Source organism: Argiope bruennichi, chromosome 9, assembly GCF_947563725.1.
Source record: "Argiope bruennichi chromosome 9, qqArgBrue1.1, whole genome shotgun sequence".
Lineage (NCBI taxonomy): Eukaryota > Metazoa > Arthropoda > Arachnida > Araneae > Araneidae > Argiope > Argiope bruennichi.
In genome coordinates, this window is record NC_079159.1 from 103,201,721 (window position 1) to 103,345,899 (window position 144,179).

At 29.4% G+C, this 144,179-nt stretch overlaps 1 protein-coding gene across 2 annotated transcripts; it reads left to right on the forward strand.

The window, feature by feature from the left end:
• The first annotated feature begins 4,527 nt into the window (after positions 1-4,527).
• Positions 4,528-99,733, forward strand: LOC129984515 (sodium/potassium-transporting ATPase subunit alpha-like). 2 transcript variants are annotated; one of them, XM_056094409.1, is made up of 21 exons: positions 4,528-4,666; positions 53,892-54,059; positions 57,421-57,480; positions 60,250-60,453; positions 61,298-61,411; positions 62,290-62,542; positions 64,074-64,342; positions 67,124-67,322; positions 72,029-72,140; positions 75,645-75,777; positions 75,893-76,085; positions 77,583-77,758; positions 78,545-78,681; positions 79,325-79,542; positions 82,550-82,651; positions 85,140-85,294; positions 86,613-86,707; positions 93,989-94,163; positions 94,287-94,417; positions 96,258-96,359; positions 97,293-99,733. In XM_056094409.1, the coding sequence occupies exons 1-21, from the start codon at positions 4,637-4,639 to the stop codon at positions 97,411-97,413; spliced, it is 3,147 nt and encodes a 1,048-aa protein (XP_055950384.1). In that variant the 5' UTR covers positions 4,528-4,636; the 3' UTR covers positions 97,414-99,733. The 2 variants fall into 2 exon arrangements, with proteins under 2 accessions (XP_055950384.1, XP_055950383.1); XM_056094408.1 differs by lacking the exon at positions 86,613-86,707 and adding an exon at positions 92,392-92,486.
• Positions 99,734-144,179: the final 44,446 nt, after the last annotated feature.

A 144,179-nucleotide genomic window follows, 5' to 3' on the forward strand; every position in this document is an offset into this window, starting at 1 on the left:
TTTGTTACGAAAATAATTTTGGAGAAGGTGCAAATTTCCGTAAGCCTTCCTCACTTCAAAGAATTTTCATATTTAACATCTACTTCTGTATTTGAAATATTTATTTGAAGTGTTAGAGGCCATTTTGAAATTCATTTTTTGTCTATAATCAATTAAGATTTCGATCTCTGGATTTTTATTTATAATATCCCAAAACAAATGCCCGTTCGGTGATGATTATAGATTATTGCTATTATAAAAGGGAAGAAAAAAAAACTTTTATTGAAGTATTTTGCAATGAAAATGCCCTGCGGGAAGAGTGGGTCCAATAATATTTTATGAAGAATAAGTAACACAATATGTGCTAATTAGTCTAGTAGAAGTTACTGTGTGCAGTTTTTGTAAAAATTCGCCAGATCTCCATGACATATTTGTATTCTACAGGCAACTATTCAAATATAATATTTTTATCATCAAAACTCTTTCTTGAATTAAACGTATTACATTATATAATAATGCAAGATTCTTTTCTTAATAAAATACTTTATGATACTTTTTTTTATATTTCTTGTTCTGTTTATTTTAAGTATGTCGAATTTGTCACTAATTTAGATATTTAAAAAGCTGCATTAAAAAAAGAAATTTTTAAATATTGTTGATTTTTCTCCTGTTGCAAAGGAAATTTCTTCATATAGATAATTAGTAGTTAATTGAAACATTTAGCTCTGAAATGATCAAAAATTAGTATTTTTAGTTGTAATCGTTTTGTCACATGTAAATGGTATACCATATCTGTTTGCCTTTCTCTTCAAACTGAAGATGTTCTGGTGCATTCATTGTTCTGTTAAATCTCTTAAATTACACAAGAAGCTCATCTGAGTAGAAAAGAAGAACCCTTCTCAAAGTGCATGGCTATAAAATAAATTCTACATAACGAAAATAATAATTTAAAAAAAAACTCAAATGAAATGCAGGAAAGAGACTTCAAATTTAATGAAATTATTTCATTACCATATAAAATATTATTAAATTGCAGCATATCTCATTAAAATTCTCTAGCTAGACAAAATAAATAGTTTTGAAATATTACATTCTGTTATGCTGTCTAATCTAAGTTAAAACTATATTTAATGAAAGGAAATAAACCTCATGTAAATCAAAAATGCAGTTTATCTTAAGATATAAAAATAATCTTTAATTACTATATAAAAATCAAATTTTTCTTTTTTTACCACTTTCCATTTGTCTTTTTGTTGATGGTTTGGATATCATAAAATCTGTTAGATCATCAGCATCTCCGTAAAGTAAAATAAAATAAACAAATAAATAAAAATTGAATTAAATTAATCGATTTATATGCATTGAATAAATTGTACGACTAATTCTGTTTATTGAGTCTTGGACGGAAATGTCGCTTTAAAGCCGAAAACTTACTTTTTCTGAACGGAATCAAGCATTGCTAAGTGAGAGCTATGTTGATAAATATATATTAAAGATTATGTTGATAAATATATATTAAAGATAATTTTTCAAATTAAATACTAACCATTTTCAGCGCTGATGTGTTTTCAGTGATCAGTTTGAATGACTAACAGTGCAAGTCGAATTACTGTCTTAGAGCTGGGTGATACTGTATCAACCTAATATCAGGTAGGCAAAATTATCCAGTACACAAAAATGATAGAGACTAACATTATCAGTTACATTTGATTAATAATCCTCCCGACCCCTCGTTTTCAGTTAAGGGATTCTATATCAATCAACAAAGTATTCTAACAAAGTATTATACAGATAAAATCTAATTCGTAGTCCTACCTCGGCGACGGTATGAACATCCTTGATGCTTTTTTAACTATGTATTTCATTCCTAGTCCTTTACTCCATGTAATCGTGCACATACAATATAATATTCTTTGCTTTTTCTTATATTAAACCCTTTCTTTCCTCTTCTCAATCATCTGTCATTTCCTATCAAAACTAAGGCCCATGACCTTCTAGAAGGTCATTAGGAATTGTATTTGTATCAGTATCAGCTTCCAGTTTCAGCTTGGGTTATGGGATGATACTACATCAATTTAATACTACTACATCAATTTGATACAAAGTATCAGCTTGATGCTTGTATTATCATCATTCAAAGTTTTGGATTTCCGCGGTTACACTATGTTATGTTTTCTAAATAATAAATAATAACTTATTTTGTTTTGTTATGTTTTCTAAATAAATAAATAATTAACCATGCATCGATATCTATCTATATATTTATAGTTAGACATTAACTGAAATAAGAGTATTCTAACCCATTTATTTATCTTTCCTTGCTGTGCTTATTAAGTATACAAAATTTAATGAATTTTGCGATGAAATGAATGAATAAATGAATGAAATGAATTTAATGAATTTTGAGAGAGAGAGGTACTAAAAGATACTAAAAATGATAGATAGATAAGATAAGAATATATATAAGATTATCAGAAATGGAGGTGCTGGGAATTTTTCAATTCTCACAAATCCTTTACGATTAAAACTAGAAAAATAAATCAAATTAGGAGAATTAGCTTCTCATTAAGACGATAAACTTATGCGCTAATTTTTTTCTTGTTGTTGCTGCAATTGTTTTGAATTTAGAAACCGAAAAGTGATTTTTAACCCAAACTTCGATTATTTTTATGATCTGTATTGCCTCGTTTGAATATTATTCTACTCTTACTTTCTTCCCTTATTTTGAAATTGTTTAGATGTACATGGATTGCACTTTAATAACTTGAAAAAAAATTATTTAAAGATAAAGGAGAAAAAAATATTTTCTGGCAACATTATATAAAAATGGACTGCTTTAGAAAATTTCAGAAGCCGTGAGTGCTTTAGTTCTTTTGAATGTGTATAACTATTTATTTAAAGGTGGCAATACAGATGTTAAATATTTATTTTGCTATAAATGCTAAATTATGCATTATTAATAGTCATTATCTATGTCACTTTAGTATGCAATATTTTATTATTTTCATCTAAAGACTGACAGGAATTCAAAAAAAAAAAAAAAGAGGTGATAAGGAATTTATTTCTGCCTTCCAACTTGCCAGGAGAATTCTTTTAAGAATCAACTACTCGAACTTCCAATACTAAAATATGTAGAATTTAAGTAGATTCTGTAAAACGTAAGCGAGAAAATAATTAAAATCCTTCCACACCAACGCGATTTTTTCACATTTTTATTTAACATAATTTATTTCATGTTTATACAATTAAAGCTTTGCTATTGATTATCTATCATTCTCTAAATGATCACGAGAATTCTGAAATTTTGTTTGTTTGTGTGTGTTTCCTTGAGAATATATTATTTTTATATTTTCAAATCTTCATCATCATTTATGCGATTATTATTAGTTAAATTTTTATTCCATAGGCTTTATGTTACCTGATTATGAATTTTAAAAAAAATACTGATTTCACAATTTCGTAATATTTATAACAATGTATCATAAAATAAACACCAAAGCATGGAAAATAACTAAAATAAAAAAGCATACTCCTTATTAAAAGTACTTTTTCCAAATAATTTTTTTTCTCATTTATTCGTTTGATACTCTTCGCTTTTTAAAACTCTTTATAACCAGTCCAAGATCCCGCTTGAAAAGTAGAAGTGATTCGTTTTAAAATTTGAAAGTCTATAGCATTTAATTTTTTAAAAAAATAATCTGCGGAAGTATTTTCTTACTTAAGTTTCATTAACCGTATTTTACAGAAATCCTATTTTAATAAATTCAGTTAATAAGTATGATGACTTGTTCGAATTTAATCGTTATATGTTTATATAGTAGTTTATATTATTAGTGGCAATGTTAAAGAGAGTAGATATCTCTGTTTAATCGATGCTGTCCTTATTTCTAACTTGAGATATCCAAAGAAACAGGCGTCCCGGAATGAAATGGTGTTAATGAAAAAAAATCAATCGTCTGGCTTAACGAAAACTAAAACAACTTTTATTTCGAGAATAAGTAATGCAAGAAATTTCTTTTGTTATTAATAATTTAGTCCGTAATTATACACTAAAAACGCGATTTTAACCTTATTTTAAGAAGCGTTCTCTTCTGTAGGTTAATGACACATTCATAGAAAACTTTTTTTCGTACTTTTAGGCCTCACTGAACTATCTGTTCGAAGAGCACGCCTCTCAAACTTAAGCGGGAGAAAACCAGAAAACTTGAAGAACTGCGCATGTCTGCTGCTTGCCTGATATTTGGGAAATTCAAAGGCCTAGTTTTTGAATTTGAAATAAATTAAACTATGAATACAAATACGATGAGAATTAGCTCTTAGGTCTAAATTGAGAAATATGAAAGGTATCATGAGTCAGGATACGAAAAAAAAAGATCACAATTGGAATAAACTATTATCATGATTTTAGAAACGGAATTTTCAGAATTATTTGCTACAAAAAAAATCAGTTTCCGAATTAGAATAATCCGTTGCATTTCATCCAATATTTTCTCTGTCGAAACCCTAAAAACAGCAACCCTTTTCCTCGCCAAGAACGATGAGAGTGGCGCGCCAATCCACCCGGCCTCTCTGACGTCAGAGCGACGCGAAGGACCCGTATATAGGGAGTAGTGACGCCTGACGTCAGTCGCCTCAGTGCGGTACATGTAATGGGAAAATGGCCTCGCAAGATAAGGACGATGAACAGGTCTGTGAAAAAAATTATTTTTTATTACCGGGTATTTATCCATTTTTAAAAGCAAACATGGATTATTTTATTCTGTAGTGTGATTATTTTACGGAGAATATTGCGAAAAAACATTGCATTTAATTTACAATGCAATTTTAATGTGTGGCAGCGGGCCCCCCAAAAGTTGCATCTTCGAAACGGCAAGTAGACTTTTAAATCGCGGTGGGTTGGGCGGGTGTATCGAAACCGTTTCGTACCCTTTTCCCACTAGTTTCTGTGAGTTAAAGGAGAATAAGTTTCGTTTTCATAACTTTCGGAGTAATAAAAATAGAGTGGAAAAACGAACTGCATTTTTATTATTTCTTTTTACATCGAGCAAGTAATTAATCTTATGAGAATATTTAATTTATCCCGAATTGTGCTGCAGTATCGTTCGAAGTTATTATTTAGAAGTTAAAAAATATTAAAAAATCTCATATAAAAAATATATTAGAGCTTATTGCTCAAGTCTTTTTTCTTACTAATTGTGTGCGCTTAGTGTTATTGATTATATTGATTCTTAACGGTTTTTAAAGCATGTATCTTCGTTTTAAATGAAATACTAGCTTTTCTTCTTTTTTTCTTTCCCCTCTTTAATAATGCGAGTGAGTGTGTTTTAAACGCTATTCTTTTTCCATAAATATTTTAAGAGATTTGCTTTGCATTATAAATTAAGTTTTTAGAGTTCGATACCAAAAAGTGGATATTATTTTTCCTGAAATTTGCATATCATTCGTATAATTTGTTATTATTTTAATTTTCGAAATCTCAGACTATGGTAGTACCATAACCCATTTTAATTTATATTACACTGCAGATTATAATTTTATAAAAAGGTATTGATGACGCACAAACAGCGTTTTAATTTATGTGTGGTACTTTTTAACTTCTTTTCAAAAAAAAAAAATTAAAAATTAAGATTTGTGGTTAAAATTCTGCGCCGATTTGTTGGTATTAGATTGATTTTTCCCTAGAAATACAGAGAGATTCGATTAGCTATAGGAAATGTATATCTATATGTTTATTAAATCCAAATGGTGGATTTAGAAGCATTTTAAAAAGTTTTGCCTTAAAAATATTCAAAACATTGAAATAATGTAGAATTATTTAATTGTAGTTCAGAGAATTAGAGTTACGTAAAATATCAAATGTTTTTATTTTACTTGTTTCATTGTTATTAAAATTGTAGATAGCACTGAATAAAAAAAAAAAGGGGCGTAGCATTTTTTTTTTGTGTGTGCGTGTGTGTGTAGGTATTTGAATTATCTACTGTCTTTCCTTATAAGTTGTCTATTTTATTCAAATCTTTTCTATCCTAAATTTTGATTATTTCAAAACGTTCACTCTGTCTGAAATAATCTAATTTTTATACGCTATATTATTAGTTAAAATGTATCAGGAAATAAAATACGATGGAAATAAAATTTTAATTAAAATTTATTAAAAATTTGATAATAGGCGTAAGGATCTTAAATATATAATAGAGATGTAAATTTAAAAATAGTAATTTATTATATTTTTATATCAATTTTAACTGAAGAGAAGTATGTGATATATCATTTTAAAAATTAGTTAAATGAAAAGTTTATATGCTATTCAGAAAATGTCATTGCATAGAATTTTTACTTTTTTATGGTCAAATGTATAATTTTAAACGAAGAATAGATTATAATTTTTCTTAAAATAAAGTTTTAAAATTAATTTTAGCTTGTTGAAAATATTGTAAAAGTGATTTAAAATATTACAAATATTTCAATTTTTACATTATTATATGTTTTAAACCCATTAATTAATCAAAACACGAGCACTTTATTTTCCATAATGTTTTTAGTTTAACATTTATTTTCATTTTCCTGAATTCCTAAATTTCATTTAAAAGAAGAGCTTTAAAAAAATGTGAAGCATACTGTGAAGTTTACGAAAGAATGAAAATCTTTTATATTGCTCATATTTTTTATTGATCTTTTGGAAAGAAAAAATAAGTAAATAAAAGGTCGGAAACATAAAGTTGTCGCATATGCAGGGAATTCTAATGCATGCCGGGAAATATTAAATACTGCGAGATAATTGCTGCTGTTTCCGTTTTTGCTCACTTCAAAAATATTTAAAATATTTTTTTAACTTTTTTTTTTAAGAAATGTTTTTGCATCTGATCATTGAATGAAGTAACAAAATTTTTTTGGTGAATAAAAGTGTGAAATGTATAATAGTCAAAATGTATATTGTTCCAAATTGTTTATTTAACTTTTAATTTCCATTACAGTAATTTGCTTTTAAGTGCTGGAATGCATTGTACTTATTTTCACTTTGTTGGGTCAAGGAAAAATAGGTTTGAAAACAATTTAAACACACACACACACAGAGCAGAATATATATATATATATATATATTTGGATTTTTTTTTTTTTTTTTTTTTTTTTTTGTTAGTGCTTTTGAAGTGTTTTCTGTCTCTCTTGGCGCTGTTTCAGTTTAGAACATTCTTATGGAAGGTTGCACATTTAACAGTACCACATTTTGTTGTTCTCAGGATGTTTAACGTTTAAAACATTTTATTTTACGGTCCTAAATCCGTCTTAGCATTGTAAAATAAAACGCCAGTTAATTGAAATGTTTATTTATTTTTCTGTTAGTGAGGTTAAAGAGTGAATCTTAGAATAAAAAGTTCCTGAAGCTAGTTCTTTTTAAAAGTTTCATACCGGATATTTGCTCTCCTTAAAATGTTTTGAAATTAAGCTTGATTTTTTTTATATTGATTGTCGAATGGTATAAAAACTAACATTAAATTCTAAGAAATGTGTTTTGAAACCAAGGAAAATAATAACATTTATTGATAATTTTTATATATGTTTTGAAGCTTTTTAAATACCTATTTATATCAAAAAAATTTCCATTAATGAATTTTATAAAGAAATTTTGCATACTTGAATCGGAAAAATTCTCCGAATGAAACTAATTCATATAACGACGTTGTTCAGAATTAAAATTCTTTTCATGTGTTACCGTTTCATTTTAACGTTAGAATTATTTTTGTTTGAATTATTGTAATATACATAAAATCTTTGCCAAGGCATATTTATTGAAGTAAAAAAGAAATTAAATGAAAAAAATAGTAATAGAATAGTTCAAAACCGTGAAGTTGTCCAACAAATAAGTAAGTACCTATAAATTTCGTAATTTCAAAATAATCTGCGTTCAATTTTCTAAATAATAACAATTGGATGAAAAAGTGCACAAAATGAAATTGGTAATCATTAAAAAGGTAAATTTAAAAAAACTAAACTAATTAAATTTAAAGGTAAATTTTTAAAAAATTAAAATGGTGTAAATTTTTCTCGGAATAATTTCCTCTGAATTTTCTGTGGTGAAACGGTAAAATAATGATTAATTTCTCACAGCTTGAAGCCATACTGTAGTCAAACATTATTCATTGTTTTATTTGCTTGTAAGACCTTCACTTTTTTTTTCATTCGTTTGAGCGATGGACTTAAGTCTCACTACTTTGAAACAAATGAAAGCATCGTTAAAAGATATGTCCTGATAAGATTAAAAAAAAAGTTAGCGATGGAGTAATTTAAAGATGATTTTACTGTATTCAATTAAAAAAGTTAAAAGATATATTGTTCAGAAATGAAATTGATATCATTTAAATAGTAACATTTTGAATGTTCAAATGGTCTAAAAATATTTCGTCTGAAATAATTCCCCTGAAGTTACTGTGATGAAAAGACGGAATTTCATTTAATTAATTGAATATTTAATTAATTTTTGAATTTTGAAAAGTTTATCGAATTCTTTATTTTGTCTTAAATAATTAGTTAGCAAAATGTGGTTGATTTCGAAACCTTTTCTATTTAGGAAGAGATATGGAACATACATACAGTGGCTCAAAAAATTGAGAGTACACCTTATTTTTACTTGATAAATCTGCCTTTCAATATAAATAACACATAACCGAGATGAGCAAACATGTTTTTATTTTTACCCATAACAAATGGTTTAATTTAGAGTAAAAATGAAGAAAAATCAACGAAAAACTTCTAAATTGAAAAATTTCAGAAGCATTTAAAATAATCATACTCAGATTTTAGCCTCAAAAAATTGAGAGTACACCAATGAAATTTTTGCAATATCTCGCATAGAAAAAAATGTCACTTTTAAGTTGCATGTCTTTTGGCTCCTATAATGGCCTCTAAACGTCATGGTACCGATTCGACCCATTTTTGGTGGTATCTGAAGATATTTTACCCCATTCTTCTGGCAACACTTGTTTTAATTGGGTTTTGTTTCTAATTTTGTTTTTTTGAATCACTTTTTCGAGTATGGCCCACGAATATTCAATGACATTGATGTCAAGGTATTGTGGTGGTGAGTGTAACTGCTGATTACAATGAGAAAGACACCACATTTTGACGTTAGGAGCATTCTGTTTGGGGTCGTTGTCCTACTGGAAAATGAAATTCCCATCTAACCCCAAAATTTTAGCACTTTTCTTTAGATTGCTGCTAAGTATCTCCAAGTAAACTATATAATTTATAATGCCATCTATAAGAATTAAATTTCCTACGCCGGATAAAGCCTTGCAACCTGAATTCATGACTTAGTCACCACCATATTTAACTGTAGGACGGAATTTTTTTGGATCCAAAGCAGTATTAGGCTTTCTCAATACAGTACGATGGCTGTCACTGCCAAAAATGTTCAGTTTTCTTTCATTACTAAACATAACTTTCTCTCAAAAGTGATTGGTCTTCAATTAATTAGTTTTTGCAAACTTTAAATGCTTTATCTGGATTTGCAAGCTGATGAACGGTTTCTCTCTAACAATGCGACTTTTATATCCAGCTTGTCTAATGGCATTTCGCACAGTTTCAGCACTTACACTTTTGCCTATGATTTGAGAAGTTTCTGCAGCAAGTTATAAGAACCATATGGTAGCAGTAATCTAAAGGAAAGTGTTATAAATTTGGGTTTAGACGGACATTCCCTTTCCCAGCAGGACAACGACCCAAATAGAATGCACGTAAAGTCAAAATATGGTGCCTTTTTCATTATAAACAGCAGTTACACACACTACCACAGTACCCCGACATCAGTGCCATTGAATTTTCGTGGGATATACTCGAAGCAGTGGTCCAAAAACAAAAAATTAGAAACAAAACCCATTTAAAACAAGTGGTGCAAGAAGAATGTGGTAAAATATCTTCAGATACCACCAAAAATGGGTCGAATCGGTACTACGACGTTTAGAGGCCATTATAAGAGCCAAAAGACATGCAACTTAATAGTGACATTTTGTTTCTATGCGAGATATTGCAAAAATTCCATTGGTGTACTCTCAATTTTTTGAGACTAAAATCTGAGTATGTTTATTTAAAAGGCTTCTGAAAATTTTCAGTTTAGAAGTTTTTCGTTGATTTTTCTTTATTTTTACTCTAAATTAAACCATTTCTTATGGGTAAAAATAAAAACATGTTTTCTCATTTCGGTTATGTGTTATTTATATTGAAAGTCAGATTTATCATGTAAACGTAAGATGTACTCTCAATTTTTTGAGCCATGCATGTTCATGCATAACCTCGTTTACCTTTATTTATATTAAGTTGATGGTAGAAAAGTATTTATAATAATATTACTGATTGTGAAAACAGAAAAGAAACATAGCCTTGAACGCACTACTGGTTAAGGCTCCTTCACGTTAATGGTTGCCCTTATATCGATTGAATTTTTTATATTTTTAATGTATCATTTATCTTTCATTCGTTTTTTAACGTGGATATAATAATCTCCATACTAGGAATTATAAAAGACAGCCTTACTTTATAAATAGCGTCAACAATTATGAAATATGCAGAGTTCCGTTTTTTTTATGTCTTGATTGTTTTTTCTTATCATTTTCAGAAGTGAAAATGAATAAGTAAATGAATGAAAATCTGTACTTGGACTTTATTAAAAAACATTTGCCACATAATGATTGCTGAGCTGAAATGGATTGATTAAGCTGTATGCTAATTGACTCGATTTAGGTTGAGCTTTTTTGCTGTGCTATTTTTCCGATCATGACAGAAAAGCGCGACAGATCGTTAGATATCGCTATATTAGTTAATGTAACATCATGATTTAATTAATATGCATATAGAACGAAATAAATATTGCATCATCAAATCGTTATTACTTCATTCTTTTCTTTCATATGTTTAGGGAATTTTTCTAATTATTACTTCAAATAAAATACATTTGTAGTATTAGGTTAAATATTGCTAAAGTTGTGAAGAAATTACATGGAATTCTTGTAATTTTTTTCTTGTGTTTATTTCTAGTTACTGTTTTTTTAACATAAAAAATAAGTTATAAAATACAAATAAACAAAAATTTTGTTACGTTTTTTAGGAATGATATATGTGACTCATATATTATAATAAATTTATTTCTGGGGAGAATTTTAACAGTTTTCAAAAGAATCGCAAATTTCATGTGCTGAGTTATTAAGTTTTCTGCAAAGAAAATTTATATATTTTACTCATAATAAACATGATATATATCTTTGATGAATATATTGTGCATGTAAATTACCGAAGAAAAAGTCATTAGTTTAAAGGTCATTAATGGGAATAAAATGTCATTAATGGATTTCATCTAAATCACCCATGTAGTCAGCACAACTAAATTTTAATTATTCATTGTTTAAAAGTGAAAGATTTCAATTAATCGTTTCCAACAAAATTATAAGCTAAATCCAAAAATTAGAAAATATATATAAAATTTGTAACTTACAAAGAATTTTAAAATGTTATGAACAATTTGTTATGTTTTATTTTATGTATTTATATATTAAAGAAAGTATATCCCCCCTCCCCTCCAAGTTGAACGACCACGAATTGATTATATGTAAGCATATTTACGATACTTTTTAGAAATATTTTAACATTCAGCAAGGTTTCTTGAAATGTGAGTCTTTAGATTCTTTAGAAAAGAAATACTTCTTCGTGGCTTACAAGATATTATTAAAATTTTTAAATAAATATTTTGAATTGATTTCAATTTCGTCTTCGCTATTTAATACTTCTCTACTTATTTCTATTCCAATGTCGACATCATAACAAAATGTTTCTGATAGAAATATAGTTGCTAAAACTTTTCCTGCTTAAAAAGAAGACGCTAATAAAACATGTTTTGAAAGGCCTGATTTGTACTGACATCAATAAACTTTTTTAATTTATAATTTTAAAAAGAAATTTAACAATCAACTTTTTTAAATTTATCGTTTTACATTAAAATAAGCATGAGGAACTAGAGACATTCTTTTAAACCTTTAAATAGAATAATATATTAATATAAAGTTTGTTATTCGTAGTCGGAAAAAATATATTAATTTAACTGAAAGATTTTATTTTTACATTCGCTTAGATTTTATTCTTCTTATTTCAAGATTTTATTCTTTTACTTTATGTATATTATTCATGTAGACTAACATCAATTAATGAATTCGTTTATTTATTCCTGTCAACCATGCATATTAGACTAATTATCGTGGTATTATTTACAGATCTAACTAATTTGTTTGGCATGCTTCGCAGCCAATGAGAATCAATTTCAGGGTTAAAACAAACGTATTTAATTTGCTTAGAAACTGGCAAACTTCGACGAATTCTAGCTATCAGGTGTCAGCGTAGGTGGCAGAACACTTGGCCTTTGGGTTGTTGACCCAGCTGTTGGTTCCTAGCTCTGTGCCATTTGCACGTGACGACGCTTTATTCTATTTCATTATTAAGAATTTCCCTTAAAACAAAAAATGTTCTGAATAATCATCTCACGAAGCTCGAATTATTGGTTTAATTTTGCTGTCTGATAGTTTGATTAGTAACCAAATATTGCTTGTAAGTTGTAATGACATAACCCTCATTTAAGGACAAGGGAAAACGTAACTTTTAAAAGTGTGCATGGCATTTAATTAGATTCGCTTTAGTAGTTTTCAACAACCCACATGCCAGTTACGAAAGATTAGTTTATAGTTCAAAGTAACAAATGCTCTAATTCTAATGACTTTTGCAGTGTTTTTCTTGAACAGTAGAGCAGAACTGGAATTTACAAATTCTTATAAAAATGACGAATACTCTGCAAAAATGACGTTATTCTGCAAAAAATTATCTAAAATGTGGACAATCTGGATTTTAAAGTAGAAAAACTATATATAAAACAATTTTCATTGATTGGAACATTTTGACATTTTGGTGGACTCTTTCAATAAATCTATTCTTAAATCGCCGTTCATCACTCAGAATTTTTGTCTGAAAAATGTCATTAAAATATTAAAATATTTTATTTAAAAAATAAGCGAGTTTTGAAGCTGAAGTAATTTTTAATGTTTACTTTTCTTTTTGTTTTTCTATTACTCTTAAAAAAGTTACAAAGAGGGGATTCTGTACTAAAGCAAATCAGAAAGAAATTCTAAATTGCCGAAGAAAATTTATTCCAGATTAAAGGAAAGTTCAGTTGTAGCAGTATAAAATTCAGTTGGATACATTTTTTTAAAAAAATATGTATTATTTATAAAGTGTTATAGAAAAAATATCAACATTTTTAAGTATAGACCGATGGAATTTCGCGGTGTTATTTGAAAATTACGATACTATTATGTCCTAAGTCGGCAAAAAAAAAAAAAAAAAAAAAAAATGCTGGAGTTTCTACAGAATGATGAACCCACAAAGAAATTTTTCTACTATTTGTCTACAAAGTTAGATGTATCATTACTCAGGGGCTCCCAAACTATTAAATTTTGCAATCCACTTTTTAGGAAGTAGAATCTGTAACAACCCATTTTAATATTCGGTGCATTGATTTTTTTTTTTTTTTTTTTTTTTTTTTGACGAACGGAATTTGTTTATACGGAAAAAGGTTTTATGGACCAAATAGGAATTTTGTTAAGAAAAAAAAATATTTATTAATTAAATATAATAACACAAATGATGATGAAGTTTTTCAAAATTAAGGTTTACTGAATTGAACTTTCACCGTGAAAAGGAGTTTCTAATTAGGTTTTTTCGTCTTAATTTAAAATCATATGTAATTGGAAAAGTCTAGAAAAGAAACATGAAATTAATTAATAAAAAAAATTAAGTTGGACAATTTTTACTGGTAGAAGAAAGTAAAATGAATTGTTAATTATAAATTAAATTTAATTAATTTATAATTTAATCTCCGCTTTTTACTTTTCTCCTAATGTTGCTAAAAATTTGTTCTCGCAACAAAATTGCTTCCATAGGCAGATTAAATTCTTTCTACTTTCCTCAAATTTACATTTTAATTCGATTTAAATTCAGATTAACTGTGATGTGGAAGGTGCAATTTCTTTACTTTAAATATCTCATTTAAAATCTTTAATATTTAGAAAAGTTTTAATTCTATTGCCTCAAAGAAACAATATAAATTTTGTATTTAAATTTGATTTTACACTATAAAGATATTTAAACACTTAAATGCCGAGCTTAATAAGACAAGTAATTGGCAATAACTGTTTTCTCACTACATATTTGAACGTTATTTTTTTTCCCCGCTCTTTTTCTGTTCAGCGTTGTACATAGCGCTCTAACACTCTCTTGAATGGTTTTCCGTCACGGATGGATTGTTGTGACCTCATGTTTTTTTTTTTTTTTTGACATACTTTTTAATAATACATTGGGAAATACATTTCTCCTTTGTTTATTCATTTCTTTTTGTAAATATCCGCGCCAAATTTGGGTTATTTTTTTGTTTTGCTTTTCAACAGAAAATGTTGGAGTATTTAGAACAAATTCTTCAAAGCTTATTCTTTTATTTTCATATGCATACGAACAAACTTAGATTTGAAAACTTATAGAAACTCAGAACATTAATCTTAATGTTATGTCATATCTGTTTAAATCAGCGGAAATTGTACACATAATACATATTTTTTAGAAAAGTTAGTTAAACTCTTTTTTTTTTTTTTTTATGGGCGTAAATTATGAGGTACACTATTTAAAGTTTCTATTTTCAGATGGGTTGCTTTTATTTTGTTTGGTGCTGTATCCGTAATTATTAATTCTTCGTTTTTTGCGCTGTTGTATTAACTAGACACAAATGAAAGGAACGAACTAAAATAATATTACCTGCCTGACTATGGAATGTTGAGATCTAGTTGAATACTTCCAAGTTTTTTAATAAAAAATAATAAAGAAAAAATAACAAATTAATAGCAAATAATAAATAACAAAAAATAATAAAAATAAAAAATAAATATAAAAAATCTGCTACACAAATTACAATTTGAGGCAGTTTTTTTTATATATGCTGTATCGTTCATTTTATCCAATTTTGACAATTAAAAGAAAAAATATATACATAACTGCGTAGTAATTTTATCGGGAGATCTCTAATTAATATTTTGTGTGTATTTCTATCTACGAATATAAACAAAAGTGTAAAGTTACTTTATAACATTAAAGAATGTTGCTAAGCAAACTTTCATAAACATACACTAGCTATTCTAACCCCATCTCAATCTCCGTGTTGCCTTATATGAAATATTTATCAAAATAATAAAATTATGTAATAAAATAATAATAATTTAACAAAAAATTAAAATAAAAGAATTTAACAAAAGAATTAAATAATAATAACAACATGACAATTATAACTTTAACAATAAAAACATTGCAGAATAAACTGTTATACACTTCTACTGAATTTATTTGTTGATTAAAATTATTAGTCGCAAGGTTATAAGTCGATTATTTTGTTAATTTATTATGATAATTGAGAAAACAATTTTTTCCTTACACTGAAATAGTTGTCTGAAAATTCTTCGAGAAGGAAATTCCTTCGAATTCTTTTCGAAATTCCATGTTATTTACCGATCCGCCTCTTGAATAGCGTTACTACCATTCCATCGTTCAATTTACGAAATCGATATCCGTAGGCCTTGGTTGCCAGATTTGCCTCTTCCTCTTATTTTCGATTTCTTTATAACTCCATACTATATTTGAACGTGGGAGAAATCTGTTCGGAAATGGATGAAGAGGAGGAAATCTGATTACATAATAAATAAGTTTTATACGATATATGTTGCGTTTTCATACCTTTGAGCTTTTTAGTATAAAACTCATAACACAAACTGTTTAGAAAAATTATTTAATCATATTCCATCCTTTGTCAGTATACCTTTCACCTGATTTTTTTTTTCTGACTACTGTTTGATTAACACATTAATTTTTTCCTTCTTTTCTAAGAAAAGAAATTCGCTAGTATGTTAAAAAAAAACAAAACAGGTACACTATTAATATTCTCATAATACAAACTTTGAGAACATAGTTATTTTTACAATGCTTTGCAGATGATACTGTAACTCACAAAGTTTCAAAATTAATTTTTGCATTGTAGCAGATTGAAGTTGGTCCAGCTTTATATTATACACAATTAGTTTCCGTTACAAAATTGAACTGCAAACCATAAAAATTGTCGTTATACTTATCATTCTTGAATACATTTTTTTAAATATATTTTATTGTTACTTATTTTCAAATTCATTAGTTGTCAGAAATTACAGCGCGTTGAACAGTACAGAAAATTAGCGACGCGCATTCTGCAAAATGATCGAAAAAGGGCGTAAATTAATACGACAATATCTTTAAACTATTACTTAGTAAGGTGTTATGATTTAATCACAGTTATGACATAATAAATGAAAAATTTCGGTACTTAAAAGTTTTTACTTAAAAGTCTTTTTTAAAGGAAAAAGTGATTTTTTGTGTGTGTGTGTCTGTGCGCGTTAAATTGTCTTTTTATGATTGATTTTTTTTCTGCATAGCATTTTGAGATTAACAAACGTTGATAATCAAGAGTTTACTGTATTAAAAATTAATCATTTTTTTTTTTTTAGAAAATTCTAATTGAGGAAAATGCACGTTCCGATTGATTTGAATAATTATTTTGACAAGGATTAAAATTTTTTATGATCCGTTACGTAATGCTCTACTACATCTGCAGACAAGTGAGGCGAAACCGAACACACATTGATTTTTAAACAATTTGTTGCCTAACAGAGTTCAATTGACCTCAATTTGTAATCCGAAACTGAGCGATTCAACTGTGTTGACAGAAAAAACATTTGTGGCGTGTCGATATTAAAAAAAAAGAAAATTAAGAAAGGATCGATTATCTGCGTACCATTGAGCGATAAGGTTTCTTGCTTGCTTTCGTTTCTCTATCTATTTTGTAACGTACCGATTTATTGATAAACGTTCAAGTGATTGAGTGAGTGATAGATGAAACAGCACTCAGTGACTGAAGGAGATCTAAGTGATGATCTTGACAAGTATTTACCAAGTGTTATCACTCAGAGGTTTTCATTTATTATCGCTTCTTGTCTTGGAATATCTCTAGTGTGAGGTTTTAAGATATTGTAATTTGGACATGTGCCGTTTATTTATTTATTTGTCTGTTCTAAATGAAATCAGGGGAATCCCAATAAATAAAAATAGAAAATTGTTTTTAAAATAAAAAAAAAATACAAAATATATATATGTATAGATAAAGAGAGAGAGTAAAGAATCTTTCATGTATCTTTTAAGACATTGAAATCAAACGACGTTTAATCGATATTTTGTTAAATAATTTTTTATTATTATAAATTTAATACTACTAACGCAGATTCATTTAAAAGTAATAATTTTTAAGTTTTAAAGATACTATTAATATACTAGCCGCCTTTGGCGACCAGCCGGTTCGCCAATCTTAATGTTCGTTAAAATTTTAATAATTAAATATTTTATGCAATTCCAACTTTAATAGATTCTTCAGCAAAATATTTTAAAACTTCAAATTTTGATAGTCATATAATTCACTCATAATATTATAAAGGAATTCAGTCATAACGTGATATGTATCTCTCTAATTTTCTGTTACCCCTCGTAGAATTTATGCTTTAAGTTAAAGTGTAAAGGATTAATCTGCAATTAATATAATAATATTTTTTTACTGAAACAAAGCATTTTTTTTTAATAATGTGATTACTGATAATAGAGTCACTGAGCGTTTAAACTTTATGGGCACTAAAGAATATTTTTCTTAATTTATGTAATATCTCAAGAATTTGTCAACAACATTTTCTCAGATTCATCATGAACGGATCGATTCATTAACAATGTTTCATTTTAAATGCATCAAACACTAAGAAAATAAAATGAATCGTTTAAAATAATCGGTCGAAAACAGGTTTAAAAAAACTACTTAAAAAACTATGTACTTAAAACTATAAGCATATATAAAAATATATATATAACTAACATAAATACAATTTAATTACAAAAGCATGCAACTAACCTAAAAATAATTTAAATCATTGAAAACAGGTTAAAAAAAAACTACTTAAAAAACGATGTACTTAAAACTATAAGCATATACAAAAAATATATAACTAACAAATACAATTTACTTACAAAAGCATACAACTAACCTAAAAGTAATTTAAATCGTCCGTTGATAATGGTTGCCATGCCAACAATCAGAACACAGTGCGCATGCGTGAATTTTCTTCGCCTTTTACGGTAACGCAAATGCGTGAATTTTTCTACGCCAGTTGGGGTAACGCTATGCAGATTATACATTTTTAATTTCCTTTATTCTGTGTTATTTTAATTCAAAAGTACTTCAGAATGAATCTGAAACATGGATTAATTAACAATGTTTAATTTTAAATGCATAGAACATTAAGAAAATAAACAGAATCGTTTGAAATAATCCGCCGTAAAATGTTAACCCTAGCCTTATTACTGTTGGGAGAAAAAAAAACTAAAGCCTTACTCATTTGGCGGAAAAGTTGGCGGTGGGAAAAATGGAAGATTTTTTTGGCGGGAAAGTTAGTTTTTAATTAATAATTAAAATTTCAAAAAAGGGACCCTAGGTGCACATTCCCGACCTCTAAGGTATACATGTACCAAATTTGGTAGCTTTATGTCAAATGACCTGGCCTGTAGAGCGCCAACACACACACACACACACACACACACACACACACACACATTGAGCTTTATTATAAGTATAGATAACAGATTGAAATTGGAAATAGTTTTTAAATGTTAAAAATAAAAGTGAAAACAATGAAACTCATATTCTATATTTAGAATGCAAATTACACATTTCTTATTTTATACAACTTGTGTTTATATAAGCGTTAATCCAATATTTAGCTTTTGTCAAGACTTCGTTTTTCGAGGCATAGCTGGTGCACGAAGCAGCTTACCCAAGTAGATAGGTAAAAAGCAAGAAAAACAGAGAGTGAAAAAGTATTTTGAGTTTATATAAATACAAAAAAGGATTTGCCTACTCTGTGTTTTGATTACATTTGAAAATAATGTCCTGCACAACTCAGAAATTACGTTGAAGCCGCAATGCGGGTGATTAGGAAATTATTTTTTTAAATGCAGATTAATCCATAAAACGAAATTCAAAACCGGAAAAATAAAGTGAAACATCGGTTCTCTTATGACGTCTAATTTTGAGTGTAAATTTGTATGTGTTTTGTATAAATATGTTTTAATTTGGGATTCTTCATTTCTTTTAGACGGAATGATCGCTAATTTTTAACGTCGTTGGTCTTTCCGCAGGGGAAAAAAAAAAATTAAATATTAACCTCTTGGCGAACTATATTTATATTCTATGTTATTCCTTCCATGTTTTCTTTTTTCGTCTTTCAGTTCATGTTAGGTTTATTTGTTGTTGTTTTGCATGCTTTGTTAGTTTTACTTTTCCCGTAAACGCAACTTTGACGTTACTATTGAGCGAAACAGAATATGTACTTTCCTTTATACAATTTTTTTTTTTTTCTGTATCTTAAACTTGTTTTGTGGATTCTTATGTTACATATATAAATGTTTTATTTGAAAAGAAAAGTGGAATTTGAAACCTAAGCTTTTAAATCTTTGAGTAAATTTGTAGAAGTTTCACTGGTATTATAGTCTTACACGAAAAGTAGCTTTCAAAATTTTTTCATTCTATATAATCTCACATGATGTATGTTCTATAAAATACTTTTCTATGTATCAGATTCCAATACGTTCATTTAATTATTAAAATATTTATAAATACCGAACTCGTTGTTCTATAATATTTTGGATAACATGGATACCAGATAGTGTCGAAATGTAATAGGTGACTATATATATATATAAAGTTAATAAAATAAAAAAAAGGAAAGGTTAACCTAATCATCTTGAATGAAACTATTTTATTTTCATCATGTTTTAAAAATTATTTAATTCTTTTTATTCGTTTTTCTTTTTTTCAATTTCTCTTTTGATTTCGTTTCCTTACAATTGTTTATCATCAGGATGGCAACTATCGTTTCCTATAGTTCAAAATTGTGGAATATTGATAAAAAAATTTAAAAAATCCGGCGTGATTGATTAGGAAAAAAAATAACTTAAAACTTAGGTTAGGAGAGTGGATTTATGTGTCTATTGGAAAAGGCATGTAAAAGGTTGATTGACCTTAGTAGAAAATTGTTGTGAATTTTTTATAACGATTATTTATGGTTAAAGAGAATTTGGTGTAATAGTTGACCATATAAAAACAGAGAAACACTTGCAATAAGTGTTAAGAATGCGAACTATTCTTTGCTGAACATTTTTTTTAAAAATCAATAAACAGCAACATCAATAGTCTTATTCCTGTGCCAATTAATAATACTCTTTTTGGCTGAATTTCAAATGATAGATTTGAGTGTCATTGTGGAATATAAGGTGCCATTTTCAATTGCTTTTGTTCTTCTAAATTTTAAAGCATCAACTGAAAAAAAAAATCTTAAAATCATTTGTTATTGAGTAAAAATTATGCATCCTACATGTGCTGTTGCAAAAATATTTTTTTATTTTCGCCAGACCTTGAAAAATTTGCAAATTATAAATATTCATCGAATTTAAATAAAGCTACAAGCTATACACGAAAGTACTTTCGGTTTGCAAGAACATACTCATACTTATTTTACTCGTCGGTGTTTGAATTTGGCACGAATCAGATGAAGGTCAACCTTTTTTTTTTTTTTTTTTTTGGAGGGGGGGGGTCTAAATTTGTGTTATCTGTAATTAATTAATTAATATTTTATGTCTTTCTATGCACCGATATATAATTAGATTATCAGTTTTGCTGACAAATGGTTCTACTATATATACTTACTTAGATGAAAAGCCTCTGTGCGAAGCTAGGGATTACTAGAAAAAAATCTACGAAGAATGGCGATACTCACGAGAATATTTTGGTAGGGATTACTAGAAAAAACCTACGAAGGATGGCGATACACACGAGAATATTTTGTTAGAATTCCACAATCGAATGTTCTTTAAGAATTTTAGATATAAAAAGCGAATCAAAGATTATGAACTCAATGATCAGTGATTGTCTTTTATGATAGAATTTCAGCGATTATATGATCTACTTGTTATGTGATGTATAGCAGTACTTTCAATGATTGCTATATTCTGACAGATAAATTTTTTAGACTTCTGGTGTATCCTTCGTGCAACGGTCATTATCCTAGAGATTTACATCAACAAATCTTCTGAAGTCTTCAGATTCATTAGAATTAGCCTAGAAAATATCATCATTTCCATCTCATTTTTCTTTAATTGAAATGTCATTTTTAAAGAAGCTTGAAAAAAAATTAATAGTGTTAAAGGATTGCAAAATTATTGTCTTTCATTTATTTTTTCTGGATGTATTCTTGCACGGCAACTCAAAAACGCGTTGAGTTAAATGGATGAAAATTTAGTATTAAGTCTGTACATCAGATATGTAAATTTTTATCAAATTTTGATCAAAATCCTCTTTACCGATCTGCCTCTTTTACCAAACATGATAACCACAGATTTTGATAATGATGTAAGTAGATAAAATTTAGTTCACAATTTCAGTATTAGAAGTGTAAATACGCATCAAATTTTGAACCAGATTCTCCGACGAGTGGACCTTCCGCTGGTCTGTACACTCGCATACATTTAAACAAAAATGCCACCACTTAGATAAATGAGACTTGATATGTGATCTTGTTATTAAAATTGTATTTTTATGGAAATTTTGGTTGCTATCGCTTCAGAAAAACAAGTTATCCAAAATATATACTCGATTTTCTTTGCCGTTCTACGAAATATAAAACACTTATTTACTGGACTCAGTAAACGGAAAGCTGAGCTGCGGTGACATTCGTGGCCTTGCCCAAGGTCAACATTTTTTTGTGGAAAGAGGGAGGGCGAGAAATTTGCAGAGAGATCATTTCGACTAATATTAACGTTTCTTTTTTATGTGGCTTGATTTACAAATTTTCTTTTTGAAAAAAAAGTTTAAAAAAAAAAACTTCTCTTTTTGAATGAAACAACAGTGCATTATATAAAACTCATTTATCTCAAGTGCCTCTTATTGGGTAATGAGCGCTCAAGTGCCTGTTCTTGCTCTGGTAAGTGTTTTGAAGATAATACTCTTGGATGGAAATATATACTTAGGAATTGTGACATTTGAAAGAGAAGTATCTAAATTTATTACTTTGCCTTTCAATAAAAAAAAAAAAAAAATCCTGTATTCAAATAGTATCAATATAGTGATAAATATGATTTAAATTTTTTTAAAAAAATTTAAATATGAACCAAATGTAATGAAAACAATTTTAAACGCTAACGATTTTTGATGTTTTAAAATTCATTAATGTTATTTTCAAATAATTTTTTATCATTAAAATTTGCATGGCTGTAATTTTAACAGTTTTTAAGATTTTTTTATTGTTTTATTGTAGTTTAGTTATTAATCGTTGAGGAATGCGTTTATATCGCTATGCTACCATTGGTGAGAAATATAATTATGACAAAAATAAAAAAAATATTTATATTTTCCACCTCCTAATGGAATTCAAACTTTATAAAAGACTCAAATTAATGGTATTTTTAAAAAATTTAAAAAATTCAATTAGTTAAAAAAACAATTTTCTATCTGCGTGTCATAACATTTGTTGTTAAATACTCAATTTTTAAAAGTAATAAAATCTATTTCATCGAAATCGACATTTTCCGGTAGCACATTCCCTTTAACGCAAACAAAACAAACAAAAAAAAATCTTAGAAATTTTTATAATATGTAATATTTAGTTCATAATCATCACCATAACTTATCGTCTTATTAAATTCGGCACATATGCATAACAAAAGGTGTTTAAAAAATATTAGCTTCGTTTGTTTACTTTATTTATATTAACACATTAACTAAAAAAGGTTAAATTCCACAACTAAGTTAAAATATCAAAGAATGTATTGTTAGAAAAAAACGTATATAAATTTTGTAGAAAATAAAGAAAATCAAAACATTCCAGCTATTAAAATAGCGCTATGCATTTGTAACTTTTTGCATTACATTTTATCTCACCTCTTTTGGAGCTCTAATTGATGGATGAACTCGGACGTTGCAAACTTAACTCCAGTGTGGACTAAAAACAAAAAGACTCAAAGGATCTGACTGTAGAGGAGAAAGGATCAAAATATCTTCTCAATATCTCAATTGCCATGAATTTACCAATGCATGTTGTAGAATTAACAATAGCAAACAAAAGTATTCAGATAGTATTAAAATAGTATTAAATGTATCAGATAGTATTAAAATAGTATTAAATGTATCAGATGGTATTAAATGCAATTTCGAAGTAAAATTCTCAATTATTAAATATTAAAACAAGGGATACATTATAGAGTCTAAAGTAAATATTTCAAGCCAACTTGTTATTTTCTGAAACTTATTTAAAACTGTTGAAAGAATGAAATGCCCATTTCTTAGCACATTTTGAAATTATCTTACATAGAAATAAGTAACTAAAATTGATATCATTCTTTTTAAATAACCTTTTACTGAACTGTAATTCAAACTATTGTAATTCATCGTTAAGATGATGCATACACGTTTTAGTGTATTTTAATTTAAGAACTAAAATGCAATAAAATGTGTATGCATATTGAAGCAATTTCACAATTTTTTTGTTTACTGTGGAAGATAATATGATTTTTCTAATTCTTAATATTCATTTAAGAGCTAAGGATATATAGTGTTTGATGTAGTTACTATGGTTGAACTGAGATAGCTTAAAAGTTTAGGTTGGGGCCCATTTTTCAGTCTTGATATTTTGCCTGTTCTTTTACAGGTACTATTACCATTAATTTTTTATCTCTAAAAGAATTATTTTACTTAATTGTGAATATGGATTCACATAAAATGATAAAATCATTCTTACTTTCCAATTGTAACCTGTTCTGTCTGTTCCTACAAGAGAAGCAGTTTTCCAATTGGCATTGCACACACAGGCAGCGTAAATTGGCACCATTCTCTTCTGTTCTATGCTATTAAAACTACACGCTATTGTTCTATTTCCTACAGGAAAACTGGAGAATTCTGAAAACATCTTTGCTTTACTTTCCATGATATTCGTGATGGTGTTTGCTTAAAAACCACATGCTTGGACATTGTAAAGCCATAAGGGAGGGTTGATTACTATTTTTTAACACCCTCATCGACCAGCTTATTCGGTTGATTATAAGCCCTGTATTGAAGGTGAGAACACAAAATTTTCTTATGCAATCTGGGCTCCTCTAATGATATGAGATGTATTAGAATTTCTGTTGAAAATCCAAAGAAGGTTTTGACTCCGAATTGTGAGAAAACTTAACTTAATACCCTTGAAAGAATTTTACACGAAATCAGAAGAACAACCAACTGACCTAATGAGTATGATTACATCTGAGCTTCCCGTGACATTTTATGTCTAAAAGTTGATAATCGAACTCTGCCAAGTGGGAAAATGTATTTCATTTTCATCATCAAACTGATATAAAATAGCGCCAACTGCCTTGGAGAACGCATTTCATTTCTTATTATAAAACTGATATAAAACAGCACCAACTTGGAATGATTTGAAATTTACTAAAATTAATCTTATTTGAATATAAAAGACATCATATTTAATAAGACAATATTATAAATTTTATTAAAAATTTTTCAACTGTATTTCCTATTAAAAAAAAGGCGTAATTTTAGTGCATTAAATAAAATTATCTGGTTGCCAATTTGTTTTCTCATTATTTTGTTTTCGCCATTTTTATTTCGAATTTCATCATTTTAATCGTTAAAATCGCGAGACTTATTTCGTTGTTTTATATAAAATTAATCTCATTTTACGAATTTAAGTATTGAATTAACTAAATCAGTTTTTCAAAATAAAATAAAAATGCGTGATAAAAATTAATAAATGAAAAAAATAATAAATGGCATTGTTCTATCATTGTTTTGACTACAACTTTCAATTTATTGTTTATTTACAAAATGTGATGTTAAAAATGTTGATTTGTAAATTTATTTGAATTCCTTGAGGACAGAAAAAATAATTTAATAATTTTTATTACCTTAATAATGATTTTGAAACCCAGCCGAAATAAAATTTTCCATTGATGATATTAATCATGTGGCAGAAATTTAAAAACTCAGTGAGTAATTTTTATACTTTATATATAAAAATATCCAATTTTGACTGCTGAAATGTTTGGGAAATCATCTTGTAGTTGTTTTTATTTCAGGTTGAAAACTTTTAATACCTCGTTTATGTGATTTTGTGCATAAAAAGGCCATAAATGTCTTGAGATAAATGCCATTTTCACTGAGAGCTATTATGTAGAATGATATGGCGCCTTCTTATTTCAGATTCAGTTGTTTAATTTTCATTTTTTTGTGTGTCAATTATTAATGCTTATATTTCAGATTTGTTGTCTATCTACGAAATTGGCACATTTTATTTTGGCGATAACTTGGGAGATGAAACGGATACTATATCCAATCATTATATTGTATGGTTGGTACATTTTCAACAAGAAATGGCGCTTTTTTTTAAAAAAATATTGTATGAGATATTTTGTCAATAAATCATGTCAGTTTGTGTTATATTCCGATAAATTAAAGTGAGTATTGTCAGAATACTGCAAAGTAATAAAGTGAGATAATACTTTGATATAATAAAGTGAGTACTGATTCTGGTGATACTTATTGCCAATAGAAAAAAATCCAAATATAGAAGAAAGTAAAATTCCAATGACTTTTAGGAAAATTTCTTTAAAAATGTGTTAGTTATCATCATAGTTCAGTTTTTATCATTTTTATTTCATTTTTGACTGTGACCCTCAAACTTCATGCATCAAATTCCTTTAGTTATTTTCAGAATCCTTTTTCGTTAGCAGCTTAAAAGATGAGTTTTACCGACTGAAAAGACAGTATTCGTACCTTTCTTGATTTATAATTTGAAAATATATAATAACGTATTTCGAACAAAACCATTTACTCTATTTCATAATTAGTTTATCTTAAAACTACTTGATACGGTAACCATTCTTGCCCTAAGAAAAGAATAGTTTTTTTTTTCTTTTTAATTCAGAATTCTCCCACACTAAAACTTAATTTAATATTCTTTAATAAATCTTTTTTAAAAATTATTTTCCACTTTTTATAGAAGGAAGGAGAAAAAAACAGATGACTGAATTTTTTACAGTTGCTTGTTGCTTTTTGCTTTTTATTCTCGAACAGTTATTTGATTTGTTCCAGTATGTTCTTTGTTAAAATGGAGGACATGCATTGGTCGCACGCAAATTTTAGCAGCTGCGCCAAGTTCGAGTCTCTAATAAGGAAATAAAGTGATAAATGTGTGACTTCTCAATTACATATTGAAAAAAAAATCATCTACTTTCTCGCATTTAAGTTTGAAAACTGTTTTAATAAAACTATCTCAATAAATCTTGGTTCAGTAAAAATAAAAAAAAGTCATCAAATTTTCTAAAGTTTATTAAATCGTGATTGCCTCACTTTATTAGGATAAACTTGCATCCACTTTATAGAAAGAAAATATAATTAGTTTTCTAATGGTCTTTTTGCATGTATGACTTATTTGACCGATCCCATCAAGCGAGTAACTTTCCCGCCATTTTCGTGCTGGTGAAAGGGGTGTTTTCCCATAGGGGCGCCGTCTGGCAGACATCGATTTCTGTCATGTGACTCCTCTTTCAGGTGTGGGTCAGCCCTATCCATCCGTCCCAATGAATGTCTGAAGAGAATGCCTGTCGTACCTGCGCGAGAGCTTGTTTGGCATTGCTCAACAAACAAAAGAAACTTTAATTATTTTATGGAAAAAAAAAATGTTTGGCAGCCCATTGGGGTCACAATCAGTAACTGGGTTACCTGGCACTGGATGGCTCATCAATTCATAAGTGCCCAAAGGAGTGAATATTTAGTCATATTTGATTTCATTTCCTTTTCATTCAGTTCTAGAAATACGAAAAAATGTAACCATGAGCAACAAATCAAACTGCTAGTTTTAAAAATAAAAATTCTTTTTTTTTTTTTTGTAAAAGAGAATAAAGGCAATTAAATAATAAAGGAAATTAATTTAAATATTGTAAAAGAGAATGAAAGAAAACTAACAGCAATAGAAATTATTGATCTTTAAAATGTCCAAAATACTTATAAAGAGCTTAATTTTTTTTTTTCTTAAAAGATTTGGCGTAGATTAGATAACTTTAGCGCTAATTTATTTATACCACCCCCAGGAAAGGGTGGGGGACTATTTAAACATTGATATTGTTCTTCACATAAAGTTTATGGTTTCAATTAAAGTCTAAGAAATAAATTAAGAAACAGTTTAGACTTTGATTCCTTTTTTTGGACTCCGCTGTGAGCATATAGTAAAACAAATTTTTAAAGATATCAGGATAATACGTTCGGAATTCATTCCATTAAGGGGCGCATTTTGGACCAAATGTCCTCTGATTGGTGTGGAATGGTGTCTTGGATTGAAAGGTGCAGGCTTTGCTGCCATCTTTGACATATCATATATTTACTCTGTCTAACCGTAATGGAGTTCAGCCCTAATCCCTAATGTAATTCCAAAACAGGTCTCGAATCAATCTGAAATTGCCTTGAAATTATAAATTGTTGCTACACGAATGTCTTATTAGAATTTTTAATGATATGAACATTCTTCAGTTTTATAAGCCACCGGCTGTCTTCGAAAACCAACTATTCATAATACTAATAATTTATTTTAGTCATGATGGCGTACTTTGATGAATTATATTGTGTCGTAGTAAAGGAAAGTACTAATATAAATTAGATTTGCATGATAAACCTAGAGCACTCTGATTCGTTAGCCATGCTTGCGAAGTGACGAAATCAGACTAGTAGTCAAGACTATAGCCTCTATCAAAGATTTTGGGGATTTTTCCAAGATCTGCATTTTGGAATATCTGAAAGGGAAAGGTAAGCGAACGTTGATGACATGTCTAGGGGAATCAGAGCTTTCATATAAAATTTTGAAATCGATATAGTGTTTGTGGCTAGGGGACGTCTCAAGGTTATTTTCCATAGATAATGATGAAGTAATGTTATTGGAAAACTGAAGGGTGGGAAGCACAGACAACCATTATTGATGTATTTAAGGGTTATAATCTTTCATATAAAATAAAAAGTGACAAAACGGCCCCAGTGGTTGGATTTTTTTTTTTTTGCCAGTTATTTTAAACATATGGATAATTTTTGCCGATATATTTTCATAATGTTTCATTGTAGTAGAAAGGCTTGTCATAATTTATTGAGTTTAATTGATATGCACATGCTGACAATGCCTTGTGATTATTCAGCATTTATCGAAAAGTAATGAAGTGAAAACACCAGACTGTGTTTCTTCTTACATTGCGTGCATCCATTCTGCATATCCAAAATATCTTACAAATACTAAATACAAATCTTTTAGAATACAAAGATAGCAGAAACCAGTGGAAGCATTTCGCTCCGATAAAGATCTTGTCCTCCCCCTCTTCCTGCATAAAATTGTGGAGTTTGGTAAGGTAAGGTAAAGACCACCTTGCATGGCATTGGCGAACTCTAGTTTCGAATTATGAATCTTTGACTTGAATCTAACGTGATCTTTGGCGGGCGTTTTGGCGATTAATCACTGGCATTTGATTAATAGTAACTGAACATTTATGTTTTAGACACGTTTTTTCCAACCGATTGAAATTAAAATTTGACAAATGACTACACTTGTAGTTACAAACGTGTAGTTCACATGCCAAATTTCATATATTTAAATCATCAAATATTTGAATTATCGAGTTTACATGCTCATAAAGGTACAAACTGATAGATGGGTATCCCTTTGTTGGATTGGGATCAAAATTTGACTCGTATATACACTATAAAAGTCAAATCTGGGTACTTAATATTATCCATTTATCTCACTTCATTTTGTAGTTATAGTGTTAACTTATATTGGAACGGCCTGACAGACAGACTTCTTCTGAATGGATTTAGCTTAAAATGTGATACATATCTTCACATTTTGTGTTGAGCATGTACCATATATCAAAGCGTCTTTGATTTATTTTTGTCACAGATAGACGGGTGGACAGATATTTTCCAAAAATGTGTTTTTCGAACTCAGTGAAGTCTGAAAAATGAAATGCTTCAAAATCTCAAGTTGGAATTTTTTTGACGATTATAATATTTTTTCTGTACTTTCGTTTTTACTACAGAAATTAAAAATAAACCATATAGCGTTATTCGTCTTACTCAGAAACAGAAAATCAATATAACGAATAGAATTAACAAGAATTAATGCATATTTCATTTTTCCAAGCTTTCTTTACCAAGTCATCGAGATGAACCTGTTTTGGGAGCTATTAAACATCCCATGGATAAATCGGTTCTGCTCATCAAAAGATTCAGCATGGCATTTATTGACTTGAATTTCTTAAAGTGCAAAGTAAAAGAAGATGAGCTCAAATACAATACTGTTACGAAATTTCCGGGGGTTCGTTTGGATAGTGGGAGTTATATGGTGTGGAGAACACTCAATCAGCAGGCGGCAGTAGAAAATGAATAACGACGTTTATTTACACGAAGACACACAGGACAGCACAAAGACTACAACTATATACATCACAAAAGACGATTATCTTCTGCCGAGACGTGCAGCATACAACAGCATACGCAGCAGCATACAACAGTATACACAGCAGCTCGACTCCGCCGCTGCTCCGCTAGTCCCTGGAAGACGAGTTCTTCACCGTCGATTCCGACTACGACGACTCCACTGGTCCACGACTACTCTCTCCGATCTGGTTCACGACGACGACGACGACTCTTTCGCTTCCGACTACTCTTCGACTCCACTGGTTCGTAACTCAATTCACCACCGGTCCACACCACTAATCTCAATTCACGACGACGACTCTGGTTCACTCTACTCTGCTCTGTCGCTTCCGACTTCTCCTCAATTCACCGCTGCCAGGCAGCTGCGGGTGCTTCCTTTTATAGGTCTCAGGAGGCAGGGCTAGAAGCCTCTCAGCCAATCAGGAACGTTCGAGGCGTAACTCCGTTCCTACTCGACGGATCGGGAAAATTCTCGATGTTTCGGGTATAATCTATTTTGGCGCCAAAGTCGCCAAATTCTCACCAAGGCGCCAAATGGTCTGCAAGTTTGTCGTCAAGTTCTGGGACCTCCTATGGAGCCAGCTATGCTGGGAAGTAGCATCGCATGTTCGTAACAATACGATTAAGAGAGACCAGGTTCTTGAGATTTTCGACTCTTTCGCCCGCCATAGACTTTTCCAACCGGCCATTGAAATGAACCACTACAAGATAATTGTGGATAACTAAAACCTTCAGGTTTTCTATGCATTTCGGTATGGGAGATTTGCTCTGCTATATTTTGCTCAGTACAAGTGAGTGATCCGTGATAACTACAAATGGCGATTACTTACTGCACATGCAGAAGATTATGTTTCAAATAACATTTTAAGCTTCACTTAGCTCATTGTTTATCCACAAAATAATTAGATATATACTTCTAGCTTAAAAAGATATTTATATATATTTCCATATAATTACTTTCTTTTAAATATAAAATATCTCTTGAATATGTCTGCTCCTATTAAATTCACTATCTTTTTCATTTAAAGGCTGTTGCAATATTAGATAACTCTACATTGATCCATAATTTACAAAACAAGCTTTCAATCAACACTTATTATAATGAAGTAGTCATAAACATTCTGTTCTGCTTTTTCCTTACTGTTTTGTCTCGCCATTGTGGGAAACCTTTCCATTATTCATGCGAGCGCGATTTTTTCCTATTAGTCAGCACATTAAGATAATGTTATAAAAACTCTTATCTAGCTTGAACTGTAACATTCTTAGTGTATTTTTTTATATTTATGGCTTTAATGATTCGTTTGGTATTCTTATGGGCTATGCTTGTAAATTATTTAGCTTATTAAATTATTTTTTAATTTAATTTTTAAAGAAATTAATTAAATTTGTAAGGTATTAAAAATATTATTTTCATTTATGCATGAATTATTTATTCGTATATAAAATGCTACTATTAAGAATTCGTTTACAACTTTAAAATCTGAAGTTTTCTTCGGTTCTAGATCTAACTCAGTTTTTTTTTTTTTTTTTTTTTGCTGCATTTAATCCAAGTTTTTATTTGATAACGTTATCATCAAAATCTTTTCATTCATTGAAAAGCTGAAATTACCACATTTTTTCCTCTTCCCAGATGAATCATTCTGCTAAATGCATGCTAAATTTATTTTTAGTGTGTCATTCTGACATTACGTTGCGAAAATAATTTATTTTTACCGTTGCAATGATGTTTTCTAATTACTGTATTTGAATAGCTCGATTCCATGCTTCTTTAGCTATGTTCTATTTTCGTTTCTCCTGTAATCATTCTCAGTTACGATGTTAAATACTCGTGGAAGATGGATTTCAATTTTCTTTTATTTTAACAGATCTTTATTTTGTTTCCATGAAAATGCAGTGAATGCGCCATAATTAATGGAAATGGTCATTTAAATTGACTTTCCGTAATTGATATATTCTGTAAAACCGTGATAACGATTAAAGTTTTATTTTTAAATAATTTATTTTTTAAATAACTTTAAATAAATAAATGATCAATAATTTAATGGAAATTCGATCTGATACTTGCAAGGAAAACTGTTCCATGCAGATTGGAGATGCAGATTTAATAGTCTTGAAAATGATATTAATTAATAAATTGAAAATTTTGCTAGAGCCGAGCACTTCAATTTTCAAGCCTAGGTACAAGTATGGAATGTGGAACCTAGTTAATAAAATCTTTCATGTTAAATTCAGAATATGCAGCATTTATTCATAATTTATTTCATTTTAATCATAAAACCAGTATAAACAAAATTATTATATCTTTATTTATCATTTTGCAAATATGTTTATTTTCTCTCTAAATTTATGTCGTGCCCTTATTTTTTACTATTGAATTATCGAGTGCTTAAAATTCTAGTATCTGACTTTATTATTAGATCGTTGTTCAAAGAATAATATTTGAATAGAATCTAAACATAAATAATATATAAACAAAGAATAATATATAAATAAAAAACATTTTGTTGAGTGTTATTTCTTATTAAAGAAAATTAGGATATCAGTGTATAAATTTACCATCTTGCAAAAGCAGTAGTTCCCGACCTATAGAATTATGCGGACCATGTTAGCCAGACATTGCAGGCCACCCCTATACTCTGCTTGGAGGAGTGGAGAATCGTCCTGGGATTTGAGAACCCCCCCCCCCTGCCCAGATAAAGGAAGGTCCGAGGATTTCCCTTTTAAAATTTTGGATACTTAAAAGTGTATTATGATATACTTTTATTGAGCATTTGATTAGTTCACGTGATAGAGTTCAGATAGAGAACCCTGAACCTTTCTGGTCATCCATTGTTAGTGAAAGTTCATTTGAAACCTTTAAACATACATAAATTATGAAAATTATTTTATATCATACTCTAATAACAATCATTTTAAACTTTTAAGAAATCTTAAACATATGATAGCTATCAGATATATTCGGTACATCTCGTTGAAGTTTAATGTGTATTATTGAATATGTTTCATAGTTTTCATTTTTTGGTTAAATAAACTACATGATTCACTTTAGATTAACTTGCAATGAATTATTTTAGCAATTTCTATTTTTTATTATTATTTCATGTACTCGAATTTCAGTGTTATGTTTCGTGTTCGGTATTATGTAGCTGTTGAACTGTGTTTGGAATCGCTATCTGAACCAAAACATCCTGCATATCTTTGTTTACGAGAGTTTCATTGTGAGCGTAATTCATTGCTTTTCTGTGGTTTTATTTGATGTATTTACGAGCTTCTGGTATATATATATATATATATATATATATATATATATATATATATATATATATATATATACTATTTCATTCTGTTGACTCAACGATTGTCTTGCTCTTTCGTGGCACATTGGATGAAACCTTTTTTTCTCCTGTCTTCCGGAGAATAATCTCGTAACCTATCCCCCCTTCCCGTAGACTGATTTAGCCTTGCAGCAATTTCTTTCTGTTGGCTCATTCGTGTATTGGATTATTTTGTTTTGGAGAAAAGGAGGGAAATGTTAAGAAACCAGTGGGAGTGGTCTCTTCAAAACTTTCTCGCATACTCTCTAATAAACTTGTCATGCCAGCGAACGCCTTACATGATATTGGTGTGCAATGATTATTTAATATTAAACTTTGGCTTGAATTTAGCATTTTTACTGAATCTATCATGTCATGCTTGGCGAGTTTTTTGGCAAGATTCATGGCGTGCGGTTAATAGTATACAAAAAATTGAATTTGTGTTTTAGACACGTTTTTCTAAACCGATTGAAACAAAAATTTGACACAAAATTGCACTTGTAGTCAGAAAATTTCATAACAAATTTAATATGTTTAAATCATTGCGTTTTTGAATTATCGCGTTTACATGTTTCTGAAAATACAGATCGACAGACAGTCAACCCATGGTTGTATCTGGCTCAGAATGTATCAGGTGTCTGATAATGTCTATAAATGTTAATGCGAGTGTGCCGAATGTAATCTGTGTACCGAATCTTATCTACCTAGCTCTTTTCGTTTTGTAGTCATCGCGTTAACATATATTCGAATAGTCGGACTTTCTCTGAACAGATTTTACTCAACATTGACAAAAATTCTCCAAATTTGATATAAAAAAAATTGATAAAAATATCCAAATCTCCAGACAGATCAACGGAAATTTTCTAAAAATGTATTTTTCGAATTCAGGGAGATGTAAAACGTGGAAATTCATCAAAATCTGGAGTTCGCTTTATTTTTTTTTTTAATTTTTTTTTTACGATTACTATACTTTCTTTATACTACGTACACGAGAAAATAAAAAATCTGAACGGTTTTTTTATTAAAGAGCATCTAAGGCATTCTCTCTCCCTTTAGTTAACATACTGGACGAAATAAATAAAATTTTGTGCACATGCTTTTTTCTTGCATATTATCTCAGCTTCTTAAAGAAAAATCTGTGGGGCTATCTCCACTCGACTTCCTAATATACCTGCATAATGTTATATAAGAGCATAGGAGAGAGCTTTCACTTAACATTTTTTCCACCTTCAGCAAATTGGATGGAAAAATATTTGGATAGAAATTTGCAATGTTGTAAATATTGCATGTTGTATTTCATTTGTTTAGCTTGATTTTTATTTTTTAGTTATCGCCTTGCTATATCCATAAACAGGCAGGCATTCAGTTGCAAATCAATAAATGTCATTCAGCTAGTTCGTTGCGTTTTGTGAAGCGTCTTGTCCTTGTACTTGTGGACAGGCCGATTGATTATTTTTCTTTGACAAGTTTGTTTAAAATTTAGTTCCGGTGGAGAAAGCCACGTACCTGCTTTCATCCTTCCAGCGTTGTCTTAATCATGTCTGTCTTGTCAGATAGATATGATTTCAGTTGGTCTCCTTAAAATTTTCTTGCATACTCTCTAATAAAGGTGTTAGCCCCATTCTCCTCTCAAGCAAAAAAAATTACAGACCTTAAGTAAGGTAGGGAATATCTTGTCTTATACATGGCACAGCAACTATGAAATATAGATTTTTGGTGCGAATCTAGCATTTTTACTGAATCTTTTATATGATTTTTGGCGAATTGTTTTGGAGATTAATCCCTGGCATGCAGTTAATAGTAACCGAAAATCGAATTTGTATTTTTTCCAACTGATTGAAATAAAAATGTGACTAAGAACTACAAATGTAGTTCCAAAATGACAAACCAAATTTGATATATTTTAATCATCGCGTTTACATACTTCTGAAGATATAACCGAAAGATGTTCAACTTCTTGTTGGATATAGTTCAAAATTTATACAATTATATATGTTTAATCTGTGTACTGAATTTTATTCATCTGGCTCTTTTCATTTTGAAGTGATCATGCTAACTTACATTCGATCATCTGGACAGGCAGATTTTCTCTGAACGCATTTTGCTCAAAATTTGACAGGAATCTACAAACTTGATGTAAAGACCATATTCTAAATTTCTTCTGTCTATATCAGAGCTTTTTTTAATTATCTTGTTGCGGACAGACTTTTTCCAAAAATATGTTTTTCGAACTGAGGGAGATCTAAAACGTGGAGATAATTTTTAAAGATTGCAATACTCTGTTAATACTTCATGTACAAGAGAGTAAAAGTGATATTTTAGGACTCATCATAGTCTGAATCAAGGGGATTCGTCGAATTTTTTGATGATTGTGATACTTTCCTTATTTTGTATATAAGAAAGTGAAAAAAAAAGACATGAAATCACCTCAAGGGTTAATTAAACTTATTGTTCTTGATATAGAATTGCCTGATCCTCTAATGAAGCACGTTGCATTAATACATGTGAGTTTTTATCGGTAATTATACTGTCAGTTTACTATAATTTTGATGTTCCATTATCTGCAATCTATTAATTCCTTTAAAAGTACGAGATCGAAAAATATCATAACTTAGATTTATGAGTATTTTGAAATTCCGTGCTGTTGATTGCGATTTACACAAAATGCACGTTTACACCAAATTATGTTGCATTTTACACCAAAGATTATTCTTACCAGGACTTGGAGCTCTCTCATATGTTTTATGCCCTCCCTTTATTATGAACTTTCTTAAATTCTTTTTTTATCGAAATTATCTCCTTTAAAAATAATTTTTAAATATAATTTTTCGGCTGCATAGCACTGTTTCCGTGAATTAGATAAAACAAGACAAGAAACAAAACAAACAAGATTAGTTGTTAGCGTTTTATTTGTGTTATTTTTATTCTGACTTTTATGGAATGAAAAAGTGGACTTGATCGCAAAATTAGTAACAGAAATCAGCCCATGCATTGAATGGATCGCATCGGAAGACATCATCTCACGCATCAAACAAATCTCAAAAAGAAAAACAACAGACAGCTATAGACAGAACAAATATTGTGAAAATCTTGGAGAAATTCCAGACATAAAAAATATTGCTAAATGGACAAAAAATAGAAGAGATCATTTGCGTTAGAATTTCTACTAAAACACTAATTACACCTGACCTTCTACATCGTTTTAACCTGTCGAATCAACCAAATTGGGAAACATGCAACTCTGAATAATTTGAATCATATCTTACTGCACTGCCGAAAATACTCAAGCATCAGACATTGCCTCTGGTCGAAGTTGGGCCTCAACTCTCTTTCAACCTGTAATTTTAAACAACTCACGAGCAAAGCATTTGCAGATAAACAGTGTCTTCATATTTTCCTTCAACACTTGAAATTTTTTGACATTTATTAATTGGAGATATTGTTGAATGCTGGGATGGCAGCCTTTGTAGCTAAAAATCCCTTAATCCCCCTCATTCAAACAAAAACAAACAAAATATTCTGACTTGCTGATTAAGTAAAACGACGAAAAAGTTATTTAGGGAATGTCAATGAATTTTAAGTTATCAAAAGCGAATTTAAATTGCACTGAAGCAAAATGAATGAAGGTATATTTCCAAATTATTAATAAGCCATCGAATGTACAAAATTATTATTTTAACTGAAATATATTTAATGCAATGTCGTTTTGTTCATCAGCTATTTTGTTTTATCCGTGAAGCATTGTAGTCGAGAGAGGCCATTGCCTTTCGAGATTTTTCTATTTGTTGCATTTTGCTTTTTTTTTCTTTCTGTCACATCCTATTTTGGATCAAGAGGAGATTTAATGCAACTTTCGCGGCGTCAGAAACAGCAATCGGATTACCTCTCGGAAGAAATTTCGTTTCTCTTTTGTGCCATGATCCTTTGTGTGAAATCTTATTTGAGCTGCGTCAGGGAAAAAGGAGTTGGTTACTTTCCTTTTTATTCGGCAAAACATATTCTGTATTGCCAGATTTGTATCTTTTGTTTGTGTTGGGTTGAGCGATGCATTCTGGGTAGCCTTCGCTTCAAACGCCAGTAATTAACTGCCTTTGGAGATAGGAATATTTGTATTTCTTTTCTCTAGATTTAGGTGCTTTATATTTTTGTTATAGAAAAGTAACCATTGTTTATCATTTTGTTTTCGCTTCTTTTCAACAATATTTTACATTTGTTGATTTTTTTAATGAGATTTTCATGAATTCGTTACGTAGATTTCTAGCTGTTGAGATTTGTACTTTCGTTTGAATTTGTGATTCTTTGTCTACCCTTAAATACTACTTTCTAAGAAAGTCGTGCTTATAATTATATTCATTTTCACATTTGTAATAATTAATAGACGAATTAATTATTCTACTGATAACCATTTACAAACTTATTATACTATTATTTTTTACTGGTTAGTGGTTATTTTATGTAAAAAAGGACGTGAAATTTCTTGTGTATAATATTCTAGTAGAATGATATAAAAAAAAATCCCCCCTCAGATTAATTGATCTAACTCTATCAGGTGTCATTCTCAAATAACTGCCAAAATTTTATTTGTTTTGGTCTCTACGAAAGAGGGTTTCTTTTGGGATATGATATGTCTTACTTAGGAACATTTTTCCCCAGAATTCTATCCCCCAAAAAATGTATGAACCGCCTGCCACACGTTTTCTTATTAATAAAGTTGTAGTACGTGCTTTACATGCTTGTAGTACATCTGTTTCTCTAGGAAGCTGTTAGAAGAACTTCTCGATTTGCCGATTTGAGGGAAGTGTCACGGAGTTCTTGAACTAAAGATTCTTAACCTCTGAACATAATTGATGAACGAAGTAATGGCATGGCAGTGAGATTACTTAGTAAATAGTTGTGTTTATAAAATAAAATGCATTTTTTAAGAGAACAACTTATTACTAATTAATAATCATGACCTTCGAACACATACTGTCGCGTATTGGTTCCTTTTCCAGACGGCAAATTCTTCCAACATAGGAAGTCAAAAGTTCATGCGCGCGTTGATATATATTCTGATAAGAGAATATATTTGTTAAAAAGTAATTTAAAGAATGGTGCATTTGTCCCAATGAAAATTTCCGCAAAACTATGTTTACTCTCTAGGAAATACTTTTATTTTGAATGATTAAGAATATTAAATCTTAGTATTTATAGGTTTTTAAGCTGTAAAAGGAATGTTTATCGCTGTTCGATTTCCTGGTCGAACGTTAATTAACTGATGTCAAAGAAAGTGCTTTTTATGAAGATTTATTTATGTTGGCGCAATTATCACATGAATTATTTTGAAGTGTAATTGTTCAGAGCTAGAATTTATCGCAATCATTTATAACTTTCTGACTGTTTTGTGGCTTGTTTATCGAATTGCTTCATGCTAAACAGAACTGACTTATTGTGATTATTTTTTATTAAGTGAATCACATTATATATAAATTATTTTCTTAGTTGTTATTTTAGAAGTAAAGAAAAGATAATGCTTAACAATTGTGTAAATACTGTTAACAGAAAAATAACAATGTTGCCAATAGAAAAATAGCAATGATGCAGTTAAAATTTCTTTGTTAAGTTTCTTCCAATGACCGAAACTGTGATAAATACGGAAAGCTCTCTTGTTATTGGTATCATGTGAATTCGGGTTAACTAAATATCATACCTTTTGTGTCTGATGTTATTCGATAAAATAGGCAGCGTTTTCCTGATTAGTGCTTTGGCTTTTACGCAGTCCTTGGTATTCCCTATGTATATGTATTAAGTTATCCCTATTTTATAACTATAATATATACAAAATGTCCCCCAAAAAATGGAGCAAGCATTTTTTTTTTTCTAATTATTGCAATTAGACATACATTTCCATTTGCAATGTTTAATCAAATAAAGTGCCAAAATGTGTGAAAATACTTTGTTTATGTAGAGGTTGAGAATAAGAAGTAAAAAATAAGTTAAATTTTTGCACAGCCGCCATAGCGAAAAAAATGTCAATGAGCAAAAAAATTTAATATCTTATCGGATACAAATTTATTGATTTAGATATTTTATATATATTATGCACATTTAATTACACAATTTTTGTAGATAGAAGCCTTAAACTTTGTATGTTCGTAGATGAATGTAGGAGATGACACTTCTTTCTACGCGATGATATTCGTATGAAAATTTATTTTTTTTGTAAATTTTTTACTTCAGTCTCCGCAGAAGATAAAGATTTCTCTCGAAAAGGGCTTTAATGGACAACAGTGGAGCATTTACTATGTAGATAGATGCCATTATTATGAAACAAATATCCAAGTTTTAGACTTAAGACTGTGATTTGGGAGACTGTTCTTTGGTTTTGTCAGTTATTTTAAAGATTTCAACAGACGACGAACAGCTAATTGCCAAAGACAAAAAATTAATATACTAATTAGTTGCTCTTAAATTACTCATACCAATAAAAGCTTTGTTGATTACAATGGCAAATATTGATTACAAGAGATTATTATGACAATGCAAACAAAATGTTGCTTTAATTCAAAGTGTTTCAATTGCTGAAAAAAAATTAAAACCTCATACACCGGCAGAAATAATGAAGAATTTCCTCTTGCATTTCATGTAGCATGGATTAATTTCCGCATATAGCAACCTGAAAAGATATTTAATATGCTTATATTTAATAAAAGGAGTTAATATGCTTGTATAAAATGTCTGACTTGTGTTCAACCTTGACTTTTATCATCGCTGTGCATGTCCAGATAGTTTGACGCTCTGGAGCGAAATTTCATACAGTGATGGAATAGAACAAGCCGAAGCTTAAGCTTTAAAAACTATTACAAAAATTGATTTATTTTTTATTTAATCCTAAAAGGTGAACTGGGGCTGTTTCATTAATTTTACTATTATTTGCATATTTTCCGCATGTATTCTCTTTGGAGAACTTAATTTTTATATCATCATATAGTTCAGAAAGTCCTCCTTTTAATAAAATGTATTTGAAATGATTCTTCAAGTTTGTCCTAGAAATCCGTCTTCTGCAAACATGTTAAACAAATTCTCCATTATTATTAAGGCGAAATTTTATTTTCATATCCCAAATAAATAATGCTTACTAATAGGTGTTTTAATTTATTGTTTTCTTTTATTTTTCGATAAATTTTCATTTTTTTAAATGAACAACATGTTCTTATAAAAAAATAAAAACAACATAAACATAATTATAAGAAAATTATTTTTATGTTTTTAATTAGATCAAATAAATTACTATCATTGTGTTATTTATTTCCTGCCATCTTTTCTTGTGATACCTAAAAATATGGAAGAAAAAAATTGGATTTTTTTTTTTTTTTTTTTTTTTTTTGTCTTGCTTTTAAGGAGGCTTGCTTTCTTTGGTAAATCTTCGATGCACTGCAGTTGATTGACATAGTTCTTGTGCGGATAGATTCTTAACCTACGGACTTTAGTATTGTTGGGAGAAAAAAGAGCTGCATTAAAAATATATTTACCTAATAAATGCGAAACACTTATTAGGTACAAGTATTTTTATGCATTTATCTAAAATTGTTCTTCATTTACACATTTATTGTGGAATCTATATGAAGCTTTTTACGTAAGAATAATATTAAGAGGGAAATAAAGTTTCAGCTAAATTACAGTATAAAAGGAAAAAAAAATGTGAAGTGGATATTAGAGAATTAGACAGTAATGTGTAACGAATTTATATATATATATATATATATATATATATATATATATATATATATATATATATATATATATATATATATATATATATATATATTGGCAGTTCTGTTTCACCAGAAATTATGTTGGTGTGAGTTCATAATCTTGAGAGAATTAACTATAAATGAGATCTTATCTTATTCTTAAAGTAGTTGGCATCCTATAATTCGATTTCCTCGTGTGTTGTATGACAATTACTATTCAATAAGAAGAATTTTTGGAGAAATTTTTTTTAATAAAATTCAGTAGTTGTTGTGAAGATGTGAGTTAAAGACCTTTGTGGCTATCGATATTACTGACAAATATTGGTATGTTCAGCTGCCAAAAGAATGCTAATCAAAGTATCTGAAGTGGAAAAACAAAATGGAAAGAAGCGGAACAGATTCAGAAAGGAAGGTGGGTTGGTGATAGTGAGAAGCTGCCCAAAAGAGACATTTCTAGCTGAAAGTAAATGTTAAAAGAAACACAGAACGAATACAACAAGAGAGCAATAACGCAGGCTTGATGTGAGTTTTGAAAGAAAAGCTGATCGAAAACGATGAAAATGGAGAAAAATATAATGTGCAAGTTCAGGCTGAAAAAATACAGACTGGAAGAAAGTCTTGTTCTTTCAAAACGAGGTTTTATAAAAATGATTCATTTGTGATTATAAACTTAAAGTATTGTGGACATGGAATTAGTGTTCGATATTTGTTCAGTTTAAGATACAAAAATTTGGCCTATGGAATCACCTGCCTTGCATTGCAGTTACGGAAAATCGCAAATACTTCTGCTTCTGAACCATTGGATCTTTGAAAAGTCTGTTTACTGGCTGTTTTTGAAAGGTTTATTTCAGCAAAAAGGGATTCAAAGGAATTTATGTTTGGTCGAAAATATTAGTGACAATGTTTATAGAAAAACTTACGGGTATAGTTTTTTTCTTATCTTGAGCAGCGCCGTGTAAATAACTATTCAATTTCTTACAAAAATATTTTCCTTCTCGGATTTCCAAAAGTGAAGACTTTTCTTTCTCTTGCATTTTTTTACTTTCAAAGATTTTTAATCTATACATGGTGAGTTTCACCTAATCTGCCTAACGAAAGCAGATGGTAGGAGAGCCCATGTAGATAATAGAAGACTATAGCAACCCTGCCTTAATACTTGCAAGTTATCGCAAATAAAATGAATTTGTTATGAATTAGAGAAAAAAGCCTAATTTGAAATGTTTTTGGAAACCTACATTTGAAGCAAGCATATATTTTGATAGAGTAGGAAAAATTCTATAAGTGTACACGATTTTCATCTGGATACCTTAATGTAAAGCCGAGCTACAAGCACCGAAATTTTGGTGAAAAGCAAAATCGAATTGTCTCCAAAATCTTTGATATTGCCGTTGTACTTACAATCTGTCAAAAATATTCACCAAACACTTGTTCATACCATTAGCTTTAACCTACAATGAACCTCATCAGTGTTCTTGTTCAGGAGAAATTTGTTCTTTCGTTTACATTGAATATATATCACAGAAATCGTCGTTAGTATTCAAAAAAAAAAAAAAAAAAAAACGTAAAGTTCCATTTTTGTTTTTGATATTAATTTCTTAGCCATCTGCTGTTTGTTAGGTTCAAGAAAGAAAATTTTAAAGCCAAATAAGAAAAGTAGCATTATTACATTTTAAAACACAGCACAGTGCAAACAAACCGACTGATATCCGAAAGAATTCATATTGAGTGGATTTACATATATATTTCATTTTTTCATTTGCCGATTTTTTGACTATGCTGATTTTGAAGAACGTCAATTGCAGTGATACAAACGAAAGACAGAATAAGTATCCCTCCCCCTAATTTATCCACCATGGCTTACAAACAGTAAGAGATATGACAAAGTTGCTGCAGTGTTTCATGATCCACATAGGTTCTTCTGTCAACTTCAAACGTTTGGCATGTTAGATTAAACTCACCCTATATATTTAAAATAAGTAGGAAAACTAAAGAACCGCTCCCTCTTCCCCAACTTGTAATTTGATTTTACCAATTTTAATTTTATGTGGAACCTTATGACCCTTATATAAGTCATGAACGGTCGTCTTCCTTACCTCTACTCGTCATTTTCGGAAAAAAATTCTCAAAAATTCTCTTCTTCTACAGAGAATGTACAATGAAATAAACCATGACAGAGTTCCCCAACCAAGGCACCAATTTTGCCTCATTTTATTATCATGAACATTATGATGTCTAGATATATTCATCAGTCTTTACCTAAACTCCTCCATTTTTGAGAGATTTTGCAAAATAAAATTTTGGGGTTCCCCTAATCTTAGCAACTTGGTGGATTTTGCTAATTATATTTACCAATTAATATCGCCACTTTGCTTGAGTGCATGGCTTAAACAATCAAAATTCTCAATGTTTACTGTACAAGTATAATTTAAAATAATATTTTTGCATGGTGTGATATAATGTAGTTTATAAAAGTTGGTTGGAATGATCAAATTAATGCTATAAATATGGTGGGCGAACAGACAGTCGCTGAAGACGGTTAGTTTTATTTTGCAGCAAAATTAAACACAGACTTGATCACAACCATTGCTTATATAATGTTTTGATGAAGAAATAAATTACTAGTTTTAATTTTCGACATTCAGTTTAGACGTTGGTTTTTGTCATTTTCATGACACTACTGGGAAAATCAGGCGATCGTAATCACTTTCAGGCTTATGCATTTTGTCTCCTTTTGGCGTTGACTCTAAAAAGCAGATAACTGTGTTGTGATTATGCATGAATAACTATTTTAATCAATTAACCAGTTTTCTCTGGAATATTCTGGTTTATATAAATTTTTTCTTACCTATTTCTTCTTAAAAAGTTAACCAGAACACTTTTAACATTGTTGCTCCGCATGTGAAATCTTTACTTTGACCATTTTTTTTACACATCCCGGCGTTAAATCGCTTTGATGGTGGCATGTTTCACTCTGCCAATTTTGTTTTCGTTCCTGTCTTCCCTTCACCCTCCCCCTTCACGAGAATACTAAAACCAGATCCTGTGTTCACGTGATCAGGGTGCGACGATGACGGTTACGTCAATGAAATGAACACGTGTTAGTGTGGAGAACAAGGGTTACTTGAAGTTGGCAAACTATCGCCATGAGTCAGTGTCGCAAATTCTCCCTTGATTGACAAATTAATTAGATTTCTTTTTGTTTGTTTGTTTCGTTTGGCAGTTGCCTTGATTAAGATCAGGGTCAACACTTGGCCACCGTGAGAAGTGCTTATGAATTAAAGAGCTTTTCTGTTAACTTCGTTTATGTTATCTTAGACTGTTTGTTAACTTACTGTCTGTGTTGTAATTAAGAATGATATATCTTCCTCCAGAATTTCCTGGTTCATTTTTTTTCACCTATTTCTTCTTGTATTGGTTGCTTAATAGAGAGTAATCGTTAATAATAGTTAATATTTCTCGGTAATTTTGCAGTGATTGTATTAAATGATGCTGTTTACCATGTATCAGAGATGTTTATGGAACTGCAAGAGGGTATATGCAATTTAAGTGCATTGAAAAAAATTTTAACGATAAATTGTTTAGACAGATAGATGTTTATCCCTTTATTATCATTTACGTTGCAAAGAATAATTATTGAAATAAATGGAATCAAAGTTCTGAACTCATTTTTTTCTAACTTCTCGTTGGAACAGATCCTATCTACCTTGTTGAGTATCGATTACGTTTGTATTTTCTTGTTACTCAACAAGAAGAATGATATATATATATATATATATATATATATATATATATATATATATATATATATATATATATATATTATTTATAAGAAAATAATGACAAATAAATTCTGAGAATGTTCTTGTTGCGCGGGAAATGTGTTTCAATTGCCAATGCTATTCGCAGGTGTTTAGATTTCGTTCTGTTGGGAACATACCAAATACTTCCTAAGAGAAGCCTTAACTTAATTGAATATTTCGAACAAGCTTAAGGAAAAGAATATCCATCCAACTAGCCCGGTAATCCATTGGGAGACTAACCGGTATAAGATTTCGGTATTCAGTAAAAAAATACATGGTAGAATTTCATTATTATTATAATATTTTAATTTAAAAAAGGTATTTTTCACTTTTTTGAATGCTGTAACTATACATTTTTATTATATTTAAATAGATTTTTAAGCTGTGCGATATGAAATCACACAGTAAAATTTTTAGATAGTTGAAAATTCTTACAGTATGAAGACTGTGTCTATGAAACTCGTCATTTAAATAATGAGATTGATTAGGAAAGGAAATCTTTCTATACAGTTTTGTTTAAATTTAATAAATAGTTTTCAAAAACAAATGTTGTCATTTATCTTTGATTTTTCCTTAATTTTGTGTGCTATTTTCCCGTTTTAAAATGCTGAAATAACAAGAATAAACGAATTTAATTCCTAATTAAAATAAGGTTGCTAGCGGTATCGCTACCGTATTATTATCGAAAGTTTAGACCTAGATTTTTAATTTAATTGGAACAAAAGTTTTTTTCAGTGTACTTTAACTATTTATTTGAATCTGAAATGTGTGACTGTAAAGTCAATTAAATCAATCATTCACCCATCAATGTTATTGTGCTACATAATATCCAACAGCAATTTAACTGCTAATTTAGAATGTATTATGTAGATTATTATTTAAATGGTTTAAATCGTTTAATTTTCTTCATCTTTTTAGTTGATGATGCTTTCGACCTAAAAAGTTTAGACTCAGAAGATGATTTACTTTAAAGTGCTTACAAGATTAAAATCCCACTAATTGGTCTCAGTCGGTCAATAAGCGTGATTTTAGAGACAAACTTTTTTCCAGTAGTTTATCTCTAGCTATTCAAGTCAAATACGAATTTTTCTGAATGAATGAATGTTAAGCTTCTCTTATTTAAAATTCGAATAAATTCTGCCATAAACTTATAAAGTTTTAATGATCGCTGACCATGGTAAAAATAAATAATGAGCCGAAATTCAAATCTTAATCTCAGTTCGTAATGGAAAATTTTATCATCGCAGTTTATTTTAAATTCCCCACTGAAGGTAACTAAGAAAAGAAAAAGAAGAACAATTAACCGTAAAATGTGCTATAAATAGGTCATTTAATTTGTTAACTGCTGTGGCCTGTAGCTTTTTCAACTATTATGACATCTGCTTTATTACATAAAATGGAATGCTGCCCTCTTAAACATTTTTTAACGCCTTTATTTAATTTTATCCTGTATCATGTTTACAAAAATAGAATCTTAGAATCTATTTTGCTCTAACCTCCTGATGTGCCAGATAATTTAAATTTTATATACATGAGTACTTATAATGACATCATTTTAATTATTCATTTACATTATTTTAATTTTTAAGAATTTATTGATCGGTTAATTGGTTAATTTAATTAAATTTGAGATTGGGAGTGGCATCACTTCGTAGCTAATTTAAGAAGAAAAAAAAATATGATTCCACATTACAGATTTCCCCATAAAATAATTTTCTGTCAGAAATTATTTTAATTCTACTGAATTTATTTTATTTCTGTCTAAATAAAATTATGAAAGGAATGAACTCAAATTTCATATTCAGTCTATAGACAGCATGGAAAAATTGATCCCCCTGAAAATATTTTGCAACAACAGTCACCAATAGGAGATATTTTGGCGCTATCGGAACGAAGTTGGACTACAATGAATACAGTAAAATTAATTGTGCTAAATTTCAATAATATTCATGTTATAAAAAATTACGAGTCGTTTAAAGAAATCAGTGATATTTACCTATATAAATAAATAAATAACATATAGTATGAAACTCTCAGAAAATAATTTTTCATTAGTCAACATTTGAGTCCATTTGGTTACTTCAATGCTTTATTCTACCACTGGTGCAAGCTATTGCATCTAACGTTACTGTACTTCTCTCCCCCTCCGCCCCAACTTGTGTCCCATAGCTTCCATGATTTTTATATAAAATTTGATGTCATTCCCTTCATTACTATTAACTGAGGGTGTCTTCAAACTGGAAGAATTATTTCATGATCGCTGTGTATTTAAAACAATGAATTGTCAATCAAAGACTAAAAAGTTAAACATAATTAAGATTTAGAAATTATACTTCCAAGTATGCCTTATAAAAGTGTGTTTTTGTTAACTATTTTTTTTTTTAAAATTTGATTTTTAAAAAGACTACGACGCATTCTGTTCTAGAATTATTGTGTACAGAATATAATAATCGAATTTCCTTAAATAATGACAATTCGATATCTGCGAATTGTCATTACCCATAAAAAGTCTATTAATTACTTATTCTTAAAGTATTATTAATTCTCACTATGCCAAACTCGCCACTATTACTGCCAATAATGGCTAAACGCTCTGCAAGACGGCCCCGCTGTGCGTTTGGATCTTTAATTCAAAATATTTTTGTCAATTTATATTAAATCTGTGAGATGTTCCAGTAATGCCTGTATTTGTAATGTTTTTCCTTCTAAGCTTTAGAAGGCTTGGCGATCTTTTAATCTATCTCTCCTTTATTGAGGCCTTTAAAAATTCATTTAAAACTGTTACTGTTATTTAAAAAAAAATAATAAACGTCGTTTTACAAGGAAAAAAAATCAAAAGAGAAATTGCAAACGATTTGCCTGTTATTAGTTTTAGCTCTTTTGTTTTAAAACGTATGCATTAATAGCTTCAGATTATAAGATGGTATACACATGAAACAGTTTAAAGATGAATTTTATTCATGAACTAAAGTAAGAAATTTTTAGGTGGAGTGATTTAGTTGAATAGCGAAAAATAATGCGTCATAATTTGATAGCGTAAACTATCAATTATTTTTCTCCCAGATGCATATTTGTCTGTTGCTCTATTCCCTATCTCACTTCTTCAGAATTGATGCCTATAATTTTGGCTTATCAGCTTCAGAGCTGTGAAGCAAAACGGCAAATATATTTGAAAGTAAAAGAGAGCGAAAGAGAAATCATCCATGGGCATTTTTTTTTTTTTAACTTACAACAGATTGGAAAAAAATCGTCTGCGAATAAATAATAGAAATTTTGAAAATTCCTGAAAGAATGGAGAAGGCTGTCTGCAAATGCATCCTTCAAAGTCATCACTTTTATCAAACGATGTCTTTTGTTTTCAGAGCTCTTTATTTTGCCATAATAAAGATGTGCATTTCCCAAGTATTGAAATGAATTTTTTTTTAGTTAATAGTTTTTAAGAATGGATTCATTTTGCCTTTTCCCCGAATAGGGTGGCAAGATAAATTGGTGTCATGTGATGCAACGTATCTTGGCTTGGGTTTGAAGAAAACCGGTCTTGGGTTACGCATTTTCAGGCGCTTGTGCATTCGAAATTTCTGGAAGTTGTTTGTCAATTGCATAAGAGTCAGTTTGATTATGGGAGTTGATTTATCGACGACCTTTTGTTCGTTTATTTGAATGTTTCTCGCAGTTCCGTTCGCTCACAACTTTTTAATGCAGTACTGACACTAATTATTGCTTTCAAAAATGTGTAATGTTTTCTCTATGCAAATGTTCATCTGGTTTGCGAAAGTAAAAGTTGTCTACTTTCTCATGGAAATAATAATTTTCAAAACGTTTTGTAGTAAGAAAATACCATTTAAAATTAAATAAAATTGAATATTTATTCATTTATTGTTAAAAATATATGAAAATAAAAAATAATTATGATCGTATTATTTTATTTTCATTGTTAAAAAGGCAATTGCAAAATTATTGATTGTTTTGATTATTTGAATGTGAACTCCACCGGGAGCGCACCTAACATGAAACTTACAAGAATATTTGAATTGGATTCATTTTCTAAATCGTATTTTGTGTATATAAAATTAATAAACGGAGTGGAATACACAATTGTTGATCTTTCGATCGATAATGAAGCACCATTTAAACGTCGTTAAACGATGTATCAATGGAAAGGTTGAATGAGAACTGTTAAATAAAAGGTTGAAATAGTAATTTTGATAAACTTTTATTATTGTTAATTCAGTACTTCTAATACAGATTCATTTTAAAGTAATTTTTTAAAAGATATTACTAGTGTATGTCTGCCCAGCATTTAAAAAAACAAAAAAACATTGCAGATTTACAGAATTACAATAATGCATATTTGCAATAATTATATTGTAAATTTAAATATTATCTTAAAAATAAAAAAAAATCATATTTAAATCGCATACTTTAAGTTATAATTATACATTTCTTAAATTACATATTTTATCTGCATGTAAGTAGCCATTTAATTTAAAAGAAAAAAAAACTTTCACATCTTTATTGTGTGTGAATATTAAATACAGTATTAAGAATCCAGTTAAATTTATCGATTGCTTTTCGCTAGTGGTTTGTCAAACAAATTAAATTTAAAGTTTTTCAGTGGAATCCATTGGGCCTTTAAAAAATATTAATAATAACTTCGTCACATTCCTCATCGTCGCTTAAATTATCACTTCATAGTTTGTCTCCTATTAATTCATCATATGTGAGTAACTTCTGGGTCATGATATCGGTATGATAAATCACAAATTTCTTCAAAATGGTCCTTGCTTTCTGAAGATTCTCTTTTCTTCATTTACGGTCATAGTTTCCTTATCTCTTTTGTTGACATTGTTTTTGTCGTTTATATCACATTCATCGACTTTTGAGTTTTAAAATCTCTCATCTTACAAAAGCACGATTTATTGTTTCAGATTTGACTTGATTCCCTGCTAGGATGAGGATATACATCTTTCCGCCGGTAGTTCCCATTTTGGTGCGATTCATTTAAGTGTGTGTTTGATACTCTTGCTGTATTGCATCCTAATGTGTGTGTGTTTTTTAATTCCCAGTTTTTAGAATTGCCATTTTCTCTTACAATTCAATGAAAAGAAAATCATTTGTACAATTGCAAAAAAAAAAAAAAAAAAAAAAATCATGTGAGGATCGACAGGATACAAATTCATGAACATAATTGTGCTGTTTTTTTTGTGTGCGTGTTTTCGTATTGTGATTAATGTTTTCTAACCATAAATATTAGCAATCGGCTATGCTATTTTATGGACTTCCTAACTTCTTGGAAATATTTTCAACACACCTTGGCTTCCTTGACTTCTTCATGATTAGAGGAGTCATCATTTTCTTTACAAAATAAAAAAGTGGAGCTATCTTACCATTTTAACAATTGTCATCTTTGAGACTGAGAATAGTTCTTGCAGATTTGGTATGATATAAAATGTCACTTTCATCTGCAATGTAAATGTTTTTTTAGCTGCATTCCATGAATTTTACTCAGCAATTTTTTTTAGTAATTCCCTATCTGATACATCTTTTGATTCCATTTGATTTGAAATTTCATGTTTCTATTTTGAAGTCATGAAACCATTCCGTTTTAAAAATGAATCTTTCACATTCAATTTTTGTACATTTTCTGTTTCTTCTTCGATAAGCATGAATCCATTCATAGGAATACTTGATATACGAGGCGATTAAAAAATTAATCAAAATGTCTTTTAGTACTTAAAATTCCAGCTTGTATGAGTTCTAAAAGATTTAAAATTTCGAGAATGACCTATTTCTCATATAGGCTCCACAAAGCCTGATAAAGCCCGCCAAAATAAAATTTTCCTATAGAACCTATGCATTTTTATATAATTTATTTATTTCATGTTTGTAATTTATTTATTTTTTTATTCACTTTCTCATATGCTAATTTTGACGTTTTGCTGTTATGTATATATATTTTCAATTATTGTATTCAGTTTTAATATTGTTAGAGTAATTATCAATTATTTGACTCGATTAGTTTTTACTCCAAATAAAAATTATATTAAATTTAATAGAAAAAATTATTACAGCATTCGATAATATTTATTATTAATGAATTTATAAATGTGGGATTAAAAAGCAGAATGTAATAAAAATAAATTCTTCTTTTCAATATACCAAATGCAAGTGAGTTTTTTAAAACTGTTTGCATTAAGTTTTATTCTTTATTGAAAGTAACTGGAATTTTTTTCTTCTTTATTCTTTGATATTACCCGACATTTTTTGAAATTAAAATTCTTTCATGTATAATATTTTAGTGTAAAACTCACTTTCGTATAAAATATTTGCCCAATGGCAATATAGGTATTTTGTGGTTCTAGACGGCAAACAACTTCTCTAAGACACCAATTATTGATTTAAAAACATTTTATTTTACTTTTTTTTTATAAAGAATTCTATTGTATATTTCGATTTTTTTTTCAATTTAGTAGCATTTTCTATGCCATAATTTGAATGATTAGTAAGAATTAATGATATCTTTTTTGAATTTGTATATTAATATAGTTTTATGTATTATAAATATTCTTTTAAAAGTGAACATTTTTTAGAAATTGTTTCCCTCTGCCTTTCTTTAATTCCAATTATAATAAATATACGGTTGTAAGAAATATGCATTTATCTGTAAACTACTTTTGACGAACTAACTAAATTGGTTATTATATAATTTACAACTCTAATTTCTAGGTTATCTTTTTCCTACTCTGATGTTGCCGCTTAAAAACTTTAATTTTTGACTTCAACAAGACTTGATACATGAAATTATTTCACCAGACAGAAAGGTCAGTTTCAGTCCGTCTAATTTAATGAATTCAATGACCAGAGTGCAGTTCATTCATTATTCATAGTGTCCTCGATTTGTGGCGGAGGGAAGTTTCGAATTATTTCCTCTGAGCTACGTACAGAGAGAGGAAACCAACGGTTTTAGCTCTGGAACTGGTTGGAAGCGGTTTGAACCTGCGGAAACAGACTATTTCAAGCTATTAAAATTTTCCCCCTTTTTTTCTTTTTTGTCTTTGCAAAAAGGCTGATTTTTCAACACAATCAATGACAGTTTGAAATCTTTCTGCCTTTTCCTCATTCTGTTTTTTTTTTTTTTTTTGAATGAATAATCAAATACATTGGTAAAGAAAATAAATGAAGTGCAGGAATTCGGTTCAATAATATTCCTGTAGGACTCTTATGTCTGTAATTGTCATTTATATGTCTTTTTTAGACGACAAAGAAAAAAAAAAGGAAACATAAAAGACAGCCTTTGATTCTTTTAACCTTTTTTTTTTTTTTTTTGTCTGTGAATTTCATTGCTTTAAGTTTGAAAAATTTGTACTTGTTGAGTGTACATTTCTAAATCAAAATTGAAAATATTGAAGATTTTAAGCAATATTGTGTCCCTAAATATTTTGATATTGGTCAACGAAAAAGACTCATTCTTTATATATATATATATATATATATATATATATATATATATATATATATATATATATATATATATATATATATATATATAATATTATGAAAATTATTTCTATCAGCAAACAAGAAAATCAGTTTTTGGATTTACAACACTTGTAGGATAGCAATACAGGGTTTAATTATATTTATGGCAAACTTGCTTTTGCTGTATTTATTTATTTATATTTTATTTTAGTACAGATATACTTGCTTTTGGTTAATTTTAAAAATGACCTGTTCGTCTTTACTAGCCTTACCTACCACTAAGCAACTGAAAGTGTCATTTGAACTCCTATATTTAAAAAAATTGTAATACGTAACGTGTACTTAGATTTGTATGCGGAAACATAAACTCTGAAACATTTATTTGCATTTTAATGAATTGAAAATATTTCTTGTTTAATTAAATATGCCAATATCTCGAAGAGTAATCTTAGAGTGGGAATCAAATTGACGCTACATTTCTATTGAAGGAGCACTTGATTAAAAGTTATCATACCAGAGTTAAATATAATTTTTTTTTGTCTTCCTTTGCTTAATTCATTTAAATAAATCTATTAATGAATTTTGACTTATGTATTGAAGATATTAAAGAACTAAGAGCTTTACATAAATTTCATCTAGCTTGCTGAAGACATTTTTGAATTATCTTTGTCACAGACAAATAAACAGATATGATGTCAAGAATGTGTTTTTCGAACTTAGAGAGATCTGAAACGTGGTATACGAAAATTAAAAAGTTCTGCAAAGTACTTGGTATAAGGTATACCTTAGTATAAGAAGGCTATATTTTTAACCACCCTTTTGCCTTTACTATTTATTTTTATTTTGTACTGCTTTATCCTAATTCCGCTTGCGATGAGGAAGAAAAGAGCCTAATTAGAGCCTTGTCAGTAACAGTCTCGTCCATCTTTCTCCAACATTATTTTCTTCGTCCGGATTTATTGTTACTATTTGGTTTATATATTCTATTTAATAGATCTCTTCCTTTTTAAAATATTTCTTTCCTATCGGCACGCTGAGTATTATGTCTCTATCTCCGACTCCTTTGCCGCTGGTATGGTGTGGAAGTTTGGAGAGGGTTTTTTTGCTCAGGTGTCGTCCTCGTCATCTGGCTGAGGTTCAAAATTACGCGGTCCCAAAATAGCCCTAGTGTTTCTTTAAAACTTGACGTTAATGCAACAAAACTAAACTTACCGACTTCTTAAAAGCTGTCAGATGCCGAACTAATATTGCAAATCTGACTTCAAACACTTTACTGAAGTCTGTAATTGAAATTGCCATTTCTCCTTCGGCTCAAATATTTTCGAATGTTTATTTTATTTCATTTTGATAACTTCAGGATCAAAATCTTCATGTCTCCTCTCTGTTGCTCGGTCACTTGATATTATTACTTATAAAACGTATATTAATCTCCATATATCTCGGATTAATACTACATAATTGAAGAAGTCATATAGTTTTTTTTGTTTAATTTTTAATTAGCCAATATTAGAATTAACTTTTAGATTTCGAAAAGTTGATACTGACGTTCCTTTTGCTTGGAAGAGCACGTGAGTCAAATTTCATCAAAAATGAACAAAAGTTTTAGATTAATATGATAGACAAACAGATATTCATCTCTGGGCGATAAATTGCACAGGCCTAAATTTCAGATTTAAGTAAATGCCATTCTTTTGTTTAATTGGACTATTAAAAAATTCTATTTATAATAATTGTGCTTATAAAAATCATTTAGAAATTTTGTTCATAAACTACTCTGTAAATCTGTAACTTCCCGTTTATATAAACGTTACAAATAACTGATTAGTTCAGATATAAAATTCGCAAGTTTGTAACAGAATATTTTTTGTCTTTTCAGTTAGCGCGATCCGACAGTTTCCGATTGGCTGTAACACCAAGCATTCCCGACGATGGCAAGACTCCGGACGGCAAGCCTAAAGTACTGAAGAAGGCCATGGGGGCAAAAGGGGCCGGCGGCAAGAAGGGCAAGCCCGACCTCGACGAACTAAAACAAGAGGTGGACATGGTAAGATGCTGTCAGAATCATGGTTATTTTTAATATTGCCTTATAATCGTAGTTTCATCTCTTTGTTTGGAAGTTTTTGAGGTGTTGAAGACTTCAAATAATCCAAGATGCAGAGGACGCCGCTTAACGATGTGATTGCAGTTTTTGTTATCAAAAATCTCTGGTCCCGAATCTATGTATTCAAATATTTATATAAATCTTATTTTAATGTGGTCACTACATCATTTATTGTAATGACTTTTGAAATAGAGAATTGATCACATCTAACAAGTTCGTGAAATTTCTTATTCCAATTATTGAGGAAACATCTGCCAGTATTTTTCTCTGCCGATTCATACTCTTTTGTCTGAACTAAAACGATCTGGATTGATTTAACCAATTGCAACGCTACCAGGTTTAGCTTGAAATCTGTTGAACAACCATAAACTGTTTGCCTGCCAGTGAGTCGCAAAACCCAAAGCAATAAGAATAAAGACTGATTTGAGTGTTGAAGACAAAATTGAAATTCTTAACTTGTATGCAAGATTATCTAAAAATAGTCAAGGCAATCTTGCAGCGCAGTTGAAAATGTTACTGCCTTTTCATTGTAAAATTTTGAAAACCCGTAAGCTCTTTGTAAGTAAAACTAAAGAACAAATAACTGTTTGTGGGTCCAACAGGAAAGAATATGTTGAAAAACTCCCCAATGAAAGCCATAATATCTTGCAACCCAGCACCATTCCTCAGTACATTTTAAAAAGAACGATACAAGTATGATCAAATATATACGTGAACTGACGAGAAATAATTGTTAACAAGTAACAGTTAATTATTTTTTTGTAATTTTTATTTTTTATCTTTAATTAAAAATGGCCCTGAGATAATAGTTCATATTTTACCTTCGTATTGGAAATATAGATATTACCCAATTCTTTCTTGCTTTCGATCGGTTAATGTTATCGAATTTCTTAAATCACATTAAGCAGTAGCTACTGTATTTTAATTTATTGTCGCTTAGCGAAATTGCAGATTTTGCCATTCCTTAATTACGGCAAAGGGTTTTTGTTTTTTTGTTTTTTTCTTTCAGCTTTTGATCAAAATTTGTTTCAATAAAAAGTCAGTTATTAAAATTTATTTTGTTTTCAATTTTAAGTGAGTGGGTAAAGGGAGATGCAAGATAATATCGATTTTATGAATCAGTATATAAATAAAATAATTTGCATATCTAGTTTGGTATTTACTAAAAAAAAAAAAAGGTCTAACTTGAAAATCAGGGATTTTGATGGATTATCAGTTATATTTTCCTGTTGGGAGACTGATATTTCCTTCTCTTATTCTATCAAGTCAACTACAAGGTCGTCTCAACAGATTTGAGTGCCCTCTGCTGGGGTAATTTTAGCGGTTGATGGGAAATAGGTAGCTAGAATGGAAAAACTCATGTCTTGACGAAACTAGGAATTTGAATTGTATATATACATTCATAATATGGAGTGTTTTAATATATTTAAAATAATCACATTTCACAAACTGTAACGCAGATATGTTTAATGTAATACTTATCAATGTCATTGAAAAGCTAAGTTTGAGGTACAGCTGTGATGTTAAGCATTTGTGTGCAGTTACTTCTTTTGTTCTTGGTAAAATAAGCAGTTTCGATTTCGCATATAGTTTAAGCTTTTCTCACAGATTATTTTGATGTATAAATTTTGAGCTCGTATAAACTTTCATGTAACATTACATAATCCAGTGTATATTGAGCTAAGCCTTTATATTTAATGCATATAAAGTGATGTTTATCTTCGGCGAATAATTGTCATATATCTAAAATAATTGACAAGACAAAACAAAGATTCTCTTAATCAAAACGCTACCGATTTCGCCGCTTTTGATTTCATTTGAATTTATACCACCAATAGTCATATGAATTTCATATAAAATCAATGGTTCCCTTCTCTAAACACAGTCCATTGTTGAAAGATTTTTCAGAAGCATTACTTTACTGCCCATCTCTGTGGGGGGAAATCTTGACAGAATTCCCATTAAATAAAATATCAACTCTATCGTTTTTGCCAAATTTTATTTCGTATGAAAGCTCACGATACTCTTAGACATATAAGCAAGGACATACAAACAAACCCTTTGCCGTAATTAAGGAATGGCAAAATCTGCAATTTCGCAAAGCGACAATAAATTAAAATACAGTAGCTACTGCTTAATGTGATTTAAGAAATTCGATAACATTAACCGATCGAAAGCAAGAATTGGATTCAACCTCTAAAACTAGATATTATTATAAAATACAAAATGTACGATATTATAGAATAAAATTATATTACACAATATAAATATTTCAAAATAAAACTTTCAGCCCAATCGTTTGTTGATTGTATCATCAACAAACGATTCGATTTCGCCAATTTTCATTCCAGTTTCGTCACTCTGCAAGCATAGGTGAACATTCAGAATGCTCTATCATTATTAGTACTTTCTTTTATTTTGTTAAGATATGTTTATATTTCATCAAAATGTTCGTCGTCATGCGGACGTATTTAATTCATTCATCGAGGTATTAATCATGTCACTCAACTTAGATCCACACATCTTAGCACAACAAAAGATAATAAAAACATAGTACAATTATATGAATAAAAGTTATAAAATAACGACGGAGCATTCTGATTACTTTCTTCAAAGTGAGGGAATGATCATGTTGGCAAAAATCTTCTCAGTTGCCGAGACTGAAAGTTTTGTCAAAAGATTTATTTTGGAATATTTCTCAAAATGAAGAAGGCTAGACTACCAGTAACGACGTATTGAGGGTGCATAGGCATTAATATGAACCAAAATCGAAATCCGTGCAAAGATTGTGGTTGAAATTCTGTCGTGAGAAGAATGCACTGTGAAATTTTGTTTTTTCGGTTTCTCTCCAAAATGGAAGGTAATGGAAAACAGGCGACCTTTAATGACATACTCAAGGTCACGAACTTTTCATATGAAATAAAACTATTTTAGACTGGCCCAGTGGTTGGGATTGGCGAATTTTGTGGCAGATTTTCCCATTGGGAATATATAGGGAAATTTTGTTTTTTCGATTTCTCCTGAAAACGAGGGTGTCGGGGAGAGGGGCGATCCTTATAGCATTTCTAAGCCGCATGGGTTTTCTTATTATACTTATCTAACAAATTCAAATACCAGCTAAATTTGAAACAGATTTTAAAAATAATATGAATAAATCTGCTAAAGGAATCAAAATAAATATTTCTGTTTAAGGAAAAATAATTGAAGATATATAGGCAGCATTTTTTTTTTCTAACTTCATATTTATTTTTTGACATCTGTATTTTTTTTAATACTCAATTCATAGATTTGTTTATATTTGTAGGATGAGCACAAGATTCCAGTCGAGGAATTATATGCCAGATTGGGCACTAATCCAGAAACTGTAAGTTATTATCATATTCAGTGAAACAGTTTGATTTTTATACATTAATGATTATTGAAATTTTGTGTGGAAATAAAGTAAGAGTGCAAAATATTCCTCTGAGATAGCAAATATTTTTGTAGATCAAGCTAAGAAACTATTGAAGTGTCTTTTCCTGAATCATACAAATACTTTAAGGCAAAAATCACTGGAACCAATTTTTAATATTACATTACAATTACTAACTAATGTGTTGTTTTTTTTAAATTATTATTATTATATTTTCTTGTGTGACAATATATAAGTTTGAGATCAAGTAAAAGGCAAGACTTGCAGAAGAGATAAATTTTAATATTCGAATGTATTTAAAAAAGGATAAAGAGGGGGAAAAAGAAAAAAAAAAAACGTGTCTGGAAACTGAGGTCATCATTGTTCCTTTTATGTAGACTTTTATTATAAATAGAAAATTAAAATATTGCCCTTATTAAGAATTTTAATTATTTTACAATCAGCTTTCCAAAAATTTTATTATTATTATTAGTTATGTTTTTTTTTAATTATATGTCAGTTATTTTTATTGTTTTATTCCCAAAACAAATATTAAATTTATTTTTCATTATTAACGTTTTTAGTAAATTATGAATTAATTACATTCTTTTAATTTTGCAACATTTTATACATTTTTGCTTTAATTAATTGATGAATTGCAAAAACCATATTAGTTCAAAACTACTTTTTTTTTTCTGCTTCTTTATATTTATGAAAAATTATGTTAAATTGTTTGTAATTAAAGGCCACTTTATTTAAACTGAATAATTTTGCACTTTTTAAATTGATGTCATATGTGACATCTTTAGTAATAATTATGATTTATGAGCGTTATGCTCATACATAATTTATAGTTTATGCATATAAAAATTATTAAAATACATTCATTTTGTTATACATAAAATCATCTCAAAGATGAATTATAAAAGACTGTATTTGAATTTTTTTTAAGTGTGATTATAAAAAGATGAAATTTAGTTGAACAAATTCCAGTCTATTTTTAGCCTGCATGAAAGTTAGTGAATATTTATTTAATTAATTCAAATAGTTACTTCTGTTAAGGACTTTACAAAAAAAAAAAAAAAAAAAGGAAATAATTAGTAGAAAATACTTTTCTTGCATGATAAAGTATAATGCTTAGATTATTTTTTAATATAGTTGGCAACATTGTTGAAGCATTAATCTTGGTTTTTGCATACCCTCATCATAGTTAGATACCACTTACAATAAAGAAGAAGTGAATTGGAACTTTGAGAAAACTGCCATCCTTTATGTCCGTCTATGTTTTTGTATTTGTAATAACAGAAAAGGCTAGAAGAATAAAATTTATTGTATGGATTTTTCACCATCATTATAGATCTGTATCAAAATTCGAGACTAAAGCCATCAAAGGCTTGTTTTCTGTTGATATATGAGCATTACAATTCATAATAAAAGGAATTATTTATATGTGCTAGTGGATTAGACTTAGAGCACATGTATACATTTGAAGGTGAAAATGCGCAACAATTATTCCTTTTTAAATATTATGTATATTATATCATATATCATAATATATCATAAATTAATATTATATTAAAAATATTATATCATAAATTTAATTTTAATTCCATTTTAAGATTGTCTTTTGATCATACAAATTTAAATGCTGTGCAATTTTCTTCTGAATTTTGAACTTATTTTTTTGCTTTATTTTTAATAAGGATTTCAATGTTGCAATGAAATTAAAATCATTTTGATTTTTTTCATCAAATGTTCAATCACATGATTGCTATTATTGAAAGCTATAGAAGAGAGAATCTGTTAATTACCTCAACAGTTTACATAAGGAATCGAAAGGTGAAATTTCCATTGCTGCAAAAGACAGGAAGCAATTTGAGATACATTATCCAGAAACTTAAGTTTCTAATGGTACAAAGTTACAATAGGCTTTATTTCATTATTCCAACTCCTCGAGAAAAAACATTGATATCAAGATATGTGTAAGAGATTTAAATTAAACACAATCAATATTCCCAGCAAACGTTGTGATCAAAATGAAAAATATGTAAAGTTTTACTCCATCCTAATCAAAACCATACGGAAATTTATGCAAGTTGTCATGAAACTGCTCCATCCCAATACCAGAATAGAACAGTACTCAGGTATTGGGTAGTAATCCAATGGCTGGTAATTGAAAAAATCATTTAGGGATAATCAAACATTTCCTTCACTTTTAAAGACCTGTATATCATCAAATAGAATAATTCCTTTAGATAGATTTATTTTGATCTATACTTTCACCAGCAGATATTTTGTTCCATTAGCAATATTTAAAAAGTAAAAATTTTATTATATATCGAAGGTAAAGGGAAGGTGGCCAGTAACTAGCGAACAAAGTATGCTTAATAAATGAAATTTAGGTGTAAAAGGTGAAATTAGGTGTTTCTTAATAGTGTAATTCCATGTCAAATTTAGGTATCATTCAGATGGCAAAAAGATATAAAGTGCATTATCTTTATTCTTTACTATAATATGAAGCAAAAGCAAGCCATATTGCATTTATGGATGAAAAATTTGTGAAGATAATAGTGACTTTTTCTTAACTCCAAATCATAGATTAATAAATATATATAGACCAATAGTTTTGCCATTTGAGCCATACACTACCCAAAACTTACCTGTACTTAATGTTTTTTTTTAGTAACATTGGTCTTTTATGTAAAATAGCTCTAAATTTACCATTCCATTTTCTTTTTGTAGGGCCTCACTGCCATGCAAGCACGTGAGATCTACGAGAGGGACGGCCCCAATTCATTAACACCTCCCAAGAAAGTTCCTGAGTGGGTGAAATTCTGTAAGCAGCTTTTCGGAGGGTTTGCCCTTCTGCTCTGGATAGGAGCTGTTTTATGTTTTATTGCATATTCTATTCAAGTAGGAACCTCAGAAGGAAGTGTTGAAGATAATGTAAGTATTATGCTTTGCTTTTGAATGTTATCACATTGCATATACATTCCATAATAATTTGTTTCTTTTTTCTTGTAATAAAAAATGCCAATATGAACTTTAAAAAAATTTTTTAAGGCCATTCAGTAGAACTAATGTAGAACAATTTATTAAATTTTAATTAAAAAATTGGGTTATGTTCCTTTTCTATAGAATTTTTCATTCTTGTTATTTACACTTTTTAATGCTATGAATTCGATTCTTTAGACTATAATCTGTTATTGCAATCTAAATATCTTCTCGTTTTGTTTTTTTATTTTGTATGTATGGATTTAATGTATTTATTTTGAAAAATTATTTCTTAAAATCATATGGAAAAATGAAATGAGATTTAATTATAAAACTAAGCATTACATTCTATTTTAATAAACAGAATTGTAAATTGTTATTTTTATGTTGATTTTGTCTATTTATCACCATGTATCTCTACCTCCCTATGAATAAGTCCTCGAGAATTCCAAACAGCTGTAATGATTTCACATTGAAATAGGGAATTGAAGTTTTTTTTAAATTAATAATTTCAACCAAATGAGATTTTTCCTTATAATTACAATATGTATAGTAATTTGGATTTTTAATAGTGTATTCTCATTCTACTTTGAGCCTGATTCAGCAAATTGCTTAATGCTTGCATGCAAAAGATTTTATGTTGATTATCTGTCATTCACTTTAAAATATTAAGATTCCTTTTTTGTTTTTAATTTCAATAAAAATATTTTGCATTTGAAATGATATTTATTTCTTTCATTTTTATGTTGTTTCATTACTAGATATTATTCATTTTTTTTTTTTTTTTTTACTGCAGTTATATTTAGGTATTGTGTTAGCTACTGTTGTTATAGTTACTGGATGTTTCTCATACTATCAAGAAGCTAGAAGTTCAAAAATTATGGAGTCTTTCAAAAATATGGTGCCTCAGGTAAAATGAACATATATTTTTATTTCATTTATTAACATCTTAGAAGAACCATTAAAAAAGTTCATATAAAAAATTTATTATTTATTTAAAATTATATATTATTTATTTAAAATTTTATGATTATTTCATTAATCATTCCATATATAAAAATTTCATATCATTTATCTGTTATTTAAACCATCTTAATAAATTTTAAAAAATTCATTTCTTTGCTTATAGTTATGATAATAAATCAAAAATTTATAGAAAGGTTGTCGTCATTATTTTCAGAGTTTATTCAAATACGTATTTATTTTAAAAAAAAGTTTTTATGTATTATTTAAAAATTAATTATATTTTCATCATAACATTTTCCCAAATTTTAATTTATTTCATGTTTTTTTAGTTTTTAGTTTTTTTAATTGTTTTTATTAATTTCTATAGAATCTTTTATAAACAGGAAATTTTTAAAAATAAATATATTATAATACTGTGAAGGTGAAATCGATGAATCAAATATATATTTATACAGTTTTATTTAATGTATATCTTTGTTATGCTGATGTAATTTTGTAATTAATTTTTCAATCACTTGCTAAATATTTGAAATTTTATACACTTATGTATTCTCAGTAATAGTACTCTATATTTATAATATCAGAGCTTACTTGGTAGTTATTTTTTAATTAATTTCTTTACTATTTAATATAAATCATAATAAGATAAAATATTAATTATATTTTAAAGGGTAAAACAATTATAACAAAAGTAATTTCTACTTTTTAGTAACTAAAAAACTACTTACTTAGGGTAAAACTACTTAAGTAACTTTTATTAACTAAAAAAAGTTCTTGTTTTTAATTATTTTTTATTAAATATATGTATTGATTCATTTGCAGTATGCCACTATCATCAGAGAGGGTCAGAAACATACACTGCCAGCTGAAGATGTGGTTGTGGGAGATTTAGTTGAAGTGAAGGGAGGTGATCGAGTGCCTGCGGATATTCGAGTTATCTCTGCTCAAGGTTTCAAAGTCGATAATTCTTCATTGACCGGAGAATCTGAACCACAGACTCGGTCTCCTGAAATGACAAATGAAAATCCCTTGGAAACTAGGAACATTGCCTTTTTCTCTACTAATTGTGTAGAAGGTACAGTATGTTTTCCCCTTTCCTACTTTTTAATAACAATCCAAAAAACTCAGTATGGTTCTTTTTTAAAAAAATAGCTTCAATTCTTAGATAGTTTAATTTATCCTATTAAATATTTTGAACAAAAATTTTTATTTACAAAACGAATACTGGAGAATTTCAGTAATGTTAATAATTTGAAATTTTCATAAAAATACACTTTTATTTTGATTAAAAATGTTTATGTTGAGTGTCCAATCATCAAGGAATGATCAGAAGATTCAGAGAAATTTATTCTGAAACTAGATTTTTTTAAAAATAATATTTCTTATTTAATTTATCAATTTGCTGATCATTTTTTTCAAAGTGTATGAAACAATCTTAGTAATTAATGAAAATTTCTCATTTACTGACAAGAGATGAAAAACTTTTTCGTTTCTTGCAGGTTCTTGTATATGTGTGAAAAATTTCAAGGGTTTCTTTTTGTATTATATTTAATTAAATGTGTTTAAAATGAAAATGTTTCTGAAAAATTTAGGCATTTTGCAGTGTATTAAAAAAAAAAGTTTTCTCTCGTTGCCATGCTGTGCATTTCCTTCTTAAAATTTAATTTTTCATTTCTTTTAAGTTTTTTTTTTTTTAACGATTTTAATAAATGTGAGGGAATAGGATTTACATAATATTTGCTACTGAATTGCATGTTATGATATATTTTGGATGATCAGTAGTTAATGGTAAGATATCTTACTTACCAAATAGTTGAGTTAATCCTTTTTATAAAATAAAGTGCCGGCGTTATTAAATAAATAAAGTGCTGGCCTAGGGGTAGCATATCTTTCGTGAGGTGTGTGGATGAGCGCACCCCCCCCCCCCAGTAAAAAGGGGTTGTACAAGCGAGTGTGTAAGTTTCATCTTCATATTAGCTCAAGTCAGACTTCTGGCCTCGGGCGTTTAGGGATCCTTACCCTCAGAAGCTACTACACACCTCTTTCCCTGATCTCTTACTTGGTTTGAATTGAAGTTCAATCCAAGAGAGATAAGCAATAACAACAACATAAAATCAAGTGAGGGTAATAATGGATGTAGAATTTTCTTCTGCTGGTAAATAATTTACTAAGCTATTTGTTGTAAAATTATAATCAGAGATGCATGAATCATCATTCACAATGCAGAGGCATAAGTAACTAGGAATCAGGTATTTAAGACGACGATAGTTGATAGCTTGCAGAAATTTGAGAAGATATAACAGGAATATTTTATATCTATTTAGTAAAAAGGAAGACAAAGAAAAAAAATTGTTTTTTTTTAATGGCAATAGACGAAAAGAAAGCATATTATTATTGATTTGGTTTTGAGAGAAATTATTAAAATGGTACTGAAAAGCATTTGGGGGTTCTGCCCTCCCCCCATATCATATGAAAAGGTTAAGAATGAATTTGAAAATTGAGAGGGTGCTTTTTGCTTATATTTAAAAAGCTCAGTAATTTTAATTTTTATCTAAAAAATATTAATTTGTGTGCATTATTTGATGTAAAATGTTTAATATTTGCAGGAACTGGACGAGGCATTGTTATCAATACGGGTGACCGCACTGTCATGGGGCGCATTGCAAATCTTGCATCTGGTTTGGAAATGGGTGATACACCAATTGCAAGGGAAATTGCCCATTTTATCCATATCATCACTAGTGTGGCTGTTTTCTTAGGTGTTACATTCTTCATCATCGCTTTCATCTTGGGTTATTACTGGTTGGATGCTGTTATCTTTTTAATTGGAATTATTGTTGCCAATGTACCTGAAGGTCTTCTGGCTACTGTGACGGTATATTTCTATTTGAATATCTTTCTTTATTATGTTCATATTAATTAACGGTGAAAGATGGGTGAAAACAAACAATTTTCTAAAAGTACAATTTTCTTCTTGTATAAACATTGTAAACAAATTCTTGTTTTTCTTCTTGTAAAATTAGATGAGCACTGATAGTGCAACGTCAATTTTGCTTTGGCGCTACAGTTTGAGAGTTTAGGTTCTTTCACCAGTAATTAATAAGTATCATTTTTGCTTCTAAATTTTTTATTTGTATCTTATAAATTTTTTTTATTATTCACAAAGATTTTTCTGCAAGAACATATGTTTTTTTTAGTTCCTTTTTTTTTTTTTTTTTTTTTTTGCTAATTTTTTATTTATTTATTTTGTACTTTCATGATTTATTTTACAAAAAGGAAGGATTAGAGCAGCGTATATTGGAAAAATGGGGTAGTCGAGTTTTTACCAAGAGTTGAGGTCAGATTTATCTTGTGCTTGTAAATAAAATTTCTGATTCATTTGATGTAATGATTACGATAGAATTTTTAAGTTATATATAAAACATTGATTTTATCATAATTTACATTTTTCTAAGAAGAAAACCTGCTTCTTTTATATACGATGTTTTATATGAATAGAATAGGTTTAAAAATAAATAAATAAAAAAAACATAGATTTTTTTTTTTTTTTTTTTTTTTTTTTGCTGAAGATACATTGCACCTGAAATTCAACTACAGTACACTCCCGATTATCCGCGGAATTGGGTGGCGCGGCCGCCGCGGATAACAAAAATCGCGGGTAATCCGAAAAAAGCTAAAAACGGGTATAGCAAAAGAGAAAAGTCCTTCCAACTTTGAAAAATCGTTTTATGTACAATAAAACTTAAAATAAACAGCAGGAAATGTTTAACTAACGCTTAATATTTTAGTATATCACTCAAAACTAACCTAAAATACATTTTGTTAATGAAAACAGAAAAGTGCTTTGTACTTACGAGAGGCGTCAAGGATACACAGAAAAATTAATATATATGTACTGTTTTAATACTGTAATGTATTATGTAATTACAAAAGGTTTATGTAATTACATTAGGTTTTTTATTTGATTCCCCCTCCTCTTTTTAGTAGAGCCAACAAAATAAGAATAATTTTACACCAATCTGTGGTCAAAATGCTGCTACATATGTGTTAATGTTCAAAAAAATGTATACATATGGTGAAGGATTAATATGCATAAGTTATTCTGTACATTACAAGTAGTTGAAAGGTAAAGAGACAAAAAATATTTTAATTGTTATTATTAAATTTTTATATGCTAAATAGTTTTGCAAGCACAGCTATTCTATTTTTAAATTTCCTGCCATTCACATATGTTAAACAATATATGTTTGATGTAGCTTTCTACCTCCCCCTCAGTCCTTCTAATTTCCGATTTATTTCTCCCAATTGCTGTCACCCCCCCCCCTCTGCGCTCCAAATGATTCCAGGTCTTTAGTATCTACTTCATCTAATAACTTTTCAAAGCTGCAGATTTTAATTTTGCCCACTTCTCCTATTTCTGACTTCCATGGTATGTAACTGAATCTATGTGTTTCATTGTGAATTGGGTTTATATTTTAATACTGAAACATTCCTAAATTAAAAAAATGATATAAAATAGAAATTTTATAGAATAAGATTTAGTCTTATTTTAGCAATTTTACTATAAGTAAAAAAAAATTGTTGCCCGTATATATGTTCCAAATCTTCTTCTAAACAACTGGACCAAAATTTGATCCTGTGATATTTTATATTAATATAATATTCAAATAATATTTTGCGTTCTTATAAAGACTTGACAAAGAATATTGTCAGCTTTTCAAAATTTAATTAAATATCTAATTAATCAAAAATTAAGCTTTTTTTTTCCTTTTTTTTTTTTTTTTTTTTTATCCATAGCAATATTGAAGGAATTTATCCCAGTAAAAATATTTTTACGCCATCTTAAAATTCAGAAGTTTACCTTTTCATGAGAGCAATTTAATTTCTTTGCAGTTTTTTCAATTGTTATAATTCTTTTTAAAAAAATTTATAATGTATGGTAAAAATCAGCAGTTGGAATTTTTAAAAATTGTGTGGTTCAAGTGATTAATTTATTTTATTTTTAATACAATTTTATTTAAAAAATATTTTAAAGATTAAAAGGCTTTATATAATGTAAGATATTACACAAAAATAGTTTTTCCATTAAAAACATTATATATGAAAAGGAAAAGGAAATAGTAACCATTGTCATAATTAATCGATGATCGGATGTGAAATAATTATAAATTATTTTAACATTTATTTTTTGCAAAACATATGTAATGCTTCAATTAAAAAAAATATTAACCTTTGATTCACAATATAAAATATTGTAACTGTACAAGATGTCAAAAGAGGATTGTCACTTTATTTTAAAAATAGAATACATTTTAAAATTCCATTTCATTGAATAGCATTTTTCCCCCCTTCTGAAGTATGAAAAGAAATTTTTTAGTTTAGAAAATTGTATTTTGCAGATTAAAAAAAAATCCTTTTTTTATTGTTTTTATTTTATTCTTAAGATTACATTTGTACTTAAATGAAAATATTAAAAAATTAAAAATTGCAATATTCAAAAATTGGAAATAATTTTTATTAATTTAATTTCGAATATTGTTTCATTGCTTATAAATTATGTTTAAATGTGCTTCATTGTATTTATGTTGTAATTTAAATAACTTTGTTGAAAGAAGTTATTCTATACTTTAAATTTAAACTGTGTTTTTATTTTTAGGTATGCCTGACCTTAACTGCCAAACGAATGGCTTCCAAGAACTGCCTTGTGAAAAATTTGGAAGCAGTAGAAACATTGGGGTCTACATCTACAATTTGTTCTGATAAAACAGGGACCTTAACTCAGAATAGAATGACAGTTGCTCATATGTGGTTTGATAACCAAATCATTGAAGCTGATACCACTGAAGATCAGTCAGGTAAGATTAGTAAATGACATGGTGAATAATGATTTATTTTGATGAAAAATTTTGAATTAACTCTATATTTACTTTACTGTTTTGATGTCTCAATTTTAATTTACTTTGTACAAATTGCTTAAAACAGTAATTCTCAACTTTTTTTTTTTTTTTTTTTTGCAACACACTTTTAACAATTTCAAAATTTGGCGGCACACAAAGAAAAGATAAGTTTAAAAGTTGTTTACTTACCTATAATACACTGTGTAAAATAGTTTATGATAATAATTTTGAATGTAAAATAAAATAATATAATATGTAATATAAAAACCACAGCACATTTATTAAGGGATTAATTACAAGGTAATAATAAGAATACTTTTAATGAAAAATTTGTGCTTGATGTTTTTTGATAATTTTATTTATATTTGGTTATAAAAAGGACAATGCTACTCTCATATCATCATCTACATTTAACAGTCTGGATTTTTTTTTTCTCGTTTTTATGTTGGTTAATACTGAAAATTCGAATTCACACACATAAGATGTGGAAAATTGTAATAATATTTTTAAAGCTTTTTTGGCTATCATGGGATAATCACATCTAATGTTAATCTAAAATAAATTAATTGATTCTTCCAAAAATTTTAAAATTAAATCTCGATTATTAGAAAGCGAAATTAGTTCTTCCTCTTCATTCATAGTTAATTCAAATACAGAAGTGTTAGTTATCACAAATAGATTACAAACCCAATCAAATTTTTTATATCTAAATTTGGGAAATAAGGAATAATTCTCTCCTCTATTGTCAAATGGTCAATAACAATTTTATGTTATTATTTTTTTTAGAAAAATTTTTTTAACTGTTGTAAAAACAACTATTTTCTTTTACAGTGTACTTTTCTTTAATTTAAGCAAACTTTACTCGTAATTAAAAAAAGTAAGCATTATAATTTTTACTATATACATTTCTAAAATTTGGCGGCACAATGGTTGAGAATCACTGGCTTAAAATATTGTAACATAAATAATGTATAAATACCAAAGTTTATATTTCTTTGAATTCGTAAGCATACAGAAGAAAATATATAATATGTGGAAAACTTTTGTTATGAAGAATATTTAATAGAAAATCTGATTTGGTTTTCATTAAACTTTAATTTCATACAATCTACTATTAATTTTATAACTTTTCATTAACTACATACTTTATTTTATTGTAATTAGTTGTAAGTTGTTATCATTTAAATGATAAAGTTTTTGAATTTTACTAAAAAATTGGAAACTATTGCCCAGCATTTATGTTTTTGCAACAAGTAATGTCGCTAAATATTTATTTTCCAATTTCTGATTAATTTTAAGAACAGTTATGCTTAAATGGTTACTTATAACAGAAGCTCTCTTTTATTTATGTGTATTCTATAGTTGTAGAATTTTTCTTAATTAAGTTAGCATTTAATAATAACTTTTCAATATAATATGGAATTTTAAAAATCAGTTCGAATTATGATTTGCTCATGCACATTGTTTACAAAATTGTAAATAATTATAATTGTAGTAAGATATTACTCTACCATATCAATTGTTAATAAATAATCTGTCAATAATTTTCATGAGAGAGCTCACTGTGCATATTTAAATACTTTGTTTTTAAAAATGCATCTGTTAAAAATCAAAATGGATGTTTTATGTCCAGTGTCCTCATGTGAATATATAACACTCCAAAAAAAAAAAAAAACCTGGTGTATAAATTAATCCTTACAACTTCTTTTCTAATCTAACACTAATTTCCTTTTCTGTCAAACATTTTTATGCATTTCATTAAATTAATAAACTTTTTTTTGCACTTTTTAAAGGCTCCTATTACATCAATTGTCTTTTGCAAGAGAAATTACCCTAAATGTTTGCATGAACTTCCAGCTGTTTGTGATCTGTAAATCACTTGTGCTTTCCTTTTCAGTGTATACCCCTTTGTGCATTCTGTGAAATCCATCTGTTCACTTTCCCTGCATATTTTACATTTCCTTCCTCTGTACTTTTAGCTTACTATTTATTGCTATTAATGCTATTCTTATTAGCTCTATTTGGTGTTTTTTGCTTAATTCTTTTAAAATATTTTTAGAACTTGTCTTCAGACATCTTTACTATGTTATGAGGGATTCATATCCAGCTCTGGTCCAATCACACAGTTGGTATATCACATATATAAGTTAATGAGTTCGTCCATCATCTTAGAGGTATTAACAATAGGGCATCTGGATATACCATTCATCCTACTGAAATTGTATAACATCTTTTCCACCAATAATAGCATTGAAATTTTAGATATGGAATTACTCTATCACATTAACTAGCTTTCACTGAACATACAATGCACCCAGGAGATGTTTTATTAATACTGGCATATAATATTTGCATGCCTGCAGTCTATTGTAAAAGAATTAGCCTGTGAAAAATTGCGGGAAAGAAAGAAATGAATGAATGCATGAATTATTTAGTCTTGCTTTTTTTAATGCAGTTAAATTAGTAGAAAGTTCACCAGCATGTATATATATATATATATATATATATATATATATAAAATTTTTTTGGCATCTGCTTATGAATGTGTAATAAAGTAATGCATATCCTTTTTATTACAGTAATATTTTTTTAATAGAATTTCAATATTTTTTTTTATAAAAATAAGGAAACAACATTGTTTTTATTGGAGAAAAAAAAAGTAACCAGTGCTGTAGAAAAATAACATTGCATGTGTTTTCATTAACAAGGAAAAAAAATTAGTGAAATTTAGAAGCACAGTGTTTGCAAAGTTTAGTGAATTGATTAGCCTTTGGAGAATGTGCAGATTTGATAGAGAAATCTTATAGTGAAATATTTTCTTAATGTGTTATTATTTTTCATATTGTAGATTAGACTTGAACAAAAATAGTAAGGAATTGTAGAACTGATTATATTAATTTTAATGTTGTTAGATGGTTTCAACAACCTGCTGCTAATAAAATATTTATTATTTGGTTTCCTTAAATTGCTGTGTTTCATTATGGAGATGAAAAATAAATTAAAGAAACGTTTATTTTAGAGTTAATTTTTTTGGTAGATTTTTCATCATTAGTAACTCAGTAGAAGTTTTTATAATATATGCTTTGAATTACAGAAAAGAAAAATTACTGCTGCCCTTATGTTACTTCTTGTTTTTTAATCAGATAAAAATTATCTTGTTGTATTTAAGTAAGAAGAAAAAAATTGGAAATAATTGAAAATTTTATTTATATATTTCTAGTAGTATTATGAATTTTAAGCTGTAGAATAAGGAATTTCTTCCATTTAATGTGAAGAATAGGTATAATTCAATCACTTTTGCATTTGAGCCTCAGAAAATGAGAAGAAAATATGGTGTTCCCCATTTCTTAGTTAAGATCACAAAGCAGTTTGCTGCTGGTGTTTATATCTAGGAGCCATCATTTGATTTAATTATTCTGCAGGGGTGTTTGTGCTCCGGGGAAACCCCGGAATTCCGGGGATTTTGAACTTCGATACCCGGAAATTCCGGGGATCGTCGTTCAAAAGGAAGTAGGAATAATAATTAATTATTTATTTTGATCTGGGTAATTTTGTTTGATTTGAAAGCAGAAAACGCAAGGTCAGTGTGTGTGGTGAAAACTTTTCCTTTCTTTCACCAAAGGCAGTGATAATGCGGGAAAAGGGGGGAAAAACTTCTTTTTTGTTCTTTCCTTATTTCGAGTTATGACTCATTCCCCCGGTTCTCGGACATTCTCTTCTGGATTCTTTTCGGCAAGTAGGCGCGGCAGAAAAAAAAGGGAGAGACTTCGTTCGACCAGATGTGCGATCACGTGACCTGGGTTCAAAGGTCTTAATTTTGCAAAAAAAGTAATTCATTGAACTTTTATAATTAGGTCATTCAATACTTCATAATTGTAATTTTTCATTTCTCCCCCCCCCCCTTCTCGAAAATCCAAAATGTCGGTAGTAAGTCCGTAAAAGTTTCAGGGGATTTTTTGGGGTCCCACAAACACCCCTGATTCTGCGAAACTGTCATGTTTTTAATGCTAAACATAAGATACTACAAGAATTAATTTTTTCCCCCACAATATACCATAATTTTCCATATAATTAATACTAAACAAATTCATTCATAAAAATTTTGTAAATTGTGAGAATTAATATCATTGATGTATGTTTTCCAGAATGCTAAATCTTGGTTTATGAATATGACGTGTAGATGAATTTCAATTCAGACAATTTTTATAATTTATTAAATCTTAACACAGTCTCCATTAAAGAAACTTTTAATGCTCACTTCTGAATTCAAGGTGCAAATTTCTAATTTTTGGGGGGAATGCTCTATGTGATTAATGAGGAGGCTTCTTTAATAGCTTTGATTGTTAGTGTATTCAGTATCTTATATAGGTATTTTAATTTGCTTATTTTATTAATTTGTAGTTGATTTGATAATTTAAAATTAGTTTTTGTTTTAAAATATAATTTTATTTTAAATATGTGTATTCCCATTTTAAAATTGTAGCATTCTCATTAGTTCCTAAAAGCTTTTTACCACCTTCTCTTTTATTTTTATTATTTTGAGATTAGTAATAACTTTTATGTGAATTAAAGGAAATGCTTACACTGCTTTAAAGAAGCTGATATTTGGACCAAGATTTATTTGACATTTTTCTTTAGACTAATATTTAAAAATAATTTTTCAGGACTGCAATATGACAAAACATCATCAGGCTGGAAAGCTCTGTCTCGTGTTGCTCGTTTGTGTAGTAGAGCAGAGTTTAAACCTGGTCAAGAGAATGTTCCTATTCTGAAACGGTAAATTTATTTATTTATTCATTTGTTTTCTAATGTGATTTTATCTTTCTTGTAATATAGTAATTGCATTTTTATTCTGTATAGTATATCGTATTTTACACACCATTCTGTAACTTAACTTGTTTTATGTGTGTATGTACGGAATTTTACAATCAATTTTTCATTCATTTTCTGAACCTATTTGCAAGATATGATGACTATGATACTGTTTAGTATTCTGAATGTAGGCCCAATATCTTGAATATACCATAAAAATGTTGTGTGGCATTTTATGCTAATAGGGAATACTGTAGAATTTGGAAATCATGAATATGTGTGTTTTCTTGATGTCAGTACATCAATTTAATATTTTCAGGGTATAATTGTTAGTTAATTGATAGATTAAATAAATTTTTGATTTTGTTTAAGCAATACTATTAGGCTCCTTAAATCGGCTATTTTGCCCTGCTTGTAGGAAACTGTTTAATCTTATGCTAGAAAATGAAAAATAATTATGAAGGTTTTAAAGTAGTGTTTGTTTAAATGCTTAAACTTTTTTTAAAAATATCCATGATATTACACCTTTTATAATACTTATAATTTAAGTAGGCATAAGAAGAAATAACTTTGTTTTGCATGAAATATTCTTATCTTAAAATATTATAAAAACCTTTTTGGAACAATGTATTTTGTGTGTGTGTTTTATCTATGAACATTATCATTTCATTACGAAAACCAACATTTATTCTTAGTTCCCAACTGAGATTGCTTATCTTTTAAAAGTTTAGTATTGACAATTTACATAATACTTGAGTATATGTTACAGTTAGTTTATTTATTCAGTGGTATATTGTATATTGTGGCAGTTCTGTAACCAACCTTACATTGTATATTAAACCTTCCAGTATAGCATAAAGCGGCTTAGTAGTATAGCATATGCTTTTGGCGATTCTTATATTCAGAAGTAGTTGAAAAAGTGCTGTATCTACATCAGTCAATATTCCCAGATAATTATGTTTTTATCTCTCAATAGTTCTAGAAAACTTAAATTTCCTCAAAAAATAATTTTTTATTAAAAATAAAAAAATTAATAAGTGCTTTTAGTTGTCTTTCTTTCATTCCTTACATTTATTTATAATGAATTCCTAGTATTTTGCATTGGTTCCTATCCTTCACAAATAATGAAGAATGCATATGCTTTGTTACAGCAGTAGAATTTTTTTTTATTAATAAGTTTCTTTATGTAAAATGCTTTATCATGTGAGAACATGATGTTGTTTTGGTTTGAGGTTTTTGAAGCCTCAAAATGCTTAGGCAACAATTTGAGGCATCAATTTTTTGCTTTTAGGGTTATTAGAAAATAATGCAGAAAGTTGTCACATTTGGTGATTTATCGCCAAATAAAGTTACAACTTGATTTCCAAATTACATTCTCTGAATTCTTACGAATTGTCTTAATTAATTTAAGTCATTAACCAGTTTAAACGAATTTGAAACAATCACAAGACTATCAGGGTACACATGCGTCAATATTAAAATAAACGATGGATTTTTTCTTTCTTTCTTCCCCCCCCCCCTCCCCATCTCAAAATTGGGTGAGCTCCAAAACTTTGTTTGCCAGCTAGAAAAATTGAAAATGAAAGTTTAAAAAAATTATATATAGGGATAGAGACCGATAGAGTAGTCTCTTGATTGTTTCAAACCAGTTAATGACTTAAATTAAGACAGATAATGACTTAAAAAATAATAATGTTCTCACATGATAACTTAAAATTTGCAATCATAGATTTCATTTTTATTTTTAATTTTTTTCAAATCTTCTTCCTTCAGGTTTACTGTTTCATAAAATTTCTGAAACTAAATAATTCTGTTCATAGAGTTGTAGTGGTTAAATATCCTTAAAGACTTCTCAGCAGGTGATGAAAATAATCAACAAAACTTTCTCAAAGTCAGACAGGAACAGAAAAAATTGAATCTAAGCACATTTTTCTAGAACAAAAAACTTTTTTCTATCTTATTTTTCTTTTCATTACGTCTCTCCTTAATATTAAAAGCATTAAAAGAAATGCTATTAGATTATAATGGGGTGGCTTCAGATTTCAGTGTAAGCAGTTGTGCTATGAGATTCACAGTAAATTGATTTAAAAATATTATTAGCCTTATTACTGATTTTAAGAATTATGTAAGGACTACAACATTTGTGCACATTTTTAACTATTAAAATCAGTATTAAAGAAAGTACAATTAATTATTTATATGTAATAGATTGAAATATTAATTTTTTTATCCAATTTTATATATTTTACTTGATAGGCACATAAAATAATTTTTTATTATATTTTTAATTGTTTGAAGTTTATTATTTATCTTCAATAATAATTTAATGATTTTATTAGAAATTAGGAAATTGTTTTATTAAATTACTATTGTTAATTTTTCAAGAATTTTATTACTTAGTCATTTTTTATGATATATATATTTAAAAAATAGATTTAAAATGTGTATATTTTTAGTGTTTCAAAAAAATATCTCCAATATTGGGTGTGTTTTTTTTTATAAATCTTTTAATTCATTGAATTAAAAATGTTATAAAAGGTGAAATATAATTAATCAGTTATTAAATGAAGAATCTTAAGAGTGTGAGCATTATCTGTTACCCCACTATTTGGAGAAATAAAGAGCCTATTGAAATTCTCAATTGATATATTTTTTCCCCTTTTGGAATTAAGGAATATTTCAAGACCTTAGCCCATATAATTTGACTTTTAAAAAATTGGTTCCTAAATTCTATAATATGAAGAGTATCCAGAAACAAAGGTCTGTTAAGCAATTAAAACAAAAGGAAATAATTTGTAGAAAAATGCTTTTCTTGCATAATGTACTATAATGCTTAGGTTATTTTTCAACATATTTGCTAACATTATAAAAGCATTTATCTTGGCTTTTGTGTGCCTTGTCTGAGATAAATACCACCTATAATGATGAAGTGAATGGGAAATTTGAGATAAAGGCATTGACAGTGTTAGTGGGAATTTTAAGTTTTCCTTGATCTTCTCTTCAATTTCTGTAAGAAAATCATTATTGATTAGAGAGTAGTGTCCAATTCGTTCATCATCATGAATATTTTCATGCCTTGAAACTTTACACCCACCTCTTTGATTTCAAATTTTAAGTGGTTGAGTATTTTGAGCAGGATGACCGAATGTCACTCTGGATATTCAATTTTTTTAAATATTTTTTAAATGCCTTACATTGAGCCAACATATTACTCAGCGATCTAAAAATGATTAGTTGTTCAATGAGCCTGCATAGGAGCAATTGTGAAGTTATGAATACAGCTGTTCATTGGCAAAAGTTGAAAAGTTAGTTTCTGGATATTCTTTGTATTTATAAGACTAAATTTTGAATTAAATAAAAAATATGATAAAAAATAAAAAGAGTTTTTTTTTTTTCACTTGAATAAAAGTTTCTTTTTAACAAGTATTTTTATTAAACTTGTCTTAAATCAGTTTAACATTCTTACAGTGAGTGCAATGGAGATGCATCAGAATCTGCTATATTGAAGTGTATGGAGTTGGCTACATCTAATGTTATGCAATATAGAGAAAATAACCCTAAAGTTTGTGAAATACCATTTAATTCTACAAACAAATATCATGTAAGTTATCAACTTTTTAGTGATTTAAATGCTTATTTTAAAGAGAATGATTTTAAAACTTTGAATCGATTATTTGAAATAAACCAATGATGTCTGTACATTTTTCCTTTAATAGGTGACAATCCATGAAACTGATGACTCAAACAATCCTAGTTATTTACTTTGCATGAAAGGTGCACCCGAGAGAGTCTTGGATCGCTGTTCTACTATTTATATCAATGGCAAGGAAAAAGTTTTAGATGATGAAATGAAAGAGGCCTTCAATAATGCATATTTAGAGTTGGGTGGTTTAGGAGAGCGTGTCATAGGTAAACTAATTATTTCGTTTTCTTCTAACTCTCAAATTTTTATATACTTCCTCCCCCCTTTAAATTTGCCTAACTTTTGTATTTATTATTATTATTATTATTTTGTAATGCATGAGATCTACAAAATAATAGAAATATTATAAGAATATAATAGAAAAGGGTTAATTCTACCTATAATGCCAAATCATAGCACTTTTCAGCTTTAGGTTATCTTACGCTGCACCATTTCTCATAAAGAAGAAAAGTAGGTCAGTGTGTTTTCTAACACTATCAATTATAATTCAGTTGTGTTTTAACTTGGTATTAATGAATAATTGTGCCATTAAAAATATTCATTTTAGTATCCTGTTTTTTTAAACCATGGGTAAACTGTTTTTATTTTGTACATAAAACATTATCATTTGGATATATGAATGGTATGGAGTGTTACTTTATGGGCATTGAATGATAGGACCATTCTCAATAGCTGCATAATCTTTGCTTTTTATCCTACTTTATCAGATGATAATACAAAAACTATGTATAATTTTCCAGAAAAGACAGAGAAATGCCTGTATTTATTATTAAAAGAAGATATTTTATACTCTTAACTTCTGCCAGAATTCTTCGCTCTTTAGTCTACCCTAAGATCGAAAAAAAATTAATGCAGATTGATTTTAAACTGATCAGATAGGATTTTTATTTATTGGGCTACCATGTCTCTTTCTTTTTTCCCCAGATTTGCTCAAATACTTTTCTTATACAAATAATTTAAATATGGCAGCTTTATAATAAATATTTTAATAATTATTTATTTCCTTTTACATTGAATGAGTTGAGAAAGGATTCTGTATGTCCAATTGGTTCAACAAGTTTGTTTGTTTCCATTGTCATCTTGATTGGTTAAATATTATCTTATTATTTAATTATTATTATTATTATTTGTTAATATTAAAAAAACTCTCCCAGTTTTTATCACTGAGCTGTTCTTTTATAATTTTTCCTTGCAGATTATTATTTGGTATACTGCCTTAATAATTGCAGTTGAATCTTTTCCCATAACATTTCTTCACTATCATTGCCACCAATAGTTTTTTTCGTTCAGATATTCTATCACTTTTTTTTCCCATTCACCTGAACATAAATATTGCATAATAAATACATTTGTACATAACATTTAACATATTATCGATGCAAATTTATTTGAATAGCTGTAGCATCTACAACCTTTTATTTTCTTTTTTTAGCACAAGATAAAGTTTTTATTTCTTTAAGTGTAACATTTCCAAGATTTTAGTTTAAATTTAGAAAATTAGACTTTTTGTTCTATCAAGGTAGTTGCCATGTTCACATTCTTCTTACATGTTTATAAATGCCTGATAACAAATTTTTAAAAGCTAAATTCTTATAATTGAAATATGATCGAATAATTCTTTCAAATGGTATAAATAAATATGTAAGAATTTTAATTTAGTTGTACTTTCACATTCTTTTACAACTGAGCAAAATTACTTTTAGGATTCTGTGATTTCATCCTGCCTCCTGAAAAATTTCCACCTGGTTATCCATTTGATGCTGATGAGCAGAATTTTCCCTTGGATGGCTTACGATTTTTAGGCTTAGTTTCCATGATTGATCCCCCTCGAGCTGCTGTCCCTGATGCTGTTGCCAAATGTCGCAGCGCTGGAATCAAAGTAAATATTTGTACTTTTTCTAATCTTTTTCCTTTCTTTCTTTTTTTCTTCTTCTTTTTTTTTTTTTACATTCTTCATTATTCTAAAATGCTATGTTTTAAATAAAGAAGAACCCCCCCCCCCCGTTACTTTTTCTTTTAAATCCCTCATTAATATCATTCATCATTCTTTAATATCATATCATTAATATCATTCATCATTCTTTAATATCATATCATTAATATCATTCATCATTCTTTTAGACTGAATCAGAAAGTTACATTGATCATTGGATAGTATTGGAATTTTAAAAATAAAGTATTTGAATTAAACTGTGCAGAATGGTTTTAATAGGATTAAATCATCAAAATATAACTATTACTTAGTCCCCCCTCCCCCCCCCTTTTTTTTTCTATTTTTAGAGTCATGTAAGGAAGCAGTTTCTCATAAGCATTTGTTTTTATGTTTAACTATTATGAAGCTATTTAAATCAAATGAAAAAAAATGTGACTGCAATGAAACAAAAACAAAAGAGAACTGATTAAAATAAGTCAAGAACAATAAAGAGGGTTTTTTTTTTTTTTCTCTTTCTTTCTAATCATAGACTATACTCTAGCTTTAGTCCTTTAAAATGCTGAAGCATCTGTTTGATTATATCATTATATAAATAATTATCAATTTAAGGAAGTATAAAATGTATTAATTGGTTTTTGATTTGTTTTGATTTTGCTGTTAATTAATGTTAATAACGATATAATATTTAGTGTCTTTGAGTTGTTTAAGAATTTTTTCTTTGTATTTGTTTAGGTTATTATGGTTACTGGTGATCATCCAATCACTGCCAAAGCTATAGCTAAAGCTGTAGGAATCATTTCTGAGGGCAATGAAACTGTTGAAGATATTGCTCAGAGGCTAAATATTCCAATTGATGATGTGAATCCTAAGTAAATATTAATTATCTTTCCAAATTTTCACTCAAATATCTGTAATTTATGACAATTCAAGTATTTATAGAAGACAGAATAAGATATAACATAAAATCTTTTATAGATAAATTGAAAGAGCTGTGTTTTTCTCTATGTAATGAAACAAAATTATGAAATGTTATTTTAGTCATGTTATTTTAAACACTGTGCTGATGTGCTTGGCCCTGATTAATTTTCTATACAGTCTAACAAACCAAATATTGAAACTTTTTATTCAGGAATAAAACAAATTAAAAATAAATAAATCCCTTTGTTTATTATTAAATTTTTATGGCAATTATTAAATAGTTAATAGTTTGCTGTCATATCATTATGTACCTTTGACTATTTATTGTAGTGCTCTCAAGAAACCTAATATAAGAAACAATCAGTTTCTTATCATAATTTTGAAACATTGTTTCTTATAATTAGCTACTTGAGGGTGCTATAGTAAGTTAAGTAGGTAGGGTTACATGATGAAATAACAGTTGTTCCTACATGATTGCCACGTAAATCATTTATTTCTATGTAATGTTTTCAATATTTCGTTTGTTGAAAAATCGTAAAAATAAATATTATTATATGAATTAATTTAATTGAATTTTTCTGATTTTTTTTCCAGCGATGCTAAAGCAGCTGTTATTCATGGATCTGAATTGAGAGATATGACACATGATCAAATTGATGATATTTTACGTAACCATACAGAAATAGTATTTGCCAGGACATCTCCACAACAGAAGTTAATCATTGTTGAAGGTTGCCAGAGGCAAGGTGCTATAGTAGCTGTGACTGGTGATGGTGTGAATGATTCTCCTGCCTTGAAGAAAGCTGACATCGGTAATACTTTTTTAAACTATATTTATTGAATGAATTAATTGCAAAATAATTTGAGAAAAGAATGTGATTTGGCAATCTGGAAGGTAGCAAACAAAGTTATTTTTATAAAAATAACTTCATTTACAAATGAAATATTAAGCCAGAATAAATCAGTGTCCAGTTTTTATTAAATCAAGCTATGTATTATAGAAATACAGAAATAGAAATTTTAAAACCAAAGAATAAGAAATGTATTGAGTTGTTTTATACTCATCGGCAGTGTAATTTTATTAATTGGGATGCTAAACAGAAATTGTAGATTGTTTCATTTAGGATCTTTACATTTCAAATAAAACTTAAATTGAACCAACAAAATTGTGTTTAATGCAATTGATGGAAATATTTTTGATGCTGTCAGTTAATAGTTTATTAAAAATAAATAATATTTAATGACACATTTAAAGCACTGTATTGGTTTATGGTTCCTTTTATTAGTGCTCTTAAAAATATTTGTGACTGACTATATTACTATTATTTATTATTATGCATTTTATTTTAGAATAGAAAACGTTTAACGAAGTATAAAAACAAATCTTTATTAATGTCAACAAAACATAACTTTCCCTGAGCTAAAAAAAAAATTAAATCTATACTTATAATAAAGCTCAATGTGTGTGTGTGTGTGTGTTGGCGCTCTACAGGCCAGACCATTCAACCTACAGCTACCAAATTTGGCACGTGTATACCTTGGGGGCCGGGAATGTGCACCTGGGGGTTATTTTTTCGAATTTTTAATCAGAATTTTATTTATTTAAAAATTAAGCGAAATTTTGGCGTGTTTCTGCTATAATTTCCAAAAATATTACCGCACAAAAAAGATTTTTACATGAAGTTAAAGATCGAAAATTTATCTTTTAAATGATACCAATGTTTTAATCTTAAAATTAAATTTCTATTTTTAATGAATTTTTAAATAAATATTTTAACTATATTTTTCAACAATTTTTTTCATACAAAATAAAAATAAAATTTAAGCTGCACGAGCACGTTTCGCATTCATAGAAAAAAATTAGCTTTTTTCAAAGTGTTCCCATCACATTGATTGCAGCTCCAATTAAAAATAAATCTTTTTGGAAATGAAATCTGCAAAAATATGATTTTCGGCACGTGTCTGTAGGAAATGAAACAAATATGAAATATTAGTTTTTCTAATAAATAAATTCAAGAAAAATTATTTTATGATCTTTTACACTCTCTATATTATTAATCCAATAAATCAGTTTTATTTTATGGCAAGTTTTGTTTAATATGAACAAGATATCCATTCAAATCAGGGCCACACACTAATTTGTAAACCTTTAGTTAGACACTGATCTGCTAAAATGGTCTAAATGGAAAATGATTATATTTTATGTAACTTGATTCAATAAAGGCTCTAATAAATAACGAATTTTTGATTTTACATAAAGCTTCTGCTGTGGAAAACACGATTAACAAAATGTTTTTGAAACACTAATATTTTAAATAAAGAGAGTTAATTTCCAATCAACTAAATCAATCACTTAAACTGACTGATTTATGAAAATTTGAATATCACTATTCAATAAAAAAAAAAGGATAATTTTAGATTTTCCATCGATCATTTCAAAGAAATACGCCAATCAGAGTGCAGGTTTCTCAAGATTAATTGGCCTAAGATTATGAAAACGTTGAGTTTTTCTAAATTTTTAACATTCAAAACTTCATAAATCAGTCTTAGTTGATCGTTGAAAATAGAAACATTCATTCATTTATTTAAAATTTGGTGTGTCCAGAATATTTCTCAGAATATGATACCTTACTGCATTAAATTTAGACTTCATAATTTTTGAAATATATTTATAGGCCGGAACAAAATATTATTATTGATTTCATTTCAATCCTTTTGAAAGCAAAGCTAAAAACTGAATTTTATGCTGAATCTGAGAAATTTTTGTTGAATTATTCTCCGATAAATTACATAAATTATGAAAAACATTTTGTAGCTCACATAAAACTTACATACCGAGCGATTCTGTTTGCAATACTCATATTCAATAATAATAATAATAAATAAATAACAATAAAGATGATAAATAAAATAAAACGCTTGGTTTTATTAAAAAATATCTTTATATTAATTGCAATTTCATTATTTCCACTTTAAATTAAAGTTGAAGTTTTACCGGAAATGACAACAAATTAGCAAAATATATATAGTAAATTGAACGAAACGATCCAAACAACAGTATAAGTTTGGTATGACTGTCAAAATTTAAAAATTAAAAATGTTTTGTTTGAGAATCTATTAAGAGACCAGTTACTTAAAATATTTAATTGAAAATTGTAGCATTCTGTAATACTGACGAACAGGCTGGTCGCCAAAGGCGGCTAGTATAGTAATAAATTAAGAATTTTAAAAAGGATACCTTAAGCATCAAAATATTATTTGGACTACATTTCAAAATAAGGGTTGCAAAACACAAAGGAGGGAATTTTTTAATTTTGTATTTGCTAAGCACTAGGTGAGTTTAATCCAAATTTAAACGCTTCATATATATATATATATTTCTCTTAATACTAAACACTGCATGCTACAAATAGATGCACTCTTAAAATTAACAAAACATTAATTTTAATTCTGAGATACTTTTGAACTTATTTTACAATTCATAGATTAATGATACCACTAATATGAAAAGGTTGGTCTTACATGAAAGATATAAAATTGAACATTAACATGTATGCCTTAACTTGTATTGTGTCTATGGAATGTAGAAGGTTTTTAATTAAAGCTCATTTGCAATACCACAAAAAATTATTATTATTTATTTTATGACAAATAATTATTTTTAATTAATCTGGATAGTTAAAAATCTGCATTTATTTGTAATTTTAGATTGTGTTAAATTAAATGTTAGAAATTTGACACTTTAAAAAATTTTAATCATTATTTGGAACTTTTTATGATTATTAAAAAAATGATTGTTTTCATAATAATTGTTTGCAGGTGTTGCCATGGGTATTGCTGGAAGTGATGTGAGTAAACAAGCAGCAGATATGATTCTCTTAGATGATAACTTCGCCTCAATTGTTACTGGAGTTGAAGAAGGTTGGAATATTTTTTTATGAACCTATAGTCAGTGACAAGTCTTGCTTAGTTAAACTGTCTTAATTACAATTTGAATGTATTTAAAAATAATGTATAATGTTTTATGACATTAAAGAATTTCTTTCGATAATCCAAAAAATGATGACAGTAGATTCCTTGGTGCAAGATAGATTAAAACTGTTGGTGATAAGATACCACGGGCTAAATGGTCTTTTGAATGAGGATGGTTTCAAGTTTTAAAAACAGTAATCAGAGAACAATGGAAGAATTAAGGTGAGACAGCAGGGCATGTACCCTGGTTTCCTTTAAGAGGAGGTACAAAGTTGAAGAATCAGTGAGCTGTATTTAAGAGAAAATATGTTTATTTTAAGCTCAGTTTTTGAAGTTTTTAAAATTAAAATGCCTTAATCAAATACGGGAAAATATAAAAGATATTGTGTTCGTTATAATTTGATAAACTGTACTTTTCTTAGATAAATTTCTAAAAACAAAGTTGCAAATAATTTTATGTTCAGATGTTATGTTCTTATGTTATAATGATCAAACCCCCATATTGAAAGGAGATGCTGAGTATGCTCCTTTTTAAAGATTTGTATTTTAGTGAGGGGGAATGTATAATTGACCGCTGACTATATACTAATTAACTTCACAGGGTATCTCTAGGCTTTTCTAGGTATGCATGGAAATAAAATGTTATGGCACGCATATTTCTGCTGACTGGATATTGCTTTATTTTGATGTTCATGTCATAAGAGTATCCTGTTTTCAAACAGCAGAAAAGCAAAAGAAATATTGTTTGTTAAAGTATGAAAAGAATCTGTTCCAAGTTATCAATATTCAGTTCCTATAGACTAAAAATATAGTATATAATTTTTTTCATTATTATTCATATTTTAGTGTTATTTTCAATGAATGATGTAATCCTTATTCAGATTTTTTTTAAGTACGAGAACAGTGAGAGACATGTTTTAGAATTTTGAAACTGTATCAAAATTTTATTGCGAAAAACAAACTGAATTTGATATCTAATTTTTTTCAGTAGTTAAAATTATAGGGTATTTAATATCTTAACAAATTTAGCAAAGTTTATTAAAAAAATTTAGGATTAAAAATTATTAATTTATAGAAATCTTTTATGTTTTTATCCTTACATTGCTTTTTAGATAACAGAATAGACTCTGTATAATGTTCACTGTGCGTTTATCTCTACTTTTGCTAAAAACAAATGAGTGCACATGTTTATCTAACTTTTGATACATTACTTGGTAAATCATTGAAAAATCACCAAATTTGATAAAATATACTTGAGATTCTGGAAATGTGCATCTCTAAATATCTTTTTTTTTTTTTTTTTTCAAAACATCAAATAAAATTTTGATTATGAAATAAGGTGACTTTTGATGTTTGGTGGTAGTAATTACTGAAAATATCACACAAAAATAATTTCAGCTCCATCATAAAATTATACAAATTATCTTTTTAATGACTAAAATTTAATTGTTGTACAGTTTTTCTATAATTTTAATGATTTTTTAAAAAATATTATTAAATATGATTTACAATAAATTTCTTTTCTTAATTTAAAATCAAAAGTACATCAATGTTTATAAACTCCTTAAATTTTTATTTTTCTTCTGCAAAAATAGATGATTATATCTCAATTTTTTTTAAAATCCAAAATCAAATCCACCCTTAAACTATGAAAAACATAAAAAGTTATTTTATACCTTATAAAGTTTTTCTTTCGTTTATGCATATATATTTTAAACTTACCATATTTTGTATTTCTGGGTTAGATTTTTTATAAATCATAGTTACTATGAATACATGAATTGTCTTGCTATAATTCTAAAGCTGTAAATTGTAGCTTTAATTTGTTACTCAATGAGACAACTAGATTTCATATATAGTTTCTAATCTTTAATATGTAGTTTTCATATGTAGTTTTATGATAATAAGTGCAATTATTATAATTAAATAAAAATAATTGAAATTAATGCAATTAATTTCTCAATGAATCCCTTTAATCACTGATGATAGCTACATCATATTAACTCATAATTGTTCCTTTTAATTATTGTTTAGGTTTATTTGTTGTTTGAACTTAAGCACTCTATTTCATAAAGTCTTTTTAGGAAGTGGAATGTATAGATTAAATTTTTTTTAAATGAAAGGGGTGGGGCTCTATTTTTTGGACTTGCCTTGGACCCTATTTTATGCAGAAATGCCTCTGTCAGAGAAACTATATTGAAATTTTCCTGGTATCTTTGTGTAAGGAATCTACTTGATAGTTTTCCCTAAAAATATTGAGTTCCTTCTATTGACATAAAATGTTGAAGTCATGTATTATCTTGATAATTTGATTTTATTATCTTAATATTTTATGCACTTTCATCTGTCACTGAATATAGTTGATTTGTTGTTTAAAAAAGAAATTGGTACTACTGAGATATTAACTTATGTACTGAATTTTGCTATTTTGTTCCAGGTCGACTTATCTTTGATAATTTGAAAAAATCTATAGCATATACATTAACTAGTAACATTCCAGAAATATCACCATTTTTACTGTTTATTTTGGCTGATATTCCTTTGCCGTTAGGAACTGTCACAATCTTGTGTATTGACTTGGGTACAGACATGGTAAGTTGGCTATTTATACAAATATGATTTTATCTTTTCACAAAAATAGGTTTAACTCTTTATGAGTGAAATACCCATGTTTTTTCTTAAATAGCTTAGTTTTGAAAATTCCCTTTCTCTATATCATTTGTTGTTGCCTTATTACGAATTACCATATGCATGGTATATATTGATTTGTATGTTACATTGTGGTTATTTCATCTAAAATGCATGTGCAATAATTACTATTAGTCTTAATATTTCCTTTTATATTATGTTTGCTTTATTTTAATTACTCATTTAATACTGATGACAGAATTATTTGTGTCTTTTAATCATTACAAGGTAATATTAGTTATTTTTACAAAAAAAAAAAAAAAAAAAAAAAATCTTAGTTTTTATAAATAAATATATTTTTTCTGGTATGGTGCAATGTATTGTTCCAAAACAGTAAATTTTGATTTTCGTAAGAAATTTATGGTATATCTAACCTTTATCTAATATTACAGTATTGGGGTGATTTTTATATGTTTTATTAAAAGTTATTTTTATTTGATTCTCATTTATTTTTTTATTTCATGGAAATGATATTACTTTAGTTAATAATTGTTTAATTCCTTGCATGGTCTATTAATGGAAAAGGAATTCAACAATCATTGAAGTATGTGTTTTTGTTTGAATTTTCACTTTTGTTACAGGTTGCATGAAATCAAGCATGGCTGTTTTATGTTACTTCTTTAAAGTAATTCGTTTTTATACAACATGGAAATTAATACATTTCCATGTGTAAGAGTAAATGTTTACCTTAAATGTGCTTTTCCCATATTCATATACATTCAGAAATTAATTCTTGTACATTAAAGAGAATTCTAATTGCAGGATGCAAAGTGATTAATTTGTTTTCATTGCTTTTTGTATAATTAAGAACACTTTAAAGAAGGGTGTGGTTTGTAAATATGTAAAAAATTGCATCATTTAAATTTTTGAAAATAAAGTATAAAATAGGATATACTTTTAATAAGTCTCTCATAAATTCGTCAGATTATTCACTTAAAAACGAATTTGCAATGTGTGAAGTAATTTTTTAATATCTATTGACTCTATATGATGAATCTATTAAATATTACAACTTAGTAAAAAAAATGAGTAATAAAATTGTCATAGAACCTGATAGGCAATTTCTGCACTTTTCTGTCTCTATTCTATTCTTTTCAATTAACTTGCATGTACTGTCTCCTGTGTTCTTAGCTCTGTACTTCTGTGGTGACTTCCTGTGCATGTGTCATTCTGTTTTTCTGTGCTCCTAACATGTGTCGTTCTTCCTTCTTACTTGCTACAGGTACCAGCCATATCTCTAGCATATGAACATGCTGAATCAGATATCATGAAAAGAAGACCTCGTGACCCAAAACATGATAAATTAGTAAATGAGAGGTAAATTCCTGCAATCTTTGTTGCATCGATTATTCAGCAGATGTCAGTGTGATTGTTACTGATAGGTTATAAATTGCATGGATTTAATGATAAGTGCTCCTTCATTGCTGCGTTGTTATTCAAGGTCTTTTCTTGCTTTTCACAGCAATAAATATGGGTATATTTTGTTGCTTATGTTGCATGCTTTCTATTTCTTCCTTCCTCCTTTATTGCTTTAGTGTTTTCTTGTGAGTTGATGTTTAACCTTAGATGTTAGTAGCACAACAACAACAGAAAATTATTGAATTTTCCAGGTTTTAAAATATCTAATGTTTGTTATATATTTTTAGTGCACATTGGTCATTCATATATATTATTTTTTCTTCATTCAATTCTAGAGACTAAATGAAATGTTTAAATGATTTATAATTTTATCATTTACCAAAAGATTATGAAAATTACAGAATCAAAATAGTAATTGTAACATAATTTATGTTAACAAGAATATTTGATAAGCAAAATAAAGGCTGGCCCAATGCTTGAAATAATCTGTTTGTATATCCATTACTATTTTTATTATTGAGCAACTATTATTTATTGGTATTATTGCACCAAAAATTGGTTTTGTGAATAATTCTGGTTGAAGAGACTTGGTTGCTTTATAAATTAATTTTGACCACCAGTTTTTTATTCCACTTCCAAAATATTTTCTTAAAATTAACCATTTATGAATTTTACTATTATTTCTTTTATGAATTTTAAACTCAAGATTTATATTATTATCTTTTCAGAGAGAGGAGAACATTTCAATTTAGTTTGGGTTTAAATTATAAATTTTAATTTATGCTTAGTGTAATATACTGATAGAAATAAGTTTTACGAATTGGTTTTATGAAATAGAATAGTTTTGATTATCCTTTTTCTTCTGGAAAGAAAGAATTATTGTTGAATAGGAATCTTAATAGAATCAAAACCCAACTGAACTTGGAAACTATTAGTTATATTATATCACTATCATTTTTTTAAGAATAGTTCTACAATAATTCATTTCTGTATGAAATAGGAATGTATTATTTTGTACCTGATCCTTGCTTCAAATATTTGACATTTGGGAAAAAGTTATTAAATAAAAAAATGGTGGATTGAAAATTTCTCTAAAATTTCTGCCGCTCATAACAAATTTGCAAATAAAAACATTTCTAGGCATTAGATTGAATGAGAAAATCCCATAGCCTGGTTAATTAAATCTTTAGGCATAATGCAATTCTTTATTTTTTTTATGTGTCTAGCGTTCGTGAAAATAATTCCATACAAGCAAAAGATTGGCAATTTGGATTATTTGAAACAGTTTCTTTCTCAATTAATACTTTTTATTCACTTTTGAATCAGTTGTTGATTAACTACCATGATCTGGTGTAACTAATGAAGACGATCTAAAGGAAAAGTATGAATCATTTCTATTGGCCAGAGCATTCTTAGAAAGAAATTAGACATTGCTCTCATACAAAGAGATGGATTACCTTCTTGAAGAACTTTTAGGAGGAACTGACCTATAATCGTGCTTCACTTGGAGACTTTATTTCAATATCAACCATATACTAATGGATTTGAAATAGCACTTAATGATTGAAATTATAATAATTAACTGTTTATCATGAAATTTGGTTCATACAAATTAATCTAGTCTTGCTTTGGCAAGCACCTGAAAACTGAAACTACTTGCAAAAAATGGCTGTAGTTTATGTTAGTAGATTCATTAATTAATCTCTCTACTCTTAAAAATATTCAAATTTTTTTTTAAATTTATCTATTTGCTTTTGGGTAAAATTATTATTAGTTCCCCCCCCCCCCGATTTCTTATGTGTTACTTTGGCATAACTTTGTGCTATAACGTTGTGTTACTTTGGAAATTCATAAAAGATGAATTTCTTTCAATTGAAATGTTGTGAATCCTGTGTTAGTTTTAATCACTTTGTCAATGCAATATTTTTTGTTGAAATCTATCAAAATTGGATGGTAATGACACAGCCTGATATAAGTTATGGATTAATTTATTAAAATTTTACTTCAAATATTCTGTTATATTAGTTTTTAATTTAGTAACTAACCTTAATAGCAAGACAAGGATATTTTTCTCATAAAGAATTGTGCACCATGCCTGAATAATTCTATGAAAGTGTATACTGCTGCCTATCATATGAAAAAATTGAAAAATGGACGTAATATGCATTTATTAGAGTATTAATTAGATTTTTCCAAATGTCTTCTGTATCTGTGATAACTGCATTTAATCTTTTACAAAGCATAATTTATTTAGAGGATTAGTTGAAAACTGAAAGCAATAATTGCTAAAAATTCCTAAAAAAATTATTTATATTATGATTTTTTTAACCCATAAAAATTGCTGTTACATTCATCATTGTAGAATGTTTGATTTATTTGCTACTTTAAAAAAACTTTTAATCCATTTTTCTTCAAATACTCTAATTGCAAGAGTAATATATGTTGCTTTTTTCCCCATAACGATATATAAATCTCAAAATTATATTAAATTGTAATTTATATGTGTTGCTTTAGCTTTAAAATTATTTTTATTTGCTTAACAAGATATTGTTTAAAATGGAGGGGCTACTAAAAAAATATTGCTGTTTCTTCAGATGATATATTTTATGTGTTTGCTTGCATTTATCTTAGTGTATAAAATGGTATTGTGTATTATTTAATAAAAATGAGTGAATTTTGCATGCTAATTGTTTTTCTTTGGCATGATAAAAGTAGTTAATTTTTCTTTATTTTGTGATCATGCTTTAACCCATATTTAACAACAAACGCAGCAGTGAAGATGCCAGTTTTTTAACTTAATCTATATTAAAATTTTTATCTAATAGTGCAATAATTGTTGTATAAGCAGTTTTTTTTTCCCCTCTCTTCATTTTTTTTTGAAAATATTCCTCTCCAAATTTTACTTTAAAAGCTAGTTTTCTTAATCTCACATTAGAAATTTGTATGTTTCGTGCCAGTATATTAAATATTTTTCTCATGAAAATAGCTTATATGACTCGATGGTATTCTCTCTTTATGTATCCATTTAGTTAGCAAAATTATTATTTCTTTTTTATGCAGGCTGATTGTTTTTGTAAGTAATTAACTAAATAGTTTACCTCCCTCATTGGTGATTGAGTTTTTCATTTCAAATGATTTAAATATCAGAAATAATTCAAAATTTTAACTGGGGGTGCAATAAATATATCTAATATAACCTACTAACAAAGAAGTAACATGCTAAAAATTGAGGGATATGGTGATGCATCAAGCCATTAATAGACTCATGTGGATAAAACTGTGCCTTTGAATTTAATAATTTTGTATTCAAAAATTAAGTATAATCTCGTAGTTGAATAAGTAATGCAGCCTGTTAATTCTGAAAAATGGGAAAGTAAGATTAAGGCTGATAGGCTTGTAAGTAATGTAAAGGGAAAAAAAATATAACTTTTGGCAATTCAAGAGTTGATTTTTTTTAGTTATTTGTTCTTTTCTTAAAGTACTTATAAGTATTTATTATGTAGAAAATAAGAAACTGTGAGACTGATGAGGAATAATAAAAGCTACAGAAATTTCTTGGTGATATGGAATGGTGGTCCTGATATTTTTTTTTCTTTGTAACATGGATGCCATTTCACTGTTTACACAAGATATTGTGCAATATCTCCATGATGTTGCTAGATGTTCTCAATGCTGTCCAATATCAAGAAGATATCATAACAATATTGGTGGGCAGTTTGTGCTATAATAGGATTAGAAGTTTCGAATGCTTCTTATGCTTACTTATTGTTGCTTGAATCTCTTTTGAATGGAAACATTTCTTCAAATTTAAATTTCATTCAAATATCTATAGTGTTATTTTTGTTTAACTTTCATTGTGATTTTTCATTTGTTTTATTGTTGGGGGTTTTTTAAAATAAATTTCTTAGAGGACTAGTTTTTATCTTTATTCCATTATTCTAAAATTCTTCAGACTTCATTCTTTTTCTTGGGAGGGCTGTGACAATCAGCAATAGCGGAAGAAGGTATTTGTTTTCTTTGATTTTTATTCTAAAAGTCTCTCCTATTTCTCTGTGAAATCTGTATAGTAGTTGTATATTTGAACATATTTTTGAATTTAAAAGAAAAAGGATTAAACAGTTTATTTGCTAGAAAATTTCATTACACACAATTTTATATTTTCTAGATAGGTAATTTTTATTTTGTTGCCTTTCTCTTCTAATTTACTGTTTTTGCTCCATTGTATTATGAAAAAAAATAATCTTGTATCTTATCAAGGTAATCTTTCCTATTTCATTTGTCCATTTGATCTATTAGAAGTTACACAACCGGTTCAGCATATGTTTCTAAGGCAAATAATGTTTTTACAAGTTGTTCTTATTATATCTAATTCATTTATTTTCATAATGTTATTATATCTAATTCAGCTATTTCTAGAAATAATGAATGAAGTTAATTTATGAATTAATAATTTTGAACACTGACCAGACATGACACTTTTCTGCTTAAATGCAGATTTCAACATTTTTTTAGAATTGAATTTTATCATTTTTGTTATTAATTTTCTTTTATGTAATAATTTTATAATATTTTTATTACTTCAAACATTTCTTGTATTTATTTTACTATACAATTAATTGTCCGTATTTTACTTCTTGATCTTTGTTTTAATTTGTTTTGTACCACTAATTATTTTCTGAAGTTCAGATTTTTATTTTGTCCCAAACCTACCTCATGTCTGGTTGATTAATTACTCTATAAAATAATTAATTTTTCTATAAAGTAGTTAATAATAAATAAATTGTCAATTAAAATTTTTCAATTCATAAATAAGCAGATTTTTTTTTTATTTAAGAAATTTGTCATTCTAATCAATTTTATATTTGAAATATTTTATTATTTGATCTGAAAAAATTAATAGAATAATTAATGCTGCCTTAAAAATAAAATACATAAAAGATCACTGCATGTCATTTTACAATAATTTGTGATGTTGCATTTTATTTCTTCTGTGTATACACAGTAAATTATAAAATTTCAAGTCTTTCAAGAGCAGAAGCAATTTATGTTTCTTAATGGAAATAATGTTAAATCATGCATAAGTTATAAGAAAAAAAGTAGTACTACCAACTGTTGTTTTTATTAGATATCAAGAAATCTTTTAACATCAAATACTGTCTAAAGACTAATGCAGTGATTTCATGCAAAGTAATTCTCCCAAATGAATACATAAAGCTATCTTATGCTAAAAAGCAAGGATATTTTATATTTTCATTAATTTCATTTTTTTATGTTATGAAAAAACTAGGCATTTTTTTTTCAGTAACATATTTTATATGTTAAAGGCAATAAATAAATAAATAACATCTTTTTATTTGATAAAGAAATTCATTTGTTTTTGTTGTATCTGTTCTACTCATATGCTTTGATACTTTTTCTCTGTTCCTGAGGCTTTTTCTTTTAATGAAGTATCCAGTTAATCAGTTGTTTCAACAATTATATGGTACATAATTACAAATTAACTTCTTAGAGGAGGTATTTTGATTTCTTCGGTTGTGGTTTGCTGTTAAGTATTGGGTTAAACCATGTGTCCCACAACTTCGTGTTAAGCATTGTTTGGTGTAGTTATAGTTCTTCATTAGCACAATTCATCATCTCAATAGGTTCCAGCTATCTCTCTCGCTTATGAAACTGCGGAAAGCGACATCATGAAGCGTCAACCTCGAGACCCCAAAAAGGACAAATTGGTAAATGAACGGTAAGTTGGGAGGAACTAATACAAGAGGTGCATTTGCTTTGCTAATGGGTAGCCATCTTATAGAACATTCAATATTTCATTCTCTTTCTTATTTTCTTCTGTATCATTTAACTGATATATCTATAGATGATAATGATGATTTCTTTTTTTTTTTTTTTTTTTTAATTTAAATGCTTGACATTTCACTGTCCTATAATTCATTTCTGGTATTATGTATTTTTAATTTTCTATATCTCTTAACTCTTTTAATTCCATTCTTTCGTATTTTTTTGGTAAAATCTTGAAGAGCTATGCTTTAAAATAATTATATTTATGTATATTTATTGAGTTTGGTGTATAGGAAAATTTTGATTCCCAAGAATAGCAATAACTCATGAAAGAAGATTAATACTTTTAATCTGACACATATAACATGATAATGTCTTAAGCTTGATTTTTCTGTCTTTATGTCGATTTTGATACTTTTCTCTTAGCAGTGGTAATTTTCACACAAATGCATTTAATATTGTCACACCATGCATGTGTATAAAATAGTGAAGCATATTGTTGTAAAATATTCTGAGAAATATTTTTGAAAATAAATCAAAAATAGAGAAAAACTTGTATCATAATAAAATTACTGTAATTGAAATGTTAGTTTCTAAAATTTTAAACTGATGTAAATATTGTTTTTATATGATAAAATGTCCCTTGGTTATTGAGGGAAAACATCAAAATTTCGATTAATTTGTAATTAATTGAAATTTTGAAAAACCCTTTCTTTTTTTAATATTTACTAACTAAGAAGTAATTCTGTCCAAATTTGGAAGTTATGATTCCACTTGTCTTTCCTGTAAAGCATTTGAGCAATTTTTGAATCATTCATATCACAATTCCATGCATAGTATTTAGCCTCTAATCATTGTCATGCCAAAAAAAAAAAAGTCTAAATTTTATCATGAACATAAATTTATTCAAAAACTGAACAAAATATTATTTTGATAGGTATTTAGTTATTTTTTATGACATTCATCTATGAAGTAGCGATAATTTTGTTCTGTAATGTTGTAGATACATTCAAGATGATAAAATTATTTATGTTACTTATTATTTAAACATTCAATCATACATTCGATATCAGTTTCTTTGTATTAATGTACTTCGGAGTTTAAATATATATTATCTGATGGGGATTGACTAGATTTTAAAACCAATTCTATCAAAAAGTGTGCATATAAGCAGGGTTAATTTCCAATGTTAATGTTGGATTAAAACAATATGTTGTAATGTTTAGAGAGGAGGTTATGAGCTCAGGCATTGTCTTCATCATTTAACCACAGATAACCGCTAAGCCTATCCCTAAAAAAGCTATTTATTTCTTTGTAACAGAGCATAAATTTTACTGATAAAAAGTATTTAAAAAATTAAACACCAAAATTCTTACGAATAGTGACAAATTAAATGTTATTAATTTGATATTATTGTAGCTGCTGGTTTATTTTTTTGAATAATTTATTTTTTAGGTTGATATCCATGTCCTATGGTCAGATTGGCATGATGCAAGCCGCTGCTGGATTCTTTACCTATTTTGTTATAATGAGTGAAAATGGCTTCTGGCCGGACAGACTGTTAGGCCTGCGAAAAGAATGGGACTCAGCTGCTGTGAATGATTTGACTGATTCTTATAATCAAGAATGGGTACAATATTTTAAAAATATTATATTAATGCTTCTAATGCATAACTTTATCGAGTAAAACTTCAATTCATTTTAAATTAAAGAATGTATATGCAGCTGATTATTTTTTCCCCCATTTTTGTAGACATTCAAGGATAGAAAGATTTTGGAATATACTTGTCACACAGCTTTCTTCGTTTCAATTGTGATAGTGCAGTGGGCAGACATAATAATCTGTAAAACTAGAAGAAATTCAATTCTTCATCAAGGAATGAGGTATTTTTTAAAAATTTTAATATATATATATACATACAGTGGTGGCCAAAATTGTGGACTCTTTTGGAAATTTTTGTTTTTAAACTTTGTATGCTTATAGAAAATGTTACATTTCACAAAATGCCAGCTCTTGCATATCATTTTAAAGAGAATTTAATACTAATTTCAATACAAAAAGCAGAATTCAAAGACAAAAAAAGTTATTCTTACTTTAATCTGAATAACAAAAATACGATGATGAAATGGATTGCAATTTCTAACTTTCCTGACAAATCACTGTTCTTGTTCCAGGAACCAGTCAAATGTTAATAACTGCTAGCAGAAGCTGACATCATGTTTAAAGTTGGAACAAGTCATTATTGTGCTTTTTTCTATAGAAGGAAGACTGTTTTTTATGTAATCAAATTGCAAGTCAGAAATTTTGTTAACCTTTTTAATTTATAGTTTGAATTTTTGTAAATATTTCTAATATTTAGTTAAGAAGCAATGACATCAAATAAAAGAATATATTGGACACCTAGAAAGAGAACTAAGAATATTGTGTTACAGGAAAATGGTCTTTCCTATGCTGAAATTGCAAGACAGGTGAGTGGATCAGTGACTACATATGGTGTCCGAAAATTTTGTTTACGATATCAGGAGACAAATTCACTTAAAAACAAAGCAGAAATAGCTGAAAAAGGAGCACCATTTCTGCTGATGATAGGAGAATAAAATGACTATGTCTCCAAGATAGAAGAATGCCATTAACGGCCATCAGAACTCAATTGAATGATGCTGGCATTTATGTCAGTTCAATAATAATCAGGAGAAGATTATTAGTTGTTGGACTAAGAGATAGAATTCAACAAAAAAATCCTTATCTCAATTTACAGCAGCATATAAAAAGATTACAGTGAGCAAAGGAACGCATTAATTGGACCGATGATCAGTGATCCCAAGTTGTACAGGGTGATGAAACAAAGATATTGTTATTCATCAATGATGGAGAAAATATATAGGACATAGAATATGCGAAGAGCTACATCCTGATTGCATTCAGGCAGCTATGAATAACTCAATTAGTGTTATGATTTGGTCATGCATGTCAGCAGATGGTATTGGTCTCCTTCATGTTAATTAAATGCATATAATAAATGCAAAAAAATACATTGACACTATTCTAGAGCCAAAACTTACACCTTCCACAGTGATCTCTTTCCCAACAACACATCATTCATTTTTCAGCAGGATTCAACTTCTTGCCACGCAGCAAAAATATCGAAAGCGTGGTTTAGTACAAAGAGCATTGGATTATTATCATGGCCAGGAAACTGTCCTGCCCTCAAAATTATTGAGAAATTATGGCACCGTTTGAAGACTCTTGTACATATGAAGTGTTCATCAAATAAAAGAGAATTAATTGAGTCTATAATTATTTCCTATCATCATTTAATAACAAAGGAAGAGCTTAAACCTCTTGTCAATTCAATAAAACATCAGTGTGAAGCTGTAATAAAAAATAAAGGCTACCCTACTAAGTACTGATAACTCACTGCAGTCATCAACATCTAATGTATCTCGATAATTACTGCCATCCAACTTTTTTTGTATTGTAAATATTTGAATTTTCCTTTTTATATTGAAATAAGCATTAAATTCTCTTTAAAATGATATATACAAGTTTGCATTTTGTGAAACAGTACATTTTATATAAGCATACAAAGTTAGAAAACTTAAAAATTTTCAAAACTGTCCACAATTTTGACCACCACTGTATATATTGTTTTTTACTTAATGTAATTTTTTAGTTAAAACAATATTTTATTCATAGAAATTCATCTTTTTTCTTCTCTATTAGAAATCATGTCTTGAACTTTGGGTTAGTATTTGAAACAGCTCTTGCTGCTTTCCTGGCCTACACTCCAGGAATGGACAAAGGTCTTAGAATGTATCCACTCAAGTAAGTAGTCTATGAATTGAATCAGTTAACCTAATTGAAACTTATTTGTTCTTATTTCTTATTTGTGATTTTAAAAAGTGACTCGTAATTTACAAGGAAAGATATTATGTTGTTAATGATAGTTTTACTTTAACAGTTTAATGTTTGGCTTGAAATACTGATTCTATTTGTTTCTTACAAATAAATATTAATATGTGGCAGTGATTTGATTGAATGCCAAGATTAAAGCCTTTGGCTCACACACTCATTTTTGTAATATTAATTCATATTTAAGTCATTTTGACCCCAAATTATTAAATGAATACTTCTTATTTTATTGGCTCTTCTAATGAAAAAAAAAAGGAAACAAGAAAGTGTTTTCACTAATTTGTGAATATTTTCTTTGTTCATATCACTTTTCATTTCAAATACAAATGTGTATTTCAAAAGATTAAAGAAAATTTCTTTCTTCCTTTCTGTATTCACTTCTTTTTTTTAACTGTGGCATTTATATAAAATTCCTAATACATAATTTAAGTAATTATTGGTGATAAAAATTCTTAAACTTTAAAAAATACCAGGTTTGCATATGGTTTATATTTTTCATACTGTAACCATAACATAAAATCAATCTCAAACATTAGCATTCATATTAAGTCAGTCTGAATCCAAGGCCTGAGTAAAAAAAAATGATTATCCTGTCTTTCTAAACCTATCTTTTCAAATTATCCGTGAAGATAAAAACATTAGCAACTGTATGAATTGAGATTTTTTTTTCTTTTTCTGAAAAAAGAGTAACAGGAGGTTTAAAAGATTTTAAATATCTGAAAATTTATTTCTGTGAAAAGAGAGTTTAAAGTTTATTTTTGTAAAAAAGTGTGTCATTGTAAATTAGTGTATTTAGAAGTACAATCCTGTAGTGAGTGAATTTAAATTGTAATTCTTCTCTTCTAGGTTTAATTGGTGGCTACCAGCTTTACCTTTTTCACTTTTAATATTTGTTTACGACGAAGTTCGTCGGTACATCCTGCGTAGGAATCCAGGTGGCTGGGTGGAAAGAGAAACGTATTATTGACCTGCTTATTGCTGTGTTAAGGACATTTTCACAGATTTCTCGTTTCAATTTTGTGTTCAGGGGAGCTCATCGATCCTGCCCAGGTACAAAGCTCCTAGAAACCTGTGAGAAATTGTGTGTGTGGACACTGGAATAGTCTGTTACAATGTGAACAGTCTCGAGAAAATTGTAAATGTACCTTAACTATTTTGAATAGTAGGGAAAAAAATCATATTATAGGAAATCTATTCAATCATATGAAATTAATATTTGTGAACATTTTACTACTTGTAACATTTTATCTGCATTACATGACACATGAGTTTGACGAAAAAAAAAAAAAGGCTTTTCAATCTGTCAATAACGCTGCCAAATTATACTGTAGATCTTGAGTCCATTTTATAATTTTTCACTTTTCTTTTTGTAGATTTTTTTTCTTTTAATTCGTATATTGTGTAGGATGCCATTTCAATCTTTTATTTTGAGGTGGATTAGTAATTGTGAAGTTTTTTGTAATATTTTGATGATAGGCTCTTGTAAAAACAGATGTGCAGCTTCTTTGCCACTTATATAATCCGGCTTCTTTACAATTATACATATTTTCAAATTTACTATTCTAATTAGTCAAGATATTTTTTATCTTTTTACATCTACTATCCGTATACATATTCTACTGGCTCAAAAAATGAACACATGCATTTTCCTTGCTTTGGAAAAAATTGTATGCTTCAATTTTAAATTATAATATATCAAGAACAAAAACAAATGCACAAACATGCAATTAAGGCTTGCTGATTTGGGAACACAATTTATAAATTTTTTCTGAAATCTTTTACACTTCAGTAGTTTATGAGAAATTTCTCTACTTTATATTTCATGAATTTTGAAAATTATCTTTTAATCAGAAATATAAATTGAAATGCACTTTTAACTCTCTTCAAATAACTAATGTAGAGTTGAATTAAGTCCTATTATACATGTGTGAAATTTATGGGAACAAAAGATATCTTACTACAGAATATGTACATTGCTTTTAAAGTGTCCAATTGCTTTTACTTATTGTAGTTAAAAGATCTTTGCTTCAATAGAAAGTGGGGTGGTATTTTCATTATAGTTGGATGTTACGAACTATAATTTTTGATTCTTCATTTTTAATTACAAAAATAATTCAGTTTTGTATGTCATATTTGGAAATTTGCATTCACTACATCCAGTACCACCCATAGGCAATCTATGTTAAGACTAGCTAATTGAAATCGTTCAGCATGCAGATTAGCTTCATTAACACATTCATGTCATTGATGTGATTTGTTTGTATATGTATAATTTTTTTACGATCATTTCCATATGTCTCGGTAAAGCTGCAATAAAACTTGATTATAATTTTTTTCTGAATAGTAGCCTACCAATTGCAAGTTTGTTTTGTTGTTATTCAAATGCACTTTAATTTGTTCAGAGAAGAATCAAAATTAGAACCTCCGTGACGCGGGTGTGATAGGTCCGGAAATCAGTAAACAATAGATTTTGTGGGTGATTAGAACAAACTTCAATCATTCCATGAATGATTTCGTATGATAACTACTGCATCACAAAACGTTCTATGAAAATTCATCAGAAGACACTTTGAGTGTTTATTAGCTTGCAAATAAAAGATATTTCATTTAAATTACCATTGCAGGGATGTAATTGCCTCGTTTGATTTGAATTAGAGAAATAAACTCTTTTTTTTTTTCCCCTCACTTTTGAAGTATATCTTGGAACTCTGCAATTCTTTCTTTTTTTTTTCAAAGATAGATCGAATGGTGAAATTATGGTCAGTGATATTGTCAGCAGATAAGAGTGATATCATTAGATGCAAAAGGCAGAGCTGAAATCGATTTTGAAATCTTATTTCTATATTCTTGTTATTGGTGTGTTATTCAAATATTTTATATATATATTGTGATCTAAATGTGTTATTATGATAATTCTACAAAATGTTTTTTGTTGGTTAAAAATTGGATGGGTTTATTATTATTATTACTTTTTATTTTTATGTAGTTTTTGTCTGTGTAAACTTTCATCTGTCATTTTTCTTTGTATTGGAAAAGTATATAAATATGATTAGCATTTGTTTATGTTTTGGAGGATTTCCTAGATAAGTCTCACTCAAACACAGAATGTATTTTTAAAAAGAAAAAAAAAAACGAGTCATCCACTTTTGTGTCCAAAAGTTATAAGATGTATTCTTTGCTCACAGATGCTGAGGTTGAGAGCCTTGTATTGTTTTTCTTTGTTAATACTTTTACAACAAGTTGCATTTCTGATGAATTTTAATAAAGTGTGTGCACTGAACAGTTAATGCATTTCTTTTGTTTTAATTTAAAATGAACTATTTTCTTTATTCCCCAGTAATTTTATATAGTGCAATTCGGATTGGATTGTCCCAATTTGGTATGAAATAGCTAAAAGACACAATTTCACATAAAAAGATATGATCTCTAACATGTGCATGACTTAATAAAGGATGCTATGTATACACAACTTCCCTTTATTTGTATAGTTTTATAGTACTGCTATCAGGCTTCACATAAGTATCATGACTTTATCATATACTTCATAAATTAAAAGAATATGTGTATAGTATACCACAGAGAAAAGTGTTTAGTCATATAACAGATAACATGAAGAATGTTGAATGCTGTGGTTCCAACATGAAGGGCTTAATCACAATATACATATACCATGAGTGATTACTCGAATTGAAAATGTGGAGCTACAAGGATTGTGGCAAATGGGCAACACTTTTGGGTTCGAAATTTATCTCCTGCTAATTTTTTTTTTTTTTTTCTATTGGGGGGGGGGGGTAAGTAAAATCTTTTATGAGTGGTCTCTGTGGCTTAGACTTTGTAGCACTAATATTCAATGTCATTGGTAATGTCCTTTAAATATAGGCTTTTTTCCTAATACTTGCATATGGTGTAGTCGGTTACAGCAGCTATCTAAGTTTATGCTTTCAATCAAATGATTGTCTGCAACTTTGAATAATTGCTTCAGTTACATAATAAGGATGTAGTTATTTGACTCACTATTTCTTTCTTGTATTTTTCCTTTCCCGACTTTTGGATCATACTTTCCTAATTGAAATGGTCTTTGTTTGCTACTTGCTCGAAATCTGAACCATCAATTCAGAATTGAATTGCATTTTAGGAAGAGTGGTGAGTTGTTAACCTTTACTTATACTGATGAAATTATACCAGAATTTAAAACATTCTTAAACATTTATAGCCTATATATTGTGCAGACACAAAATATTGTTTATTCTCAATAATAAAAAAGACAAATGACAATGCCATTCATTAAAACCTTTTTCTCTCATTTTAACCCTCTTTACCACTACACTAATTCCTTGATTGTTCATTTAAAAGATTTATCTTGTTGACAGAACTATTAATCATTAAAACATGATTTTAAAAGGCGTATTAGCTATTATTTGTTTCACTTAAAATATCAAAGCTTGGTCAGTGGAACACTTAAAAAATATATATATATAAGCAAAAAGTATGTGTGTATATTCAAATTAGGGAGAAATATTGTGAGATAAAATTCTTCTTTCAGTTTCCATATCATTTTATTGTGTCTTTAAAATTGAATTATTAGACATATTAAACTAAACAATCTTCTTTGAAGCAAAGCTTTTGTTAGTATAGTGGTAATGAATTATAAATAAGGAAAATATATCTAATTATGTACGTCTACATTAAAAGATGGTAATGAAAATATAATAAACTATATATATTTATAATTTACTTGATATGTTAAGAAAATTTTCGATTACAAAGATAAAATGTGATACTATCCCAGTTTTATATTTTTCAAGATATCTGAGTAATAGTATTTTTAATCGACAGAATGTTTTAATTGTGGGAAACCTTTACTTAGGTAAAATATTCAGGGGGAAAGAAATAAAAAACATTAATACAATAAGAATATTTCGTTCATGTTCCTAATATTTCCTTTAGTATCCAATGTAAATTTTACTTCATTTGTATTTCTTCTTATACACCAGTTAGGAGAGTGGTGGATATATATTGTGTAGTAATTTTTTAATGTGATTATATTTCATAGTTTGGGTGTGTCATTACCTAAGATGCTATAAATGTTTTTGTTTTTTTCCTATATGGAACATTTAAATTTTTATAATTAGTGTTTTATCCATAATTTAAAAATACTTGATTTCTGGCATAAATAACAATTGCTGATTCCTACCAAAAAGCACATTTCAAGATCCATTTCCCATTTTTATTTGCATCTTTTATTCCTCATGTCCTGCTTTTTGCCTTTAAAGCTCATAAAGATTGTCTCTAAGCATCTCTAGTTGGGTGCGCCATTCTCTCTCCCCCCCCCAGGTTTCTTCCCACAAACGGCATAAATGTATGAACTTTAGAATTTAAATACATTGTGTCCATAAAAAAAAATTGAGAGAACTAACAAAAAGTGTTGCATATAATGGGAAAACAGGAAAGTGGGGACATAAGAAAAAATGTATAATACGTTACCTAAAGTATAATTATAGAAAGTTATACTAAATTATTACAATAGAGCGTAGTTAAGTCACTGCGGAACTCTTTATTAACGCATTAGCTGCCGCCATGATCCCCATTTGAGGATTTTGGAATTTTACATACTCCACTTGAGCCAAAAATATATTTAACACGTTTGGCCATTTAGTTTCATTCTGTACATATCAATCGATATGGTGTATAGCAGAAAGTATTTATTCTGTGTTCCATTTCTGCACAACAAACGAACAAATTCGTCTTCAGGTTGATCAGAACAGAATTGTCACAATTGAAGCATTATATTTTTGATTTGGTTTTTATATTATAATGAAATACCGTACATAAATATGTAATTTAGAGTTTACAGTGACGATCTGTTATTTACCCGATCATTTGTTTTTATGAAATAATTTCATTGATCATTTTATAGGATACCCGTTTTCAAAAACACTAAATGTTTTCAAAACAAAATGTAATTTCAGTATTATTATTTTGTTACTCAACTTCTTGTACATATATCCGTACATATATGTTGTACATATATATCTTGTACACTTATCCGGCTAAAAATTTCAACAAAAAAAAATGGCACTTAATGGGCTAAATAGAACATGAAAATGCAACTGTAGGAACAATTTAATCCTATAACAGCGATCACATAAGGCCAACTATTGCGCGCAATAGAAAGTCAAGCCTACCTCAGGAACATCACGTGATTCCACTAGAACAACGGCAAATGGTTGTCTACTCCATACAACTAATTGCCATTGTCTCATTGCGGTCACATGATCTTCTTGACATTGGTGTGGTCTTCTATTGCGCGCAATAGTTGGCCTTGTGTGAACGTCGCGTAAAGAATATTTGGTGAAAGCTTATCAGAAACTCAAATTTACTGTATTGAGTGATTTAATCTACATTGTCGTGTCAATTTCTCATAATGATTCATCCGTAATTTCCCATTTATTGCGAATGATGTAGAATCTGCTCTACTTTTCATTTTTGTTCAAGAATGTTGAGAAATCGGACTGACCTGTCAGAATCCGGTCTTAGTCCTATAGATTGGTTTTGGAATGATTTGGAACATCGTATTCGATTTAGATTTAATGTCTTACACTGGCGACAGAATATATCATTTCTCTTTTGCAAAAACAACTTTCGTCGTAAACTAGCAGCCGTCAGTACAACAAAGGTGAGTTCATTTTATAATAATCATTGACCCATCTGCAGGATAAACAAAATATGAAGATGTCTAAATACTTTTAATTGTGTATTGATAACAAGTTATAAATATATTTATATTATGATTCAAATATTAATACAAATGATGTGATTAAAATAATATTTATTATTAATACTAATGTTTAATATACTACAATTTCAACCGGGTACTTTATAAGTATGCATGTGTATTCGCCGATAGCTTTTAAAATCCAGTTGGAATTTTTATATAAATTGCTCTTAATATTTGACTTCGAAATAATGGCAGAAAAAATTATGTTTCGCACATGCACAATTAAAAAACGTTTACCAGAAACTTGTATTTTATCGAACATTCAAAATCTTTTCTTTGAATTTTGATAGAATATTTCTTTGGCATATTGCCAAACATTCTGTAAGTTTGCATACTTTGAAAAAAAATCTGCATATTTTTAGAAACAATATCGGATTTTTAAGAAAAAAATGCGTTTATGTATTTCCAAATAAAAGTTTTTACGAAAATGCATAAGGAACAAAATCATTAAGAGCTTTTTGGTAAATAGCGTAAACCCAAATCTTTTTCATTCATTATTCCCTTAAAATGGTCATCGCAGTAAAATGCGATATATTCTTTACGTAGCCGAAATACAAGGTTTTTCGCCCAACTATTCCAGAGAAATTTGGAAAAAATATGTTGATCTTAAAGTGATCTGATACTTATGATTACATATTGTATTCGAGTGCGGATACGATTTTTAAACTTAAGGAAAATCATGAATTAGCTTTGAAACTTACTTGGAATAAATACAGCACAATCCTTTTTCGTGAACTTACTATTTCCAATAAAATGTCATTGAAAACAATATAAAAAACATTTATAGATATAAAGAGACGAAGATAAAAGAATATCTTCGTATATATAATAGAATATAGAAATATATCGTGAGGTTTTTTATTTATTTATTTAAAGATGGCGTCCTGGTTTAGGGGTAGCACGTCTTCCCCGTGATCTGGGCGTCCCGGGTTCGAGTCCTGGTTCGGACATGGTTGCTCTTCCCCTGTGTGAGGTGTGTGAAAGAGCTCCCTTGTAAAAAAGGGTTTGTACAAGCGAGTGTGTGTGTGTGTGTGTGTGTGTGTGTAATCTTCATTTGAGTTAGAAGTCAGACTTCTGCATTTGGGTGCTCGGAGGTCTTTACCCTCAGAAGCTGCTGCATCCTCTTTCCGTGGTAACGCGGACACGACACCATCATCATTTATTTAACATTACGTTAGCCACTTTAAAAAAAAAAAAAAAAATGTGGCCGCGCTGTATTTGGCAGATTCACCAATAAATATTGTTAACATTAGTAAATAATATATCTTAGAAATATAGAAATATAAGCACGATTTAAAGACCCAAACAAAAAAAATTCTCTCAGACATGACATCATCTAGTTATTGAAAAACGAAGTAATTGTGTCAATTAACGGAATATTAAAAATATTTTGTTTCTAACTTCTTCCAATTTCGGAATGATCGATTGATGAAAAAAAACAAACCTAAATAACCTTTTAAAAATATTTATTATTAGAAATTTTGACCGGAAGATGTTTGACTCGCCGAAAAACTTAAAACTCGACCATTTTTTTTAAATTCATGTTCTTTCCTGATTTATATTATTTAATAGATTGAGAGATTATTTTTATTTATTTACTAATTGTCTTTGATAACTATCCGATTCGTGGATTATGTTTAATTTCACTAAACTCTCTTAAGCATAACTTAATGTTTAAGATTTATTTTCATCAAAGTGTTTTTACGCATCAAATTACTACAGACATTAAAGCCATGTTCCTCGCCTATCTGCGTGTTATAACAATATATTTTACTGTCTTAAACTGTTGTCTAAGTATTTCTTTAGTTTCAGTTCCTGCGCCACTTAAGAAATCCCCTTTTCAAACCGTTAAAACACGAACTTGCTTTCCTCCCCCCCCCCTCACTTTCTCTCTTTTGTTTTATATTTTTAGTGCAAAAGCTACACTGTATGGCTCGGATTCGCTGAAAATTATATCGAAAGCTACATTTTAATTACCTGTTAATTATTCAAATAAACGGAGTTCTGGCTATTTGTTCAAAGACTATTCTTTCAACAACACCAACATTGATGAAATCGCTTTAAGGAATATTTGATGAAATAATGAAACATAGCTTTAATTACGTTTCAATGCAATTAAAGCAATGTGGAAATCAGTTTCCTGCAATATTTCCGGGAGTTATCACGAAAAAACATAAAAATCTCACTATATTTTTAATTAAAATTCTTAACATTATTTCAAAAAAATCCTCCAAAAAACATTTGTTCCAAATTTGGTCGCTTTCCGTCAAATAGACTGCCTTGCAGATTGTGTTCACACACACACATTTGCCTTCGTTGGTTGTAAAGATTCGGTGTGAAGAGCTATAAGTTTTGCTAAAAGCACTCGTTACTATTACTGCTACAGAAAGTGACAGAAATTAACTAGTTAAATAAGCAAAACCGTGAAAGAAAAAAGTTTTTAAATTCCAAAATCGAAGGAAAAAAATGCTGATAATGAAACAGCAAATAATGGCGAGGATAGAGATAATAAGGTGGCGAATTTAATTAAAAATTGGCATTGTCTAAATTTAACCCTTGGCACTAGAAAAAACAATTCGATGCATAACTATTCACACAACACAAGGACTTGTTTATTATTCCGAAAAATAAATATATATAATTGTTGTGTTGAATTTCCTTGAAAGTTTAATCTACATTTTCTTACCACTCTGTAGGTATTTTTAACAATGAAAATTACAAAATAAATAAATAAAACGTCAAAATGATGCATCGTCTTGAAGGGTGCCATCCAAGTGTAAGAGTTTAAAGGGTCAGAATTTTCACTTTCGTTCTACAGCTGCAGTCGTGAATCTTAATGAAGAAAGATGTGTTTGAAATTCTTCCACGTTACAATAGTATTTGAAATTGGGAACTGCAACGATGGTGAATTTAGGAAGGCGCTTGCTAGCGGAAAACATATTACCTCAAAATTACTTTAGAGGAGTTCAAAATCTTTAAAATATTTGCAGATTTTCTAACATTTTCTCTTTGTTTTTTCCCTTAGAAATGTAGAGGACAAATTGTAATCGTCAAAAAATTCAAATTCGAAATTTTGAAGAATCTTCACGTTTTAGACCTCCCAGACTTCGAAAAATACATTTATTGAAAATACCTGTCTGTCTGTGACGAAGATAACTTGAAAATGCTTTGAGCTTGATGGATGAAATTTTTATCAAATTTATAGATTTCTATCAAATTTTGAACAAAATCCGTTCAAAGGAAGTCTGCTTATCCGAATATGTGTTAACACGATAATTACAAAACGAAAAGAGCTAGATAAATAAAATTCGGTACACAGATTTAACATCTATAATGTAGACAGCTATCACATGTTAATAAAATCCAGCAAGGGATTGACTGTCTGTCGGTATGTATATTCAGAAACATGTAAACACGATAACTCAAAAACCCAGTGACTTAAATGCATCGAATTTAGTATAGGATTTTGTGACTAAGTGTAGTTCAGTGTCACATTTTTGTTTCAATCAGTTGGGAAAAACCTGTCTAAAATACTAATTCGACTTCCGGCAACTATTAATAATATGCCAAGGATTAATGACCAAAAAAACTCGCCAAGGAACAAAGGATAAATTCAGTTAAAATGATAAATTCACACTTAAAGTTAATATTTCGTAACTATTGTAGACCAGTGCCGTGTAAGATATGGCATTTTTATGAAAGAGTTTCTGGAAGAAAGTTTGGCGAGAGTTTTGAGAGAGTTTGGCGAGAAAGTTTTTGGGAGGCAATTCTCGCTGGTCTTCAGTATGCTTCTCTCTTCTTAACGAAATCTATTGCAACACTTTACCACTTTCATATGTTCAAATTTAACACTTTCGGAAATTGATCCACTTTTTATTGAGGCGCGGATTCACCTGTTACCTGGTACGAAGTCCAGCAAGATGACCAATGAATGATTATGAATAGACAGTTCATTAGATTGCAGTTCATGGATTCCAGTTGCAAATTTGTAAGTCGATTATTCTAAAGATTATAAGATATTTTGCTACCGTTAAGGGTAATATAATGATTTTGTCTTTTACATTTACTTGGTATCATGATTGCTAAGAGTTGTGCAGTGAAAAGGCCTTTAAATTTGAACCGATTCGTGTAGATTTTTCTATATTAAGATTATAAACAGCAACATAAATGATAGCTGAATTAGATGCATTCGTGGCTAATGTAATATACATTTTTGAAGCCTATGCTATAAACCAAATTTCATTTCACTAAGTTTAATGTTTTCGAATTATTGAATTTATTTCTGTGCAAAAATATAGACGGAGAGATGATCAACTCCTTGATGGATTTGGTACCAAATTTGATATGGAGCTGTATTTTAAGTTCTAAACTTGTGAACCAAAAAATCAATCTATCTAATTTTTTACTTTATGTAGGTATCTTGTTCACTTGAATTAGAATAGAAAGACTTTTTCTCAATTGAGTTCTTTCAAAATTTGATATTATATTATTGATCTACAAATTTGGTATTATATCCATTTACCAAATTTCGTCCTTCTTGCGAAAAGTGTTTGTTAAATATTGTATTCACAGACACTCAGGATTTTAAAAATGACTCTTCCGGAAGGACACATTGAGGGAAATACGTTAAAATCTCGAGTTCGAATTTCGAGACGATTACAATATTTTTTTATTCGCTTATGAGAAAGAGAGGGGAAAAAAAAGACAAGTTTGCGATTTAACCTGCTTAAAAGTTTCCTTTCCCGATCGGCGTATATAACACAAGAGGGTATGAAAAATGACTCATTTTGTATTCAAAATATAACTGCAAATCGATCAACCGACATTCTAATAAAGGCATTATTTGAATATCTGCGTTTAGTAGTATAACTCATTTAATTTTTAATTAAATTTTTTTTATTTAGATTTGCGTTAGGCTATATATTGTATATAATTAAATGACTATTTATTATTCCGCAATTCTTCATGGATTCGAATGAAATTTGGTGCAGGTTTTACAGGCCAAATAATTTAATCTAGCGTTACAAAACGTGGCTCGTACTGGGTGTCCCTCTCAAAAAATGGAGCAAACATTCATTTTCCTAAATATTGCACCTAAACATATATTTTCAGTTGTAAAGTTTTATTAAATAAATTAAGCAATTGTCTGAAAACATTCCGGCTTCTGTGAACATTAATTTTTTAAAAATTTTTATTGTCAAACTTTTACACGGCTTTCATAAAGCAAAAATATTAATAAATAAAATGTTTCTCATTGATGCATATTCAAAATTTCATGCTTCTATTAACAAAATGTGCATATGTATGATTATTTTTAAATTCAGAGGGAGTTGTCAATTTAGATCAAAATGTTTATCTTAAAATTAAAATTTATTCAATGCAGCAAAAATTGTCTTATGCAACTATTTGTCTATTATTGCATCATTCAATCACTGTAATTGTAAAATATTTCTAATCACGCACATTGTTGTTCACTGCAATTGATTGATAGAAGAAACCTCGAAGGAAAAGAAGAAGAGAAATTTCAGAGATTGAAAATTTAAATTATCTCAGAGAAATATAATTCCGATTCGAAAATTTGAGAAAATAAAATTCTTTATTAACTGTGCGTGTAATTAAGTTTGCCAAAACTGATGTACGATGGTGGGATAAAAAAATTCCGGTCTAACAAAGAAAATAAAAAAAAATCATGTTCAATGATTGCTTTATTTTTCAACGTAGTTCCCTTCCAAAGATATACACTTGCTCCAGCGGTGCGGCAATGCTTGAATCCCCTCGCTTTAACAGCTTTCTTCTAAGGCCTCAAAGTAGGCATTCGTCACTGAGATGACTTCAGTATCCGAACAGAATTCCCTTCCAGGAAGAAATTTTTCCAGGTTGGGGAAGAAGTTGTACTCCTAGGGGACCATGTCAGGAGAACAGGGTGTACGAGGAAGAATTTCAATCTTCAGTTCATGATGTTTTACGATCACAATGACAGCCTCGTGGGCGTTAGCATTGCCCTTGTTAAACAGGATTTTCTTCTTGCCCAAACCGGGTCTTTTGTCTTTGATTTTGGGATGGGATAATCCGTTTATAAAATTTCGTCAACGTCCCAAAAGACTGTTCCCATAACGTTTCCAGCAGATGGCGCACTTTTTGCTTATTTTGGTGCTGATTCGTCCTTTGCTGTCCGCTGTTTTAATTGCTGTTTGGTCTCGGGAGTATAGTAATGGATCCATGTCTTATCCACATTTGGTACGGCATTCCACCCCAACACCGTGCACGAAGCACATCGTTGGCGCCTCATGTCTTATCCACAGTAAGGAAACTCCGCAAAAAAATCAGTTGGGTTTGAATTGTACAGCTCCGATATCGTCATGCGCTGCAATTTTGGATTTAAGGTCAACAAACGCAGCACCCATCTTGCCGACAACTTTCTCGTACCCAAAATATTGATTAAAATATATGTTCATTTTTTGGATATACCAACAGACTCAGTAACCTCTGTCAATTTCAATCGCGATCATTCACAATATTTTTGTGAACTTTTCTAATGATTTCTTCTACAGTGACTGATTTTGGTCTTCCAAAACGCTCCTCATCCAGAGTGCTTGTGCGCCCACGGGAGGTAGAACGTTCACGTGTTTCCAGGCGAGACAGACATGACGAAATATCCATAAGCATGGTTTTCAGCTCCGTGTCTCCCGGTTTGACTGCTTGAATCGATGTTGTATTACACGCAGCTGCCATAATTCCATGCGCCATCTCAGCTAACTTTTCCACTCCACCAACAGAGATAGCAAGAATCTGCTGTACGTTGGTTGAAAGACGCTGCAGGAAAACGGATTTAAGCAAATTTTCGAAATTCCAGTGTAGTCCAAAGTAGATTACACCCTTTCGGGTAAGCGGGTCGTCTTGGGGTTGACCAAGATCAAGAGTGCTTGTATGACCGCGTAAGTCAGATACCCATGTTTTAATAATTGTAAATGAAGGAGTAGATTCCCCTAGTGTAGTATCTAGTATAAGTTTTAATATTCGTTGGAAATAACTTTTTTATAAGAAAATATTTTATCACAGCTTGCACTTAAGTTTTTTCATACTTGCCTAAAATAAAAGATAATTTTAAAACAACTCAGTGTAACAACCAAACATATCTTTTAAATTATGAAGTTTTAAACAAAGATGGCACATTGAAGTGCTTTAGTCAAACTTATTCCGGGAGCACCACCTCTAGGTGAGACCGGAAACTTTCATTCCCACTCCCGTATTTCAGTGCAGAGAAATATATTGAAACGTTGATAATGTATGCTATATATAATCGTAATGCAGCTGTACATATATGCAGGTACTTTTTGAATCGTACAACTTCGAAGATGTTCCTTTTTTTTTTTTTTTTTTGAAAGAATTAATAACCTTTTGTAATACGTACATTATCTCTAAAATGGGCAACGAGAGATTCGTTCAAATACTAGTTTGAGAAATGAAAATGTAGTCTAAATCAGTGAATTCCCTTTTATTGTACGTATAAACATGATTCCGTTCTTTTTTTTAAGTGAAAAAAGTTATTTGTTTGCTACAAAAATTAAAGGTCGACCCATTCAAAATATTTTCTTTCAAAGACTGGAATGTTCTTCCATTTTTTGAGAAACAAACGAATTCCGTGAAGAAGAAGAAAAAATTTATTTTTGTTTACACGCAGTTCAGGTACCAAACCAATTTTTTTGATATCTGCTTGGAAATTGAATCTTTCTCCAAAGAAAGCATTTTGAGAAACAAATAGTAGTTTGAAGATACAACATCTGGTAAATACGGAGGGTGGGCAACACAACCCAGCGAAGTGATACTTAAGTTTCTGGCAAAATGTTGGTGATCATTGTGGTGAAGAGATTTCTTTCGGCAGTTTATCATCTTTTTTGTCATATGTAAATCAGGAATTTTAAATCACCGAAACTACTCTTTGCATCTTGTTTTCGATGAAACAAGTGAATCATAATTTTCAACAACAATCGATGCATTTCAGCTACATTTTTTTAAATGAAATAATGTAACTTTAGTTTAGTTTAGTTATATTAACGTCCCGTTGTAAAGCAAAACAGGGCTATTTTAGGATGGACCTCTTAATTTTGAACCGCGGTCAGATGACGAGGACGACACCTGAACTGGCACCCTCCTCTCCACACCGCACCACAGCAGCGGGAGGATGCTTGGTCCTGACGGATTTAACGTACAACAGACCCCCTTACACGACGGTTCTTCAGTGGAAACGGGTCTCGAACCTGAAACCCTATGGCTCACGAGCCGAGACTTTATAACCAGGCCACCGCGGCCGAAATAATGTAGCATCATTTCCCGCAAATGCTATTTGTTTGGCACTTACTCGATAAGTTTTCTAAATTAAATAAATATTTATTTTAAATATTAACCAGAGATCATACGTTAATTACTTGCTCGCGTACGTAATATAGAGAAAATATAGTAATCGTCAAAAGATTCGAACTGGAGATTTTGACAAATTTCTAAGTTTTTGACCTCCTAGATTTCGAAAAACACATTTTTGGAAAATGTCCATCAGTCTGTCTGTGACAAAGATAATTTAAAAATATTTTGATCTAGATGGATGAAATTTGATTTATGGTCTTTATACGAAATTTGTAGATTTATGCCAAATTTCGTGCAAAATCCGCTCAAAGGAAGTTCATTTCTTCGACTGTTCGAATATCATTTAGCACAATAAATAAAAAATAAAGAGAGCTAGATGTAAAAAATTCGATAAATAGAACTAACATTTAAGTAAAACACCTATCAAGTTTTGAGCCAAATCCAATAAGAGATTAGCCATCTGTCGGTTTGTACTTTCAGAACCAATTAAACACGATAACTTAATTGAATCAAATTTGATATGTAATTTTGTAACTACAAGTGTCGTTTTGTATCAAATTTTTGTTTCATTCATCTGGGAAGAAAGCATCTGAAACACAAATTTGACATTCAGATGTTATTAACCGCATACGAGGGATTAATGGCCAAATAACTCGTCAAAGATGTCTCGATAGATTCAATAAAAATATGAAATTCACGCGAAAGATTAATATTTTGTAACTATTGTATGTAAGTTCCATATAAAGCGTTCTTAATGATTTTACTTTTGTTAAAGTATATGCGAGAAAGTTTTGGGTAGACCACTGCCGCTGGTTTTTAAAGGTTTTTGCAAGATTTTTGAAATACAACCTTCACGATTTATTTACAAGCAAACAGTACTACTAATGTCATCTGTTAAAAATAGGCCATACTTATATACCCAATAATATTTTGACAATTTTGGTAAACAGAAGAGTGAAAATTTTTGTGGGCATAGATAAATGTTTGATAAACTTTTTTTGTTGTTGAAATTTTTGCATTTAGAGCCATATAATAATTTAATTTTGTTACTTTTTTTATATCAATCTCTAAAGTTTTTAAAGTGTATCCATTCAACTGCCCACCTTATTTAAAGAACTTTGTTATTCAAAATATACGCCACGGCGCGATATTTAATGAACTAAATGCTTGTTTCACTTTTTTGAAACATCCTGTATATATTTTAGAATGTAGAAATGTACATAAGTTTTTTTTTTTAAATTTTAATTAGAATTTTGATTTGTAACCCTGTATATATTTTGAAATTTAGAAATGTACATCAATTTTTTAAAATTTTAATTAGAATTTTGATTAGTAACCTTGTATATACTTTGAAATTTAGAAATGTACATCAACTTTTAAAATTTTTAATTAGAATTTTGATTAGTAACCCTGTATATACTTAAGAATTTAGAAATACAGAATTTTTTAAAAATTTAATTAGAATTTTGATTAGTAACCTTGTATATACTTTGAAATTTAGAAATGTACATCAACTTTTAAAAATATTAATTAGAATTTTGATTAGTAAAAAGTTAAGCGAAATTGGACTTCTCTCTACGACAACTTCTAAAAATATTACAGCACAAAAATTATATTTATATCATCTTGAAACTCAAACAATTATCTTTTCACATGTCATACATTTTTTGTCTATTTTAAATTAATTTTTAAAAAATATTGTAAACGCATTTTACAACATATTTTATTGTTGAAGTGAAACTCAAAATGTTTTTAATAAGATTTCATACCAATTTTGTGAATCGACTTTTTGAAGGGTTTTGGAATTACGGAGATGACTTAGATGCTAAACCATCAGGAATTAGTTGCAACGACACTATTTCATCCTGACATATATTTTTTTCACTTTTGATGATTCCTTCCTCTTTGTCGCTCATTTTTTCATTTCAGTATAACTTAAGCTTTTAATAATAATAAAAAAATGTATTTACAATTAAGCTTAACCCGAGAATCAAGAAATGGTGTACAATTTTATAACGTTGTCATTTTTAATACTTTCTGTGATTTAACTGGGCGTATAAAGATATAGAAAGACAATTACGGAGATTTTAATTATATTAACATCCCGTTTTACAGCGATACTAAGGCTGTTTGGGACAAACCTCGTAATTTTGAACTGAAGCCAGAGATGACGAGGGCAACATCTGAGCTGCCCCCCCCCCAAACTTCCGCAATTAATTAATAATTCCATAAAAAGCAAAGCACAACAAACTGAACGGTTTAAAACCTTCTAATAGAGTATGAGTTATATATTCAGCAAAATGTGGAGTCTAAAAATGTTTTTCAAGAAAGTTATAAGGATTGACAATTGATACAAACTAAATTGATTAAACAAAATGTTTAGTTGAAATTTTTAGCTACCATTAATTGACCAAATGCCACTAGCATTACATCAATTGTGGGACATACTCTGTAGTACATACAAAACTTCAATATTGAATTATTCTTTTTATTTATTTTTATGAACATTATTCAATTGAGAAAGCATGTTTCTGGACTAGTTGAAATTTAATCACTTCCGGTTGTCATTTTAAACGAAATGAATTGAAAATTAGAAAGGCTTATAGTATAATGAACGTAACTATTTAAGTCGTGATTAATAGATCGTAATTATATAAATTAACGATTAATTATTATTAAAATGTGAGGTCTAAAAATATCTTGCTGTAGAAGTCATTAAGTTATGTGGAAAAGATTCAATTGAAATTTTTCCTAACTATTAATCCTCGCGGCTTGGTTGCATTTCTTGTTGCAACTGGTTAAATGAAGCTTTTCAAACTTTTACAAAACGTTATTTGATGTAGACATAGCCTTTAATAAAAATAGTTATTTGTCTCAACATGTTATAGTTATTCTGCTGAAGAAATTGCGGAAAGTGAATATCTCATTCTCAGAAAGTACAAATTTGTAAATGAACCTTTGGTACCACTGATGATTATTCTGAGCAAAGTACAAGGTGATATTCTAAAACTAACTAAAACTCATGATTGCCTATACATTTTTGTAACTGGATAAATGCCAGAACATTCTTTTCTGTAACACTTGGCACAGTATTTGTTACTACTCTTCAAAATTTTAACATTACTTCTGGTCGGAAACATCCATTGCAACAACCAGATATCCTTTGAGCCAAGGCGATTTTTTCATGAAACTGTAAAAATGATAGCGCTTGTCCCACCATCCACGCTATTTATTGAAAAAGCAACTTTCAGTCCATTCAGTATATTTATTGACTAGTTGTTTTTTTTTATCTGTGTGGTTAAAAAATACTTTAAGAATAGGGCCCAATAGTAGCAAAAATTTTGTAATATTCTATCCAACTGGTTATTTCTTTATGTTATCAAAAAATATCTTCTGCTCACCATGAATAGCTGTGACCTGAAAGACCCCAAAAGGTGGCATAAAACAAAATGCATCTACATATTGGTCAAAATTTATTGTATCTCTTTTTAATTAATCTTCTCGATTGCAGTGCACTTCTGCCAACTTTTTCCAATCCTTAAAATATGTCTCAAAATCGTTTTTGTGAAGCTCTTTAGCGTTCATGGCTAATTTTCTTTTATCTAATTAATGAACTCGTAAACAGTGACCACGAAAAGATAATTTCAATCTTGGACAATTCAACTATGAAGTCACACGGTGCCATATCAGGTGAATACGGAGCTTATAGAGCCCTATTTAAGCCATATTTTTCGTTAAAAATTCACAAATAATAATGGCATTATGAATCGATGCATTATCGTTTTGCAAAGCCAATGAATTCTTTTTCCACAGTTTTTGTTATTTTCACCATTTTCCATATAGGAACTTATCCAGTAACACCTTTAATTGTTAAATGATGGTCACTAAGTTTCGAATCTTTTATCTGATCGACATACTGATGATCAAACGAAATGGATGATCTTCTAAAACACGATTCATCTACGACAAATTCTCTACCTTGTTTAATCATTTCATCACACTCTAATACTCTTGCTTTTGGTAAGCAGTTAGCTTTTAAAAGGCTTAAAAGCACAAACAAATTTTAATTCTTATTCTTTATTCAGTTACATTCAACCTTTCAGAAAATCGACAAATATAAAAGTCATAAAAAGGTTTGATGAAAGTTTGAAGATCATTTCTATTATATATATTGAATGAAGCATTCCAGATACTTTTGATCACAGTAGTATATCAAAATGAGATATTATCAACATTTGGCTAGCATAAATGATGAGCAAAGTCACAAACTGGAGTTTTAAAACGGTGAAGATAAAAATAGAAATAAACTCCCAGCAAAGAAACATGGAAATTGAGCCAATACTTTCTAATTGTATACTTCACATACAAGAAAGTAGTAAATCCAGCTGGTGAATAGTATACCCGTAACGGAAAATGTCAGTCGCGCGGATCAAAGGACTCCTTGCATGACCGTAACAACTAACCCAGCAATAATAACACAATTTTTAGCAATGAATTCATAAGTTTCTAGTGCAAAACGAATTCCAAAAATATTCGATTTCGAACGCTCGGCGGCATTTGAGTAGAATGAGATTCATTCGAATTCCGTTGCCTCTGTGGAACAAGGGACGCATGCAAAAAAGGGCCAATTGATAAATTGCGTGCTTAAGCGTAGGGGTAGGGGGGTCTATCTTCTCAAGTGGCCCTCTGCGACGAGCCGAGGAGATTCAATTTTCCTCGGCATAGGCCCTTGATCCTCTCTTGCGGGAGGGACAGAATCGATCCCGGAAGCCCATTGGACGAGAGGGAGAATGCGCGGAACCACTTGATCCTTTTCCCGAATCCCGCCCTCTACCTCAGAGGGGACCTAAATCCGGGACCGGGGGGAGAGATGAGGGTTAGCGGAGGAACATTTGCGTGTAACAGCAACAGTGACAATTGGCTTATTTTTGCATACAAAATGATTACATTTTGTCTGTCTTGCAATTATCTAGAAATTATTAAAGTAAAATGTAAATATTGTATAAAATAAGAACATTTTTGAGGCGCATTCTAATATTGCACTAAAAAGTAGAATTTCTTTCATTTTAACAGTTTTTTTCTTTTCTTTTTCTTTCAACTCTTAACAATGGTAAGTCATCGCTCATGTTTCAACAGTGCTTTGTCGAGAACTGTGTTTGTCAGTTATGCCATGTATAAAAACTAGGATCCCGTAAAGGTAAATTTTTAATAAAGTTTTATAAATATTATAGAAACGTAAAATAATTTTTTCCTCCAATTCACTACTAAATGGCAACGCTCGTTTAGGATTAAAATTTTATTCAATTAATAGATTAATTGGCAATTAAGTTCTGAAATTCGAGAATCATTTATGTGAAAATTAGCTACATTAGAAGGTCGATTGAAAAACAGACGGTCACTTATAGAATTCCATCCTTATAAACATAACAAAAAAAAAATGTGTAAAAGTTATTATTTATTTGACTTACAAGATAATAGAAATAGAATGTTTTATTTATAAGATTAGTATACAATGTTATGAAATCTTAGTTTGTAAAATTATTTACAAATTATTAAATTTTTAATAATAATTATTAAAATTTATTACTAGTGAATATTAAAAATATAAGAATAATAATTTTTATAAATTATTAATATTTATTAAATTTTTAAAGCCGATAATATTTTTTTCAATTATTTACTTAGATTAGTTAAAACTTTCGTAACAATACGAAAACCAAAGTCTATTTTCAGTCCTGAGAGATCTCATCAATTGAGAAAGTGACACGAGGATGGCACACCCACATTTCCACGTCCCGCCATTGAAAATATTTGATCACAATAGATTCGTAAATATGCAATCCGATTATATTGCGGATCTTAGATCCAATCGAGGTTCGAATTGCGAGATTTCCATGAAACGTAAACATTTTCTGTACAGCAATTTTCTAAAGTTATTGAAAGATGGCACCGAATAAAAAAAAATGTAACTCGGGATTTCACTTTGGATAAGAATGCCTATGACTTTTACTCTTATAGTTGCTATTAAAATAGCTGTTTTTAAAGTATGCCGTAAAAACATGGTTTTTAAATATTTCGATACAAAATAGAATATAGAGTTATTCAAAAAGAAAGATTCATTTATGCATTCGATATAAGCTCTATTGGTTATGTTACAAACATCGAGTCGGAATGCTGTTTCTTACCATACAAGTAACTGACTATTAGTTACTGAATTCACTGCTATAATGATTCAATTTCGCAGATCTTGAAGAATTGCAGGCATAGGTATGAGGGTACATTATGAGGCTACACACACTGTATGTATGTACCCGCACAGACAGAGCTATGCTCGAAAGACGTTTGGGAACGGTCAGCAATTTCGTGCTAAAGTGCGAAGATAACCAATGTTTTTCCTTTGCATGTGCAACCATAGTATACGAATTTCTAGAGCCAAGTGGCTAAATGTTTGTGGAAATTGCTCTTTGTTGAATTGCAACAATAGATTCACTCATTTCGTAATACAGCACGCAAAATAACCTTTCCTGAAGTGTCTCCATTTGTTTATTTATTTGTAAGCAAATGATAGAACCGCTTTTATTGAGATTATCTGAATGCATCAACTAATCAGAAGGAATGGGTTTACCAAAATTTTCTGGCGTACTTTGAGATAAAGATATTATTCTAGAAAATGTCTTGCATGGAATTGGTGTACAATAGACATGGAATATAAACTTCTGGCATGAATTTAGCATTTTGACTGAATTTATCATGTGACCCTCGACGTATTTTTTTTTTGGCGATTAATTCCTGGCATGCCATTAATGCTGCCGAAAATCGAGTTTGTATTGAAGACACCTTTATTCCAACCGATTGAAACAGAAATGTGACACAAAACTGTACTTGTAGTCTCAAAATGCCATATCAAATTTGATACATTTAAATCATTGCGCTTTTGAGCGATCGCGATTACATGTTTCTGAAAGTACTGACTGACTGATGGTCAACCCCCCTGCCGTGTTTGGTCCAAACTTTGACAAATGTCTAAATTATAGAAGCTAAATCTGATTAACAAATTTCATCTATCTAGCTCTTGTCGTTTTATAGTTACCGAATTCGATTATATTCGAAAAACCGCTCATGTCGACTTCTTCTAAATAGATTTTGCTCAAAATTTGATATAAATCTATAATTTTATGTGAAGATCGTATACCAAATTTCATCTGTCAAGTTCAAATCGTACTTGAGTTATCTTTGTCACAGATAGATAGACGAACATGTTTCAAAAGTGTGTTTCTCGAACTCAGGGAGATCTGAAGCGTGGTGGATTGTCAAAATCTCGAGATCAAAATTTTTGACGATAACAATATTTTTTCTATATTACGTATACAAAAATGTAAAAATCTGAAATTAGCCATATCTAGTAATGTGACGTATTTTTCTCTATGATCCTTCATTAAAAATAAATACTTGAAATCTATTCCTTCTTTATGAGTAATCCTTATAGTAATTGGTACTGTTAAACAAAACATGCCATTTCGATGGCAAAGGCTACATAAAATCTAACAAACTCATCCGAGGATTCAATAATTTTTTTTCTTCCTCATGTAAAATTTCTTCATGGTTAGTTAATATATGTTCCATTTGTCTCCGGTATTAGCTCGTCTGCTCAAGATCCAGCAGTGCTGCAAAATATATTTTTCTAAAGGGCTGAAATTTATCTGTCTAAACCAACGGTTTTTCCTCTGTTCTCTCGTATACTTACTTACATAGTCTGATATGCTTTTTGTTCAACTTTATCTGGCGAGGAGATTTCAATATGCATTTTGGACCTTTTTCCATCGTCTAATCGGATCCAAAATGTACAGTTTTAATGTCAATACAATGCATCGAGATCCATTGTCTAGTCATATGCATTGGACAGTTTAGACGAGAAAGATATCTGTATTTCTAGAATAAAGATCATGCGATAAAATTTACTCATCTCACCTGCTGCGGTTATGATTTAACTCATTCACAAATAAATGAACAGATATAATGGTAAGCAGTTAATTCTTCAACAATTCGATACAATATCTGATACAGAAATAGAATTTTAGTTATAAAATCGTATGTCAAATTTCATATATTTAGCTTCAGCGATTTGAATTTTTATCCTTATATACACACTCACGGACATATAGATAAACTTTCTTTAAACAACTTTATGTCAAAATTTGCTGAAAATCGATCATTTTGGTTTACAGACCATACATTAAATTTCATCCGCCTATCTTGTAACGTTTTCTAAATTATCTGAATTATCTATTCTGAATTATTTGAATTATCTGTTCTGAATTATCATGTTCACAAACAGGATTTTATTTACTTGTTTTTTTTTTTTTATTCAGGAAAGTCAATAAAATATATTTTTTCATTGAGATTTCAAAATCGAATTTGTTGACAATTACAACTATTCTTCACATCGAGAAAATAATTTTTTAAAAATTTTTATTAAACAAAAGGTTGAATTTTTAGAAAGCTAAGAAGTTGATTTTTTTTTTCATTTAGCAGATTTAAATGGGCAGAATGTAATGTTTTCAACAACCTGTTTAATTATAAAGCTACATCCAAACACGTGAATCAACCAAACTTATTTAAATATGAATTCCCATTCTTAATTATCAAGCAAAAAAATTCTCTCCTAAATATTTTCATTGTTCTCTGTTATGAGTCATTAATTATAGAAAAGTAAATAAAATCATTTTTGTGTCAGAAGCATTTCCTTCCCCGAATATTAAAGTGATTTTTAAAAAAAATCGAGAAAAATAAGGTAGGTGGGAGAAATGGAGAAAAGTAGGATGCCATCTTGTGATTTTTTTATAAGGTTAGTGTTAGGTTGGACTCGTTTCAACCTTTCGAAGATAGTTTCCTTCAACTTCTCCCCCCCCCCCAGACAATAATTCCATAATGGAAGTGGATAACTGAAAGTTTTAATGTCGTCATGCCGCGATGCTTTGGAAAGTAACATATAATTTTCTGTTCTTAATTCCGATTGTAAAAGACGACAAATGAATGGTTTACTATGCAACTACTCAAAATCTTGAATTACACGGAAGAAAAGTTAATAAATGTTATGAAATAAACTAATAAATAATGATTTGAAATGACGCAGGGTGTGTTGCAACTCTTCAGCCCCAATGGACGAATCGCCTTTGTCCTTCGCCTTACTACTATTATACTCTTTTATCCCCTCTTAAATTTGTTATCCGTTATTGTTTGAGAAGCTGTTTGAGATTTACAAAAAACGTTTGCTTTCCTGCTGAATCTTAGTCTGAAGTGTTGGTTTCTATAGCAATGCACTGTTTACGCATTTCTTTATACAAGATTTCAATATCATTTTTTTTTTGTTATCTAAATATCATTAAAAGCACTGCTATCAATTTCCAAATATAATTGCCCTATAAAATCAAAAATTTCTTTTGTTACGTGAGCAAAAAGATCAGCTTCTGACTAATTAGAAAATAGACTTTCTCTTCATTTCCTTTATCCTTTTATCAATTTTTGTATTATATTCTAAATTAGGAAGGAAACGTTCGAAAAGGAGAAAAAAAAATGAAAACCAAACAATTTTTAGTGAAATTAAATGTTGTAATTTTCTTATAATTTTATATTCTTTTGTGATGAATAATCTTTGACAATGTCAATATAAAGGCTTGTTTGCAATTGAGCCGATTCACATGATGTCATAGTTTCGTAATTTAAGCGCCTGCGTGTGTTATTCGGCTGAACGTTTTTGTTTCCAAGTTATAATAAGATGTACAATACAGCTGGCGAGAGACATTTCATCTGCATCATGTGAATATAAATTAATTCTGTCTATATAAAACGTTTATGTGGATGCAAAAGGCCGAATGTTATGCTATGTGTATATATATATATATATATATATATATATATATATATATATATATATATATATATATATATATATATATACACATAAACGTTTTATATATAATATATGTTACGGCCAAAGCCCGAAGTACGGCTGAATCGCGAATTGGCTGGCCAATTCGCGAACTGGCCAAGAGGTTTGGCCAAAGTCAGAAATACTTGCAATTAATATTGTATTTTCTACTTTGATTGGCCATTTCGAGAAGTGGCCGGGAATCCTTGGCCAAAGCCCGATGTGATAATCTATACTTATAAATAAAGCTCAATGTGTGTGTGTGTGTTGGCACTCTACAGTCCAAACCGTTTGACATACAGTTATCAAATTTTGCACGTGTATACCTTGGAGGTCGGAAATGTACATCGTGGAGCGAATTTTTAAAATTTTAATTAAAAATTAAGCGTAATTTCGGCGTTTTGTCGCTATAACCAGAAAATAATACAGCACAAAATCTATTTTTGCATCATATTAAAGCTAAAAAAAATCTTTTTAATGATACCAATGTTTTAATTTATAAATTAAGCTTAGATTTTTAACGAATTTTTAAAGAAATATTTTAACCATATTTTTCAATAATATATTTCGCTCAAAATAAAAATAAAATTTAATCTGCACGAGCACGTCAAATTTAAAAAAAAAAAGCTTTTATCAACGTGTTGCCATCACATTGATATAAGTTTAAATTGAAAAATAAATCAACTATTATTGTAAATTTAATAACTAAAATTGTAATTTTATTTATTTTTTAGGAATCAAAATGTGATTTTTGGAGGGAGGTATCCATTGTGGGCAACGAGCAGGAAATGTAACCCTCTAGTTGTTATGAATCTTATATAGTACAAATTATTAAAATATATATATATATATATATATATATATATATATAATATACAATTTCGTAATGGCATCGCCAGGAATTGCTTTTTTAAATTATCTTACCAGTTATCAATTTATTGCAATTATTTATGCTATTTTATCTACTGTGAATTTTTTTTATAATTGCCTCTAGCATTGTTATCACAATACAATTCAGTAACATAAAAGAACTACCAAGTGTTTGAATTGAATAAATTTTTGTTTCGCTTCCTGCCACAGCATTTCTTTCATATCGCCATGAGACTTCTCTATACAAAAAATTATTAACTACGTTATTCCTTAAATACCAAAAATCATAAATTCAGCACATTTTTTTGGCAACTGTTCGAATACTTGATTAAAAAAAAACCAAATTGTGCAAATTAAGTAAAACTTCCTGGATGAAATTTTAACATCTCAGAATTCTGCTGTTGCGATCATTTGATTTACTGAGTTATATGAAAAAGTAAATAGTATGGAAAAAAGAAGCAAAATAAATAAATAAATAAAAAATGAATTCTTTCTTCCTGATTAAGTATAAATAAAATTCTTTCTAAAGTTCTTCGGAAATTTCGACATGACTTAATTTATTTATTTAAGGACGGTTTTCAAATTTTATTTAAAAACATTTCGAAATTCGAAACATTCGATAATCCAAGATTTTTCAATTAAAAATTATACTCATTATACTTCGCTTTTACCATTTTATTTTTACATTTATTCCCAATATAATTTGACTTGCATTTAGGCAAACTGACATTTTCCTCCAAGAAATTTTTGAAGGAAGCAGATACCATTGTTATTGCTTCTATGCCAATTTAGTATTTATGTGTGGTCTACTAATCGATTTTTCTTCCCGCTTAACATTAAATTTTCATTGAATTATGCACTGATAATAATTATGAGAAAAATAATAATGCTTATCAATGAATCGATTAATGGGATAATAAAAAGAGAGGATTGAATTATTTTCAATTTTATCACTCGAAAACTCAATGATAAACGAGTATGAGGATTATAGATACAGGAGCAGCAATTTATCGTCGGCAGTCAGAAGATAAAGAAAAGAGACAAAAAAGTAAGGTGTCAGAAAGTTGTCAATTGGATGAATGAAAGGATTGCTTTAAGCGGTCGGTTACTAACAGTTTGGGGAAAGAGAAGCAAACTTGTTAAAAAAAATTGCTATTACAAGAAAGTCATTTCAGTTGTTACATGAATATTTACGTATGTTTGTGTAGCAAAAAATAAAGTACTGGTGATTTCGAATTTATATTTCTTTCATCATAAAATCGACATCATATATATCAGGTATTAAGTCGATCGCGATTGACCAGTTGACCACCAAGTCATTTTGGGGTGACCGCCTTTATCTAAGACGCACATACTAAAACAAACATATTTATGGAACATTGTATTCTCTTTATCTCTTGAGAAAAACGAAGTTTTCCTACTTCAAAATGACGTAATTTTAAAAGCACGGTGTTCGGAACCTAAGAATAACTTTTGGAATCTAATGGATGTATCCTAATTTCCATATCATTTAACATCGTTCTTTGGTTGAATTAGCATTTTCAAAGATGAATATAATTAAGACAATATATTGTTCCCGTCTCACAGATGAAATCTTAGAATCCAGTGCAAGATTAGCAGTTAGTGATTGTATATCGAGATTTTGGCGAGCAGTGTGTAGCCGAAGTTTTTACTATATATAACAACGAGAACTAACTTCAGATGAAAAAAAATTTTTTAGAATATTTCATAATGAATGCATCATTTGATATTATTATATTTGTGGTAATCCTTATTACATTTGTAGTTATGTAGGTAAGTACATATTCCGTATTTATTATTATAATAAATATTGTAGACCTACTCCACTGGGTGGACCGCAACGCCTTGAAAAAATTAAAAGTAGCCTGCGTCGTGAAAAAGCCTGCCCACCCCTCACATACACATATGAATACATTTATTCCTTTTATTTACAGTTCGAAAGAAATAAAGACAATCTGCGTCTACACTTCATCCACTTTGCTTCCATAATGCCAATAATAAAATCATTTGCCTGAGAAAGTATTAACTCGTAGAAACGATTCTCTCAGTCTCCCAATTTAGTCCAGTTTTATATACGTTTTTTCTTTCCTTAATTTCTATGAATTTTATAAATGTTTTTTGACTGCATCTTAGTGCAACTACAGACTCATCGTTAGCGTCATTATATTGAAATTCGGCAATAACTATGAAAATATTTACTTGACGACGTATTTAAAACACAGCTTGTCATTCAAAATTGAAAAAAAAAGATGTAAAGCAAAGTTTCGGAAGGGTAACAATGAAAATGATATGGATTAAATTAATATAGGTATTGTTAGAATTGATGGTTCCGAAATCACTATTCGCAGACACAACACACGCGAAGTCACCGAGTGTGGTTTTGATGGCCACTTTAGCAACTATGATTATCACGGGTATTTAAACAAAACACCGGTGCCATGTCTTATAAGTGAAAGACTCTAGAAATCTAACGGAAAGATAGAAATAGACCTGGTGTCAATCATACACCGAACCAAGAATAAACCCAAGAATGAATGCATCGAGCCACATTCCATAGAAATCTCTGTATTTTAATGAACTAAACTTCCTCCGTCTAAATTTTTGTCCATTTCGGGTGTCCATTAGATATTCTCTGAATGCATGAGCAAAATTACTGAAATGCTGCACACAAGAAATAAATGCATGTATGCTTCTCACATTTTCCAAAATATGTCTTGTGAATCATTTTTGTATTCAGTAGAGCGTTTCTCATCCAGAATGTCCCCAAAAGAGAGCTGTTTTGTCTACACTTTGTGCGTGTGAATTCAATCTAACAATGCTCGATTTCTCGTTTTTATTGCTGCCATCCAATAAAAACCAATGTGGGAAGAGAGTGCCCGTGCACCTGTTGCCTTGCAGACGATCCATCGTGAACAAGCAGCTCTCATCTAATAATCATCCGTTCTAAATTTCGCTTCCATCGCCCTATAGCTCCCACGGGAGTCTCTTTCCCACGGTTGCGAAGCCAGAAGAAAGCGGGCGCGAAATATCGACGTTCCGCCATTAAATGCTTGTTCAGAGTGGGATCTCGTTTGCCGCTTGTCAATGAATGGGCGGATACAAAAGAGGGAGGGGCCGTCCTCCCACTGACAGCTCAATCCGTCTAGGGTGAGTGTCCAGCCTTGGGTCTTTTTCATTGCCATGGTCAAGAATTAAAAAAAAAAAAGTATTCTTCCGAACTTACTTTTTCAGTGTGCCTTAACACTACTTAATTTGCAAATGTAGCTAGCTGATGTCCAGAACTTGATTGTTTGCAACTCTCTTTACAAATATCATTCATTTAACTACGTTTTTCTTCTTCTAAATAATAGTTATTAGATTCGCTATTGTATTAATTGCAGTGCAAGATTCTTGTCGGCAGGATCATTTACTTCCAGTTAGAAGAAAATGATCTTTTCGATCTATTACAGTTGGAAGTAAATGATCATTCTCTACAAGAATGCCCACCACGAACCAGGAAAAACAAAACTAAGATTTAGAACTGAAAAGAGCTGTTTTTATAATCATCAAAAAATTCGAACTCGAGATTTTGACGAATCTCCACATTTTAAAAATCACTGAGTTTGAAAAACAGATTTTTAGAAAATGTCGGTCCGTCTATCTGTTTGCCTGCCTGTGACAAAGATAACTCAAAAACGCTTTGAGTCAGATGGTTGAAACTTGGTATATGGCCTTTACTCCAAATTTTCAGACTTCTGTCACATTTTGTGTAAAGTCTGTTCAGAGGAAGTCCGTCTGTCCGGCTGATAGAATATAAGTTAACACGATAATTACAAAACGAAGCGAGCTAGGTAGACAAAATTCGGTGCACAGATTTAACATCTATAGTGTAAACATGTTTCAAAATTTGAGCTAAATCCGACAAGGCGTTGATCGTCTATTAGTCTGTCTTTCAGAAGCATGTAAACAAGTTAACTGAAAAAAAAATCGCGACGACTTAAATATATCAAATTTGGCATGTGATTTTTTTTTTTTTTTTTACTACAATTATAGTTTTGTGTTAAATTTGGTTTCAACCGGCTGGGGAAAACGTGTCTAAAACACAAATTCGATTTTTGGGTACTATTTATGCATGTCAGGAATTAATAGCCAAAAAATTCGCCAAGGATCACGCCATAAATTCAGTAAAAATGCTAAATTCTTGCCACAAAATATTTTGTAACTATTGTATGCCAATACCATGCAATGCGTTCTCTGTCATAACGAATTTATTAGAGTGTATGCAAGAAAATATCCGTCTATACTAGGAAACCTCTCTTTCTATGTTGATGAAAACGCAATAATTTAAAAACTTAAGACTCGATTTTTAGCTTATGATAATGTTATTACCTAAATTGAAAATTGGTATCAAATTTCGAACTACTAAACCCTTCAAAAGCTTGATTCCTTACCTCTACATCTAATCGTGCATATATCGACATTATAACTCTAGAATGCAACTGTCTAGATAAATGATATTTGGTAAGTTGTCTCTCATATTGTAAATATATATCAAGTTATAGCTCAATTCATGGCAAGGAGGATGTCCAAAAGGCACGCTCAATTAACTTTTAACAACTTTGACAATATTATATTAATTTATCATCATGAAGTAAGTTTATATCATAGGTTCTCAAAGTGGTCTAGGTGGATCCCCAGGGGTCCATAGGAGACCACACGGGGGTCCACGTAGACGTGAAAAGAAAACAGGGGTTCACAAGTTGTAAGTGGGGGTCCACGAAAAATTTTCTGGTTTTCATAATAAAGAACAAAAATTTTGGCTTGGATTTACCTATCAACGTAGGTAGGTAGCATCATTCACTAGGTAGGTACTCAGAAATATTCAGTTCAAACACAGAATTAAATAGAACAATAGATAATAGTAGGAGTGTACACCACATGCCGAGACTTCCAAAGTGCCGCCCGTGCGCCCGCTCGTCCGGGATGCTTGTTTAGACCTGCAAAGGGATGAAATGCGATTTGCGCTGTGCTACTTTTTTTCTTTTCTTCTTAATACCCCCAATTTAGGGTGATATTTTTTAGGAGTTTTGAGAATACAGAAGAAATGTAGCAGCAGGGGGTCTACCGAAAATAGTAAAACTTTGAAAGTGGTCCACGAGGAAAAAAAAATAGGAACCTCTGGTTTATATTATCTATCCATGTCCAACCAATATTTTAAATTTAAGGCAAAAAAGTGAAAACTAAATTGGTCTCAATATGGAGCTGAAATATGATTATGAAAACAATAGAACAATGTTTAAACAATAAATATTTCATTATGAAATCCACATAAATGTAATTAAAAGAAACTCGGTTAATGATAGTAGCGTTAAGAAAGCAAAATGTGAAGCTATCAGATCAATGAAAAGGTTTTTATGATTAAGATTTCATAAAAAGAATAAATAAAGTAAGAACAAATATTTGAATATGGACAAACAACAAATATTGTTTCATTTGAAGCTTAGAATCACTCACTCTTACTTCGAAAAGAAAATCAACTTGTCCCATCACAATATAAGGACAATAAATAGATGGTTTCTAATATAATTGCTTTTCTTATTTGTAAAGTTAAATCTTCAAATCAATTACTACAGTGGAATAAGCAATAAAATCAGTTAAACTTTAGAATACAATGCGATTCCCTCAAAATTTTTACAATAACATCGTCAAGTGGAAGATGGTCACCAACCTTCAAATCTTAATAGTGTTCTAAATCATATTTGGAATGAAATGATTAAAAAAAAGCAAAAAATATTCAAAAAAAATATTTTTATCAAAACTTTAAGAGATAAAAAATAAAAGTAAAAGAATATAGTGAAATAATAAAATTAATTAGAATTTCATAAAAAGACTAAAAATTATTAAAGCACAACGCACTTAAAAAATTTTGGAAGCTTAAAAAAATTATTGCATAAAAATAAAATTGACATTGGTGAAAAAAGTAGGGTTTTTTTTTCTTTGAATTTTCAGATGGTATAAAAAAGATTTTGATATAAGTGTTAAAGCTATGCAAAAAACAACTTTAATTTAATATAATCTTTAATTAAAATCTCGTTGCGTCATTCGTAAAATGTTGCTTTTCACTTGTAAAGAAACATTTGGTCATCATTTTCTCCAGGGAATAGAGCTAATAATTTTTTTATTTGGACCAGAGTGGTCTAAATTGGCTCAATAGAAAGCTACGTTGCCACTCGTGGAATGAAATTTGAGCATCCATAAGCTCTTGCTATGTGGAAATAAATTTGAATACAAAATGGCTTATAAAAATTATGTGAGCGTTAATGACAAAATTGAAATTCTTACGAGGTAGAAAAGTTTATCTAAAATTAGCTAACACAACGCTGCGTTGCAGATGGAAAATTTTACAGCCTCTCTTTAGCAAAATTTTGAAAAATCGTTAACTTTTTAATTAAAAAAAATAAATAATTAAAAAAAAAAACCAACGAATGTCAAATGTGCCAAAATGTGTCAGGTTCCTGACATTGTGAAATGTACCTTTCGCCAAAAAAGAAAATCACAAATGCGAACAATATACAAAAGTGAACTGTAATTGCCAACGAGCAACAATTAATGAATTTTTTAAACAAATAACAGATTGTCCGGAGATAAATGTTTTCATTCTTTCCCTTTGATGTGATAAAAATATAGTTGATTTTGCCCAATTTGGTTCTCTTTTATCTATCGGTTAATGCTTTGAAATTTCTTCTCTCTCATCGAGACAGTGCTACTACCTTTAGAGACAGCTTAATTAAACGGGGCTTTTCCAATTAAGAGACACCTACTGGTGTGTTTTTTTTTCTCGTTTCTTTTTTCTTTTCTCTTTCAACGAAATTTATTTCCCTTTTCCTTATTTGTTTTGTTTTCCCTCTTTTGTTCTATACCGGTCTTCTAAACCATTGTAATTTATGTATCTTGTCTACATGTGTATCTTGCAGTGATTTTGATGAAAGTTCAATTAATTAAAAATGAAGTGAAATTTCGACCTTTTCTTTTAATAACTTCCAAGAATGTTACCGAACAAAAATGGGTTTTATCTTCTTAAAATTCAAAAAATGATCGTTTAAATTTGGTAGATTTAAATGCTGTGCAAAAGTTTACCTATTTTAATACATTTTTGAAAATATTTCAAAACTTATTTATTACTAAATATTTCACCGTTGTAAAAACACTCCAGCCATTTTCATTTTCTAAGAATATTATTTCCTCCTGTATTTTGCTTCTGTTATTGATGAAAATGATATAAATTTTCTACTTATTTTTCCATAATGAGTAACTTTCTATTTAAAAAAATAATTTTAGTATAGTTTTCGAAGTTTGTGGTACTTATAATTAAAGTTAAACTTCAGAAGTAATCAGCGACGAAATTATTTTTTTTTAAGTTCATTTTTAAATACTTTTGCTATTTAGTGTGATATAATTGGATTATAAAATTTCATTACTATTTTTATTGCCTGAAAATTCTTTTCTAAATATATTGTTACGGAATTTCCGGGGTTCGTTTGGATAGTGGGGGTTATATGGTGTGAAGAACGCTCAATCACCAGGCGGCAGTAGAAAATAAAACAACGACGTTTATTTACACGAAGACGCTTAGGACAGCACAAAGACGACAACTATATACAGCACAGAAGACGATTATCTTCAGCCGAGACGTGCAGCATATAAAACTCTACGACAGACAGTAGCACACAGCTTAGTTCAGCACTAGCTTCACTCCGTCGCTGCTCCGCTTATCTCTGGAAGGTCATTTCTTTATCGTCGGTTCCGACTACTCTGCCCTAGCAGCTGCAGCCGCTTCCTTTTATAGGTCTCAGGAGGCCGGGCTAGACGCCTCTCAACCAATCAGGAACGTTTGAGGCGTATCTCCGTTCCTACTGGACGGATCGGAAAAATTCTCGATGCTTCGGGTATAATCTATTTTGGCGCCAAAGTCGCCAAATGGTCTCCAAGTTTGTCGCCAAGCTCTGGGACCTCCTATGGAACCGACTATGCTGGGGAGCCGCCTCACAGATTCGTAACAATATTATTTTGATTGTATTCTTGTTTTTAAACGAGATAAATTTTTTTAAATGAATCTATGATTTATATAAATTAGAAAAATATTTTGCGATATACATAAAACATCAATGCTTAATCATTCTATTTTCGGTTATTTTAAGTAAAAAGGTTTAGTTTCAGCAAGAAATTTTTTGTTTTATTTGAAGTTTAATTTACTATCGTTTTTTAAATTAAAGTTTAAATTTTAAGTCAAATAATAGAAAACTAGGTAGATGCATTGTACAATGAAAAAGCAATGTAGGACTTCCAAAACTGGATGTTACATATGCCTATAAAAATTTGTAGTTTAAAAATACTTTACTGAAGAAGCCATTAAGAACAAGTTATATAAAACATATGTAATTGAAAATATTACCACTCATTAATCTCAGCGAAATAACTAATCACCAAAGGCTAGGAAATAATAAAATTTTTATATTTTGTCTAAATTTCTTTATTAAAACCATCACAAGAATAGTACAACGAAAGAACTAGGAACACAATCAGCAAGCAAAAGAGAGATCGTGTGAAAGTATTCTGAATTTATATAGTTTTTGAAAGGAATTTGTTGACACATCGTTTTGGATCTGTGGGAGAAAAAATATAGACCGTGAATTTTAGAAATTAAAGTTATAGTGAAGCCAAAGTTCGAGTGATTAGCGAAATTATATGAATATAAGAGATGATTAAGAAGAAATTTAAATTTGGTTTCAATAATATTTCTACTGAATCTGAGCCACAGCCATTGGAGAGAAATGCGGTGCAGTTTCGCCTCAAAGAATATGAAGCAAAAAGAGATCAAAGTATTTGAGAGCCTCGTATTTGATACAGACATCTCACAAATGTGAACTTTAATTACCGACACCCTGTATATTTAAATTTTAAATATGCTTTAACTCATACGATTTTAGATGGGTTATACAGTTCTGCTCATTTTGCTGTATGATTCTCTAATTTTCTATTAATTTGTCCTAAAATATAAAGTTTAATTTTGAAGGGGAAGTGATTAAATTCCATATAATTTGTAACTTGTTTGTTAAATCAAAGCACTCACTTACGTAAAAAAAAAAAAAAAAAAAAAAAAAAAATGCAAGGACAGTAAGAAAAATCACTCAACATTTAAATTTTGATGTGCTACAGAATATATTTCATTATTTACTTAATATATTTGATTAAATATTAATATTAATAATTATTCAGTAAAAATTTCTGATTGAATAAAAAGTGGCATATTTCAATAAGAAAGCAAAATGTCAATCTTAAAGACCTATAGTATGAAAACGTCTAAAAATTCCTGAATTGCTCATATATATATAATATATATATATATATAAAATCATCATCGCTTACTTCTGAAGTTCAAGCTATCTGTGAATGCCATATTACTCTGAAATTTTGTTAGAAGTTCTTTAAAAAAAATTACTCATAATAGAAAAATAAAATGAATTTTTTTAGCTTGATCATCAAGAATGGAAGCAAAAAATCGGTACTTCAATAATAAATACATTGTTGTAAAAACATTAGAATTTTTTTAAATAATTAAAAATAAAGCAAATTATATTGTAAAAAGTAATTTTTTGGATAAATTTTGGACATTAAAATTTTGTAAAGATCATTTTTATGCAAGAATATTTTAGAAAGTTACCACAAAAAACAACTCCAAAGTCTAGCATATTTTTTATTAATTAAAATCCTAATAAAAATTTCAAAAAAAAATCCCTCTGCGATGCATATTTCCACCCTTTGAAATATATATATTTGCCAGATTTAGTAGCTCTAAGTTAGCGATCTCGTCTAGAGAAAGTCAACACACATACATGCAGACATTTTTATTATAACTGACGAATATTTATCATAATTATACCGATGTCGGTCTTGAAAACCACTGCAGTAATCTTATAGAAAGATTGCACCTTAAAAAAATGGCCTGAATGGAGCTTTTGTTGGACGTAAAGATGCCAGAAGCATGAAGTTAGTCAAAATCTTCAGGTTCAGATATTTCGATTAATTCTATATTTTTTATACGAGAAAATAAAGAAAAGGATATATTTAAAAAAAAAATATTTTCTTAAAACGAAAAATGGTGAATATGTCTTATCAGACAGATTTAGATGTTCTTACAGCCAATCGTCAGACATCTGTGCAAACATGAAGAGTATAAAAAAAAAGTTCTGTAAGAAATTCCAATAATAACAAAAACAGAAAAAAAGTCCTAATGATATCGAGACCTCATAGAATATCGCCTCGATTCCCACCATAACTGCGTTAAGCGTCGAAGTAGCGCTCGTATTTGAAATTCATGGGGCGAATTTGTCCGTGACCCCTTCCCCTGTATTAGCCAGGGCGCCGTAACAAAAATGCAGCCGCAGAAGAGCGCCAATTAAATTATCTTCTCTTTTGAGGGTGCATCGCCGCACTACTGCGCCCCCCTTACCGCCCTAATCCGCCCCGTGCTACTGCCAGCTGGGGCCCGGGGCTTCGGCCTGAAAAGTGAACTGCCCCGCTAATCCCGGAACAGGAGCAGGAGAGAAATTTGGCGAGGTGTTGCAGGATCCTCGCCAAATGAAAGGCAAGGGGGGAAAAAATTCAACTTTGCATATCGATGTTTCTGTTCTTTTATTCGTTCTTTTTTTTTTTTTTTTTTTTTTATATTTGTTTCTTTCCTGCTAAGAAAGTTTTTTTTAAAAAAATGAATAGAAAGTGGAAATATTACCATCTTTAACAAATTCTGCTGCTGAATTTTGGTAAATGTATATATTTTATACCTCTGAAAGAAAAAAAAAATATGTAATTATGGCTTTTTATTTGACGATGGACATACAGTAACTCACAAATAGAACAAGATAGGCAGATGAAATTTAATATGTGCAGGGACGGCCATTTGGGGAGTGCGGCGGATGCTATGCACTACCCCGCCGATAGAGGGGGTCCGAGCATGATCAAGAACAAAAAGTCTTCGTTAGGTATGTAAATTTTGCAGAGAAAAGCTTAACTATAAACGAGTCATTTATAGGGTTTATTGAAGTAATTGACGTGACTGGAGAAGGACTAGCATTAAGTTCTATTGAAAATATCACGCGAGCTTGATTTAAATATTATGGATTGTAATAAAAAGACATAAGACAACGGTTACAACATGAAAGGGAAGTACAAAGGTATATATCTAGAAAAATTGCTCTAAATCCTCATGCAATTTATGTGCCTTGCTGTTGACACTCTTTTAATTTATTAATTTGTGATACCACTTCCAGCAGTTTATATTGTTTATTTTCTGCATCTACAAAAAGGTGGGAAATTCTACGAAAGCATTTAAACATTACTCTTAAATCATTATGCGACACTCGTTGAGAAGCCAAAATAGATACGGTTAAACGAGTGTATATACATTTTGAGCAAACTTGTAATGCTCTAGAAGAATTTATTGATGCTAATAATAAGTTTATTGCATTTAAAGTTGCAAGCTAAAAGTTTATTGGTTTATTTATAAAGTTTATTGCAAGCTAAAAGTTTATTGGTTTATTTATAAAGTTTATTGCAAGCTAAAAGTTTATTGGATTCAATACAAGAAATGACATTTATTTTATGTTTAATAGTATGGTTTACAATATTTTCCAAAATTAGCACTATCAATAAACTATTTTAAGTAATAAAATTGTTCTGTACTGGGCTTTTAATTAAGTCAATAAAATTAAAACTGAAATCCAAAATTTAACAACAAAATTTAATTCACTTTTAGATGCGATGGTATATAATTTGAACCTTTCAGAACATTTTCCTGAACTAATTCGAAAAAGAGAGAAATTATATTTCGAAACGGCAGAAGAGGAAATTTTAGAGAACCTGGTTGAGTAATTTGGATGTTATTTTTTAATTCTATAACTGATACTGTTATTATAAGATAGAAAATAGATTTAAAAGTACTTCAAATCAATCACTGATATAAAAAATTTAGAAAAGCATGAATTCTAAAAAAAATGTTCCAAAAACTTTGTAACGTTTTATAATAAGGATGTAAATGAAAACCTAATTCAAATAATTGTTTTGCTATAGGATTTGATTTAGAATGAATGGGATGTACACAATTCTCAGCACATATTGCAATATATACTAATTAATAATTATACTGATTTATTTCTAAATGTATTAAATGCGTTAAAACTTTTCTTTACATTGCCAGTTACTATAATAGATGCTGAGAGCTCTTTCAGCAAATTAAAATTAATAAAGAATTGTCATCGATCAAGCATGCCTGCATAACGCTTAAATGCACTTGCTATACTAAGCATCAAAAAAGAAATTGCAAAAATTTTTAATTTTCCTGAAGTAATTATTAGCAAAAACTAAACCCCGCATTAAATAGACATTCAATAGTAATATGGTTGTTTTTTTTACTTCGCAAAAAAATTTAGGGTCCCAAATGGTTTCTTGCACCCGGGCTCCTTGATAGAGAAGGCCGGCTCTGAATGTGTGGTTTTTCTGAACCTCAAAATCGTAGGTACCTGTCAAACTGCGAATGGGAAGTTGCTCATGAAGATTTCGATAACTTAAATGCATAATGATATAGTTTTATCGCCTAAACTGATTATTTGTAGGAATTTCATTCTAAATCCACCATTGATCGTCTGTTGCCTGGCTTTTCAAATGCTTGCAAACCCGGAAGATCAGAAACGTAACAAGTTAGAGTAATAAAACCTAACCTACACTACAATTACAAATCCACGTGAAATTTTGTATCTTTTCAATGAAAGGGAAGAGTTGCTGATCCAAATTGCATACACTGCCCTCGCTACTAGAGAGGAAAAATTCTTTTCCTGGTAAAAAATTGAAATATTTACTTGGAGAAGAAGAGTATTGCGTTTAATGGTACCCGAAAATCGAATTTGTATTTTAGACTCGTTTTTCCCAACCGATTAAAACAAAAATTTTACATAAAATTACAATTATAGTCACAAAGACCCATACTGAAACTGACATATTTAAATCATTGAATTTTTGAGTTACATGTTTCTAAAAGTACAGACAGACTGTCAACCAGCTGTTGGTTTTGTCTCAAACTTTGATAGGTGTCTACACTATAAATATTAAATCTGTGTACCAAATCTTATATATCTAGCTCTCTTCGTTTTGTTGTTATTGTGTTAACTTGTATTCGAACAGGCAGACTTCTGCTGAGTCGATTTTGCCAAAAATTTAATAGAAATCAGCAAATTCGTGTAAAGAACGTATACCAAATTTCGACCGTTTAACTCAAAGCATTTTTTAGTTATCTTTGTCACGTACAGACAGACGAACATTCTCCAAAAATGTGTTATTCGAACTCGTAGAATTCTAAAACATGAAGATTCGTCAAAATCTCAAATTCGAAATACTTGGTATATGTGACAATAAAAATTTCTTTCATTGCATTTATAACAGTTAAAACAGATCTCTTCAGGTACTAGATAAATCATGATGAAAACAATACATCGCATTATATAAAACAAACTTGATGTCCAAGAATCCAAAAAAAAACTCGTTAATTTTGTCTAGTCTTAGTAGAAAAGGAACTAACCGGTACATTAACTGCACTGAAAGAGACAAGGTAGAGGATCTGGTATTTTTTCAGAACTTTCATAAAAAGAGGATAAAACTATCCAATTATCCATACTAATATATCATTTCATATTGTTTTGATATTGAATGGATATAGGCTTATTCTGTACTTTGCGAAAAATGATATGGTTGAAAGGCCAGTTTAAACTATTATTTCATTGATTACATATTTTTTTAGTTGTGAATTTTTCATACACTTGCTTTATTTATGTGATGATGGTTTAATTTAAATTCTTTTCTAATTAAATAAAATATATTTATTTTGACCACCGCAAAATAAACATTCGCATATACCGAGAGAGAATGAAAAAATGGCACAACGATTTGCCATTACATGAGGTAAAATTTAACAATCCTTATTGATATAGAAATCTAAATAAATTAAAGCGATTTCTCTTCTAATTACTTATGAAAAGTTTCAGATTTTGTTTACTTTCCTTCTTGAATTTGTTAGATTGTTGTCAACAAAGGTATTTAACATTAACAAACACTTTACAGTTTGTTTGTAGCTTTTGTACTTTGGTTGTGTTTTGGAAGTTATTAAAATATTTAAGATATCAAGCTGCGGTAGCAACTTTTCTTTGACTAAAAATTGCATTTTTTTTAAAGAAAAAAAAAATTAAGTGAAAAATAAATTTTAGTAGCATTTACAAACTTTTGTCTTCCATATCAATAATTTATAATTATAATAATAAATGCTCATTTAGGGTAAAATATTTATTGCAATTCAATATTTATTATAAAGGGTGGACGAAACCCTGCCAGCTTCTTTTGATGATTAAGTCCGCATTTCTGCAGCGTCTTTAGTCGATCATGTAGGATAATTTAATGGTAAAACCAGTCTAACTGGTATTCAGATTATTTACAAGTGATGATGAAACCTTGATTGTTTCTTATGGCGTAGATAAACTCGCCGACGAAGTCAGTGATTTTAAGCCGAGATTAGCCGATATTGTTTCAGTAGCGCCATCTAGGGCCAAGAGTACGATTTAGTTCGTGCGTCACAATCCTTTTTACGGGGCCGACTTGATTCATATATTTCATTCACTCATCCTCAGATTGTTATTTAGACCCGAATCAGAGAACGATCCTCTCTGAACCAGTACACTCAGTGATGTTGTCTCGACTTGAAGGACTTTGTGGCCACGACCGATTTATACGTGCACCGGTCATCTTATACACGGTGAGTCTTCGACCGGCGGAATTCGAACTCACACCCCAAGGGATTCGGGTCCAATGCCCTACCAATCAGGCTAAATGAAACCTAAGTCAGGTATGCTGAATTTGTGGGTCATGTCTGAAAAGAGACAACCGTATAAATGACTCATTCCGTCTGAACAGAAATACATCTATCAATTCGTGCCGACCAATTTGTACAGTTTAGTTGAAGAAAGAATGCCCCCCCCCCCCCAGTTTTTAAGACATTGAAAGAAAGGTATGCAAGAATTTAGAAACTCTTGGAGAAATGAAGAACAGAGATCAGACAAGCACCTATAGAGCAAGAAGTGAATGTCATCAGTGATTCTTGTCTTGAATGATAGATTGACGGAGTAGGTGCATAATCTCAATAATGACGAACAGAATGTAAATTCCTCTTTAAACCATTTTCTGGTTTTACATTGATGTCAAATTCTAGAGTGAAGGCTTCTGAAAAATTAAATTTTCCTTGCTGGATACTACCAGTAATTTAAGTCATGAGGTAAGCACAATGCAAAAATTGTTCAAAAGGTTTTGCAGGACAAATTTTAGCAACTAGAGTTGCCAAATTTGGCATATAGTTATTGTGCTCAGCAAGAAATCAGCATATAGTTTATTTGTGTCCGCAAAATTTTAGTTAGCTTTTTGATCTAAAATGAATCGAAATGCGTATTTTTCTGTAACAACTTACTATTGCACAAAGGTGAATATTATTACACAAAATAATTTTTGCATTATTTTAAACTCAAAATATTAGCTTTCAAGTGATACTATGATAATATTAAGAGTAGCATACAATCAAGAACAACCGTCAAATGTCTTACCGATTTCCATGCCTTTCTATTTCCATCTGCACTATTCGCGTGGAGATTGTAAAAACTAACTGAATACTTGGCGGTTCTTGGAAAGGTATGCCAAATGAGCGATGAAATATTGAATGTTGCAACCCATCCGCCGTAGGAGAGTCTAAGTGGATCCGCAAATCGACAATCGAGGTTGTTGCATTTCGGCAGCCCCGGGCCTTCCGAAGCCGAGAGAAATGCAGCTCTCCTCTGTCCGTGGGTTCCGCTCCGACTCACAGCCATCCGCAAGAAAAGAAAAAAGTCGAAATCCGCCGCCACCTGAGCCTACTTTTTCTTTCCGAGTGCGGAACTTCTTTTTCCACTTCTGTCGGAAAAAGGCGATAAATATTGCGTTGATCCTCCAAACGCACGAACGCTGCCAATTAAACGAACTTATAACAGCATTGGTTTGGAAGTGAGTCAGTTTAATGAAATAATAGGACATAATGGAATTCCATTCCTAAATTTCATCAATAGAAAAGTTCATATTGTGCCATAGGACAGTACGGAAAGTCAAAATTTATATTTTTGAGTCGTTGTAAATATAAGATCTTGTTTTAAGATTTGGCAGAATAAATGAATACTCTATACTTACAGTAGACTATAGCATGATCTTCTACAAGGTCATATTCATTTTCTAAAGGAGCCGTGGTGGCCTAGTGGTAAGATCTCGCCTTCGGAACCGGAGGGTTTGATGTTCGAGACTCGATTTCACTGAAGAATCGTCGTGTAAGCAGATCTGGTGCATGTTAAATCCGTCGAGGCCAAACGTCCTTTCCCCGGTGTAGTGTGAAAGTTTGGAGAGGAGATGCCAGATCAGGTGCCGTCCTAGTCATCTGACAGGGGTTCAAAATTACAAGGTCTGTGCCGAAATAGCCCTAGTGTTGCGTTAAAACGAGACGTTAATATAATGAAACTGAACTAAACTCATTTTCTGAAGTTATCCGTTAGCATTTCATGCGTTCAGCTATTCAATTATTGTGCAATTACACAAATAAGAAAGCATTCCTTAAATGTCAATATGTATTTTACCTGGTTTTTCTTCTTGCTTTGTATAGCTTGGAATAATAAAAGTAATAAAATGTGAGCTCAGTCTAAAAAAATAATAATAAATAAAGCACAATAAATCATTTGAAATAATTTACAGAAAGAAGTTACTAAACAAAAGCTCATTCTTCCCTCTTTGCTCATTCACTCAAAATTACAATAAAATTATCTAATATTAATAAAGATGGAAGTCTGTTTATGCTTTGCAACTCTACAGAATAGCGAATTAGACCTAAAGCAATCAAATTTGGCACAGATATACTTTGGAGTATGAGAAGGTGCATCTCAGGTACAGTATTAGTTTGCCTGGCAAGAGTTTACAATCGACCTGTTGGAGAGGGGCAACCTGCTGCACAAGGAAAGAGGAATAGTGACAAACCTTTCAAATTTTTTTTAGATCTTTTATTTTTATCCTTTTCTAAGTCGTCATGGAGACGAAAAGTTATGATTAACGCATACGATCTAGAATAAAATAGTACAGTTGACATAAACGTAGGTCACAGAATAGCATGTGTAAATTTCATACCATTACTATTCATCATTTCTGTGGAAATCGTAGCAAAGAAATAGGCACATGTATTTTTGCTTTATATTAAATTAATTTCGGATGATGCATAATGAAAACTGACTAATGATCGAAAATTGACAAAAATGCAGATCGTATACGGAATAGTTTTCTGAACATGTCGTCAGAAGAAATTAATGAAAAATAATTTACAGCATGTTTTCTAAGTTTTTTCCCAAAAATTAATCGTTTTTTTAAACTGCAAAATTCTTGCAATTTTATTTTAAATCAGAAAATTTTGTCGTTAAACATAACCCACAATTGAAAAAAAAAGTATGAAAGCATTGAATTAAGATACATGAAATGGAATTCCAAAAAATATTCAGTTATTTAATAAAAGATAATAAACAGCAAATTTTAATTTTAGATATATTTGCTTAAGTCTTTTTGCTTAGAAATATATGAAGAACTTAGACGAACCAGACATTGTAGAAGTTTCATGATCTATGCATGATTTTATGTCTTGGAACATAATTTACACTTTGCCAGATCTGCCTTAAAAATGTTTTATACTGTTCCAAATCTGAAAAACTTCTTCCCTGCGCAGTTTATTTCATAATAAGGAAAAGATTTTTACAGAAGCTTTAACAGATGTTGGCTGAACACTGAATCATTGTTGTCCGACTTTAGTAAAAAACTAGACGATTTAGTAACTTCGACAACAAAAATAAAGATTCCCGAATATTAGCAAAATTAGGTAATATATCCATTAGGACTTTATTCTAGAACATTCGATGCTTTGTTACGGGAGCTATAAAAGCAAAGGCATACAAACGAGTGGGTGAGTCAGTCAAGTAAAGCTGAAACGAGTAGCTCAGTGAATTCACTTTTTGGAATACTAATCTCCAACCAGTTCTTTCCGAGTATTTTGTGCTGTTGCAGTTGTTTAGTAACGGGATTTATATTTGTTTGTTTATGATTACTGCAAATGCTATTATGCGTATGTTTCTTCTGTGTTTTGTTACCCGTGCTTCATGTTTTTGTATAGAATAGATTGTCGTTATCATTACTTAAAGTCCAATAGTCTGTCGTCGTCATTGGACTTTTCGTTCACACTCGCCTGTATTTTTTTATATCAAAATGCATTTCGCTTGAAGTGTGAAATCATCTGCCCGGGAGGAAATAAATGTGAAACCTCCTTATCAACTTATACAGATATTAGCGAGAAGTTCTATCCCATTAACTCTACCATTCTGTTATCTGGAGCTTATTCGAGATGGTAAAACCTTCACTGCTTTTAAATACATTATGGAATCAATACCTGAGATTTTTAGCTAGCTTTTGACTCTATTTATGATATACGCGGTCTGTGTTTTTGAGTTATCTGAGACATTTTTTTTTCCTTTCTGATTTTCTTTTCCTTATTTATTTTGATTTGTTTTGCAATAAATACTGTTAAGATTTGAAGTATAAGGTAATAACAGAATAGACGAATCTTCAAGGTAGACGATAAGCCCAACAAAAAAGTTAAATATATAAAAAATTTTAAAAATATCTTTAGAATTCGCTAGGTTTTAGAAAAGCGATCCCATTTTTAAAACACAACAGTTACGTTTCTGTTATTTTAAAGATAAGTGATTGACATCGTCGTCGTACTTGGTGGTGGAGGGGCCCGTTAAATTTTTGAAGAAGTGGCTTGGTAGTTTGGTTGCTTTATAGGAGTTTAATTTGCGTTCAATAAAACACTCATAAAACTGGATGCTTTTGTATAGCGAGCTTCGTCTGATTATCCCTTCATTTTTTTATTTTCGAGTACGATCTGTTCCAGTGTTTGACTCGCACATTTCCCAGCACTTCATTCTATGTCACTGCTTTTCCTTTTCTGATTATAACAAGATATTTCAAGACGACAAGTTTTGCTTCTACCAAGTTTATAGAAAAGGCGAGATTTCGATAAATATCAGGCTGGGATAACTTATCAGCATATTATTTTATTCTGTTACTATTTCCCAATGAATGTTAAGAGGATCTCGAAATCCTTATATTCCAACCTTTAAGGCTATTTTATTCTCTCTGGAGTTTATATGATTTTATCTTCATGTCGTAATCTTAACGAATAAACGTAACATTCCAACTACAAAATAAGACGTTCACCTTTATTAATGTAAGTAATTGTGAATACTCAGATACGCTTTGGGCCGCGGTGGCCTGGTGGTAAGGTCTCGGCTTGTGAGCCGTAGGGTTTCAGGTTCGAGACCCGATTCCACCGAAGAACAATCATGTAAGGGGGTCTGTTGCACGTTAAATGCGTCATGCCAAACGCCCTCCCGCTGGTGTGGTGTGGAGAGGGGAGTGCCAGCTCAGGTGTCGTCCTCGTCATCTGACCGCGGTTCAAAATGACGAGGTCCGTCCCAAAATAGCCCTAGTGTTGCTTTACAACGGGACGTTAATATAACTAAACAATAAACAACAACAACTCAGATACGTTTTACATTACCTAAACTCATAAAAAAATGAATAAATATTGTTGAATTACAAAGCAAAAATTCTGTAACATCATTTTTTAACAAGAAATTAAAAAATAAAGCAAAGAATAAAAATTTTCAAAATTATTTCAAAAGTAAACTATAAATTTAATATTTAGCCAAAAAGCAGAATTAAGTATTAGTTTATATCATACGATTTGTAGAAAAACACAGATATGATTTAATATGTTTATATACTTTAATTTAAAAATTTAAAAAATAAAAACTATATCGCCTCCATGTTCCATACTAATTTTTTCAGACGAAAAAAAAAAATGTTAAATAAAAATATAAAAATAAAACATACTTTTTATCTGGTGCTTTCGAGGAGGGAAAAGAAAGTGGAAGAGAGAGTTATATCAACTGTCATTTTAAATGAAATACTCACCTTTAAATTTCCAAACCTGACAATACAATTGAATTAAATCTATTTAAAGATACATTTATCTCTTTAAATTCTTGAAAAAAAAATGTAAAAAGAGCGCTTACCTAAGAGATTCGAAAACTCGATTTTTGTACTAAATTACTTAGCTTTAAACTTCTACGATTAGAGCAAAAAAAACACAACGAATAGAGATAATTAACTTAAACTTTTTCTAACCTAACTCCATTTTTTTCTTCTGTTCCAAGATAAATAATCGAATTCAATCGCACGCTTAGAAATTCGAAGAGGGAGAAAAAAGGAAAACATCGGAAGACATCAATAAAGAGTCGTTCTCTAAACATCAGAATGGCGAAATAAAAAAGTTCATCTGCACCTGCGCCCCGGTCCTAGTATGTTATTGCGACCGCAGAATCTATTCCCGCCTTTTGGAATTCTGGGTTGAATTGTTTGCGAAAGCGCCTAATCTGCATATTTATTCCGAAAGAAAACAATCAGTGACTGGCGCAGCCACTGCTCGAAGAGAATTCGATGAAGCCCAGAATCGCTCCTGCGCTCGCTCTAGGAAAACTGATAGACGCGACAAATGCTTCGGTTGGAAGCCATTGGATATTCTTGCCCAAAAGGAAGCAATCAAAAGCATTTATTTTTTTTAAATGTTCAGTAATGGTAGAACTGCAGAATTTAATTTTAGACGTTTCTAAAAATCTAAATTATCCTTGAAAACCATTATTAACCCTTTGCATTCGGATGTCTCGGGCACCATTCAAGACGAGAGCATCATTTTGATGTTTTATTTATTTATTTTTTATTTATTTGTTAAAAATACCTACAGAGTGGTAAGAAGATGTAGATTAATTTTTCGGGAAATTCAACATAAAACAATTTTATATATTTAGTTTTCGGAAATATACAAATCTCAGTTTGTTTCGGGTAATAAACTAGCCCTTGTATTATGTGAATAGTTATACATCGAATTAATTTTACAAGTGCAAAAGCTTGAAATATTCAGTGCATATTTTTAGTAATATTCATTGCAACAAAGAATTATAATGTGTTATTACATGTGCCTTCATACTATTGTTTGGGTCACCTATGGATTAAAGACAAGGCAGGAGTCAAGACTCCTTTCTCCTAGCAAAAAATTAAAAAGATCCCGAAATGAATTTTTTCTATGGCGATAGATTTAGTATTGTCGAAACTCCTCAAATAAAATCTTCGAAATATTCATTAAATTTGTGGATAATAAACTTTCAATTCAAAACTAATTTTTAAGACACATTTTTTTTTCACCTCAAACTTCTTAAAATCCTTTATTCACTAATATGCATTTCAGAAAAAAAAGAGGATGGGAGTTGAACATTATATTTTTAACTGTGATCGCACAAAAAAAAATCGCATCTAAATAAATCATCAAATACAGTACACTCCCGATTATCCGCGGAATTGGGTGACGCGGCCGCCGCGGATAACAAAAATCGCGGATAATCCGAAAAAAGCTAAAAACGGGTATAGCAAAAAAGAAAACAGTCATTCCAACTTTGAAAAATCGTTTTATGTACAATAAAACGTAAAATAAACAGCAGGAAATGTTTAACTAACGCTTAATATTTTAGTATATCACTCAAAA

Bases quoted from the DNA above. Each gene is read 5' to 3' on its own strand.
- LOC129984515 (XM_056094409.1), top strand. From the start codon at position 4,637: ATGGCCTCGCAAGATAAGGACGATGAACAG. The intron at 94,164-94,286 runs GTACAATATTTT...CCATTTTTGTAG, and splicing joins ATTCTTATAATCAAGAATGG to ACATTCAAGGATAGAAAGAT. The intron at 96,360-97,292 runs GTAAGTAGTCTA...CTTCTCTTCTAG, and splicing joins CTTAGAATGTATCCACTCAA to GTTTAATTGGTGGCTACCAG.